This window comes from Mustela putorius, unplaced genomic scaffold (assembly GCF_011764305.1).
Source record: "Mustela putorius furo isolate JIRA1106 unplaced genomic scaffold, ASM1176430v1.1 tig00000487_pilon_pilon_pilon, whole genome shotgun sequence".
NCBI classification, from domain to species: Eukaryota; Metazoa; Chordata; class Mammalia; order Carnivora; family Mustelidae; genus Mustela; species Mustela putorius.
This window is the reverse complement of record NW_025421399.1, coordinates 9301982-9444705: the sequence shown is the minus strand read 5'-3', so window position 1 is coordinate 9444705 and position 142724 is coordinate 9301982. Positions and strand designations below refer to the sequence as shown.

General features: G+C 49.4%; 1 protein-coding gene across 2 annotated transcripts; it reads left to right on the top strand.

Annotated features, from left to right (window-relative positions):
* Positions 1 to 28485: 28485 nt before the first annotated feature.
* Positions 28486 to 93335, top strand: RGS9 (regulator of G protein signaling 9). Of its 2 annotated transcripts, none has more exons than XM_004749103.3 (19): positions 28486 to 28709; positions 38625 to 38721; positions 42732 to 42782; positions 44066 to 44172; positions 44389 to 44440; positions 44913 to 44971; positions 46350 to 46426; positions 50751 to 50832; positions 57475 to 57537; positions 65238 to 65267; positions 66006 to 66067; positions 68028 to 68141; positions 70925 to 71040; positions 74530 to 74617; positions 76539 to 76677; positions 79217 to 79302; positions 81526 to 81643; positions 90860 to 91338; positions 92924 to 93335. In XM_004749103.3, exons 1-19 carry the CDS (start codon positions 28653 to 28655, stop codon positions 93072 to 93074), a joined length of 2028 nt encoding a protein of 675 aa, XP_004749160.1. In that variant the 5' UTR covers positions 28486 to 28652; the 3' UTR covers positions 93075 to 93335. The 2 variants fall into 2 exon arrangements, with proteins under 2 accessions (XP_004749160.1, XP_004749159.1); XM_004749102.3 differs by having other exon boundaries at positions 57475 to 57546.
* The last annotated feature ends 49389 nt before the right edge of the window (positions 93336 to 142724 follow it).

Sequence of the window (142724 nt, the reverse complement as noted above, 5' to 3'; positions counted from 1 at the left end):
TGTGACAGCAGCTTCATGGGCCACTCTCCTGCTTCCGGGCTCTAGAAATGAAACATAGACATGATGTCCTTGACCCTGAGAATCCTGAGTCTTGGACCTGGGAGGTCTCATTTTGTCAGAAATTGGTTAGTTCTAGCCCCTCCCTTTACAGATGAAGAAAGTGACAAGGGAAAGGAAGTAACTGCCAAGTTGAGCCTAATTTCAAGTTTTGTGTTTACTATCACACTCTCTGTAATATCATTAATATTAATAATAGTAACAAGTGATGTCTACTCATTTACTCCTTCATTTCCCTTTAATAGCTGGATGAGGCAGCCAGTCTTACACCATCCCCATTTTGCAGAAACTGAAACACAGAGGGGTTAAGTGTTTTACCCAGAGAGACACAGCCAGAGTAGAGACTAGAGCCCAAGTGATCGGATTCCAGAGTCTGTATATACCCTTACCTCCATTTTCTACAACCAGAGTCCTCACACTATACTGAGACGACCTATATCTCTGACTATGTATACAAGGGAGCCACTAGGCATGGTAATTTTTAAAAATATTTATTTATTTATTTGAGAGGGAGATAGAGAGAGAGAATGAGTGAAGAAAGGTCAGTGGGAGAAGCAGACTCCCTGCCGAGCAGGGACCCCGAGGCAAGACTCAATCCTGGGACTCCAGGATCATGACCTGAGCTGAAGGCAGTTACTTAACCAACTGAGCCACCCAGGTGCCCCAGGCATGGTAATTTTTTTTTTTTAAAAGATTTTATTTATTTATTTGACAGAGAGATCACAAGTAGTCGGAGAGGCAGGCAGAGAGAGAGAGAGAAGCAGGCTCCCCGCTGAGCAGAGAGCCCAATGCGGGACTCGATCCCAGGACCCCGAGATCATGACCCGAGCCGAAGGCAGCAGCTCAACCCACTGAGCCACCGAGGCGCCCAGGCATGGTAATTTTTAAGAAAGTGTCCCAAGAGACAGGAGAGAAACTATGGTTTAACTGATACTCACCACCTGTCAGTCACTATTCTAAGTGCTTTTACATGCGTCAGCTCAGTAATCTTAAAACCCTGTGCCCCCTGCCCCACAAAAGAAACACAAAGAGGAGGATGCCCTAGCCTCACTGATCAGATGGAGAAAATGAAGCCCCCCCAAATTTCCATAACTTGCTTGAGATGCTACAGCTGGGGGAAATCCAGGGTTCATGGCCAGCCGACCGGCAGGTGAACATCACACTTCATTGCCAATTAACTCGGCTCTTCCGTCTGACCTCAAAGCCCTTGACAGACAGGTGTCACTTCTCACCGCTCAGTCGCTTTTCTCCGATTAGATAAGGAACTGATGCTCAGAAAGATGAAGCAACTTGCTAAGGGCCACGCAGTGACTCGGTGGCAGCCTAGCCAGGGATCCAGACTCCGCGGTATACTGTCTTCACTTCCCCAGGTTTCAGGGATGCGTTCCAAGGCTCGCTCTCTGCGACAGAGGCTCCCACTCGCGGCGCCCCGAACACGCGGGTGTCACCACCCGAGGCTCCGCGGGGTCCCTCCAGGACCAGACACCGCCCCCTGGCGGCAGTGGGCGACAGCGCAGGGGATGCTAATGAGCCCGCGGCGCGGCGCGCTGATTGGCTGGCGCAGATTCCAGCGGCTTTCCCGGGGCGGGGGCCAAGGCCGAGTAAAGGGGTGCCGCGGGCAGCAGCCGCCCCCGCCCCCCGTCCACCCGGACGCTAGTGCCAGTGCCGGGCACGCGGGTGCCTTGGCCGGGGGCTTCTTCTCCTGCGCTCTGCTCGGCTCGGCTTCTGATGGTGCCTTCATCCAGGGTCCAGCATGACGATCCGACACCAAGGCCAACAGTACAGGCCGAGGATGGCATTTCTGCAGAAGGTGAGCGCGGTCCGGTGCCCTGGGCCCCGGGGAGGTGCGCGGGGGTCCCAACTCTGGGAAGTGTCCGCGGAGATGCTGGCGAGGCGCGGGGCGTGTGGCCGGAGTGGAGGGCATCCCTGTGGTCTTCAAACTGGCGTGTGTTGTAATAACATTATCTGTTCAGGTTTGCAAGCTGCCCGCTGGTCTTGAAGAGTCAGCCGTGCTTGGGCAGAAAGTCGGAGGGTGAAGAGCTTCCTATGAGCCCAGGCCGGACTGTTCCGAGGGTGTTCTACGCCCTTTCCCCCAGCGGTTCCCACCAACTCCGGTGATCCACAGGCTGGTCTGCACGTGAATGCCCGCTGTGTTGCCTTCCTTCCCCTGGCTCCTCCCTTCCCCAGCTACCTACCGCTGCTTCCCGAGATCAGCCCTCTCACCAACCCTATGAGATCCCATTATTTCCCCCAATTTTACAGGTAAGAGACCAGGTTGTTGAGGACCAGGACTGGAAAAACTGGTGCAATTTGGTCAAACTGGTCTCACTAGGACAGCAAAAACTTGAAGTGTGCTGCCTGCAGTGGGTCGGAATTTCCAATCCTGTGTGAGGCACCCCAAATCCAGAGAGCCTTGAGGCTGAGACTGAAGGGACTTTCTGCCCAAGAAGGGCAGAAGGGAAGCCGCAGGGGGTGGGGGTGGCATGTCCCAGAGCAGAGGCAGGAGCGAGTCTGGTGTTGGAGGCAGGTTGCTTGCTATTGCTGAATTTATTATACCAGGGGAGTGTGAGGCTGGACAGGGAGGCCACAACGGATCATACCCATCTCCTGTGCCTTTCAGAGGTGGCCTGATTTCCCCCAGAAGAAGCTACGGAGGAATTTGGAGCAGGTGAGGGATGTGGTCAGATTCAAGCTCAAAATCAAGGTCAAAAGACCAGCCTGATGTGAAGGAGAGGAAAGATGGCACGTCTTCTTTTCCCGGAGCTTAGAGTTCACCCAAGTCCTCCTGTGTTCACTACAACTCTAGCTGCCTAGAAAGTGCCAGGCTTATCCAGGACCGGGAGAAAGGTTACTGGTCAGAGGTTGTTTCTTTCTCCTCGGACTGCCGTGTCCCCATCTCAGGCCCAGTGCACCTATCGGGTAGACAGGCCCGCCAGCCCCTGCTGCTGCCCACTTCTGATTTCTGTTGCAGGATGTGGGGACTGGCACCCCAGCAGGGAGGGCTAATGGGCTTGCTTAAGATGTGGCAGAAAGAGGGGTGCCTGGGTGGCTCAGTTAGTTAAGCTGCTGACTCTTGGTTTCAGCTCAGGTCATGATATCAGGGTCGTGAGAGCGAGTTCTGCATTGGGCTCTGTGCTGGGTGTGGAGCCTGCTGAAGATTCTCCCTCTCCCTCTGCCCCTCTGCCCCTCTCCACCTCTGTCTCTGTCTCTCTCTCTCAAAAAAAAAAAAAAAAAAAAAAAAGGAAAAAGAAAGATGTGGCAGAAAGAAAGAGGTAGAAATTCTACAGTCCAGGGATGCCTGGGTGGCTCAGTTGGTTGGACGACTGCCTTTAGCTCAGGTCATGATCCCGGAGTCCCGGGATCGAGTCCCACATCGGGCTCCCGGCTCCATGGGGAGTCTGCTTCGCTCTCTGACCTTCTCCTCGCTCATGCTCTCTCTCACTGTCTCTCTCTCAAATAAATAAATAAAATCTTAAAAAAAAAAAAAAGAAATTCTACAGTCCAGGAATTTTGCCTGAGGGCAGTGAGCCAATGACACACAGTGGACAGAAGAGTGTAGCTAGGCAGCCTGGTGTGGCCCCCGACACCCACAGGGCTCTGTTCTGATTCCAGCCTATCTCCTGTGTCCTGGCAGCTCTGGCCAGCTAGGGGTGAGGTGGACAAAATGTTCCTCCAGGCCTCTAAAGTGTTTTTCTGTTCAATTTAGGGAGGCTTTTGGGCCTGGGCAAGGACTACAAGGAGTAGGGATCTTAAGAAGGCTTGGATGGATTTAGACATGCTTGGGGAGGGGCATCTGGGTGGCTCAGTTGGTTGGGCTTTTGGCTTGAGTCATGATCCGGGAGTCCCGGGATCAAGCCCGGCTTTGGGCTCCCTGCTCAGCTGGGGGGGCCTGCTTCTCCCTTTTTATCTGCCAGCCTCTCTCCTTTGTTTGTGTGCTTCCTCTCTCTCTCTCTGTCAAATAAGTGAATTTAAAAAAAATCTAGAATTGCTTGGAAAGCAAAAATATATATATGTCTCCACATAGCACATGTATACGGAGGATCTCCCGTGTTTCAGACATCGTTAGATGCTGGGATGGCAGAGACATTCGAGACCTGATCCCTGCCTGCAAGTGGCTTCTAGTCTAGTAGGGGGAGACGGCCACATATGCCAATCCCGTGGCTCATCACAGGTGCCACGACAGACACTTGGAGGTAGAGGAAGTGCCTATGCGGGCACATTCTGTATCCTGGGTGCAGTATCGTGAAAGGATTCTGGAAGGTTCTGTGGTGGTTTAGCTGGCTTTCGAAGGGTGCAAGGGTGTTCTTGAGGCAGACGGGGTGTCAGAAGAGGGGCGGGACACGGGAGCAGGAGGACTGGCATTTAGCTGGGGATCTGTTGTGTGTCTGTTGTGGACTGGAGTCAGATGGTGTTGGCCATCCAGCAGTTCTCTTTCCAGAGGGAGGTTCTGCAATACTTGGGAAAGGTTCTCAGTGGTTGTTGAGAATGTAACAGAAGTGAGGACTTTTGAGGGCTGGACACAGCTAGCAAGGCATGTGGGACTCGAGCCTGCAGACTGTGTTTGGTGGCAGTGGACAGGACGGGACAGGACGGGACGGGACAGGACAGGAGCCCTGCTAGAGAAGAGAGTAGGGTGCTTGGGACCCTGTTACGTCTTTGCACAACAAAGGATATGATTAGGTTGGTCGCCAGGAAGCCCTCTCTGGTTTATAGGAACACTTTGCTCTCTGACACCTTATGGAGAGTGACCGCCACTTCACATGAGGGGAAACCGTGACCGTGGGTGGACGGGCTCTAGACACTCTTGCTTCCGACGGGCTTGTAGTGACCGTCTGGATTCTTAGCAGTGCCTGATGTCCTACCTCAGCCAGCGGGACTCTGCGATGGGCAACGCTAGGCTCGTTGTGGGGTCAGAGAGGCCAAGGACAACTACTTTCTTGCAGCTTTTATTTGTGGCCTCAGGAGTTAGTCGTGGAGAAGTCAGGATTCTATGGAGCCAGGAGGCTGTGGTCTGGACAGCAGTGTGTGTGTGTGTGTGTGTGTGTGCGTGTGCACTTTCTTTTATTGGTGGATAAGGAGATGGCCAAGATCACCTCTCTGAGACTTTGGGAGTTGGTCCCACACTGTACATGTTAGATTTATGATGACTCTTTTTTAAGGAACCATTTAAGTGAATTTACATTGGAAAAGGTCAGAGGAAAATTATTCTGGACCCAAATGGAAAGATTCTTGTCTTAGACAGTGCTTGAACAAAATACCACAGCCTGGCTAGCTTATAAACAACAGAAATTTATTTCTCCCAGTTCAGGAGGCTGGAAGTCTGAGACGCCAGCGTGGTCGGGTCTGGTGAGAACCCTCTTCCCAGTCCCATACTGCGTGCGGTGTCCTCACATGGTGGAAAGGGCCAGAAAGCTCGCTGGGGTCTCTTCGATTCTCAGGGCGCTAATCTCATTGACGAAGACTTTACAGAAATAAAACTAATGAATCACCAAGATAGTAATTAGTAAAAGCTGATGGTAAAAGACAGTTTGCAAAACAGGAGCACTCAGACCAAAGCACGGAATGAGGCTCAGGGACATACTGTCCAAAAACAACTTAGAACGCGTGAAGGCAGCGAGTTAATTTTTTATAGGGATTGGTTTTAATATTAGAATTTTCCTAAATGATAAGGAAGTCGGCCGTGCTTACCTCACATCAACCAGGGGCAACAGTTCACATTTGCTTATAATTCCAGAGGTGTAAGCAAGAAACAACCCAGGTCAAGTTAGCCTTGCAAAATAAGCGACATCAATCTTTGTACAACTACACTGGCTTTTGGTTGTTGTTTTTTTCTTTCCTGCTTAGGGAATTTTCAAGGCTGTTCTTCATTCGTTTTGGATTTTAAGTTTCCCCTTGTGACTATTAGGGTCACACAAACATTCAGGCCATAGCAACTCCGGAAAGATATACGTGGGACACACACACTCCCCTCTCCCCGGCGAGACCTCCCTTCATACACAGTGGGACCTCCTTGCTGGCAAGAAATCTGCCTCTTTTTTTCCTGGGTGTTTTAAAATAGTTCTTATTGATCTTTGGAGGTTAGTTTCAAATTTTTCATAGACTGATTTTTTTTTTTTTTAAACACAGAGGGAAAGAAAGGAACCTGCTGGATATTTTTATCAGAGAAGTTTCAATTTCTAAGTGGCCCCATTTGTAAAAGCTCCTCCGTCTGCTGCCTAGGATCCCCCCACCACAACCCTCCCCACTGACCCTCTACCAAGAAGATGGCCATTTCATCCAGTGAAATGTAGTATTTTTGGTAAAAGTTATTTATAACCTGAGAAGTTATGAGTAAAGGAGGAAGTATTCAGCCGTGTCATTAGAAACTAACTCTAGCTTGACAGAGTGTGTGTGTGTGTGTGTGTGTGTGTGTGTGTGTGTATGTGTTGGGGAAGAAGGCACCTCTGGCTGCTGCCACAAGGAGGGGACCCCCACAGCCGGTGGCTCCCCCAGCCCCCCGATGTCCAGGAGATGCAGCCTCCTCCCAGCCCCTCTGCTCCCTTGCTGCTGCGGGCCCCTGGCTGGTCTAGTGGCCAAGTTGCTGTCACGGTTCCGGAGCCATCTGCGAGCCTGTAAAGTGTCCCTGCAGATGAAGTGTGCAGTCAGCTTTGCACGAGGAGCCCTGGGTGCCACGTGGGCCCCCACGGGCTGGCAGCGTGGTGGGCACTGCGTCTGGAATGGTTTCAATGGACAATGCACCTGATTCTAGCCCCTTTCTAAGGATGGTGGTTCAGCAGCAAATACTGGTTTAGCAGTAGAAGGAAAGAGGAATCCCAGCCCCTGCTCCCCATGTTGACTTCTGAGTAGGGGTGGCAGGTAGACTTTCTCCAGTTCAGGCTCTCCTGCTCAACTCTTCTTTCTAATGTAGCCGGGTCTGTGTATACCTCCTTCCTCTCTACCTTGGCCGCATCCCGGGCTTTCTTCCAAGTCCACTTCCTCCAGGAAGCATTCCCTGACCATCCTGATCATCTTCGCCCCCTTTGAGGTCCACATGAGGCACACTTTCTTCCGTGCTTGGTGTTGACCTCTGGCTGTCCTGCTACCCCAGCTCCCGGAAGACGAAGATTATGTTGTATTTTTTTAGCAATCATGGAATTGGATTCATAAGAAGAATTCAATTACATTTCTCTCTCTGGATAAGGTTGTCCGGCTCTGTTTTTCTTTTGACTGGTCTCTGAAGGGCAGATTGTGACAATAACTTCTGTCACCGGCACCCCCACCCCCAGCTGTCACTATTTCTGTGTTGCCTTAGAGAGTATCTGTTTCATAGTCAATGTTTTCATTTGCTCTTCACAGCTACCCTTTTAGATAGACGGGACAGGAATTACATTTTTCCCCCTCAGTGGATAAAATTGCAGAGATTCAGAGAGGTTCAATGATGGGCGCAGAGTCACACAGCTGAACCTGAATGCTTCCCTGATACAGGGAAGACCAGTGGTCCCACTGGAACCTCGGGTACATTCAGGCACTGAGAGGGCTTTGTTGCACAGACTTGGGATGAATAGCAGGAAAATCACTGTGGCAGAGGGGCACCTGGGTGGCTCAGTTGGGGAAGCGTGTGCCTTTGGCTCAGGTCATGATCCTGGGGTCCTGGGATTGAGCCCCGTGTTGGGCTCCCTGCTTGGGGGCGGGGGTGGGGGGGGGTCTACTTCTCTCTGCTGTCGCTCAGGCTCTCTTGTTCTCTCAAATGAGTAAACACGTTAAAAATATAAAAGCTACTGCAGGATTGAAAGAGTTCAATCAAGAGGGAGCCATGGTTGGCAGGGGTCCTCCAGATGAAGATGTGGCAGGCCAGACCTGGCGGCTATGGGAATGGTGAGGAAAGACCTTCGGTCTCACTGTGGTTATCTGCACCAACCCGGATACTTCCTGCGTCCCTCCCTCTGCTTGGGCTGTGCTTGCACCCTGGGATGCCCTCTCCCCTCCCTCCCTGGAGCTGGAGACCGAGGCTGGAGGTCCGACATCTCCTGGATGCTTCTGGGCGTCTGTGCCGGCAGACCAGCACCCACCCAAAGTCTTGCTTTTCCCAAACAGGCTGCTGTGTTTGGGTTTCCTAGCTTGGACCCAGATACCTCCATTTGCCTGGCAGGGAGGCTGGAAAGCCTCGGGTCCTGTTCTCTTTCCCTCACCAAGTTGTTCCCGGTGTCCAAGGACAAGGGATCACAGCTGCAGGTGCTTCCGGCCTGCACCCCGTCTTGTCCCTGCTGCAACAGCCCAGACCGCGGCTTGCACCAGTTCTTGGGGTCCCCCGCTGCTGCACGTCCCCTTTCTCATTACCGTCTACCAACCAAGGCAGACGATGATGCTCCTTCCTGAGAGCCCCCAGTGGCCCGGGGCTGCGGGCTGAATCGAGTCCCACCCCCGCCCCCACAACCCCAGAGTCCCGTGTTCAAGTTCTCACCACCAGGACCTCAGAATGTAACTATATTCGGATGTTATCTTAGTCTACCCTGGCAGCCGAAATAAAATCCCACCGACTGGGGGAGCTTCCACAGCAGAAATGTCCTGTCTCCCTGTCCTGGAGGCCAGAGAGCAAGGTGCTGGCAAGGTGGGTTTTATTCTGACAACTCTGTCCTTGGCTTGTAGGCAGCGACCCCCTGGCTGGGTCCGCAGGAGACCCCGGAGAGAGTTGGGGCGGGGGGAGGGGGCCCTCGGGTCTCTTCTTACAAGCACGAATCCTATCTGAGCGTGGCCCCATCTTTCTGACCTCATTTAACCTTAATGACTTCCGGAAAGGCCCCATCTCTAAATACAGTCTTCCTGGTGGTTGAGAGCTTCACCGTCCAAATGGGGAGGGGGAGGGTCACAAACATTGAGTTCCTGGCAGACAGAACCTTCAAAGAGGTGATTTAAGTTCAAATGAGGCCAGTAGGGGAGGGTCTCATCCAGTGTGACTGGTGTTCCTATAAGAAGAGATTAAGACACACAGAGAGACACACGGGACACTAGGCGGAGGGATGGCCACCTGCCAGCCAAGGAGAGAGGCTTGGAAGAAACCCACTTTGCTGACACCCTGATCTCAGACTTCCCAGCCTCCACCCCCAGGAGAAAAAGAGTTTCTGTTGTTTAAGCCACCCAGCCCATGCCCGTTGATGGTAATTTGCTCTAGGGCAGGGACCGATACACGTGTGAAATGACATTGGCGGTCTTCTGGGTCCTGCATCCCTCTGTTTCTCCCCACCACGCACACCATGCCTTTCTGTGCTCTCAGGCCTTTGCACACGTCTGCTCCCCCGGTCTGGGATGCCCCCTTCCCTGGAGCGAGGCAAGGCGTTCTCACCCTGTGCTCTCCCGTTAGAACCAGGGGGCCGCAAGCAGACGGGATGTGTGTGGCTCCCGGGCTGAAAGCAGTGAAATGTAGGTGTGTACACCCCTCAGTGTTGTCTCTGTCCCTGCATCAGGATCAGGAAAGCAACTGCTGGAAGGCAGGACCAGCGGTGGCAGCAGCCTGGATCTCAGAGTCAGGACCCTGACAGAATGCCCCGGACCATGGCCCACTGGATTTTGCATTTGCATAAGAGAAATCGATTTTTGTTGTGTGAAGTTTTTGATTCCACAGTGTGGTCTAGTCTGTGCTAATACAGCCTTATTTTCTGCCCAAATCTTCACCTTCTAAGTCTCCATTTAAATGCTACCTCTTTTTTTTTTTTTTTTTTTAAGATTTTATTATCTGAGAGAGAGAGAGCAAGCCCAAGTGACAGGAGAGGTGGGAGGAGGGGCAGAGGGAGACGCAGAGACTCCACGGTGAGCTAAGCTGGGAGCCCGACCTCAGACTTGATCCCCAAACCCCAAGATCATGACCTGAGCCGAAGGCAGACACTTAACCGGCTGAGCTCCCCAGGAGTTCTGCTGCCTCTTTCTTTAAAATCTTTCCAGGGCACCTGGGTGGCTCAGTCGGTTGAGCGTCTGCCTTAGGCTTGGGTCATGGTCCCAGGGTCCTGGGATTGAGACCCGCGTCGGGCTCCCTGCTTGGTGGGGAGCCTGCTTCTCCCTCTCCCACTCCCCTCTGCTTGTGTTCCTTTCTCGCTATGTCTATCTCTGTCAAATAAATAAATAAAATCTTAAAAAAAAAAAAAACTTTCCAGAATCAACCCACGCCCATTCAGAACTAATCACTTTCCTTTGTACTTTGATGGTATTGGGTACCTTATGTCTGTCTGACAGCGCTTAGCATCCTGGCTGGTTTACGTGCATGTAGATTTAGGGACATGGAATGATTAAGAGGATGAATATTGGAACGAGACTGATTGGGTTCACATCTCACATTTCAGCCCTGCCGTTTATCCGCACTGGGACCTTTGGTGAGGACCTCGGTTCCTCTCTGTCCGTCTGGTACCCACCAGAGTACTTACTACAGTGATAAGTCACTCAGTAGTACCTACTTGTCAGCCTCCATCTCTTTTGTCTTGCAGACTGAAGAATCAGTAAAAGACGCAGAGCCAGAGATGGGGAGCAATGTGTAAAGCCACGGGGTGCCATGATTACAGAATCAAGGGCCCTTGTAACATGACAAGTGGTATAGTCGATGGCACAGGCAAGGGCCAGCAGAGACTACAGCTCCCTACAAATTAATCCCAACTGGAGGGACAAAACTCAGGGGGAGGGAGGAAGGCGAGATGAATTCAGTATCACTTTTTTGAAATCACTTTCCCCAAAGTCATCCTTTTATGTGTGCATCCAGAGACGTGCCTACCTTGGAGATATTTTGAGGTTGGTTCCTGACCACTGTAATAAGGCAAACATGGCAATAAGGCGAGTCAAGTGAATTTTTTGGTTTCCCGGTGTCTGTAAAAGTTGTGTTTGCCCTATACTGTGTTCTAGTAAATGTGCAAGAGCGTTATGCTTGCATATACAATGTATGTATCTTAATTAAAAATACTTTATTTTAGGGGAGCCTGGGTGGCTCAGTGGGTTAAAGCCTCTGCCTTCAGCTCAGGTCAAGGTCCCAGGGTCCTGGGATTGAGCCCCGCATCGGGCTCTCTGCTCAGCGGGGAGCCTGCTTCCTCCTCTCTCTCTGCCTGCCTCTCTGCCTGCTTGTGATCTCTGTCTGTTGGATAAATAAATAAAATCTTTAAAAAAAATACTTTATTTTAAAAAGACTTTATGGCTAAAACATGCTAACTTCATCTGAGTTTCCAGTGAGTGGTAATCACTGATCACAGATCCACTCTAACAAATATAATAATAATGTAAAAGTTTGAGGAGAGACTGGTTGGCTGTTGATTAAGTGGCTGCCTTCATCTTGGGTCGTGATCCCAGGGTCCTGGGGTCGAACCCCATGTCGGGCTCCTTGTTCAGTGGGGGAGTCTGCTTCTCTCTCTCCTTCTCCTTCTGTGCTCTCTCTTTCAAATAAGTAAATAAAATCTTAAAAAAGAAAAAAGAAAAAGTCTGAAATTTTGTGGGAATTATAGAATGTGACCCAGAGACATGAAGTGACCAAATGCTGCTGGGAAAACAGAGCCAAAAGATTTGCTTGACTCAGGATTGCCACCAACCTTCAATTTGTGAAAAACACAGGATCTGTGATGTGAATAAAATGCAGCACAACAAAACAAGGCATCTCTGAAGTTTAATGAATTTTTTTCTACTGTGATGATTACCTTGATTGATTTTTAGAATATTGAATCATCCTTGCAACCTTAGTTGGATGCTTGATTTTTTCTATCTACTTTATCTATTTACTTTTAAAGATTTAATTTATTTGAGAGAGAGAGAGAGAGAGCGAGCACACACTTGCATGCATGCACGAGGTAGGGGGAGGGGCAGAGGGAGAAGCAGGCTCCCCACTGAGCAGGGAACCTGACATGGGGCTCCATCCCAGGACCCTGAGATCACGACCTGAGTTGAAGTCAGACGCTCCATGGACTGAGCCACCCAGACACCCCTGGATGCTTGATTTTATTTACTAATATTTTATTGAAGTTTTGCATCTGTATTCAAGAATGGGGCTTTTGTTTTTTGTTTTCTTTCCTGACACCAATCAGTTTTTCAACACCGACTGGGTGTCTCACAGTTCAGTTCAGTTCTGACACTACCTGGGGTTGGCATCAGACTCCACAGGTTTACGATCTCAGTCCTACAAGACTGTCCCCATGTTAGATGCCTGTCCAAGTCCCAGGTCACCAGTACTTCTGATGACTGGCTATCAATCCACAGCATCCCCAAGCACATGGTTGGATAACTCACTAGACCTACTCCTAGAACTCACAAATCGTTTTACTTACTATTAGCAGTTGATTATAATGGATACAATTTAGGAACAAGCAAACGGCAGAGATGCACGGGAGGGTGGTGGGGTGTTTGGAACTTCCAAGCTCTCTCAGGGTGAGCCACTGAACCTACATGTGTTCACCAACCCTGAAACTCCCTGAGCCCATCATTTTGAGGTTTTTAGGGAGGTTTCATTATATAGGCATGATTGATTACATCACTAGACATTAGTGATGGACTCTAGCCCCTCTCCTCCCTCTAGAAGTCAGGGGATGGGGCTGAAACGTCCAACCTTCTAGTCAAGCCTTGGTCTTTCTGGAGATCAGCCCTGAGGGCCTCCAGCCACCAGCCATCTCTTCAGCATCCAAAAGACACTCTTAACACTGCTGAGATGCCAAGGGTTTAGGAGCTGTGTGCCAGATTTGCAACAAGACCAAATCTTCACTCATTTCCAAGGACAGTAAGCTGTAGGGCAAGCTCTGAGGGAGTCAGATTGAAGAGACCAAGATTTTCAGTCCAGCCTGGTAGAGACCATCTTAGGATCCCGTCTCTACCGCTGCTGGGACTACGCAGCTGGCTTGGTGGTCCCAGCCCTCTGTGCCCACCTTCTCCAACTCTCCACATGCTCAAACCTCTTACATTTTACCCATTATCCTGAATCTCCCCAAGAGCTTCTAAAACAATGGCAGTTTCTTCTGCACTTGGTAGGTGCTGTTCCCACTGGGGTCTGGCATCCTCTTGCAGAATAACAGGAACTACTGTGGTGTGAGCAGCTCTGGTACCTGCTCTTCTGTGTGAATGTCTGGACTCAGTTCACGACACAGCTCTTGGAGCAGCCCAAAATCTCATGGGTTGTTGACATCACTTGGTATGAGAATTTTCTTTATTTTTTTAAAAAAGATTTTATTTATTTATTTGACAGAGAGAGAGCTCACAAGTAGGCAGAGAGGCAGGCAGAGAGAGAGGAGGAAGCAGGTTCACTGCGGAGCAGAGAACCTGATGCAGGACTCGATCCCAGGACCCTGGGATCATGACCTGAGCCGAAGGCAGAGGCTTTAACCCACTGAGCCACCCAGGTGCCCCTGTATGAGAATTTCCTAAAGCACTTACGTAAGATCTCTTGCCTGGCCTGGTGCTATTTTCCTGGCTGCATTTCTGCCCCCAGTAGTCTTCTTTTTCTACCCTCCTCTTGTGTAGGTGGAGCATGGGGACCTTAAGTTCTTCAGCCCCTTAATTATTAATTTGTCGCAGATAGGTGCTGTTGAGCTCAAACCCCAAGAGCTAGCTCTTCAAATTCCTGGAAATTCCTCTTCCAGGCCACTCTTCAAGTATATTAAATTAAGACCTAATGTAGATAAATGACAGCTGCTGTTGGGAGCATATATAAAATATACACAAAGTCGGTCACTACTGGAATTTATAATTAGAAGTGGAGAAAATACCTAAGAGCTATCTAGATAATTATAGCTCTAATATCTCAATAAGGGACAAATTTTGACTATGTACCCAATGGAATTGAAGGGTCCTATTTGATTAGAAAATTTTCTGCAGTTAGTCTTAACATCAAGTACAGTTTCATAGAGGAATGAAGATTATTAAATACACGAATACAGGTTTTGGTTCTTGGATGGGTTAAATGAGTGTTGGAGGAAGTCATCAAGTGGACATCGGTCACCAGTTGACCCTTAGGCTGGACCTGGGCAACTGGAGGCTCCTCACCCCTCCCATCCTTGAAGTTTATATTCTGTCTGCTGCTCCCATGGTGAGAGTCATTTTCAAGAACATAGCTTTGAGAGAGCAATTTGTGTTGAGTTCATGTGGACAGTACACAGGACTGAACCCCATTAAGGCTCCTGAATAAACTTTTAACATTCTGGTGGGTGAATGAGATTTACTCATCTTATAGCCACCCAAGACAAGCCTTGCATATTAGACCCACTACCTACTAATCTGGGGTTGGCCTTTTTCTTTGGTCTCTCCTTGTGCTCTGTGCATGGCGAACAGTTCCAGATTTCACCCAGGAAGCTCCTAAGGTTTTGAACCAACAAGAGGGCCAATAAGTACTTCAATTTCGGAAAGAGATCAAATATATAGAATGAAATCAATCATCAGTGGAAAGGACAGAGAGACTATCTACACAGACCCCAAATCCAAACTTGGTGAGCTGGGAGCAACTTCAGGGAGGCACAGCTGGATAGAGGCTGTAAACAGAAAAGCTTAAACCAAGTGAAATGCATTGTACTCTAGCTTGAGAAAGAATATGGGGAGAGGATCTCTGAAAGGGATGTTCAAAAAGCAAGTTTTTATCTTGCCTCTAGCACCACAGGAGAGAGTGCCTTTTAGTCGTGAACATAAATATCCAGCCAAGCTGACAGGTGTATCTGTAGAGTGAAGACACCAGATGCTATTAAATTTGGATATCATTCTCCTTGTTGATTTGTCTTCAATACAACATACGGTACTGTAACAATCGGGTCTCCCATGTAGACCTTCCTTCAAGAAGGAACACACTCTTCGCAAATAAAATTATCCAGATGACTGAAGATTGTATTTTTCACTAGAAAGGAATTAACTCCCACTCTAGGTTTATACATCAATCTCTTTTGAGTTTGGTTAGTATTAGCGTGTCTTCTGGAGCCTTCTTACCTCTGTGCAAAGTAATAAAACTAGGTTTCTGGCACTACACAATGGAACAAGGACTGTCCAACCTATTCTCACCCTCATCTTTAGGTGGGTTTTGCTCCAAACCGCAAATTTAGTAACATACTAAGAAGTTACTTCAAAGCTCTCCCTGACAGAGGTTTGTGCCAAAAGTGAAACTATCTCATTAAGAGCTTCTGTTGTTACTTCAGTAACTAAGCAATCCTGAGCAAAGTTCAAGACGATACTTGTATGGCATTTTATTCTATGTGAGGGCAAGTTTGCAGTGAATGTCACTGAATGTCATAGGTACAACTCACTTACATGGTTTTTTAGCTACATTCTATTTAAAGTAGGTCCTTCTAGGACATTCTATTTAAAGTAGGTCCTTCTAGGAGTCCATGAATAGATTTCCTTGGTTTGTCATCAAGAAGGCTTAACTGTAGAATGTTCGCTGGGAACAGTTCATGTTTTTTTCTCCCCAGATTATTATTTCCATTGTTTTAAATTATATTTTGATAGTATTTGCTCAATAATATTGAGATACTATCTACTGTCCACGACATGTAGGAGAGGCAAGGAGGGTTTCCTTCCTATTCCAAAGGTTACATGGGTTGTAGTACTTTGTTAATTATGGACCATTCTCTCAAGCAACTGTCTTTACTGAAATCCAGATGATTTTCAACAAAAGTCCATCTGAAATGGCTTTTGAGAAGTGAGAGTGACTTCTGAGCTGGTCAGCGCCCAGGTGAATGGTTTCTCTGTCAGTATTTCCCAAAATTTGTTCTGGGAAAAACCGCACTGGAGAGATATTAATAGGGTGTTACTCAAAAGTTTCTGTGGTCAGATGCTTGAGAAACACCACGCTAAACAAAGTTAGACAAGTTCCATTACTACAGGGCTTCTCAGAACAATTCTGCGGTCTCTCATTAACCGTGCCAAGAGGGCACAGTTCAGATCCCAAGCTTCTTCATCCATTATGCCGAACCCATGATGTGAAGTATTCCACGATCTAGTAAAACAAGTTTCACCAAAGAACCCAGGCCACCGTACAATCACCCACAGCAGGAGAGATGGCAGACCTCATCTTCACTGAGTTTTTTATAATGATTGCTTTTTATCCTCACTTTAAAATGGAGGACAGGGGCGCCTGGGTGGCTCAGCGGGTTCAAGGCTCTGCCTTCGGCTCAGGTCATGGTCTCAGGGTCCCCGGGATCAGATCCCACATCAAGCTCTCTGCTCAGCGGGGAGTCTGCTTCCCCCTCTCTCTGCCTACTTGTGATCTCTGTCTGTTAAATAAAAAAAAAAAAAAAAAGAAAGAAAGAAAGAAAAAAGCCTCTGCCTTGGTTCAGGTCATGATCCCAGGGTCCTGGGATGGAGCCCTGCATCTGGCTCTCTGCTCAGCGGGGAGCCTGCTTCCTCCTCTCTGCTTGCTTCTCTGCCTACTTGTCATCTCTGTCAAATAAATAATTTTAAAAATAAAAAAGAATACACTTCACTTAAAAAAATAATAAAATAAAAAAAAAATAAAAAAAAAAATAAAATCAAGGACAATCGAGTTCCAATATTCAGGCAGTCGGCCTGTTCGAAGAAGAGAAAGAACCAGGCCTGCATCCCGCAAACAAGCTGCAATGGAGAGTGTCCCATTTCCCCTCGGTAAACAGATCTTTTTTTATTTCAAGCCTGCACCCTCCTCTCCCACTGGGAGGGTGTCCCCACCTCCTTCCAAACTGCCTTCTGGGGGCTCCTCTGCTCCCGCCCCCCCCCCTTCTTCCTGGGCCACAGTTCATCATGATTCCACCCGACTCCGTTTCCCTTTTCTGGCCACAATGAAATACTAAGGCCCTTATCTCAGTTTTAGTTATTGGACTGTTTTAAATGGACGAGGAGGCCGTTCTCTCTGGTACGCGGGAACGCGCCCTAAATGGCGGTTTTTTTGTTTTGTTTTTGTTGTTGCTTTCTTTTTTTCAGCTGGGGTGTCGCCATCCCTTTCTACAAGCCAGACGGCCCCGAGAAGTCATCGCAAGGAAACAAGTCCACGGTTCTGGGTATCCGAGGGGCCGAACGCGAGGCATCACTTCGGGGACAAACGGGCCGACCCCACGGCTTCAGGGATGGCCCCTCCGGGAAGCCCTTCTCCCCGCCCTGCGGTGTCTTGGTCCCTCAGAGCTGGCGGCCCGCGGGGACCCCGGACCCGCCTTCTGGGACCCGCGCCCAGTTCTCCGGCCTCCCACAGTCCCGAGCCTGAGGCAGGAACTTAGGACGAAACCCCCCGTCCCCGCCTCCAACCCGTCCCACAGCAGGGCTGGGGCGGAGCCGGAAGAGGCCCTCGACGGAAGTCCGCCTTTCGAGCGTCGCGTTTCCTCTCTAGGACTTTGGAGGTCTCCTGACCTCTATGGTCTGGACGCCGGCGGCTGTATGGCGGGAAAGAAAGGGGGCGCCGGTCCGCCGGGTAGAGCAGCGATCTGTGTCTTTGGGACACCCTACTGGCCTTTTTCACGTGTGCATCTGGCAGCATTACTGGAAGACAGATGGGAATTGCCATCTTCATGATTTAGAAAAGTGGAGATTTTTCACAGTGGGACACCCTGGAATGTCTGAACAGTTTTCTAGCTTTTTTTTTTTTTTTTTTTTTTAAACAGTACTTGCTATCTCCCTATTAACCATCTATCTATCTATCTAATCTATCCCTATCTTAGTTATATTTTTAGTTTTATTTATTGAGTTAGGTAGTTATATTTTTAAAGGTAAGCTCCATGCCTAGGGTGTGGCTTGAACTCAGAACCCAGAGATCAAGAGTGGTATGTTCTACTGACTGAGCCAGCTAGGCGCCCCTCTAACTGTTTTTTTTTTTTTTTTTTAAATTTTTATTAGCAGAGGTGCACATACCTTTTTTACTGGCATGAGGTCTAACTTTAAAACAGTAACAGGGGTGAAGGGACCCTGAATAAGTACCTTTTGAACTTGAACCCCAGGTGGGGGCTGGACCTGCTGCTCCTTTCTTTTCAAAGACCCAGTCCTTTTGTCCACTAACACTGCAGGGATAAGTGGGCACACTTGTCCTTCCCCTCGTCTCCAGGGCCCCAAGTGGCCCTTCTGTTGGTTAAAAGCTTTGTGTTAACCAACTTATATATAATCTTCTTATTTGGATTTTCTGCCCTAAAAGGAGAAAGGGAAGACAATGCAAATATAAATACAGAATCTCGTAAAATTAGAGTTGTCTGGGTTTATTCATTTTTTCAATGATTTTATTTATTTAACTGAGAGAGAGAAATGCACGAGAGAGAGAGAGAGCGCGAGCACATGAGCATGGGAGCAGGAGGAAAGCAGACTCCCCGCTGAGCCCGGAGCCCAAGGCAGGGCTTGATCCTAGGACATCTGATCAGGACACCCCGGGGAAGGCAGAAGCCTAACTGATTGAGCCACCCAGGTACCCCAGCATTGTCTAGGTTTAAACCCAATAGCATCTGACAAAGATAAGGGTGTGGTAAAAATAAGTTCATTCTGGGCAAACAGGATGAAAAGAGGCAATCCTGTTGAAAAACTACTTAACATTCTATATCAAGAGTCATTTAATGTGTTTTAGGTTCTGATCATTGAGATCCCATCTGTGGAAAATTCATCCCAAGCAGATCATCCAGGAGAAAGAGGAGTTGTCCTGAAGTGATTCTGCAGTGGACAGCTGTTGATTTTGGTTGCCGAAGAATCAGGCTTTTTTTTTGTTATTGTTGTTGTTGTTTTCTGATTCTAACACCATGATTTTTCTGAACCTCAATCTACTTCCGGGGTGGGCACGTGACCCAGGTTTGGCCAATCAGGATATCCTAGCATGGCCAGGTAGATGATAAGGCGCAGTCGGAAAACCCGACTGCCAGGTTCCCAGCTCTGGTTTTGCCGCTTAGTAGGATCACGGATTTCAGCTTGTTATTTATCTTCTGTGAGTCTCATTTTCTCATCTGTTGAATGGGGATATGAAGGCTAGAGGTTTGCTTCATAGGGTTGTGGTGGGGACTGATGTGGTGTAGTGATGCTTGTTAGGTACCGCTGTTACCACTGTCTACCCTCAAGCACGCTCTTACCACCCTTCCTTTTTTTCACTTTTCCTTCTGCCTCCCGTAGAGTGCAATATCATCCACTGCATGGTGCCAGAATTATATTTTATACCTTTCTTTCCCACTGGAAATCTCCTGAAGGCAGGGCTGTGTCTTACTCAGTGCTTAAGGAGTACCCACCCCAGAAACAGTGCTCAATAAAGGCTTAGTTGGACAAAACTGAGTATTCTCCAACACAGAGCAGAGAAAGGAGGAACAGCTAATGAAAATGTAATAAATGCTAGATGATAAAAAGGAAGTAGAGAAAAATCACATGATGTCACAAAAATTTTCTTACAAAACATGGTCTGATTCCTGGGGATTATAGATTCCATTTTCTCTTGGTCATGGACTTGTTCTCATAGAACAGAGTGGTACCTAAGGCGGACTTGGTGAATTATTACTTCCTTTCCCTAATTTAGAACGTGTCTCTTGCCTTGGAGATTGTTGGGAGAAATGGCTGTTGCCTTTGGAGGGATCAAATCTGCCCTCAGGATATCAGAAACCGCCCAGCAAACCCAATGCTCATATGCAAAATTCACACAGATAATGCAAAGTGGACAGGGAGCCTAAGGGAGGAAGGCTTCATTAGGGGGACAGAGCGGGTAAATCAGGCCAGCCAGGAAACCTTTCTCACAAGTGATTCCCTAAATCTCTGACTGTGACACTGAGTGAGTCATAACAACATCCATTTCTCTGCCATATGGCCTTGGAGTCATGCCCATCTGAGACTCAAAAATTCTTAGAGTTGGAAGAGATGGACTGGGTTATATAGTTTACCACTGAGTGTGGTGTAGATCTCATCTTCACCACGGCACTCCAATGACACCCAGTTTCCTGGGCCAAGAGATAACCTATTTAGTTTATAGGATGGTTCTAGTTGCTAGGGAGTTTTCCCACTGAGTCCTAATGTTGTCGAAAACTGACCTCTGTATTCTGGAGCTGAAATATAACACGAAGACAGAGTTTTGGGGTAAAAGGGAACGAAAGTTTTATTGCTTTGCCAGGCAAAAGAGAATGTAGCAGGCTAATGCCTTCCAAACTGCAGACCCAGCAGGGTTAAAAGACCGAGTAGGGTATTATTGGAATATACAGGATCTGGGCAGTTTGGATTGGAATCTGGTCCATGCTGCCAGCCGGATTGGTCACATCTTCAAGGTGGTCTCATCACCAGCAGGGGCACTGGTCATGGAAGTCTCGTTACTAAGTATACATTGAGGTCAGTGGGATGTCAGTATTGACACTGATTTCGGAATAAAGGATTCTACCAAAAAACAAGTGAAGGGGAGCAGGAGGCTTTAAGAATGAGGAAGAGAGGGGCGCCTGGGTGGCTCAGTGGATTAAGCCGCTGCCTTCGGCTCAGGTCATGATCTCAGGGTCCTGGGATCGAGCCCCGCATCGGGCTCTCTGCTCAGCAGGGAGCCTGCTTCCCCCTCTGTCTCTGCCTACCTCTCTACCTACTTGTGATCTCTCTCTCTGTCAAATAAAATAAATAAAAAATCTTTAAAGAAAAAAAAGAATGAGGAAGAGAAAACATTGTTCAGTTTAAAGTCAAGCCTTACTGAAACATCACTGTACCCATCTTTTTCTTTTCTTTTTTTTAAAGATTTATTTATTTATTTATTTGACAGAGAGAGAGAGAGAGAGAGATCACAAGTAGGCAGAGAGGCAGGCAGAGGGAGAGAGAGAGGAGGAAGCAGGCTCCCCGCCGCGCAGAGAGCCCAATGCGGGGCTCGATCCCAGGACCCTGAGATCATGACCTGAGCAGAAGGCAGCGGCTTAACCCACTGAGCCACCCAGGCGCCCCACTGTGCCCATCTTAACTTCCATCCATCTCTATGTTCCTATAGTGGCTGCACTAATTGCTTTTCATGTAACCATGTCCCAATTCAGGTTTTGCTAATCCTTTGCAATCTTTTGGTGCTGTACCATGAACTAACAGAGAAGTCCCATCCAGTATGTCTGTGGTCACCAATGTCACATTAGTAGGAGTATTTATTCCACAGCAATGGGCAATGCCGCAAATCAGATGGGCCTGCCAAAAAACCAAACTCAAACCCAAACCCAGAAACCGCTACTTTCAAGCCACCGGCTGCCCTTATCCCTGGTGAAACTCACTGATGCAGAGGGGATGTAAGATATGCAGCAAGTAGCTGCAAACCCAAAGTTGTGAGTGGAAAACGCGAGGCACAGACTCCATGTGGAAGGAGCAGGGTGGGGTGGGGTGGTGGGAGAAGCATCCCCTTGAGCGGTCGGGGGACGACTTGATCTGGATTCTGATGGAGGGCAGCAGAGAGCATCTCACTTGTCAAACACAGGCAGCAGGGGTTTATCAGCAGACCACTAGGCAAGAAAAAAGACATAATGGTGAAAACACATAATGGTGAAAAAAAAATTCCTCTGCGGGCTGGAGAAAAAGAACATTTCAGGTCTGGTTAGAAAAGGCCGCTTGTGTTGATGAGCAGGGAAACCGTGCCCGAAAAATCACATTGATTTTTGAACGAATGAACGAATGAACTTTATTAGGGAGGAGAATGGGAGGTACTACCTCTTTTGGAAAGGGAAGGACAGTGTAATAATAGCAATAGCTGGGGACAATTAATTCTCTGGGTTTGCACTTTTAAGAATTGAGGTGTAATTCACAGACCATAAGTGTGCCCCTTCTAGAGTGTATAGTTCAACCTGTTTAGTATATTCACGAGGTCATTCCAGCATTACCCACTGTCTCATTTCAGATCATTTTCATCACCCAAGAAGAAGCCCCATACTCTCTAGAAGCCAGTCTCTGGGATTCCTTCTTGTCCTAAGGGTTTGTACACTTTAATTTTTTATAAAGATTTTATTTATTCCTTTGAGACAGAGAGAGAGAGAGAACATGAGCAGAGGGAGAAGGAGAAGCAGGCTCCCCACTGAGCCAGGAGCTGATGCAGGATTCCATCCCAGGACCCTGGGATCATGACCTGAGCTGAAGGCAGATGCTTAACCATCTGAGCCACCCAGGAGCTCCAGGATAGTTTGCACTTTTTACACCAAATCTGGTGTCTGTAAGGTGGCCTGAGGTTTGAACCCAGAGGGACTGACTACCAAAGATAAACAGAGAAAGGAAAAGCAGAACTGGCTTTTCCAAGGTTCAGGTGATGTATCTGAACATCCCTCTTTCTCCAACGAGCGAAAAGGAGAAAAAAGAAAGAAGAGAGAGAAAGCATTATTAGATCTGGACATGGGAGCAAAGAGGAAGGAGCAGGGGTGAAGTAGGTCTTCAAATGCAACCTCTGAAGAAAATGAGTGGAAAACGCGAGGCACAGACTCCATGGGTCAGTGGGTTAAGCCTCTGCCTTCAGCTTGGGTCATGCTCTCTGGGTCCTGGGATCGAACCCCACGTTGGGCTCGTTGCTCAGCGGGGAGCCTGCTTCCCTCTCTCTGCCTGCCTCTCTGCCTACTTGTGATCTCTGTCTGTCAAAATAAAATAAAATAAGATCTTTTATAAAAAGGACTTACAGATGTTAGAAGATAGTCTAGCAGGGGCTAATGTTTTTATTTTATTTGCATTTCCTTTATGGGCTGCCTTGCTATAGCCCTTCAGACATTGCCTTTCCTGGGGAAACCAAGAGAAAAGCAGAAAGGGCTGAGATTTTGAAAAATCGCCTGTTTTGGAAAGCCTTAAGAAAGACATTTGCTCTCTGCTGCCCTCTCTGGTCTCTTCACGAAAGGCAGGGATGGCTGCTGGCAGCAGGGAGAGGGGCAGGGGACCCGGGCAGTGGTGCCTGAGCCACCCACACAGGCAGGGGGAGAGTCCGAGGGTCAGCAGAGGACCCCAGGCTGTGTGCACTTGGTTTCAGCATCCTTGAAGGATGGGCACGGCAGGTCTGACATCAGAAGGGGACTTCAGTGAGACTCAGACTCCGGGGGTGAACCGAGTGATACATTTTCCTGGGGTCTCTTCTCCTAAAGTGGGTCTTTCTCACCTCCCAACCCCCACTCCTCTTGCTCACGTGTGGCAGGAATGGTTGGCATATGTAGATGGTAGCACTTAGCCCTTTAAAAAATTTATTATTTTTTAATTTAAGTTCAATTTTGTGAACATCTAGTGTATTATTCATTTCAGGGGGAGAATTTGGTGATTCATCAGTGGCATAGAACACTCCGTCTCATTCCATCACACGCGCTCCTTAATGTCCATCACCCGGTCACCCCATCCTCCCTCCCCGCCCCTCCAGCAACCCTCAGTTTATTTCCTAGAGTTAAAAGTCTCTTAGGGGGACGCCTGGGTGGCTCAGTGGGTTAAGCCTCTGCCTTCAGCTCAGGTCATGATCTCAGTGTCCTGGGATCGAGCCCCACATCTTTTGGACTTTCTGCTCAGCAGGGAGCCTGCTTCCCCACCTCTGCCCCTGCCTGCCTCTCTGCCTACTTGTGATCTCTCTCTCTCTCTCTGTCAAATAAATAAAATCTTTACAAAAAAAAAAAAAGTCTCTTATGGTGTACCTCCCTCTCTGTTTTTACCTTATTTTATTTTTCCTTTCCTTCCCCTAAGGTCATCTATTTTGTTTCTTAAATTCCACATATGAGTGAAATCATTTGGGGACTCAGCACTTTGGAATGTCTGTTCCACGGAATCCCATTTTTTGGGGTGGCTGGTTGAAGTTCAGAGGGGGCATCGCAGGGAGCACTAGTTTCCATTCTGCCAGCCTTGGGGCCGATGGAGTTTTTCATTCTACTTTCAATATTAAAATCATATGATTTTAAAATAGGAGAGGACTTCTAGATTCATCAAATTTGATATTTCCTTATTACTAATAAGAAACTAGTGAATTGGAGAGATTAGTGAACTAGAGACTTGATTAGAGATTAGGCAGCTTGATCCAACTAATTCATAGTGACAGAAAAAGGACGGGTGGTTGCTTAGGGACAGGAGGAGGAGGCATCACAAAGGACACTTCTGGGGGTTATGAACATGTTCCTTCCCTTGATCACGGATGTGGTGTATCAAAACTTATAAAATTGTACACTTCAAATATGGTGCTTTTTGGTGTGTGTCAATTACACTTCAATAAAGCAATCTAAAAAAAGTCACACATCCTGTGAGAAATAGAGCAGGGCCCAGAACACACATCTTGTGCCTTGAGGCCTTCATACCTCCCCTCAGCCCCAACGCTATCTTGAAAACCAAAGCCCACGTCAAGTTGTGAAAAATGCCTTTTCTCTTAATGTCATTTAAAAAAACCCCACAGTTCCAAATTTTCTATAGATATAAATATGAAATAATAACACCCTTCACCAGAAGGTAGCAGACGTCATTCATTAGAGAAAATTCCAGTGGGAGCAGCAGGTCCATAGACAGACAGCAGGGTACCCCACAGAGTGGGGGGGACAGTGGGGACACAGCAAGGCATGGTTTTGTTCCATTTACCTGTTCATGTCTGGTGCTTCCTTGTGAAAGGTATGCTCTCTGAATACAGCCCGACAACGCAATTTAGGATTTAAAAAAAAAAGATAGAGGAGGGAGTTTTCATAAGACGGTGCTGTGTGGGGCGCCTGGGTGGCTCAGTGGGTTAAAGCCTCTGCCTTCAGCTCAGGTCATGATCCCAGGGTCCTGGGATTGAGCCGTGAATCGGGCTCTTTGCTCGGCAGGGAGCCTGCTTCCCTTCCTTTCTCTCTGCTTGCCTCTCTGCCTACTTGTGATCTCTGTCAAAAAACCAAAAAAATAAAAAAACACAACCCCCCAACCCTGTGCTTTGTGATGTACTGTACTTTTGATGACCCCCTAATGGGCCAAGATAATTTCTGAGCAATATTTGCATGAGGAGGAGGCAGGGAACCTTCCAGAAAGGTTCTAAGTCTTCTTTTTCTTTCATACCCCCAGATTGAACAGCCAGGGTCACCAGGTGTGGCCAGCTTCCCGAGGTCTAAAATAGCTTCTTCGTAGAGAAGGTGAAAATTCGGAGAAAAAGGGAGTGTGGGTCTCACCCACATGTCACTTTATTACTCAACCAGAGCTGACCCGTGGGCGCACAGAGAGATTCTGTCCGGTGGCCTGGTATGCTCACTATTGGGAGAAGGAGACCCTCCTCTGGTTTCCCTCCAAAATTCGTTTTCATGAGCTATTGCCTCTCTAGCAGGTGCTAGGAAGAAACATTCATGCATGGAAGGCGTGTGTTTTGTTTTTTTCCCTCTAAATGATTCGGTAGGATTGCATATGTAATATACACTTGTAACAAATTCAAACAAGACAAAATTATATGAAATGCAAACAAGGGGCAGAAAAGAGCAGTGGCCCGGGAAGTCAAATGAGTTCAACGTGATTTCTGTCTGAGTCAGGGAGACATCTGTGCAGGTAGGGGAGGTGCTGTTACTGTTCAAAGTGCTTGGGGACACAAGATAAACTCGGAGAACGATCCTCTGAGCTTCTGAGTTATCAAAGACATTTAACACGTCACGTTGCTTCTTTATGGTGTACCTACCCTGTGTCCCTCCTACCTCTTGAACCCTTTGCCCACCCCTGTGTGCTCCAGGAGCCTGACCCTAACAGGTGCCTGACCCTAACAGGTGCCTCACCCAGATTCCAGTGCCCCCTTGGCTCCTGGTCACAACTAAGCAATGGGAGGCCCCAGGAGGAGAGCAGGTCAGCGTGTTTATTCCCCTGGCATCCTATCTAGCCATCGCTGTGTCCCTCCAACATGACAGCCCTGTAAGGCAGCTCCTCCACCCAGGCTTTGCCCCCCCCCCCCCAAGAGCCCTTTATATCTGCATAATAGCAGTGGCTTCCATCATTAGTTGATCTCTGGGTGCCTTGACTTCTTTTAGGGTTTCCCTTAACCCTGTGTCCCCTCAAAGGAGACCCTTCGTGAAGTCTCTGCCTGGAAGTGGTCTGCTACATCCATCATGCAGGAATGAGCTGTTGAAGATTCTGTCTCTCTTCCCAGTCTGGGACCTATGAGCGTGGCTTTCTAAAGCCTGACTTCCTCAGAACTGAGCGAGGTGAGCTGAACTGAGCTGTTGAGCTGGTCAGGGACATTTTACTGGGAGGTGACCTTAGACCTGGGTTTTAAAGGACACTGCCATATGGTTGACCACGTCATTGTGCCTGGATGAAGTTTATCCTACAGGGGACAAGGTTCAGGCCCATGTCAATGACATGGAATTCTAGCCAGGGCAACATGACCTATTTAGGGTCTGAATGACACCAAGAAGGAAGTCTTTGATGACAATAGAGACAACGATGATGGAATGCTCACCCACCTGAGTCATGGGAGGATTTCAGCTTTGTACCATGTCCCTCTACCGTGTTGGAAGATAATCCTTACTTTTGGGAGTCAATCTTTTTCTGGAGGTATGGTTTATAGACTGTCATGCTCCAATTCTAAGAGTACAGTTGGATGAGTTTCGACAACCTTACTGTGTTACCACCATACTTATTAAGATATAGAACATTTCTGTCACTTCAGAAAGTTCCTTTACACCCCTCTCCATTTAACCCTTGACCCAAAGTCAACCATTGTCTGGTTCCTGCCCATGTCCTCTAATCAATCTCCCAAGACATTGTGTCCAAAGCATTCCTTGCCACTCCCCTCAAACGATGCTAATCCTTGCCTCTGCGCCTTTCTTTTGCTGTTGTCTGATGGACCTGTGGCGATCCCTTTTTCCTTTAGGACTCCTCTTCCAGGACGTCTCCCTGATTTTTTCTTCCACTCATGGATAAGGTACTCTTCTACAGAGTTCTGTGTTCTATTGATGGGATCTCCATGATATATACATTCAGTTTATAACACAGTTTTGTTCAAGTATTCTTCTCCCCCATGGAGCTGTGAGCTCCCCAAGACAGGAACTGGGTCATATTCTGCCCTAGCACAATGCGTGGCATGCAATAGTCTGTTGTTTAAATGAGTAGGTGAATTAAATCAGTTCTATTTTTCAGGACGCTGTCACTAAAGTCTTGACACTACATTATGCGTTAAGCCCCTTCGGTCGCAAGAAACAAAGACTCAAGATCCTTGGGAGGATTTGTGGAGGTGGCACATGCTCTTGGAAAGGCAGAGAGCCAGGTGAGCTCTGGGGACTTCTTGGTTGGCCTCACAGCCCCTTCTCTGCATTCAGCCTATTTAGTTTCTTTGCTTCTTTTTCCAATGGGCTTCCTCGGCTCAACTTTCATTTCTGTTTTCCTTGTAACGTCATCTTGCACTTGGCCTCAACTTCCTCTGGTTGTGTCTTTACCTCTGTCTGGCTCAAGCTGACATTTGTGAAAGTAATAATCTAGCAAGCTCCTTTAAGCTTTTCAGATCCATAGCATGGCCACAGCCTGAACAGGGAGTGGCTGGCGGTTCTCATCCTCAGCATCCCTGGTCCAGTGAGCTACGGGAGGGTGAGTCCCACCAAAGTAAGGTTGCTTGGTGAGCAGGGTCTGATAGAAGTGAAGGAGGAGACACGGGCACACATTACGGGGTTTCGGCTATCGGATTACTGAGCAAGAGCTCATGTGTTTTTCCTGTTTTTGTTCCTGAAAAATTTAAGTTTTCTCCTCCTTGATTGTGGGAAGCCACTTTTCTCCTTTCTGTTTTGGGTTTATAGAATCAAGGAACGTTGAAGGTGGAAGGAAACTCATAGTTCCTCTGCTCCAGCATATCCCAGTGTGTGTTCTGTGTAAGTCCAAGCCCCAAAGACACTCCATTAAAAAAAAAAAGTCCTATTTGGATACGGATATTGGTTTGTAGTTCACACTAGGAACATAGTTCCCAGTGGCCTGGTTTGCCTTGTAAGATCGCTGGTCTTCTGCATGAATGGACACCTGTTGGGTCCTGGATTTTCTAAAGCAAAAGGGAGTTGTGGACCCCTCTCCGAGGGGACCAGCCATGAAGCCCTTGAAATTGTTTGCAACCTTGAGTCAGTGTTGTGTTCCTTCCTTTCCTTCTCCCCGTCCCCTCTTTCTTTAACCAACACCTCACCAAGCCACTCACAATTTGCTTCCGTAAACACTGCTAAACATTTGTTGTGGACCAAGCACTGTGTTACACATTTCCCCCATTACATGATATAGCAGCCCGTCCGTTGGATAGGACCATCCCGCGTTTCATTTTTACCTTTCAGGTAAGGAAACCAAGGCTTAGAATTTAAGAAACTTGCCCAAGGTTGTCCAGCTAGCTAGTGGCAGAGCTAGGATGGGAAAGGCCATTCCCCCCCCCCCCCCACGCTCATTAGTAAGGCCTCTTTGTCTCATTTCTGCATATAACTCACTTCTGGCCCAGGTGAAAAGGCTGCTCTTTGCGACAGATCCTCCCACTCTCCCGGGCCAGACCCACGCGGATCTCACCTGAGGCTCCGCGGGGTCCCGCTGGGACCAGACACCGCCCCCTGGCGGCAGGTGGGCGCCAGCGCAGGGCATGCTAATGAGCCCGCGGCGCGGCACGCTGATTGGCTGGCGCGGATTCCAGCGGCTTTCCCGGGGCGGGGGCCAAGGCAGAGTAAAGGGGCGCCGCCGGCAGCAGCCGCCCCCGCCCCGCGCTCCCGGCCGCCCTCCTCCCCCCGGACGCCAGGGCGTGTGCGGGGCACGCGGGCGCCTTGGCCGGGGGCTTCCTCTCCTGCGCTCCGCTCGGCTTCTGGTGGTGCCTTCATCCAGGGTCCAGGATGACGATCCGACACCAAGGCCAACAGTACAGGCCGAGGATGGCATTTCTGCAGAAGGTGAGCGCGGTCCGGTGCCCTGGGCCCTGGGAGGTGCGCGGGGTCCCAACTCTGGGAAGTGTCCGCAGAGATGCTGGCGAGGCGCGGGGCTTGTGGCCGGAGTGGAGGGCATCCCTGTGGTCCGTCGGTGCTGCTTGGTGTTATTAAATGACTTAGTTGCCGTGTGTGTGTGTGTGTGTGTGTGTGTGTGTGTGTTAAAGACTTACAATGATTAGGTTTCCACGTAACCTGTTTGTAGCGGAGAATCTGAAGCCAGGGGCGATGGTCCACTGGAAGCTGGAAAACAACCTGTTACTCTAGAGAGGAAGGTGCCACAAGGCAGTTCAGCCAAGGCTGTGTCAGATTACAGACAGAATCCTGATATTATCATAAGGTTCCCAGATGTTGCATTGACATTTTTGCTGTTTTTCTTATCCCCAGTTGCAGTATTTTTAAGTCGGAGTGTGTGTGGTGTGTACACACGGACCACAAAAATGGTGCGATTTGTAGGATAAAGGGACACCCCGCTCCCAGAGCCCCTAGAGCCCTCATTCAAGTGTGTGTATTTGTGTATCTCGGGTCTGTCTGTGTTGGCAGCAGAAGTCAGAGCCTTTCCCTTCCATTGCAAAGGTTTTCTCAGACCAAGTGGCCAGGCACAGGGTATCTAGCCCGTGGACACTTGGGATGTGGCATGTACCTTGTGGGGTGATGTGTTGGGTTCCGACTGGCTCTTTTTTTTGTTCTGGGCTTTTGAGGTAACCAGCGTCAGAGGAGATGGACAAAGGATTAGGCCCCAGGTCACTTGCCCAGCCTTCACCCCATCTGCAGCCATTTCTTACAGTGCGGTGTCCCCCTTTTCCGGCTTATCTTGTTGAGTAGAATTAGCTGAATGCTTTGTGACAATTAAGAGCCCTGTCTTGAGCCCTTGAAGCTCAGCAGACTGGTGTAGTTGGGGACCAAGTGTCCTGATTTGACCAGGACTTTCAGTGCTAACACCTGGACAGCCCCAGGCACGATGGAGATAGTTGGTTTCACGTGGACCACCTACTTCTAGAAGCTCGTGAACATTCCAGGTGGCTGAGGTGTGAGGGTCATTCAGGAAAAGAATCCTTAGAGCCTGTATTGCAAACTTCTTCCTAAAAGCAGAAGAAACCCCTTAAGGCTGATATCCGAAAGCCATAAATCATCTTCTAGGATCCCCCGGGACTGCCTTTGTCTCCCAGACAGGGCAGCTCTGGCTTGGAGGCTCAGAGAGCAACGGTCTGGAGACATTCTGTTTTCTGAACCTTGACACTCTTTTCCATCATGACTGTTATCTGGTAGATTTCCCTCTCTTTGCTGGGTTTTCTGGCTGGTGTCTTGGTTTCCAGCCTCCCTCCGCAGCCTCCAGCCTGTCCATCTCCACAGTATGCCTCATAAACACATTGGTTTTTCTTTCTTAAGCTAACGGTGATCTCCTCAGCCTAAAACCCTCCGCTGGCTTCCCATGGTCCCAGGATCAAGTACAACCCGCTCAGCCCAGGCATTCGGGATCCTGCTTTGACCTGTCTCTCTTTCCCTCCCACCGACCTGCCCTGCCCTCCAGGGAAACAAAATCAAGCAGCCACAGTCGTCAAGGTCCTCCCTACCTTTCTAGGAACTCTGCGCCCTTTCATACCTCAGGCTCCTCTCCTGGGAAAGCTGGTTCTCTCCTTCTCACCTGCCAACTTCCCCCTCCTCCGCTGTGAAGGCTGGTTCTCCCCCACCCCTGGAGCCGAGCCGAGCCGCTTCCTTCGCTGCCCACAGACTCTGCCCACACCCCCAGGACTGCTCTTTCCCTTTGCCTTGTGGGGAGGGACCTGCCTGTCTGTGCACTCTCAGGTCCCCAGTCAGGTCCCAGAGCTCCCCAGAGCCAGTCTTAAGAGCCCTGCCGGGGGGGGGGGGGTCCTGCACGCAGAGCCCGCTGACCTAGATGCCTGGGCTTCTGGAGAAGGATCCAGACCAAAGGAACGTGAACATGGTTGCAGTGTCATTGGCCACTCATTCAAGGAATATTTGACGAAATATTCAGTGAATGTTTATAAAGTGGGGGCGGGCACGCGTGACTATCCCAGTCGGACCACAAAGACGGACATGATCATCACCATTGACAGAGAAGGAAACTGAAGGTCCGAAAGAGGACTTGCCCCAATCACGTAGCCACTAAGAGGTGGAACCGGGAAAAACAGGACTGACCGTCATCTGTCGCCAAAGGCAATGCTATGCTATGAGCTTGGGTGGCTGTGGGAAGGCCTGACTTGGATGCTTGGGGGCCGTGCAGCTGAGAGCGAAGAATAAGTGGGTGTTATCGGCAGAGAGAAAGAAGGATGTTCCAGGCAGAGGGAATGGCATGTGCTCCGTGTGTGTGGGACACGCGGTGGGCCGCTCCCTGTGGCTGCTGTATGTGTGGCCTCCTGTTCCAGGGCTGGCCTGTCCCCTCTGTGATGACCAGATCACCATCCCTGCCAGTACCAGTCACTGCTGTCCTTGAGAAGCACCGTGGCATTGACTCCCATGGTGCCGCATGGAGAAGCCTTCTGTTGGATGCTGTGCTTTCTGGTGTGGCTTCTGGCGTCTGCTTTGGCTTGGGAAGGGAGTGCAGAAACAGAACTATTAGGAGGTGTGGGCCGAGCAGGGTATCTTTTGCTTGTGTCCCTCCTTCATTCACTATGATACATAACTGTGCCCTTATCTGCCTGGGGTGAGGGAATCAGGACGGGTGTCACAAGGGGGCTTGCAACTGAGTTGAGGTACAAGAAATTCGTTTTCTTTGCCAGGAGGATGGGAAGGTGAGCGGCTGTTGGGGCAGATACACAACAGACATGTCGAACCCCACGCTGGTGTGGGAGAGCTATCCGGGGCTGGGAGAGTAGAGTGGGTGATTGTTGGGTGCTAAGGCTGCTAGTTCAGAAGGGCCCAGACCTGGGGGCTTTGGATGTCGTGCTGAGGAGTTGGAGCCTTTCTGTGTTCAGTGAGAAGCCTTTGGATATTTTAAAATGAGTCGGTTTCTGTGCTAGAGGGATGATTCTGGTTCGAGGGTCCGAGTGCTTCTCTGCACTTACAACAGATTGACACCGAGTCCCCATCCTTTGAGTTTCTGATTTACTTACGAGGTATTTAACTTATTAAGTGCCGTAGAGTCCAAGTATTGGTGATTAAAAAAAAAAAAAAAAGCTTCCAGGGGATTTGACTGAACAGCCGAGCTGAAGGATCCTGGGGACGTTTGCCAACACCTGGAGACATTTCGGGTTGTCATACCTGGAGATGAGGGTGCAGCTGGTATCCAGTGGGGAAAGGCAGGGGTCCTGCTAGCTGTCCCTCAATGCACAGGGCAGCTGGTCCCCCAATGAAGAATGGTCTGGACCCAGATGTCAGTAGTGCTGCCGTGGGGGACCCTGGGTACACGGGGCTGGCGTCGTGCCAGTAGAAAGGCATGTGGCAGGAAGGCAGAGCCTGATGGTCCAGAGGGGAGGGAGGAAGGTCCCATGAGGCAGGATTTAGTGGGCAGGTAAGACACACCTCAGAAGCAAAAGCAGAGCCAGCGGACGTTGGCTGCTGTCGTCGGGGGCCATCTAGAATGCTTCCTGGGCCTCTGACCAAGTGGGAAGGGCAGGCCTTGGGGAAAGACCCCTGAGTACCAGTGAGGGTATGCAGCTCACCAGGGTGTGTGAGATGGCTGCGTGAGGTGGGCGGGGGCGTCACCTGGCCTCTGTGTGGCCGGGTAGGTTAACGGGGACACCTTCCTGTCTGTTAGCAAAACAGCCTGGTGGTTCTGGGCCACTCTGCCCCTCTTTGTACAGAGAAGGCCTGATTAGTTTCATCCCCCTGGGAACCTTCTCCGGCTTGAAGGAAAATTCCAGCCCCAGAGATCTTGCACGGTGACTGACAGCTCCTTAATGTGAGCAGCGGCGTGGGCGTGGACGGTGGGATGTTGGGGCGTCAAAGCCACCGTGTCTGCTCCTCTGGGATGCCGGGGTTCCCTGGCATGCCCCGCAGTCACACCGCAGCACGTTGGCTTCTGAGAGCAGAAATGTGGGGCCTGCACCCCCCATCCTCGCCGCTGTCCCCCAACACGGGGTCCCAGGCGGCCCGGCGCGGCCTGGCTGTGCGGCGTGTGTTTGTGCCTGGAACGAGGTTTGGCTGAATCTGGTCGGGAGTGGGCCTTGACATTTGATGGTGGGGAAGGCCGGCCTCGGCCTCAGCTCCCGGGGACGCCCACGGGACACCAGGGGGAGGTGTGAGAGTTGGCAGCCTTTTGGAGTGGAAAGGCCAGGGCTTCTCGCTGGCTCTCTGGAGAACTTGGAAATGGTTGGGATTCTCTCCTCTCTGCGATGGGTGACGGGTTTTTCTCTTGGGGTGGATGACAGGACACGGTCTACTCTTTTTTTGATGGGCGCCGCCATGACAAAGTACCATGGGCTCTGTGGCTTAAACAACAGAAAGTGATTTCCTCACAGCTCTGGAGCCTAGAAATCCGAGACCAGGGGTCGGTAGGGCTGGTTTCCTCAGAGGCCTCTCTCCTTGGCTCCCGACGGCTGCCTTCTCCTTGTGTCCTCACATGGCCTTGCCGGTGTCCTACTCTGCTCTTCTCAGGAGGACACAGTCATATTGGATCGGGGCCCACCTCATGACCTCATTTTACTTAAATGGCCACTTTGAGACCCTCTCCCCAAATACACTCACACTCTGAGGTACTGGGGGTTAAGTCTTCAGCATACACATTTGGGGGTGGGGAACACAGTTCAGCCCATAACAGAGTCTCTCAGTATCTCCTGGTGTGACCGGGGAGGCCCCTCAGAGGAATTTATGTGAGGAAAGTTCTAAGGAAAATTGATCGGAACCGCACCAGGCTGAATGCCCTCGAAATGTTCCCGAGGGTCATGTGATGCTCTCTCCTCCCACCGGCCCTTCTTTTCTGTGAACGGTGACACACCTGCTGGAGAGAAATGTGACTCCCCTCATTGTGTTTTTAAAATAACTCTCATTATTCCTCCCCTGAAGATGATTTTCAAACTCTTTATAACTAGATTTTTTCCCCCCCCTTAACATGAAGAGAAGGGATCCAATCCGCTGACTTTCTCTTGAAGGAACTCCGATTTCTCACTCTTAAGGCAATTTCTTTTTCTTCTCCAATATCGGGGCCCCCTGTTTCTAGGAAACATGGCTGTTTCATCCAAAAATTTCTTGAACAAATAGGGAATTTCATCTAGCAGCAAAGGGGGAGGAGGAAGGAGAGACCTAAGCCCGCACCTTCGAAAATCAGGCATTTCTTGGAGTAGCCTGTACATCTGCAGAAGGAGTGACTCTCACCACCTGTGGCCCCTCGGTCCTCCGTGTCCAGGAGAAGTGCTGGGCTTGCCCCTTTGCTCCCCCGCTCACTGCTGCAGGCTCTAGGCTGACGCAGTGGCCAAGATGCTGCCAGGCCCTGACCTTGCAGAAGGCCAAGAAGGGCAGCTCTGAATGGAGCCGAAAGGGATAGTTTCTGTTCCGGAACAATCTGTGAGCCAAGAATGCGTCTGGGCAGGTGCAACAGGCCCTCAGCCTTGCTCCCCTGCGTGATCCCTTTCCTCCAGTGCAGCTGGATCAGTCTTTGTCTATCATTCTTTTTAAAATTGTATTTTATTGAGTTAAGAACACTTACTGTGAGTATCTACCCTCTTAAATTTTGGAGTGCACAAACCATTCGGCAGAGCTGGTCTCTCCAGCGGCTTTACCTCCCTTAGCTGAAACCTGATGCTTGTTGGTTGGCCACGCCCCATTTCCCTTCCCCCAACCCCTGGCACCACCTTCCCACTCTTGGATTCTGTGAATTTAGAGACCCCACATAAGTGGGATCCTGCAGTCTGTCTGTGACTGGCTTGTCACACTTGGCAAGCTAATATCTCTTCGAGATCCCGATTTCAAGTCTTTTCAATACACACCCAGGAGTGGGATTGCCGGTCATTCTGTTTTTAATTTTTGGAGGAACCTTCGTACCATTTTCCATAGCAGCTGCACCGTCTGGCTTTCCCACCAACAATGCACAAGGGTTCCAAGTTCAAGCTCTTCACTTTTCTGCATAGAGAAGCCCGGGCCGTCTCAGACCATCGCTCCCTTGGAGTACAGCTCCATCCTCACCCTGTGGGAAGATCCCATCCACCCTCTAGACACAGTTTTTGGAGATCTTCTCCGCCATCCTTGTCATCTCTTGAGTCATTTGGGGTTAGCACTTTCCCCTTTATTTGGTGCCTAATTCAGCCCGCCCTCGCAGTTTACTGAGTCGTCTGTGCGTAGCACTGTACTAAGTGCTCTACATGCTTAATCTTGGATAATCCCCGCGACATCCCTCTGATGATAGAGGTACTATTGTCATCTCTGTTTTACAGAGAAATGAGTCTTAGTGACATTTAGGAATTTGCCTAACTTCTGCATTGAGCAGGGATTTGAACTGGGCCTTTTCTGCACCCAGATCTCTAGCATTTATCTTAGTTAACTTTTTATTTTCATACAAACATCTTCCCAGTCCTCTGTGGACTTGGAGTATGTCTTCTGCCTTGTTGTACTACACCCTCCCTCTACAAAATGCAGTGTACTTAAGGATGCTCAGTAAGTACGTGTTTAATATTTGAACAGTGAGGAGAGCAGATTTTTATTCACACAGGCCTCTAAACACAGCCCCGCATGCAAAGTTCCAAAGATGCATTAATTATACAAAAGCTACTAATATGAATGATTCTAAGCATAACTACTAACACGAATCTCTCCTGATAAAGTATGTATCTTTTTTTATTATAAAAGATTTTACTGGAGAGAGAGAGTAGGGTGTGGGGAGAAAGGCCGATGGAGAGGGAGAAGCAGACTCCCTGCGGAGCAGGGAACCCAACAACTGGGCTCGATTCCTGGACCCCAGGAGCATGACCCGAGCTGAAGGCAGATGCTTAACCGACTGAGCCACCCAGGTGCCCTGATGAAGTCTGTATCTTTATGAGTCTATAACATATCTGTCCCTGTAAAGCATTTTTACACAAATGCTTAATGAGATTCTAAGAAATTACCAAAGTATGTAAATTACCTGGGCACAGACTATCATGTCCCCATTTTGCAGTAGAGAAAGGGCGTTCGGAGAGGTTCAGTGAAATCCCACCGTGGTCAGAGAAAAGAAGCCCCATGGAGCTGTGAGGTTTCTTTTCTCTGTGCGTTTCTTTTCTTTGTACCGCAGCCACGAAGCAACGTCCAAAAGGACTGGTAATTGTAAAGTGTTGCATAGAGCAAGAGGGTGTTATTTTATTTAAAAGCCGTAGAATAATGGTGAGATAACCAAATTAGTAAATTGAGGGGAAGTGGGTGAGTTACTGACCTGTTTCAGTTCGGGTAGCAGCTGGAACGTGGACGGGTTGGGTTGCAGGTGCAGCCCTCCACTGGATTTGGCCAGCTGTAGGCAGGAGAGGGTTTCCGGACAGAGAAGGACGAGAAAGGTTTCCCTCCTATTTGGCCATTCGTGTTCTGTTTCTGCTCCTGCTGTCCCCGGAGCCTGGAATGCTCTGGCCCACCATTTCCCCCACTTTCTGGTGCCCGATTCCTATTCTTTTTTTAAGATTTTTACATTTATTTATTTGACAGACAGAGACCACAAGTAGACAGAGCAGTAGGCAGAGAGAGGGAAGCAGGCTCCCTGCTGAGCAGAGCCCAATGCGGGGCTCCATCCCAGGACCCTGGGATCATGACTTGAGCCAAAGGCAGAGGCTTTCACCCACTGAAGCACCCCGGTGCCCCCCCCCAATTCATTTTTTTAAGATTCATTCCAGGAGTCACCACTCCTGACCCTCTCCTGGCGCTGTTGTGTTCTCATGATACCCTGAACTCACCTTCGTCACTGGACCTCCCATGTTGTCCCATAATATCCTGGCACCAGTGAGCTCCTTGGGCTTGGGGACCACATCACCTTATCTTTGGTTTCCCAGAGTAACTGCCTGGTTGTTGAATGACTGACTAACCACGGCAAGCGCACAGCAGGCAGGGAGATGCGTGGTTTCTTCAGGAGTGAGGGGTCCCCTGGGGGAACCGGAAGCTGGAAACCTCGGATATGTGAGGCTTTGTCAGTGCCCGTGATAAACGTTGACAAGAGACTCACCTGGGTTGTCTTTTTTTTTTTTTTTCAACTGTGCCCACCCATCCAGCTTGTTTGAAAATACCCTTCAGTTGATTTTACTTCCCTTTGATTTTTTTTTTCAAGCGGAAAACTATTTTTTAATTAATAAAATTCAAAAAAATAAAGAGCATGAGGGCCATCCTTGTGGCTGTCATCCCGCAGTCTCTCTCCCTTGAGAGAGAGACTTCTGGCTCTCTTGGCTTCTCCTCTCTCTCCGAGGCTCATGACTAAGTCCTATCTCTGACCCTTATCTCTTTCACACTTGGGATGTTCATTTCCCATCGCCTGCCAGACGCCGTGGCGAGCTCGGCCAGCATTCCAAAGCAGAATCCTTTGCTTTCAGAAGGTGCTCCTTCTTTGGCACATCTGCCTTTTCTATTCTGGGAACCGGCAGCTCTGATCATGGGAGTGAGAAACTTTGCCACCCTCACTGAACAAGTCAATCATTTATAAGTACAGTTCACTCGAGTTAACTAGGGCTCTGAAGCTGCGCCTTCCTCTCGCCCCTGCCTTTGCCTTCATTTGCATATTAACTCACGCGCCAGCTGCTAATGAAGTACCAGCTCTGTGGCCCTGGCAATGTCCAGCACCGTGCCCGTGCATGGGATAATGGCATCGGACCGTGATAGACAGATGACCTGCCCTTGAAGAGCTTACTGTCTAGGAAAAAGGAGACACATAATGTAATGTAAACACTACATACAAAGACACATAAGACCCATCAAGCAATGTAATGCAGAGGCAGATAATTTCCTATGTTAGAGGGGGAGTACTCTTGAAAAAGCAGATCGGGAATCAGGAATGCCAAGAGTGGAGTTCAAGGTTGTTAAGTAGATGGTCAGGGCTGGCCTCCTGCGCATGTTAGCAGAAGAAGGTGGTGAGCGAGTTAGTTACATAGGGAAGGGCAGTCCAGGCCCAGGGAATTGTCAGAATACAGGCCCTGGAGCAGGAGACTGGGCATGGTCAGGGAGCAGCAAGGTGGCCAGGGTGGCCGGATCGGAGGGAGCCAGGTGGGTGGTGGTAGGAAGAGAGTCAGGGAGGAAGGGGTCCCAACCATGTGGACCAGTTGGGGAACTTGGCCATTGCTTCTGAGTGGAATGGCTGCTTCAGGGTTTTGAACAGAGGAATGACATCTTCTAAAATAATTGAAAGAGTCTTTCTGGCTGCTCTCCTGAGAAAGGAGAGAAGTGGCAAGGGGGGAGACAGACCCACCATTGCTTGCTGGGACCGTTGCAGTATCTTCAAATGGACCTCCCCTCTTTTATTCTTCTTGGCAAACTTCCTCATACCTCAGCATCTCTTCTGTCATGGGCCACTTTTCCCAAGCCTGGGCTGAATCACGCCACTGCCCAACGGTCGCTGCGGGAGCCAGATGCCTGCTCCGGGAATGGCATCCGGGGCCCGTTGTGATCTGGCCCCCAGCTGCTTTTCTTGCTTCCTCGTCCGTCCCTCTCTCGCCCCGGGCACTTGCTCCCGTGTCTTCTCACTTTCTGTCCAGCAAAATCCTCGTTTCCCGTGTCTCCCCTTTTCCTCTGAGCTTGTGCAGAATCTCCAAGTTGGAGCACACTTCTCCAAGCTCCTGCTCCCGGTTGGGAGGTTTGTGTCTGTGAGCCCTACGCCGAACCTGGTTGTGTTGCGATCTCTCAGGGTCCACCCGGGTCACAAGCTCCTGATGGTAAGCTCCCTGCATTCCTCTCAGCATCTCTTGCTCCCTCCGCAGTGCAGAGAGGGGCCTTGCCTGGCTTTTGGAGCAGCTCGGATGAGCTAAAGTTTTCGGTTCCGTTTTGCAGATCGAAGCCCTGGTGAAGGACATGCAGAACCCGGAGACGGGGGTCAGGATGCAGAACCAGAAGGTTCTGGTCACCAGTGTCCCTCACGCCATGACAGGTAATGTATCTGTCCACACGCAGGAGCTGACGATCTATATAGCCCAAGGTCCAAGTGCGGCCCACGGCCAGTGCTTGCGCAGAAAGCTTTATTGGAGCACATTCACATCCCTAAATTTTCTAAAAAATATTTCATTTATTTATTTTTGAGAGAGAGCATGAAAGTGAGCATAAGCAGGGGAGAGGGGCAGAGCGGAGGGACAAGCAGGCTCCCTGTTGAGCAGGGAGCCCAATGCGGGCTCGAGCCCAGGACCCTGGGGGTCATGACCTGAGCTGAAGACAGATGCTTAACTGACTGAGTGACCGAGGTGCCCCATGTCCTTCTTTACATATTGTCTTTGGCTGTTTTTATGCTACAGTGACAGAGTTAAGTACTTGTACGGAGACTGAATTGTGGCCCACAAAACTGAGAATATTTACAGCCTTTTACAGAGGAAATTTGCTGATTCCTGGACCACAGGCTCCTTCTGAGGAAGGGTTCAGAAAGGGAAGGAGAAAAGGAATCCATAGGTCACTTTGTGACGTCATCCCTCCCAGGAGGTCATTTAAGAAGCTTTTGCTGTCACTTGCTGTTTGCCCTGTTTTCATGAAATCAGGTAGTATTTAAAAAAAAAAACAACACACACACACACTCTTTGGCAGAAAAAAATGTGGTCTTTGCTCTACCCTTTCCTGATTCTTTTTGACACCCTTCTTAACCACGCCACGGGGACAGCGCCAGTGTCTCTTTCCTCTGGATGTGGGATAAAGGAGCGTCATGTGAGGCTATCGGCAGAAGGGACTGACCGCAGAATAAGAATGACTTTGGATAAATGTGTTGCATGTGTTTGATGACTTTGGTTTTTCAGTAGAGACTATGTTTCCTACTGAGACCTATTGTCTGCAGAAACAGCTTCTCAAAGCACGAGCTGGGGACTCGCCACCCTGCCCCACTCTTGGTGAACCCTCTCTCTCCCCCTCACCACAGCCTGACTGCCTTTCACTCAAGGTCCTCTGGTCTTGGCAGAGGCAAGCTGGCTAACTGTATTCCCCTGTTTCCCTTTCTGTCTGTTTGGAAGAAGGCGTGTCTCCACCTTTTTTCCCTCGGGTGTGAGCAACAGAAAACCAGCCTGGCTGTTGGGAGCAAAACAGCGGTTGATCGGAACGGGACAGAATAGCTCAGAGAAGGAAAGGAAACTCTGACCAGTTGCCCTGGGGAAAGGCTAGGAACCTGAGTCGCACAGGTGCCCAAAGAGTGGGGATTGACGGGCAGACTTCTCAGGGTGGCTCTGCGTTCCCCCGGCATTTAAGATGTACCTGAGGCGCCCCTGTCCCCACGCCTCTCCACTTCTGGTTGTCATTACTTCCAGCCTGAATTCTCCATGGGATTGGAAAGCCCTCAAGGGGAGATCTGTTGTCCTGCTCACCTGGGTGACTCCCTTGCTCAGCCTAGCTGTTAGGGTGGCGGTTTAATAGAAGGTTCTTGAATGCGTGAGTGTGTGCTGGTCTAGCACCACGCGAGGAGTACTGGCCTCGGAGTCAGTTACCCTGGGGTTGACTCCTTCGGGTGCCTCTTTCAAGCTGTGTAGCCCTTGTCTTAATCATCTCATTTTAAAAGCAGGAATAGCAATTCCTGGGGAAGAGAATAATTCTGGGAATTCTGTGGGATGGTACATGGTCATTCTGCTGATGAGCACGTGGTCAGCAGGCATGGAAGCTTGACCTGTGGCGAGAGCTGGTGACTTCCTACACTGTGTCACTGAATGCTCATAATCAAGTTCAGGGTTGATGGGACCATCTGCTTTTTTGCAGACAGAGTTTCAGCCACTGGTATCCCTCTCACTAAACTAGCACATGGCTGAGCTTGGATGTGACCCCAACAATGTGACCCCAGTGTCCATCCCTGACCCACTGTCTGTGTGCATAAGCTACTTTTTCTCCTTGCACATAGGGCGCGTTTGGCTCCTGGGTTCGGCTGAGGCTGCCCACCCACCATGTTTTCTCTTGTTTCTCCTGTGGGTGAATTTCAGGTGCCTTCGCAACAGGGCTCAGGTTGAAGGCTTGGGTCCTGCGTCAGCACTGGTACAAGCAAATTGGGTAATCAGCTCCCAGCTCCTCGGATGGCAGGTGACCCAGGACTTCTGGGGAGGAAGGTAGCTGACATGGGAGCCTGCCGCACTGTTACACAGAAGACCACGTGATGAGAAGCTGGTGGCCCTGTAATCTTATTTGGTCTATTTTAGGAAGCAGTCAAGTGGATGAGAAAACCCTCAGCTCCTTGGTGGAGAGCACAGATCCATCTGCTGCCTGCCTGGGTCTCTCTGTCTCTCGGTCTGCGTACCTCTGAGCAGCGTTCAAAAAGACCCCGGGGAGAAAGTCTAAGACCCCCAGTCCTAGCTAGGAGTTGATGTAGGATTTTAGATGAAGAATTTTGCTTTAGAACAGCCAACCAGGGTTAAATAAAACTAAGAGCGACAGATGAGAACCCACTGGAAGCAGTAACGGTGGGCATGTGGGCATAGACAGAGGTCATGTTTGGACACTTGTGCCCCAGCACATGGCGGGGGAAGGTAAGAATTGTGGGTTGTCCATCTTTAGCCATGCCCTGGGCAGGTAATTAAGCCCAGAGGGTGTATGAGTGGGTTGTAAGGGCTTTCCCCGGAGGGGCCTGGAAGAAATGCCTCTTTACTACCGCTGAGGAAGGAAGTATTTGAAACAGTCGAGCCACAAGGACACAGGCAGTAGCATGTCAGACCCAGATCCTTCTCTGTATGTTCAGTGGGCCACTTCCCATGCAATCAGGGCCAAGCTTGGCTTTTGTAAAGCAGGCTGAAATTTCTGGAAAATGTGGTCATTGGTGTCTGCAAGATGGCATCTGAATTGGGGTGCATTGTTCCGAGGGCATCTTGTCTTTCCTTGGAGCTGCTGTTGTCCTCCTCCTCCAAGGAGCCTGTTCTGCTTACGGGGCTGCAGGGCCCAGGGTGAGACAGAAGCATACAGTTTCCTTGGGGTCCAGCGACACTTCTGGATTGTTGGTGGAGCTTGGCTTGCTTGGGTCCTTAGATAAATCTGAATCCTTGATGGACATTGGGAAAGGTATGTGCTGTGCTGAGTGCTATGAAGTGTGTACACCTGGCGATTCACAGACCTGTACCCCTGGGGCTAATAATACATTATATGTTAATAAAAAAATAAAAAATTAAAAACAAAAAAATCTGAATCCTTGGGGGACGGGGTGGGGGGTGCTCGTTCTCTCCTGACCTCTCCTGGTCTTATCCCTGTCTGTCCCTTCTCCTTTTTCTCCCACACCAGTCTTCACTCTGCATTGTCCCCAGGCCAGCCCGTAAGACTTGTAGAACCCAAGACTACAAGTGGAGTCCACACCCCCTTGTCTGAAGTTATAAATCAGCCCACAGAGTGTTACCAAATATGTCCCATTCTCCTGCTTTGATCAGAGTACCTTTACAATGATCTGAGACACCAGGTCTAAATTTAGAATTTTTGGACTCTTTGGGAGTCTGCCTATGGAATTTGGGAGCCTGGGCAAACCATCCCCTCACTCTTAGCTCGTTCCCACTTTCCCTCCCATCTCTTGCTCTGATTTACCTTCACGTGGCCAGGCTCCACCTGGGGGTCCCCACAGACAGCATGCCCTGGGTCCGGTTTTTTCCCAGTGTTAAGACGTGGGCTGTTTGCTTCCTATCTGATGACTGTTAGTCCATGCACAAATTGCTGTAAAGTAAGAAAATAAGTACTACCAGAGAGGTAAATGTCGCAGGTGTATGGGAGACGTTCAACTGGAAATCTGGCTGGAGTCAGATCCTGAATGACCCTGAATCATGGGCTGCGGGATTTGGAGTCAACATCGTGGGAGGGGTGGGGGAGGGGAGCCCCTGAAAGTTTGGAGCAGAAGAGGGACGAGATCCCAGCTGAGCCCAGTGGAGACCAGTCAGGCAACAGCATGGAGGAGGGAGTGGAGGTCGATGATTTGCTTGGAAGCTCTGACAGTGGCCAAATACTTCTGGCTTGCAGGAAGTGACGTTCTCCAATGGATAGCCCAGCGGCTTTGGATCTCCAATCTGGGTGAGTGATTGTCCAGCACCCTGGCAACAAGGATGGCTATGTGTGCCCAAAGAATCCCTGGAGGGTGGAGACTACAGGGAGGCTTAACCTTTGTCTCTGAGGAGTTGACATCAGAAGACAAGGCATTTACATGCAAAACAGCCCAAATCAAAAGTGAAGGCGTGATTAATAGGGGGAAAATAATTGTTTCGTACAAAATATTGAGCGCACATGAATAATGGATAATTGGGGAAGCATCAGCCAAGACAGAATTCTTGGAGGGAGTGATGCCCACAGACAGCTGTTTTTGAAAGAAGGGGTGCTTGTGAATTGTGGAGGGGAGCCCCGAGCAGTGGTGTAGAAATGGAATAAATGAGACAGGGAGTGGGAATGAGGAGAACTTGGGAGAAATGGCTTCAGCTAGGTGTGGAGAGCCATGGAGAGATAGGGATCTAGTAGGCATGTCTACAGATTCCAGGCTTTTAAAAAAAAAGATTTATTTATTTGAGGGAAAGAGAGAGAGAGAAAGAAAGAGCTTGTGCAGGGAGAGGCCAGATGGAGAGGGAGAATCCCAAGCAGTTTCAGTGCTGAGCCTGACTCAAGCTCGATCCCAGGACCCCAAGATCACAACCTGAGCCAAAAGAAAGATTCGGATGCTTAGCCAATGGAGCCATCCAGGCACCCCTGAAAATTCCAAGTTTTATCTGGGAGACAAGTAATAGGAAGCCATGGGGGATTTTTGAGCATAGCAGTATGCATTATAACCCTGATGCAAATCCAGAAGCAAAACTTTTCCAAACATAGTGGAGGTTGTTGGGAATTAAAGTAAGATGTGGAAGAGTGGGATCTGGACCCGGGATGCAAGCAGGATTGAGCTTGGGGTAGAAGTTGACAATAAACATGGCCTTCTCTTTCCTTTTCTCTTTGAGTGAGGAACTTTTGGTCGGTCAGAGACATTCTCTCCCTGCTGCTGGGGACTTCTCCAGACCCAGAGGCCCAAGCAAGCTTCTCTAACATCTGCAGGGAACCACCTGTGGTACCCATTAACATTTGGGTTCATTGGCTCTCCCTGGACCTGGGAGTTGTCATTCTCAGGCATCGGGTTGGGGAATCTTACTATTACCATGCTCCCCAGCTTGGCCATAGCCAAGTTCAGGAACTGCTGCCCTCACTTCTTGGATGAAGTGCTATTAGCACGGGGGCACCTCTTCTGGAGTGTGCGGTGCTTTGTGGGAGTCGGGAAATGAGCTGCTTCTGCCTTCGGTGTCCGCTCTTGACTTCCATGTCTTACTGTTTCTTCTCAGAGGCACAGAACTTGGGCAACTTTATTGTCAAGTATGGCTACATTTACCCCCTGCAAGATCCCAGGAATCTCGTTCTCAAGCCTGACAACAGCCTCTACCGATTTCAGGTAGGTCTTGGCCTTGACCTTGGTGTTCATATGGGATTAATCTTATCTGAGAAGGTAATTATGTGGCTTCATATCCTCCCCAGATCAGAACTTTCAGTACTTTAGAAATGGTGGGGGGGTGGTCTAAGGTAGTTACCTCTTGAGCCACAGGTCTGGGGGCCCAGGAAGACAGTCACAGCCCAGTGTTTAAGCATGATTTCCTGGTTTCTTTTGTAGACGCCGTATTTCTGGCCCACCCAGCAGTGGCCGGCTGAAGATACAGACTATGGTAACTCCCCCCACCTTGCTTTTGGTAGTGCTTAACACATTGCTTATTTACTTGCCACATTTTGGTGACATTTGTCTTGCTGTCGTCACAAACTTTATGTCAGTTCACATCTGCTTTGGGAGTGTTCCCAGAGAAGGGAGCCGGGGTCTGCTGAGACCTTCTCCCACCAAGCCAAGCACAGCAGGCTCATGCATGGAAAGGCTGCAGAGGCAGTTTTAAAACATGATGATGGGGGCGCCTGGGTGGCTCAGTGGGTTAGAGCCTCTGCCTTCGGCTCAGGTCATGATCCCAGGGTCATGGGATCGAGCCCCGCATCGGGCTCTCTGCTCAGCGGGTAGCCTGCTTCCTCATCTCTCTCTGCCTGCTTCTCTGCCTACTTGTGATCTCTGTCTGTCAAATAAATAAATAAAATCTTTAAAAAAAAAAAACAAAACATGATGATGATGGAAAATATCTTTGCTTTTTTCCCCAGCCATCTATCTGGCCAAGCGAAATATAAAGAAGAAAGGGATTTTAGAAGAATATGAAAAGGTACAGAGATGCTTTCAAGTACAAGTTATTATAATTGGAATAAAGTCTTGAGCTGTTTTATTTCTGCTTCTCCCTTTGCTACATCATATGTACCTCATCATCCATCCCTCCATCCATTATCTAGCCATCTGTCCATGCATCCACCATCCATCCTTTATCAATCATCCATCCATCCATCCATCCGTGCATCCATCCGTGAATCTATCCATCCATCCATCCATCCAACCATCCAACCATCCATCCATCCATCCATCCATCCATCCATGCATGCATCCATCCATCCATCCATCCATCCGTGCATCCATCCATCCATCCATCCAACCATCCCACCATCCATCCATCCATCCATCCATCCATCCGTGCATCCATCCATCCATCCATCCATCCATCCATCCATCCGTGCATCCATCCATCCAACCATCCATCCATCCAACCATCCATCCATCCATCCATCCATCCATCTATCCATCCATCCACCCATCTGTGCATCCATCCATCCATCCACGATCTACCCAACCATCCATCCACCATCCATCTACCCTTCATCCATCATCTGTCCATCCATCCACTATCTATCTATCCACCATCCATCCATCCACTTTTTAACCCAACCATCATCCACCATCCACCCATCCATCCATCCACCCTTTATCCATCATCCATCCATCCATCCATCCATCATCCATCCACCATTCATCCATCCATCTGTTTAGAAGTAAATTCCTCCGGTCAAACTTCAGTTTCTCCTGCTCTTGCCTCAGTGGCTACTGGACACACAATAGCTATTATCTTCCTTTTGCTGTTCTACAACAATGAGATAATTAATATGCTTGATAATGGATATTATGTGATGAACAGATTTGAACTAGAGTTTGTGATGGGAAAACAATAGTGTAATTTTGTTTTAGGCCAGATGAGTCAGATTTCTCAAAGAACATACCCTCACCCTCAAAAGGCTAGACTTCCAGGCAGACAGCAACAATCTTGCTGTGTTTTTATTCTTTACAAACATATTTTTGGAAAAGCCAGCATCAAGCCAATGTTAGGACTTGTCTTTGTGCATCTTTGTGATGCTCTGTCATTGAATATTGAGTTTCTGCATTTTCTCCCACTTTCTCCTCTTCTTCCTAATCATATTTGGGATATAGTTATTTAAAAAAAAAATCAAAGCCAGGTTGTGGCTTTTGTTGTAAAGGTTTTTTGAGAATTTGGTGCTACCCTTTGAATGAATGTCTTTGCAAAGCTGGGATGGGAGATCATTTGGTTGAGGCTAGGTAGCTGCAGGGCCAGAGGCATGCCCTCATTGACTTAGAGCTTTCTGCCTTCTGCACACCGGTATGTCACGGGGCTTAGTGTTCTTTTTGTTTTCCATTTCTAGGAAAATTACAATTTCTTGAACAAAAAAATTAACTACAAATGGGACTTTGTCATTATGCAGGCCAAAGAGCAGTACAGGTAAGTGGAAGAAAACGTTTGTCTACTGGCTGTCTTTCCTTCTTCCCTTCTTTCTTTGTTTCTTTTTATTAAAACAAACCTTTCTTGGGCACTTATGTGTCCGGCAGTGGGCTGGGCCTGGGGAATATAAAGGCACAGTCTGGGGTCAGGTGGATGGGCAAATAGGCTGTGGCACTACACAGAGGTGAGGGCCTCGCACAGGAGTTTCCAAAAGGAGCTTCAGGAAGGATATTGAACCTGGAAGCTGTATAGATGTTTTCCAAGAATGGTGGTGGTGGAGGGAGAGGAAGGTGAGGTGTGAGGAGGATCTTCTAAGCAGACAGAACCAGAGTCTGGAGTCAGAAGATCACCTGCTTGATGCAGTTGAATAGTGTAGCTAGAGCAGGGAGCAGGGAGCCTGGGACTGAAGGGGTGAGACCCGAGATGTCAACCGGAGCAGGTCGTTAGTGGGTTTTGTGCTAAGGGCCCTGAGGAGCCATAAAAAGCTTAAGTGGGTTCGTGTGGTAGAACCACCCACTGCTGCTCTCATTTGCCTGCTGTCCACTTCAGAACTAGAGCCGGAAGTCCCTGGAAGGCTCTGCCTTGTCTCGGAGAGCCATGTGTACATGTTGGAGAGAATGAATCAGTCAGAATGAGGTCAGACTGTTGTAACAAACAGCCCCGAGGTCCTGGGAGCACAAAACCACAGGTTCATTTCTTGCTTGCGTTACATGTCCAGTTGGGTTAGCGGGGGCCCCGACGTGCCTTGTGCCCACTCCAGAAGCCATGCTGAAGGAACAGCACCATCCAGGCTTTGCCTTTTGTTGGAACAGAGGGAAACAAAGCCTGTGCCGGTCACAAGTGATGCATGTCACTTCTGTTCACAATGCATTAGCCAGAGCAGCTCCTCATATGATTGTGACCAACTTCAAAGGTATTTGGGTAGGGATGTATGATCCTACTGTGTGCCTGTGACATAGGGGAGTCAGAATACCAGGAGACCGATACCAGATAGTACCAAAAAGGGTAAGTCTGGAGGGCCCAGCCACTCACTCTGGCAGGTCCAGTTTCTGAAGGGTCTGCCTTTGCTGGTGCATAGTTAGGCTGGACAGCAGGCTATCATCAAGTGGCCTTAGGATCAGAGTATTAGGGATTGTGAGGGCTCTCTAGAGAATAAGATATATATGTATATATGTATATTGAGAGATTTATGATAAGGCATTGGCTCACACAATTTCACAGGCTGAGAAGTCACAAGACCTGCATTTGGCAGGCTGGGGACCCAGGAGTCAATGTTTTAGTTGAGTCCGAAGGCAGGAAGACTGATGTCCCAGCTCAAGGCCATCGGGCAGGAGGAGTTCCTTGTCATTTAGGGAAGCAACATCCCCTTTGTTCCACTCAGGTCTTCAACTTAAAATACTTTTGTCTGAAAACACCCTCCGGGATACACCCAGAATAATATTTGGCCAAATATCTAGGCGCCCCATGACGCAGTCAAGTTGACCAATAAAATTAGCCATCACAAGAAGTGAGCACTGTTATGCAGGAGAGCCAGTTTGGGAAACACAAAATTTCTAATTGCAGATGGTTTTATTGCCTCCAAGGGGAAATATCTGCTCTGAGCCTTGAGATTCAGGTAGAGGAGCATTACTCAGAGATCTGGCTTGGGCCTTTCACCATTGACATGTTTCTGCCCGGCTATGTCAGAGACAGAGCAGCTGCGGGGAATGCTCTAACTTCCCATCACATGTATTTGTTCATAAGGCTTCATTTGGCGAGCTCTGCTTATGGTCTCCAGTTTGGAGTTTCTACTGTGTTCCACACTGAAATGGAACCTCCTCCTCCTCCTCCGGCTCTCTGCTCTTAGCAGGAAGGATAGCCCAGTGATCCCCAGGACCGCAGATTCTGACATAGACTTTTCAGGACACGCTAGCTGCCTGTGCAGTTCAGGGCTATTTTCACATGCCCCACTACTTGGGCTTTGGCCTCAGCCTAGATAAAGCTCCACGCTGCACATGTCATAGGACATCCTCCCCTCCATCCCTTCCAGATACCTTGGGATGAGAAATTTATAAAAGGTTCTCACCTTCTGAGATACTGGCTTTTCCCCACTGATTCTATTGCTTGACTCAAAGGCTGCCTCCGATTTCAGATTTTGTGTCTGCAGTGGCTAATTTTGTGTGTCAACTTGTCTAGGCCACAGTGCCTAGATAAGTGGCTCACTACCAGTCCAAGATGACATTGTAAAGTTATTTTTAAAAAATTTTTGATATTTAAGGAATCTCTATGCCCAGTGTGGGGCTCAAACTCACAACCCCGAGATCAAATCTCATGCCCCACAGACTGATCTAGCCAGGTGCCCTGTAAAGGTATTTTTTAGATGAGATTAACATTTAAGTCAGTAGTCTTTGAGTAAAATAGATTACTTCCATTGTGTGGGTGGGCCTTGTATAATCAGTTGAAGGCCTTAAGAATAAAGACAGGTTTTCTGAGGCAGGAGTTCTGCTTCTAGGTTGCCTTTGGACTCAGATTGCAACATCAACCTTTCCCTGGGTCTCCCTGGCATGTCCTGCAGAATTTGGACTTGCCGGCCACCTCAATTGTGTGTTATTCCTTAAAATAAATAAATTGTGCCTCTGTCTATCTATCTATCTATCTAATCTCCTACTGTTTCTGTTTCTCTGCAGAGCCCTGATTAATACAAACAGAGGGTCTTAGCACAAAACTGGGTTGGCTCACGAGGCAGCCGTTTTGTCATCCTAATCCTCTCCACACACACCTCTTTTCTGAACCCCAGACTCCCTATCTAGCTACTTAACATTGCATGTTGATGTCACATCTCTAACTCACTTGTTTGTATTTGAATGTTTCTCTCCCCCCTACCCCAAACCTCTACCTCTAGTGTTACCCACACCCGTGCAAGGGACCCCATTTTCTTCCCACCCCCAAACCCCCATGCCCAGTATCTAGTCATCCAGTCCTGTGGGCCACCTCTGGCAAAACTTTCCACCCTACCTGCCCTCTTCCATCATCCCGCACCTCCCTGCCCCGGGACACCACACACCGAGTGCCGTAAACAACAGACATTTCTTTTCTCATGGTTTGGGAGGTTGCGAAGTCCCAGCTCAAGGTTATGGCAGGGCTTAGTTTCCGGCGAGGACTCTCTGGCTTTCAGATGGCCGCCTTCTCGTGTCCTCACAGCAGGAGAGGGAGAGAGAGGGAGTGTCTCCTGTTATACCCATCACAGAAGCAATGCCAGGAGGGACCATTGTTGTCAGTTAGCCACTTGCTCTATGTCCAAGTCCCTCTGCCGTGGTAGAGACGGCACGGTGCCTCAGGCCATCTGTGTCCTACCCTCCTGAGGCTGCAGGGTCATTAACCTGGTGGAAAATGCAGTTAGGCTGGCAAAGGGAAGTGGAAATGACAGTGTTCATATTTAATTTCCAGAGGAGGTTAGCACAACAGCCCGCCCAAATGGCACTCTCCTTCCGTCTGGCTCTCTAGATGCGATGATGGTATTCACCGTCCGTGAGCGGGCACATAAATCTGCTGTCCCTGTCTCGGGGAGGGCACATGCGTCATCCCACGTTGCCCGGGCAAACAAGCATCCGCGTGTGAGTGCAGGTCGCCGTGGAAATGGTGCTGAATGAGACCCACGGCGCGATTGTTCATGTGGCCTGGGCTTCCGTGGGAGGGAGACGCGGCATTGTTTCCTCTCCGTCGTGGGCAAAGGGGGAGACAGAGATAAGCGGAAAAATAAATAGCCTTTTATGATCAGTGAGGTCTGGAAAAACCCTGAGACGGAGCGGAAGGGACAGGCAGGGAGGCACATAGACCCCTCCGCCCTCCTCCCCCAGGCCCAGAATTTTCCCTGGCACGGAGCGCAGGCATGGCCAGACGTTGACGATGCTGTTTATCACCGCAGGGAAACGTGAAGCCAGGGGCGTCAGATGTCAGCCCAGAATGTCACCCACACCCGCTGCAGGGGTGCAGGTGGTGGGGGTCCGATGCTGGGGCCAGTCACGCTGGGGTGGCCACACGGCGGAGGCTGCAGGCGGGTTCGAGTCCCACTCTGCTCCTTGCTGACAGCGTCACCCTCCGTGGGGCACATTCAGGCCGTCTCTGCTTCCGGCCCTGGAGCCTCTAAGTCTGGGGGACGAGGTCCCTGGGGGGATTAAGTGAATTAGTGCTCGTGTGATACTTGCATTTGCCGTGATTATGATTCTGGCAAACACAGATTACTTGGACAGGCGGGAAGAATGGTCTGGGGCATCCGGAATGGGGTACATCACTGAGCAAAAACATGAAGTCTGACTGGCCTTTACGTGGCTTTTTGGCTTTTCAGGACCGGAAAGGAAAGGACTAAGGCAGACAGGTATGCGTTGGATTGCCAGGAGAAGGCGTATTGGCTGGTCCACCGATGCCCTGTGAGTATCGGCCTTCCTGGCTCAGCGGCCTCCCCCAGCTCACACCTCCTCCACCCCCACCCTGTACTCATCACCCCTTTGGCCGGTCCATTTCCCGCTGGGGCTGCAACGGAATCAGCACGAGTGCGTCTCTTGGTGTTGGGTCAGCGTCTGAGCACCTCTTGGTGGAAGAGGACAGAGACTGCCTGCGTGGAGTGAGCGCATGGCTCCTCGGGTGGTGTTGGGTCTAAGCAAAGTGACCTCTGGGAGGAAGCCAAATGAGCTTGTCCTTTAGGAGGGCTGGATTTATTTTATTTTATTTTTTTTTTGGCCGTGACACCTTGGAAAAAGAATACAAGAAGAAAAAACTAGAACCCAGGCTCCCCATAAAATGCGGTAGAGAACTGGAAGTCTGCACAGCCCAAGCCAGGCACTGTGTCTCTTGTCCCCAGCAGCTGCGGTGGGAGGAGGTGAGGAGGAGCAAGTGTGTGCAGAGCCTCATGCCTTAGAGCACATTGCGTGTCTAGCTCAGGGACTTTAGGGGCCCAGAGACACAGGCTGGGCATAAGTAATGTAGCTTGTTATGCCTCGTTACCGGGAATGGTCACCCACTAACCCTGCTGCCTCAGTTTCCACCTGGGGCAGACGTGGGTACTGCCGATGGGTCACTGGAGGTGGGAGATGTTAGAGGGATTCTGGAACATGAAGAGGTCAAAGCGAATGTTCTTCCTCTTCGTCCTTTAGTTTCCCTGCTTCTCAGCTGACCACATTCTCAGGACCAGAAAGTGACCTGGGCTGGTCACTGTGCCAAAGCTTTTGGATCTTGGACCTTAGAACTCATCAGATTTTGGCCATTTTGCTTGTTTTCTTTCTAAACTTAAAGCAGATAACATGTACGGTGTTCCATCTGTGGGGGTGTTGGTTTCCATGCCTCACTGCTGAGATTAAGGTCCTGGGGTTGATCCCCAAGAAGCTCGTTTGGTTTTGCTTTGTTCCAGGATTCCTCCTCTAGACAAATCGGTTAGCTGATGCCTGACATGGGTCCCTGGAGCTGGGTGAAGGAGTCCACGGCTGGGATGAGAGGTTTCTAGAGAAACAGCCAAGCACACGTTCCCCTGCTCTCCCCACCGCCTCATTGTAGCTCAGGAGTGAGATCTTTGTAGGACAAGGACACTGGCATTGTTCAGCCTGCCTTCTGTCATCTGTTCCTGAAGCCTGGGCGGGGAGAAGGGCACAATGAGTGGGGAAGCCACTCATTGGGCAAGACACCCTGGTGCCCGTGGCACTCATGATGGGGAGGGGACCCTGCTCCTTGCAGGGTGGAGACTGGCTTCACGTTACTTGCAGAGACCCCATGGTGGGGAAATGCCGATGTGACTGCGTCCCTGGCAAAGTGGCATAGACTGGTGGTACCCAGAACCTGCCCTGGGTCTCTCTCCTCCCCTCTGTCCCTGAAACCAGGAGACCCATAGGGGACGAAGTGCAAAACAGATGATCTGAGTTTCCCCCACTTCTCCTGGGACAAGCTCTTGGTCCCTGTACCAGGCAGATGGCTGAGGTTCTTCACAGTATGATGCTGAACTCCCTGAAATTTGACCATGTGACTCTCTGATTACTGCTTCCGCCATCACCTGCCCCGCCTCCACTCCCCCCTCTCCCCCACTGCTGCCACTTCCTCTGCCTCCATCATCATCATCACCACCATCACGGCAGACCTGAACTGCACACATCACTGTGTGCTGGGCATCGTGCTGGGCTTCACTCCGCGTCTGTTCTCTCATTTCATCTTCACAGCCCCGGGTAGAAGGTGCTTCTATTCGTCCCATTCTGCAGATGGGAAAGCTGAGGCTCAGGGATGTTGCTAGAGTTGCACAGCTAGCAAGGGCCAGACTGCAGAGCACTCTCTCCTGGCCCCTGTGCTCTTCTGCCTCCCCCCACAATGACATGGGATGTCTTAGGGCATCGAAGTCCTTTCTGTCACCTCCTTGGTCATTAGACCATCGCATGAGTCCCTGCTGCCTTAACAAGACACCGGGGTTCAAAGGTAGCCAGTCCCTCTTTGAGAGCGCCAGGGAGCTGAGTTCTCAATGAGGTTCTGATGTCCCTGGAACCGTCGTAAAACCCCACGGACACAAAACTGGTTTTTCACGTCCAGTCTCTGGAAGTGCTGCTTCCTGGGTCCAGACTGCATGGATGGTCCAAGATGGGGCTGGGCTGCCTGTGGGTTCTGCTCTCCCTGACTTCCCTTAATCACCGGCAGCCTCTGGGCCGGGTGCTCTGTTTGAAGGGCATCCTGCTGGAAGTCTGTCTCAGCCTAGAAACTGAGCAATCTCCCTGACAAACCCGCGAAGCCCGGGAGCTTGGGGGCTGTCAGACCGTCTCCAGGAGACCCAAACAGACTGTCAGTTTGGTGGGAAGAGAGCCAGCCAGGCAGACTAACTTTTGGCTCCATGAAGCGTGCAGCAGCTGGTCTATGGACCGTCTGTAACCGACTGTCGTAGCACAGGACGCGGCTTGCCGTCCCACAGTGGTTCCCCCGTTCCCTTGTCTGTTCCTTGATCTGTGAAACCTTCACGGGCTCTGACTCTGTGCCGGCCAAGTTTGGTGCTGAGCATAAAATAAAAATCATCGTGCACTGGCTGTGTGCCCGTGGTAAGCTCTCGTTGTGGACGATCCTGTTCACCTGATGGTGATGCTGGTGAGTCGGGAGTCTTGCCACCCCCAGCATTCAGATGGGGCGACCAAGGCTCAGACAAGGCCAGGAGGTTGCACAGCCCTGGGGTGTGAATCTATTTCTGTCTGATGGGCTGCTGCTCTAGGAGGGGACGCCCACGTGAGTGTGGTGTCAGATGCTGTATCAGGACACGATCGCGGGCAGAGGCCAGGCCCAGATGTGGGTGGTGGTGGCTGAGGGATGTGACCCAACCCCCATCCTGAGCCAAGATGCTGCCTGGGACTCAGCATCCAGGTCCGGGGGGGGGGGAGACAGGGTCTAGAAGGGGAGAATAGCTAAGGAAAGCGATGTTCCTCTCTTGTTTTTTACCCAAGTGAAAGAGAGTGCAGATCTGGACGGGAGGCAGACAGTTAATTGTGTAAATCAACAGAGAGAGAAGGGTTCCCTTAGAGAAGTCATCTGGGGGCCTTTGGTGCATCTTTGCGGCACTGTCGGTGACTTCTGAGTCTCAGAAGTGAAGTGGACCCGAAGTCACAGAAGTCACAGTGGACCCGAGGATATGGTCCACTCACATAGGGACTGTGGATATGTGAAGACCATGGTCCAGGGATAGTGGCGCTGTGTGCTCTAAACCCCAGGGTCTCTTGTCTGAATATCATCTAAGTGGCCTTCCTGTCCACCACCAACACCGACACTCACCAGAGAAGAAGGTTCTGCCTTCCGTTTCCGGTTGAGGTCGAGCTAAATGTCCCACAACAGAGAAACAGCAGAATAGATTTAAATAAATAAATAGATACATTTAAATCTTTAAACATGAGACGATATCCACATGGGGGAGCATTAGGAAGCTATTAAAAATTTGTATTTTCCAAGGCCATTCATTGACCTAGAAAAATGGTCCGACCTCTAACGTGATGTCATAAGAACAGGTGGAAAACCCACATATTTTGTCTGATTCAAAGGAAGAAAGAAGTCGACATCTAGTTTGTGGGTGTCCACCCTGTACCAGGTGGGGGTATTTGAAGGATGAGCCAGGACAGACGGCGGCCTGCGCTCTCGAGGAGCTGACAGTCTGGTGGAGAGACAGAGACAGACGCGAGTGCGCGGGGAAATGGTGTATGGAAAGACAGGACAGCTGGAAAGAGGCAGGGGTCCTGCGTCAGCTCAGGGTCTGGGCGCAGCTCCCCAGGGAAGTGCTGTTCCAGCCAAAACCCATCTCCCCACCGCTGCCCCAGCTCTGCCTCTCTCCCCTGCTTTGTTTTGTTGATACAGCTATTTGGTCTTTTATATTTGTGTTCTGTCCCATGCACCAGAATCGGCCGAGCTGATACGTTAGGGAAAAGAGTGATGATGAAGGAGAACAGAGCAGGAGAAGGGGTAGGAGGGTTTGGGAGGAGTGCCACCAACAGTGTCCTTCAGCTCCCCGCGGGTGCTGCTCTGGAATGCTTATTCTGGGGATGTCGCCTCCTCATGGAGCAGTCGTGGGGGCGGTACAGAGCTTCTTTCCTAACCTAAATGATGGTGCATTTAGCAAATTATCTCTTCGGCTTATGCTCGGGGGTGTTCCCGGGGTGTCACACCTTGGCGCTCACCGAGGGAGGGTTGGCCGTCTGTGGGCTGTCTGCGTGTGGCACTGGGGCTGGGTAGGTCTTCCTGTCTCCTTATCTGCTAGCAGCCCACCGCAGGGATTGGCCTGGTTTCCTGTGCACTGGCAGGCAGCTCTGGGTCACTTGAGTGTCAATCACCCTCACCAGGCAGAAACTACATCAGCAGTGGTCGTGGGGAGCAAAGACTTGATGCTACCTGATGAATGGATAGATGGATGGATGGATGGAGGGGGGCAGGGAGGGAGCCAGCCAGCCTAGGAGTCTTCCAAACCAGTGGGAGGTACAAAGGCAGCTGCCTGGGCAGTTCTGAGTCAGGGCACTGGGAGGGGACCATAGCTCTGGGGAGCGACTGACACCTCCGAGATGCACAAGGGCAGGGGGGGACGGATGCAGGAGACAGGGCAGTGGGTGCACCTGTGAGTGCCGGGGCAGCCAGAGTGATAGCGGAACATGGGTCAAGTTCAAAGGAAAGATCTGGAGAACTAACTCAAGACGTGGGCAGACAACTGCTCCGAAGCTGCTGAGGTTGTGAGGGCCAGGAGCGCAGGCTGTGTGTGTGTGTGTGTGTGTGTGTGTGTGTGTGTCTTCAGTTATCCCAGGGGGATTTCTTTGTACCAGATGGAAAGGACAGTTCCTAGAACTCACTTTAGGGAAAGGCACAGATTCTGATGACCGTCCTCCCGTCCTGTCCCCCAACCCCCGCCCCCTTTGCTCGGTTCCATCCGTGGAAGACTGGCTCGGACTTCTGTGTTGTCCCTTGTAGCACTTGTCACAACTGTGATTTATCATTTGTGTGATAAATTGCCAAGTGCCTTGCCCACGAGACCGGAAGTGACTTGAGATGCCAGCTGGAAATGTCTGGAAGTGTCACATTCCCCACAGGCTCCCAGGCTGAGCACGATGTCAGCTACGGGAAGTGCCTGATAACCATTTGTTGATGGAGGTCCACATCTGTGACAGCGGGGGTGGGGGGGAGGTGGGGGGGTGGGTGAGGACAGCCACGCCCTTAACCCTGTCTTTCTCCCCACTGATTTTCCACTCTGCTCTGTTCTTTCTTCTCTTTCTTGCCTCTGCTCTGTGCCCAATATGTGCCCCCCATGGTAGCCTGCTGAGCTGAGTTGGCCAATTTAGCAAGTAAAAGACAGGATGCCCAGCTAAGTTTGAATTTCAGATAAACGGCAAATGATTCATGTCACGTTATTTTGATGGTTATGGTATGTTTATATCCAAAGCATATGGAATATATTTTTACATAAATCATGTATCAAAATTATCTGTCATTTGTCTGAACATCCAGCCTAACTGGGCATCCTGTATTTCCCTCGGCAGTCATCCCTCTGGACCGAACATGTGGGTGAGCTTGAATCTGATGGGGGGAAAGCTCAGCGGCCTTCTGCCTCAGTATAGTGGGCCTGGTTGGTCCCATGTGCTGGGAACTTGATGGTGGCCTGCAAAAAAACTAACAGAAAAGAACATAGAAGACCCAACTTTCTGGCCAAGGAATTGGGAGAAGCCAAGCAAGACTGGCTGCAGATTTGGTTTCCTGATCGAGGAGGGGACTGGTAATGACTGAGGGCCCCCCCTCTTTGGGCCAGGCCTTTACAAAGACTATCTTAAAATGAATACAAGCCCTTGCTCAGTAATTGCTACCCTCTGGTGGGAGCTTTGCACATCATCTTGTTAAATCCTTGGCAAGAACTTGACGGGTAGGAAGGAACATCTCCATTTCTCAGGAGAGGTAGCAAGTGTAGAGAGAAGTAGTTTCCAAAGTCTTCCTCACCGCTAAGAAGTGGTAGATTGAGGGCTGAAACCCAAAGGTGCTGACTGAAGCCCAGATTCTCCAAAGCACTGCCTTCTAAGTTGGGGGGTGGGGAAGGAGCACTGCTAGAGGAGTCACAGCCCCATGTACTAATTTCAGTGAACTCTTGAGTTTAAGATTTATGCATTCTTCTTTCTTTTCCTTCCTTCTGTTCATCTATCCATCTACCCATCCACCCACCCATCCATTTCATTCATCCGTCCTTCTATCCTTCCTTCTAACCACCAACCTGTCCATCCTTTCCTTCCATTCAGCCATCCGTCCACCCATCCATCCATCTATCCGTCCGTCTATCCATCCGTTCTCCCAGCACCCTACACACTTACCCACCCACACATTCATCCTACTGTGTTGGGTTCTGGGGATGCCGTGGGGGTGGAACAGCTCCATGAAGCTTCCCAGCTCACCCAGAGGGTCTTACAACAGCTGTGGTTCCCCATGGGCTAAGCCACAAGCCCTTCTCATCTCAGTCTCATTATTGGCAGTTTGACCAAGACCCAAAGTTAATCAAAAACTGGAGATTCTTCCAGGGGTGGTTCTTACACTCTTTTTATTCCATTCAGCCGGGAATGAACAACGTGCTGGACTATGGCCTGGACCGAGTGACCAATCCGAATGAGGTTCAGGTAAACCAGGTAGGTCTCGGCTGCATACTTTGGGTAGGGCCTGGGTTGAGTTCTTAGGCTGGGAAGGTGTCCACACGACTATTGTCTATTTGTCTCTGTTGGGACAATGATGTAGCCCTTTTGGGAACAGCCAAAAAGATATCTTGTGGTGCCCGTGCCAGGGAGGGGGCAGGCTGTGACCAGGGTCTTGCGTGATGAGAGACGAGAGAATGTGGAGTACAGGTCAGAGCAAATGGGATGTAGGTGGTTGGGTTTCAGATTTCTTCTGAGGCAGATCTCCCTTAGAAAACTTGATGAAAATTATGTTCCCATTTCCTCCAAAGATGCCCAGACAGATGTTTTGCCCGCAATTCCGGCCAGTTCTCTGATCTCCTAGAGACTGTAGGTCCCAGGCTCAAAACCCTTGAATCAACTTTGGGTTTAAACTTTAATCCACATGACCCAGAATGTCACACTTTTCTTTTGAATCTCAGTAGGGCAAGACCTTTGCAAAGATTCTCTTATGCTTTTAGTTTTAGAGGGACCCTTTTCCCAAATGGGCCACCACTTATGATGGGTGGCCATATTCCCCAAGACAGTGTTTTATTTAAAGAAATGCAGGGCATGAGCTATGGAGACGGGGGGCATTGAGGGTAAAGCTTCTCAACCATGGCACTGTTATTTGGGGCCAGAAAATTCCTTGCGGGGGGATTTCCTGCATGTCCTACAGGATGTTTGGCAGCACCTCTGGACTCTGCCCACTGGGCACCAGTAACTCCATGCCTTTCCCCGCCAGCCTCCCAGTCCTGACAATCACAGATGTCCCAGATGTTGTCCAGTGTGCCTGGGGAATATGAGGGCCCCGAATGAGAACCGTGGAGCCTAAAACCCACTTGAACTAGTCTTACATGGTTCTATGGCTTTCTGTCTAATGTTGTCCATGGGCAGCAAGGGGTCAGGGACATTTCAGCCTCGTGTGTCACCTCTAAGCCTTGGCAGTGTCTAACAGCTTGAGTGGAAGATGGGAGGAATATGCCAGAAAGGAGGCAGAAGGCAGTCTGCTGGGACCTGGAACTCAAGGGTCCAGTGCATGAGACAGAGGCGTGGGTTTAGGGATGGAGTTCATGTGGCGAGGGGACATCGCGTCCCTGGAGAATGTCCCTTGCTCACAACTCAAAGTGACCCTGCCTTTAATACATGTATGGGGCTGTCAGCCTTCATTGCCTTTTCCACATTTACCTCATCAGATGCAGGATAATTGCTGAGGCTTGTAGGCTTGGTTGCTATGGAAACAAAAGCATCAAGGAAAATACTGAACCGGGGACGAAGATCTGCGCTTTTTTTTTTTAAGTGGATAACTGGCAGTTCTGGAAACCTCTGTGGTGTGGAGGAGGGGAGGGTACAGGTAGAAATCACATCACTCTACTCTGACCCCAGCCCGCCGGGATTTGGCTTACCGTGTGTGTGTGTGTGTGTGTGTGTGTGTGCGCGCACACACGTGTGTCTGTGGTGCAGGGGGCCTTACCCTCCAGCTCCGGCAGGACAGCCAAGGAGCTGAGGTGTTCTCTCCTCCATGCTATTTGGGCAGTAGCTCCCAAGAAGCCTGGCCAGACCCCTTCTCACTGGCAGCATCTTTAGGCTCATGGGCAGTCAGGCTGGGAGAAGAGCTTACCTTCTGGCACTTTCTACCCACTCCTTGCCAGATGCTGGCGATCCTGTCACCCCGAGTCAGAGCACCAGACAGTGTGTGAGGCTGGGGGCTGTCCCTCCCGCAGCCATGTTTGGCCCGGGGGGAGCGTACCCTTTATTTATCCTTCCTTTCTCTATCTCTCTCTCACCAGCTCTCTTTCTCCTGTCTGCACTCGGGCTGCTCTGGAATATTCCGAAGAATAAAGCACCGTAATTCTCATGCGAGCGGGGCCTGTGCTGCCCCACCAACCCCAGTGTGTGTCAGGCCCAGCCACTGGGGAGGACGGAGGCTGGTGCCATGTTTGATGTGTTGGCAGCGTCCCCACCGACTGATTAAGTGTCCTCCGTTCTCCCCGGTTTGTCTGCTCTGAGGGGCAGAGGGTCGAGAGAACGTGAGGTGTCTCCGTGAGGCCTTGGGCATGCAGAGGTTCCGGATTTTTGTCTCATTCCAGAGAAGGGCTCTCATTCCTGGTTGGAAGAGAGGCCATTTCTGAGAATTAGTAAATTCTTGAAAAGCTGCCTGTTTTCCTTAAATGGAGGCAAATAACCCAAAAGAAGTGAACACCAGCAAGGGTAAGAATGAGGCTGTTCGGTTGTTGGTGTCTGGGGTTCCCGGTGACCCATCTCTGCAGGCTGGTGGCTCCTGGTTTGGTGTGGCCACTGAGCCCTGGGAGGAGCTGCCTGTGGTCCCAGGGCCACACCCAGAGAGTGTGTCCTCTCTCAGTTCCCATGACTTGGGGCACACACAGCCCCATCTTCCATCTTCCTTTTACTTCACTGAGGAGACAAAATGGCGGCCGGGCACTAGCCTGGCCATGGGTGGTGGTATGCCCGGGGCTGGCCCTTCCTCTCTTGACCCAGATAGGGTGACCATAGTCATTTTCTGATGAGGCCCACTGTGGTGTGCTGAAGAAAGCTTTGACCTCACCGTGAGTCCCAGCTCAGCCACTCCCTGGACATGTGATCTTGGACAAGCTCTTGAGTTATTCAAAGCCTTAAGTTTCCTTATCCACAAAATGGGAATAACAGTAGCTCCTTCCTCAGAGGATTACATGAGATCATTTATGCAAAGTCTGTAATGGTGTCCAACATGTGGAGGTACTCCATGGACAGTAGCTGTCATTATCCCAACAGTCGCCATGTTGTGAGGTCATTTCTGAGATGGTGCAGGAGAGGGTCCTGGACTTTTCTAAAGGACAGAGAGGGAATGGGATTGGGGAGGGGAGGGCTGGCTTAGGAAAGAGAACAGACTTCCATATTGGGTCCAGGTCAAATTCCTGGTTCTGTCACTTATTGGCTCCATGACTTCCCAGGCCTGTGGCTTTTGCTCTTTTCTGATCCCACGATCCACCCCACCCCACCCCAACCACACCTTTCCAGTGTGCCCCCAGGGTCACTATCATGGGGGGAAGACCTGGGCACTGGGCCACAGTTCCACACTCAGTAGGGCTCTGCGCTTGGGTTCATTTCGCCTGGCACCACCTTAACATTCTTACTGCTTTCTTTGGACGAGGTGGTCCTGCAGGTGCGTTTTGCACCAGGCCCTACAAATTACAGTCTGTCCTGCCTCCACCCGGATCAGGAAGCTCATGGCAGGACAGACAACCTCAAGTGATCACAACCTCAAATTCTTGAGTCTTTGGGCAGGGAGATGCGTCCCATCTCTTGTCTGCTTTGCATTAACCCCATCAGTCCCCGGACCTCCTGGTTTCTGACTTTTGACCCCCTCTCTGCTCTCAATGCCTACATCCCCCCATTCCCCATGGGCGTTTCTATCTTGCGTCTCACTCTGTGACTAGCCCAACCCCTTGCCTCTGTTTGCCCGTATATTCCTGCCTGGCTGCCAGGTCTCAGGGTCCTTGCTTGTCCCTCCTCCTCGCTTCCACATCCCTGTCTGCGGTGACCCCAGGGTCTCCCAGGGCATGGCCCCACGGACCCCTCCCACGTGTCATGGTTGTCTGCAGCCCGCCCCCCAGGGTTGGGAGGCCAGCAAGCCCCCCACACAGCTGTGTAAACAGGCTCTAGAGGTGTCCCTATTTGGGTAACTCCACAAGGGGAAAAGAATAAGTTAGAATTCCAGGAATGCGTAGAATTTGACGATTCCTTAGGCAGAGTATCTTACCGTAGCAAAGGGTGTCCCTTGGATGAGGAATAAAGCCGTGACTTCCCTCCAGGAGGGCCACCAGTCAAGAAGGCAGGGAGCCTGTGCATGAATTACAGGGAGGAAAAAAATGTTCATTTCTTACATTGTCACGAAGCGGTTGTCTTTGAGTTGCTTAGAAATTGGCGCACATGTGCATGTGTGTGTGCATTTTTAAATAACTCTACTTTATGTCTTTTTTATGGCCTTTGGTTAAGTAATAATAACGTGGGCAGGTTTACGAGATTTAACAAATAAAAATACTGGATTCTCAGTTGAATTTGATTATCAGATAAACGACGAATAACTTCTCTAGTGTACATATGTCCCCCAAATTGCAGGGGCGTCCTGGGTTTTGTCTTGGAGTTGGGGGTCCACACTGCACTGTGGCTACTCTTGGCAGCAGTGCATGAACCTTACGCCACGGCTGCTGTCTGTTGAGCCTCTGCTCTGTGCCCGTCCCCTCTGCATATTATCTCATTTAACGCCCTCCCCCCCCCTTTTCTGATTCCCCTTTATAAATGAGGGAAGAGGCTTTGACAGCTAAATAACTCATCCAAAGTTGTGGAGCCAATAAGTGACAGAACCAGGAATTTGACCTGGGCCCCATCTGGGAGTCTGTTCTCTTTCCTAAGCTGTCCCTCCCCTCCCCAATCCCATTCGTTCTTTGTCTTTTAGAAAAGTCCGGGACCCTCTCCTGCACCATCCCTATGTCCACATACCCCTTAACAGGACAGAGATGCCCTGTATGTCCGTCTAGAGAAAGCTGATCCCAAGGAAAGCTATTTTTACAGCTAGAAAGCAGTAAAATCCATATGGGAAATCCAAGGTAGAGGTAGGGAAGACTTGGGTTCCACGGAAGCCACTGCCGTCCGGCTCCTAGAGGGTGGCTGGTAATCTTAGGAACCCCAAAACAGTCAGCAAACCGCACCACCAAAGCAGAAGCCCTTGTGGGGTAATACAATCAAATAAAGTGAATGAAAATATTCAACATTTTAACACACTGAAGACTGAGATCATGGTCCCAGACACATATTAGGCTGAAAGCCAGGCCAGGCCAGGTAAAGGGGAGATGACAAAGTGCACGTGATTGTGATTGACTTACAGGGACAGCTTGCCTCGGGGCCCAGAAAAGGTCAGGCGGACTGAGAATCTGGCTCATTTTGTCTCTGTTGGTCCACTCAGGAGCCCCGAGCCTGTAGGAGGTTTGATCTGGGCTCCTGGGCACTTGGCAGGAGGGTGTTCGTGCCCTCTGGCTGCTGAACCCAGGTCTAGTATAATTGTGATCATCACCATTGTTAGTGTTTTCTCTTCCCTAGCCTTATTGAGAGGTCAACATATAATGTGTATAAATTTAAGGTGCACAGGATCATGAGAGCTGTGTGTATATTGTAAAATGATTACCACAATAAGGTTAGCCCAGGCCTCCACGCCTTTGCAGAAATAAGATTTGTGTGTGTGTGCTGATGACATTTAAGATCTACTCTCTTTAACAACTTCCAAGTACCTCAACAGTGTTGTTCATTAAAGTCACCGTGCTGTGTGTCTGATCCCCAGATCTCATTTCTCTTATAGCTGGGAGTTTGTCTTTCTGTCATTAGTGTTGACTAAGGAGTGTTTCCTGTCTTTCTGCCACATTCTGTGATTCGGGCTTTGGCTCTCTTTTTGCTTTAATTTTTTTTTTTTAAGATTTTATTTATTTATTTGACAGACAGAGATCACAAGGAGGCAGAGAGACAGGCAGAGAGAGAGGAGGAAGCAGGCTCCCTGGGATCATGACCTGAGCCGAAGGCAGAGGCTCTGACCCACTGAGCCACCCAGGCGCCCCATCTTTTTGCTTTAATTTTAAACGGCATGGCTGGACTGAGTCAGTCCTCGGTGCAGCACCCGTGGCTTTAAGGCAAAGAAGGAACTGGGGAAGAGAGTAGGCTCTGTTCTGAGGCTTGTGGGTCACTCCTCAGCTTTGCAAACAGAAAATCTAGGTTTGAATCCTGGCTCAACCCGTTACTGACAAGGAGGTAGGGAGAAAGTTGCCTGTAACATTTCAGGGGCTCGGTATCCCCAGCTGGAAATCAGAATAAGAAAACGGCCCTCCCCTAAACTTTGTAAAGGGTCAGAGAGATGGCCATTGCTTTGCACTCATTGCTAAGGGGTTACTATTTTAGGCACAGGTCCAGCATCCCCTTTGAACAGAAGGTGTAGACCAGTAGGTGGGTTTCTTAATCCACTCGAGCACACTCTAACAAGAGAGCCTGATTGCTTTAGATTTGAATGCAAAGTTACCCTGGTCCCAGGGTCCTTTTCTTCCTGAAATGTGAGTCTTCTCAAATAGTGCCTTATGTTAAGAGACAATAGAGACAGAAAATCAGTGTCATTGCCAAAATACGGATCATCCGGGGAATGTCTTCAACTGTTGAGATTGAAAAGTATTCTGTCATTAGACTACCTCTCCATTTTTCTAGGCTTCCAAGCACATGGCAGTCATCATTTATCTGAGGTTTTTTGAGCGTCTGCTGTGCATCCGAAATTATGCTAGGGGCAGGCGTGGTCACCCTGCTCTTAATGGAGCCCGGTGGGTGATACATGTATGAAATAGAATGACACAGACAAATATTTAATTACAGTTGTGGGTAAGTGTTATGAAGGAAGAAGTCAGGGTGTGTGTGAGCCCAAGACAGGGAGACCTACCATTAATTTTCTGAGATAATTCTCCCTACTCCCCCCACCCAGGAAAAAGGATTTCCTATGAAAAACAATTACATAAAAGCAATCCAGTGAAGCAAAGTGAACCCCCACCTGAGTTACAAAAGAGAGACATGTATGGAAAGGAGAGCTCAAACTCTCCTCCACTCCCTGTCAATGGGCTGATGGGCCAGTACTTATCTTGCTAACAGGCTAAGGGAAATAGTGTCTTCCTTGAGCTCCTAATTCCCTTCCCAGTGGAGATCTGGTTGTATTATTAAGCTGCTTGGAGACTGATGGCCAGGAACGAAGATGATCGATTTAAAGTATGAGAGTCAGCACCAAGCAGCCAAACCTAGAAAAACCGAGACTGGAATCACCAACTGTGCCCAAATTCTGGGAGCTACACGGAGCGGAAAAGTGATGCTAAGGAAGCATGTCAGGTTATAGAGAATTTTAGTAGGAGACAGATATGAATGGTTTCCAGGAGCTTCTAAGAACCTATACGTGGAGTCTCCTTTGAGAGCCAGCTTTTCTCTGCTATATTGCAGAAAATCCAGAGAGAAGGTGCCCTGCCACTCACCCCAGGCATGAACCTGCTTCGGCTGCTTCAACACGAGGATAGGACCCACCTGATATGTGGATATCGCATGGATTTACGTGGATACAGCTCTCCTCTGGGACTTAGCTTCTGGTGGACGCTGGTCTCAGTTTTTTAAAGAGCGTGCTTTATGCTTGGCAATGTGGCTTTTTCTACCCCCACCCCAATTTGCCTTGGTCAAATTGTTATGAATACCCACGGAATGGATCTCACCACTCATTCAGAGCTCTCTCCTGGGAGGAAAGAAACAAACAATCTAGCTGCCTGCTTGTCTCCCCATCTGTGTGTCTCATTCCATTCAGGATGGCTCTGTAGGCACTCTTGTAGATCGGGACCAATCCAAGACACAGTCTTGAATTCATCTTGGCTTTTGGGGGAACAGTGTACAGTTATAGTAGTAAATCGCACACCTCCCCTCATCCGAGCCTTAGTGAATTAATGCTCCAGTGGTGGGGGTCATGGGGAAATCCTGTCTTTTAAGTAAGAAAAGGTGAAAAACTGTTTTTTTTTTTTTCATGGGCAAAGATTTTTCATTTCTCAAATGGGTATTTGAACTGCAATGACTTAATGGCATCTGTTTAATGGTTTTTTGCTTCTTTGTTTTTACAGAAACAAACAATCACTGCTGTCAGGAAAGAGGTAATTAGTTTCTCGGTCCCAGGGAAGTTTGATTTTTCAGTCCTCCAACAAATTACATGTATTTTGGCTTTGCGCTCTGCCCTCAGTAATGAAATGAAAAGCCATGTGTCATGTTCAATTATTTCTAAATTAATGGACCACACAGAATGACAAAGCATCTTTTGTAAGATCTAAATGGATCGGTGCCGAGGCTCAGGATATGAAACACCATCAGAAGGCCCAGGTCTGAGGGACGTGGGCTGGCTGTCCCCGCGGCTGCGTCCCCACCCCGGCCCCGGCTCCTATAATGACAGGGCCGTTCAGAATCTCTCTGAATAGGCACACTACCTATTGTGGCAGATCTTGTGTCCAGGGCCCCAGGCAGAGCCCCGGAAGGCACTGGCTCTTGAGGTTAGCTCTGCTTTGTGAACCAGAGGCCCCTGAGGGAAAAGCCAAGCATCCGTGCCCGCCCCCCCCCGCCCCCCGGTCTTGGTGGAATGCTCCTTATGACCTTTCGTATTTCCGGTTGGTGCCTTTTCCTGGACTGACACATGATGGGCTATGGAGGCCCCTCATTTGGAGTTTGGGGTCCCCTGTCTACTGTGGACCTATGCTCTGTTTGTGCCGTGGTGGGTGGCTTGAGGGGATGGGGTGGCAGGGAGGTGACTTCCGGTTCTGGAGGCCACGTGCAAGGGCCAGTGTTGGCGACACTCGAGGGCGGGGAAGTTGGGCATCCTCTAACCACTCTATCTCTTCCAGATCATGTATTACCAACAGGCCTTAATGAGGTCCACCGTGAAGTCTTCAGTGTCCCTTGGAGGGTATGTCCCTAATTTGTTGGTCTTGCTGAGGTTGGAACAAGAGGTAGACAAGAGAAGAACTTTGTTTTCAGGCAAACTTGAGCAGTCACGGGCTGGCACAAGCTCCTCAGGAACTCTGAGGGACGAAACCAGTCTTTCAAGGGTTCAATTCCTTGCTCCTCGGTCGGTATGTGTCCAGGTGTCATCTTGGGTTGGGAAAATCGGGGATGGGTGAGGTTTTATATAAGCCTCGTTTCTCTTGGAAACCACTGCTGTGTGGATGGAGATGGTGGGAAGAATTGGAAGTTCATAGACCAGGCCATGTGGGGGATCCACACCTGCCTGTGTTCCTATCAGTACCCACTCAAATTTATTAGAGATCTGTAGGCTACGTTTACTGGTTCAGTGTACTATTGAATGTCCAATGTTAATCTTTGATTTAAAATCCTGTTACGATAAATTGGAAATTCACATTTGACTTCTTGAACATTGAGGGTACCTCAAGCTAATCCCCCATAATGACATTACTGGGGAGACACAAAAGGATTTAGTGCCTCCCCTAATGTAAGCAGTTGTTTTTTAAAAATGTGGAATTCATTTTAGGACCACCTTGTTAGCTCTAAGCTTTTCCTGCACACACGAAAATGAGCTTGGCTTGTTTCTGGAGGGTCACAGCCTGACTGATCATTTATTGTGACTGAGACTTGAGTCATGGTGCCGATCAAGATGGAAGATGTTGTATTTTGCCCAGTGCCTTTCTTCCGGTAGGGCTAAAGGTTAGGCTCCTATACCTTTTTTACATCTTTCCAAATCCCTCATTTGCAAACATACCACCCAACTGAGAAAATGTGCCCTGACCTCCCCGACATTTTTCAACCACTTCTGTCTGCACCTGCTGAGCTCTGTTGGTCATAGAGGAGAGTGTGACCGTATACTCAGTGGACACTCAGCTTTAGGTTATAATGATAATCATTGCTGTATGATAAAGTAAAAACCATCGACCGTGATGTTCCAGAAACCCAATTTAATGAAACCAACCAGAAAGCTCATTGAAGGAGACTCAAAGGCTATCGGATACTCCTTACACCCGCTTTCCAATTTTTATCTGTTTTAGTACTTCATTACCAGAATTCAACGTGGTTGGACCCGTGGACCAGTGTTCTTTTCTCTTCCTTTCAGGTGCTCCCCTGTAAAGGTCTTGCTGAGAAAGAAGAGGGTCTTGGGCGAAATGAAGCCAAGGGGCTTGAGTTTTGCACAGACCTAGAAACCTAATGCTCTGGGACATCTCTGGGGCATGGGTTCTGTTCTAACAAAATCTCTTGGCTGTGGGCAGATGTCATAGCAGGTGTCTCACAGGTATACAGTGGATACAGGGCCCACCAAAGGGGTTAAGGCACAGCAGGTTTTCCAGACTGCCTGCACACTGGGAAATGTGCTACCTGGGAAGGTCTAACTCATGAAGAAGGCATTAGCTCTTGCTGATGTTTGTGAATGTGTGAACACACCTCAGTGAGACCACAGGCTCTGAAGGATGAATCTAAGTTCCCAAATTTGGGCAATCTCCTGACAAAGGGTGGAACGTGACAACAGAATCTCAGAAGACCTCGCGCTTCCAAGATGGCGCCATGCAAATGGAGTTGGCTTTGAATTTGGAAGACTCCTGATCCCATATAAAAAGAGGGCTTATTTTAATGGACCCTGATCCAATATATAAGGAGGGCTTATTTTAATGGAATAGGTATAGTAGAGAAATTGCAAAGGGATTGGCTTGGGAAGACATGTCCCAAGTAGAAGAGGGACAGGTCCTGTCAAACACCTGCCAATCCTGAGGGTTATTCGAGCCTTTTTCTAAGAAGGCAGTAATATGTATGTAACTAAATCGATCAGGAGAAAAGAAGACAGGCTGGTCAATCAACCTGAGTATTGATTTCGTCTCTTGGGTGTTGAACTTCTAGGAAATCATTTTCCATTTGCTTTTCAGGATCGTCAAGTACAGTGAGCAGTTTCTGTCCAATGATGCCATCATGTCAGGCTGCCTCCCCAGCAATCCTTGGATAACAGATGACACCCAGTTCTGGGACTTAAATGCCAAATTGTATGTATCGGATATATTGGTGTTTTTTTAAAAAAATGGCTTTTTGAGTTATAATTCACATGTCGTTCAACTCACCCAGTTCAAGTGTGCAATTTCGTGGTTTCTACTATATTCCTGGGGTTGTGCAACCATTACCACAGTTAATTTTAAAAACGTTTCACCTAAATAAGAACCCCTCCCCCACCCCAAGCCCCTCCAGTCCTAGGCAAACCCAAAACTACTTCCTGTCTCTGTGCCTTTGCCGACCTTGGACATTTTGTATAAATAGATTCATATACTGTGTGGCCTTTGCAATTAGCTTTTTTCCACCAAGCATAATGCTCTCAGGGCTCATCTGTGTGGGGCACTGGTTTAGTACTCCATCCTTATTTATGGCTGAGTGATAGTCACTGTAAGGAGATAGACTTTTTTTTTTTTAATCCATTCATCAGTTGATGGACATGCGGGTTGTGTCTTTTAGCTGTCATGAATAATGCTGCTGTGAACATTCGTGTCTAGCTTTCTATGTGGACATATGTGTCCATTTCTCTTGGGTGTGTACCTGATAGTAGAAATTCTGGGTTAGATGGTAACTTTATAATAACAATATATTACTTCTGAAAAGAAGAAAGAAATGTTTATGGCTTTCCTTTTCTTTTCTTTTTTTTTTTTTTTAGATTATTTATTTATTTATTTGACAGAGAGAGACACACAGCGAGAGAGGGAACACAAGCAGGGGGAGTGGGAGAGGGAGAAGCAGGCTTCTCGATGAGCAGGGAGCCTGATGCGGGGCTCCATCCCAAGACCCTGGGATCATGACCTGAGCTGAAGGCAGACGCTTCACCAACTGACCCACCCAGGCACCCCTTTGGCTTTGCATTTTCTATCTCTAACTAGAGAAAAAATAAGTGCCTGGAGGGCAGGGCTCCACGCCTGCCTTGTTGACTGTACCACTCACTCCTTTGCTCCGTTTGTGAATTCTAAACCGTTATGGCTCCCGAGAAAGGCAGAAATGCAGAAGGGTAGAGCGTAAGCCAGTGAAGGAAGAAGAGAAGCACACTCACATCTGAGGGAAAGATGGAGGAGCAGGGGAGGAAGGAAGGGGCCAGTAGGAGCAGAGAAGGCAGGTGGGGTGATGGGAAAGATCGAGAGCATCAGGTGCGTACCACAGTTCAGGTCACCACTAAGGTCATTGCCATGAAGGCATGAGGAACATGCAGGTCGCGAAGATCCAGCCAAGTCAAGAGGCCTACGTTCCCCATAGCTTGGGGAACCCTTCCACCCATACCTCTTGGCTTGCTCTGGGCCGCCGGTGGGTTAAGGAGGGCTCTCATTTAGAGTTTGGGGTCACCTCTCTACTAGCGTCCCCTACGGAGCCAAAGACTTGAGAACCACCTTCTAGAGAGGCTTCCCTCCCGCCCTGGGGGGCTCTAGTTTTGAGGGTGGTTTTCTGGAGCCTACGCCAGCCTCCCAGCGTGTCAGGGCAGAGGAGTGACCCAAATCTTCTTGTGCAGAATTCAGCTCTCGGTGGAGGAGAAGGCAGAGCCGCCTGGCTGGGAAAAGTGTTGTCCCAGGAGGGCTTGAGACGGAGACGTGGAGAGCTGCCCAGTTTTAAATGAAAGGGAGAATATGGTATTGAAGGGTGAGGCAGAGATTTGCTGGGGAGAAGAACGGGGGTGATGTTCTGTGTAGGAGCCATCTGTCAGGGGTGCTATGGGCTGAAGCCAAGTGCCCCCCTGAAAACAGGAAGCCTTGTTCTGGATGCCTGAGACCTTAAAGCTGTGTTAAAACCACCTGGGAGCCTTAAAAGCAAAAACCAAACAAATATCAATGTCCAGCCCTCACCCCCAGAGCCTCTTAACTGGCCCCGGGCTGCCTTCTGGTCCACAGCAGTGGTTTTCCAAAGTTCCCATTGACCTCAATGAACAGCTGGGATCCCTAACACCGGCTGGCTGCAGCGGCGCCCGGGGTGGTCCCTGGACCAGTAGCGGCAGCATGGCGGGGAGCTTGCTAGAAATGCAAATCCCTGGGCCCCACCGACCCTGGTGAACCTGAAACTCCAGGGATAGCGCCCGGCAGTCTGTGCTTTTATGATAAATCTCCCAGGCGATTCTGACTCGTGCTGAAGCTTGCACACCACGGTTTGTCTTTGTTTGGTTGTTGGGTCTGCTTCTCGGGTGGACCTTGGTCTTCTCAGTGGGAACAGGGGGAGGACAGCGGGCAGCTCACAATGTTCTCACCTGGGGATGTGCGTGTAGAGCGCGGGGCCTTCCAGGAGGCAGCCCTCTGTGAATGGTGGCTCTTAACGTTAGGACAGCGTAGTTACTGTTTTCACGCTGCCGTCGGAGAAAGCACGAGCCTGCTTGGCTGATTTGGAGGTCGTGAATGGCAGCCGGTCACGGTTCTAGCGGCTACCTCGGTGGGACGGGTGGTGTCGAAGACTTGGAAACCTTTGTTTCCAAGGCGCTGTGTTAGGCTCTGGAGGGTTTCCTAAGGAATAGGAGAAAAGCCCAAGGCTTCCTCATTTTCTGGAATGTTAGACCTCAGCCAGCTGTGCTCCAGTGTCCTCACTGGGAGCAGCGAGACCTTCCCAAACATGGAAGTGCTATGGGACTTGCATCTAGGCGGGGGCTCTGGGGGAGGGTGCACTGGTGACAGAAGGGTCTGGTTACTTGGATTGTGGTTTGTGTGGGGGCTGAGGGGGGAGGGTCGGGCTGAGCCCTGGGCCGTGGGACTCGTGAGCTTGGTGGGGGCCCTGCCTCACTCCGAGCGCCTGGTGCACTTACAAACCATCATCTTTGCAGGGTGGAAATCCCAACCAAGATGCGAGTGGAAAGATGGGCTTTCAACTTCAGTGAGCTGATCCGAGACCCCAAGGGCCGGCAGAGCTTCCAGTACTTTCTCAAGAAAGAATTCAGTGGTGGGTCTTTTGATTTTTTAATACCGTTTTTTTTTTTTTTTTTACTTTTAGGAACACGCCTGTCACGCCTGGCGTAGGGTTTTGAGGATTTCTCAGTCATTGTCTTCCCAGCTCTGCTGCTGTGCGCCCTTCTTGGACGTGTCCTTTCCATCCGGTCCAAGGGGCCCCCCTAGCCGAGGGGCAGGGGATGGACTCTGCTGACGAAATCCACGCAGCGCACCTCCCAAATGCAAGGGCTCCGTCCCCTCTTGCTGTTCCCACCTCCTTACGCTGATTCTGGGGTCACCGGTCCAAGAGTCCCCGCGTCCCCTACCGCTAAGTGCGGCTCGTGGGGGGGACCCTGGCCCGAAGGGAAGCAGAAAAGCGAGCTTTCCCTTTTTGTCTGGCGGCCTGGTTTCCTTCAGCCTCCTGCTTCTCTGCCCAGGCTGTGCGTTCCATTCACCTGGGGGAATCTTAAAAACACACCTGCCGGATCCCTTCTCCAGATGCTCCTTTTACATTGGTTTGGGCTGGGATGCCCGCAGGTGTGAGAAGTCCCTAGGTGATTCTCGCACGTGGCTGTGATTGAGAACCGCGGTCTCAGCCCCCGCTCTGCTGCCCATGCACAGGGGCCGGTCTCGGGGGTGACGGGACGGGCGGGGCCCCGTTTTATACTCCGTCTGGGGGTGTCTCAGCATGGTAAGGAGGCACCCGTAGCCTCTTAAATACACTACCTGAGAACCACCTGGGAACGTCAGGACCCTTTGCTGGAAGGTGTGTTTTTATGAGGTTCGTACACTTGCTTACTGACTCCCCAGCCTGCTGGGTATCTTCCTATTTAACCTCCGTTCTCAGCTGCTTGCTCCCAAGACCCATTTGTCTGTAGGGGCTGTGCCTGGAACTAATCCCAGGAGACGTGCCATTAGCCCGTTTGACTGCCTGATGCAGTGCATTGCATCATAATACGGATTCCTGACAATCCTTCTCTCTAATCGAGCCTAATTGCCACGATAGGATAAAACCCAGAATAGATGATGGGAAAGCAAGCGCTTTTAGTTGGGGCCCCCGCCCCCCCCCCCCCCCCCGCCCAAAGCAACTCCAGAGGAAGGCGATAGGGTGCCATCTAGCGGCAAAACGACAAAGTGCACCTGGGCTTGTTCCCGCCCCCCACGATCAACCCTGTACTTGGTTAACAGTGAGAATCCTTTGAAAAGAAATCCCTGTGTTATTAAAATACTATTTCTGGCGATCTCTGCGAGAGGTTCCCGAGGCCTCAGGGGTAAGCAGGGAGGATGAATCATGAGTTTTCTCATTTAAATGACATTAAAAAAAAACTGAGATCGACTTCTCATACCATAAACACATGTACCATGTAATTCATATGCCGTAATCCTTTCAAAGGCTACGGTTCTGGGGTTTTTCGTATGTTCACAAAGCTGCACAACCGTCCTCACTATATAATTGCAGAACATTTTTACCGCCTCACAAAGAAACCCCTTACCCATTCAAAGTCATTCCCTCTTCCACACTCTTCCTCTGCCTGCCCCTCCCCCTGCTTCCCCCTCCCCCACCTGGGTGACCATTAATAATGTATTGTCTGTCTTCATGGATATGCCCGTTCTGGACATTTCGTATACATGGAATCATGCGTTGTGTGGCTTTTTGCCTTCTTTCACACAACATAGTGTTTCCAGGGTTCATCCCTCTTAAGAATATTTCCTTCCTTTTTATGACCAAATAATATCCCGAGGTACGGGTAGACGACGTTTCGTTGATCCATTCATCCTTCGGTGGCCCTCTGGGTTTAGACGTTTTGGCTATCGTGACTAACGCTGCTTTGCACATTCACGCACACCTTTTCGGGTGCTTGTTTACTTTTTTATGGCAATAATAATTCATCACATAAAATGTATCATTTTAACCGTTTTCAAACGCGTGGTTCGGTCGCGGTCGGTGCACTGACGTTGTTGTGTTCCGATCACTGCTGTCCATCTCCAGAACGTTTTCTCTTCGCTGAAGGAAACTCTGTCCCCGTGAAGCACTAACTCCCCCATTCCCTCTCCTCCCTCCCCCACCAGCTCCCAGCGACCTCCAATCTCCTTTCTGTCTCCATGAATTTCTCTATATTTGATACCTTATAGAAGGGCGATCATATCATATATCACCTATCTTTTTGTCCTTTTGGATCGGCTTATTTCACTTAGCGTAATGCCTTCAAGGTTCATCTATATTGTAGCCTGCTTTGGAATTTTATTCCTGTTTAAGGCTAAGTCGTATGGCCCTGTATGTCTATGCTGCGTTCATCCATTCATCGGCTGATGGACATTTTTGCTTCCACCCTTGGCTGATGTGAATAGCTGCTCATTTCATTTTAACCTTAAGCAACGGTTTGTCTTTTGCCTGGATAAGAGACTGATTGGGTGTCATTTAAAAGCATCGCTGCCTTGTCTCCTCATGCCCTTGACCAAAGTCCTAAGAACACCCTGAAGCTCATGTTGAAGAGGAAGGACCTCTGTACAGTTGTGGGACAGACATCCACTAGTTGAGAATTGTGCTGCTTTTTCCATTCCGACGCACCTGGGAGCTTTCTGGCAAATGCTGTGAAAAGTGTTGGGCGGGGGGAGCCCCACAGCATGGCACGATTTACATGCAGACACATGCATGTGCACGTGCAACACACACACGTACACAGTACATAATTGTACACACACACACACGCTCACACGCAGTGAGATGTACCCCAATCTCCTGGAACGATCGTACCCCAGTGCTCACACCTCACACCTGCTGTGGGTGCCTGGAGAGCTTTATGTTGAAAGGAAGGGAGGGCTCAGGAGGAGACTGGCTTGCCTCCTGGGCCCTGAGGAGCTGAGTCTCTGTGGCTCAGGTGACCCTCTGGGAAGTCCTTCCCTGAGGTCCTCTCTCTGAGGACCTCTGGCTGGTCTCTGCCCTGCAGGGGGCTGCCAGGTGGGGTGGTCTGCGCCCACAAAGTGGGCAGCCGTCCCATGCAGTCGCTGAACGTGGGCACAGTGAATAGTGCCCTTTATGAAGAAAGCCTCTCGGGACTTGTTCACGAGCCGGTCCCAGGCTTACTTGTCCAAGCAGGCTTTGCTCCAGCCAAACTCCAGGGCAGGGAAGGCTGGGGCGGTCCAAGGGGGCTGCTGTGAGCTCCGACCCATGCGTCGCCCGGGAAAGGCCAGTGGGCACGGTCGCCGCGTACGGCTGCGCACATGGTGCACTGCAGTCTGGTTCACTGCAGAGACCACACGTGGGGCGGTTGCAGGTTAACAATGTTCTCATGGGCCCTGGAAGCAAGACCTGGCTCCTTCTCTTGGACGCTGTCCTGTCCAGCCTCACAGCCTGCTCTGGCCTGTTTTGCAGACGGGAGAGGCTCCCTGGGCCGCGGGGACTGACTTGGCCTCCGCTGACCCAGCTCTCTTCTTCCCTCTCTCCTCTCCCGCCGTGTTTCCCGCCTGCCTTTCGTCTGCGTGACCCCTCCTCCCCACGTAGGGGAGAATCTGGGATTCTGGGAAGCCTGTGAAGATCTGAAGTACGGAGATCAGTCCAAGGTCAAGGAGAAAGCAGAGGAGATTTACAAGTGAGGACCCATCGGACGGTTGGGAGAGCCTCCCGTGGGCCACCCCTGCTGTGCTGGAGGTTGAGAGGGAGTGTGGGGGGGACCAATCCACCTGCCATGCTGTCCGTAGATACCTCCCCACTAAGGCTTGGGGCTCCTCGGAAGAAAGTCTGGGAGGCGCGTGAGGTCACTGCCCTCTCCAAGGGGGCTGTGCTCGGGAGTTCAAGGCAGCTGCCCCGAGTTACCGTGTGATGCTTTGTTTTTGATTCACCCCCCTTCCATGTCCCGAGAGGGGTGCGCATGCGTGCATGTTTGAGAGCGAGGAGAGGGACAACAGGTGGCGTAGGACACCCCCCACCCCTGTCCCCAGCCATCTAGGGAAGTAAAGACCATAACGGGAGGGAGCCTCCCCAAGTCTCTGCGCCCAGTGCACCGGCTTGGGCTACAAATTTGGGGTCCTCTCTTATGTTGCGTGGAATGGCTGTAGACCCCACAGCTCTGTGTAGCGGTGAGTCTGTTCTGCTCCAGGCCTGCTTCTCCCCAGAATTGCCCTCCATGTTACCCAGGAACCTGAGGCTTCAGTTCAGAAGGCCCCGCCTGCTGCTTATGGCCCCGGTGGGGAGGATGAAGTCGGGGGGAGACCCCCACACTGCCGGGTGCCCGGCTGTTGAGATGCGTGCCCTGTGCCCTCCCTCCTCCCGAGCTGAGCCGGGTGGGCCTTATCTTGCTGTGGGGGCCTCCCTGCCAGCCCTTCACTCTGCACCCGTCTGAGTGGACACCGGCCTGGGGCCCCGAGGGCCCAGCACCTTCGGTTCACACCCACACCCGTAACCGTGGTTCTCAAAGCCCGAGCGCTGAGCTGGGCCAGGCAGGGGCCCTTGGCAGCCCCGGACCGTGACATTGAGCTCCGGGCAGCAGGCCAGAGGGCCCTTCGCCTCCGAGCACTTGCCCCTTTGGACCTCTGGTGTCTGTCTGTCCTTCCAACCGACTCAGAAGGGACCACTGTCCCTTCCGGGAAGGCGCCGATAACACCGAAGGGAGGAGCTGAGGTTTTGCATCTCATGCTTGGAGGCTCTTGGCCTTTCTTAGGAATGTCCCCACCTCCGCCCCCAGGGAGAAGTGGGGGTGCCGGTGGGACTGTCCTTCCAGGAAGGTCCTGTGACAGCCACGCTCACAACAGCGGTTCCTGACGGCCTCGCCCACCACGACACACACACACACACACACACACACACACACACACTCACGGCTCCTAACTCTAGAATTCTGCTAGAAAAACCCTTGCGGTCTCCTCCTTTCTGTCAGCTTCTCCCCAGGCTTGCCCATGACGTCACCGTCATCTGAATTCCAAAATTTTAATGTGCAGCTTCGGAGGATGGGGAAAGCACTCCCGGATTTCTAACCCTGAACAAGTCAGAATGGGAAACGTTGGAGAGCCGTGCAGCTGAGTTTGGGTTCTCATTGGGGCCATCGGCAAGGGCACCTTGGCCACCCAGCCTCTGGGTGCTGGGACTGTGCGCTGCCTCCTAACTTAGCCTGTGAGGTTCAGCTCTAAAGACCTCTGGAGCGCCTGGCTGGCTCAGCGGAGCACACCACTCTTGGTCTGGGGTCAACAAGTTCCAGCCCCATGTTGGGCGCAGAGATTACTTAAAAAAAAAATTCTGAATACATTTAGGTTGAACCAAGGGAGAGCAGAGGGCCTGGAACACCTGCTTGGAACGGCCTGGTTCCCCGTGGGCCCCAAATCCTCGTCAATAAAGCAAAAGGTGTTAAGTTGGAAATTGGGTTCTTTATTCTAATGGCTGGTGTTGGGCTGCTTTCATTGCCGGTGACCCACTTCCTTCAGGGGACCTGAGTCACGGCCCTCCCGCCCAGGCAGCCGTGAACTTTTCATTCGCCAACTTGGTCGAGCTTCCAATTCACATATTCCTCCCTGCTCCAGGCTCTTCTTGGCCCCAGGGGCGAGACGGTGGATAAACATAGATGGCAAAACCATGGACATCACCGTCAAGGGGCTGAGACATCCTCACCGCTATGTGTTAGATGCGGCGCAGACTCACATCTACATGCTCATGAAGAAGGTAGGTGGGCTCTGCGCGGACGGTCATGGGGGGCCACGTGGCCCCTCCCTTCTCGGGCACCTGGGAGAGTCTTTGGAGACGGGAACAGGGGGAGATACCGTGTGGCTTCTGCTTGGCTGGTGTTGGGGTGCAGGATGGTCAATAACCTTGTTCCCCCCGTTCATTGGTCCGGAACCTCACTGGGCTTCCAGTCTTGGCATCTGGGGGATGGCGGGGTACCACAGGCAGATGCTGTGTGTGTCCTTATGGGCTGTCACTCTGCGACAGTGGTCTGGGCACCCATGCATGGGTGGTGAGGATGTGGCTGGAATAGGTCTTATTTACCGAGGACTTGGGAGCAGCAGTCACGGGGCAAAGCATGGGGCTTTGTATCGGGGACCACCCACGAGGCAGGACTTGCTTCTCCAGAGTCTAGTTTGTCCAGGGTCTCCTTGGAGGTGCAGTCGGGAGTCAAACTGTGTCCGCCTGCCTCCCAAGGCTGACCTTAGTCTCTACCAGGGGATGGTGGCCGTTCTGGCGGCTCCGGCCCGAAGCACGTATCATGGGTTGGGGTTGGGGGACCGTTTAGTATGGGAAAGAGATAAATTCACTGTGAGGATGATAAAACCCAGTGGGAATTCAGGTAGCCTTTCTGAGTTATTAATAAAAGTCAACATGGTGGGAAGTTTTAGGAAACTGTTAAAAAAAAGGCGGGGGGAAGTTTGAGACAAACTAGAATTAGAATTAGAATTTGGGGTTCAGCATTGGCCTAAGAGAGGTTGTTCAGTTGGGTTCTTTTTTTTTTAATTTTATTTTTAAAAATATTTTTATTTATTTGACAGACAGAGATCACAAGTAGGCAGAGAGTCAGGCAGAGAGAGGAGGGGAAGCAGGCTCCCTGCTGAGCAGAGAGCCCGATGTGGGGCTCAATCCCAGAACCCTGGGATCATGACCTGAGCCAAAAACAGAGGCTTTAACCCACTGAGCCATCCAGGTGCCCCTCCAGCTGGGTTATTAATTGGTGTCATAATAAGACTTTGTTCAGGGGCCCCTGGGTGGCTCAGTAGGTTGGGCAGCCAACTCTTGATTTTGGCTCAGGTCATGACCTCAGGGTTGTGGGATCGAGCCCCGCTCTGTGCTCAGGGGGAGTCTGTTTGAGATTCTCTCTCTCCTTCTCCTTCTGGCTCTCCCCGCCGATTTCCTTCTCTCTTTCTCTAACTCCCTGTCAAATAAATAAATACATCTTAAAACAATGAAGACTTTCTACAGTTGCTTTAACTTCACAGTACTATAGTTATTCCTCGTATAATAGAGGATCTCTAGAAATTTTCATTATGTGATGACTGTTGAATGGCAAATTTTTTATTAGCATCCCTTAATTATATTTTATTTAGTCTTTGATGTATATTTTGTTATAAAGAAACACTTTTACTTTGCTTCTAAGATACGTAATAGTTTAGAATTTTCACCAAGCCACATCGCCTTCTCCACTTGATTTCCATCAGTGGGGTTTCTCCGTTTGCCTTGTGAGGAGATTCACAAGAAGGTACCCTTACTAATGGTCTTCCTTTGGGTTATTTTCACATACATTTTGATTCTTAAAGATGTGGTTTTATACAGCCTCTCACAGAGACACGCAGGGAAGCCGGAAACTGAGCAGAACGAAATGGGAGTCGTGGGTGACTCGAGATCGGTGTATATGCTTCGCGGACAGTGTGTCGTTAGAGGTTGTGTCTTATGCCAATAAACTCAGTGTGACCCAATGATCCATAATGCCCACTCCCAGACTGTCGTGGTTCTTGTAATGTTTAGCCACCACTCAGTCTTTAGAATGGGACCCTTTTGATAAACTTAAAAAACTCTCAGTGCTGCGGATGTTGCTCCCTATTGGTTAGAATGAGAGTTTTGAGTTGACTTGGAGGTGACAAGCATTCATGAAGCCACTTCTTAGAGCCTGCCCAGTGTCCAAGGAAAGAGCCACACAAGAGAAACCTGACTCTTGGTGTTTTTTTTGTTTTTTTTTTAAATTCTCTTGCTTTCATACCCCAATTCAGGGCAGAAAAGGATGTTTGTCGGCTTTGAGGTGGGTTCCAAGCTCATGGAAGCTCATTTTTTTGGGGGGGGGGAGGTACTGGAGGGGAGTGGTGGGGTACAGATGTCCTGTCATCTCATGTTGGCCTCATGGAAGACCCTTCCCCACCAAGGCTGATTTTCATGTGAGGGATTAGAGACCACAGAGCAGCCGAAGTACAAAAGCATCCACAGAAGGCTTGTGAAGACTCCGATGGTTCCATCCCAGGAATTCCTGATTTCGGAGGACTGGGTGGGCCTGAAGACGTGTGCTTCTGGCAATTTGCCAGTGAACCTGACGCTGCCGGTCTGGGGACCGCACTGGAGAACCACTGATTTAGACCCACCTCCGAATGCCTTTCACACAAAGACGCAGATTCCCTGAACTTTGCCATCTTGGTGCCCAGGGAGAACTTGAAAACAGCAAACTTGGTCTGTTGATTTGACATGTCTCCTCTCTTAATCACCGTTTCTCTCTTTTCCCCCCTAGGATTCTTACGCCCGCTATTTAAAATCTCCAATCTATAAGGAAATGCTGGCCAAAGCTATTGAACCACAGGGAACCACCAAGAGAAGGCAAGTGGAGACAGCAGCAATTTGCCGGTTGCCTGCTGTTTTGTTGACAGGGAAGGGAGGGTCTTCTTTTCAGCCAAATGGCCATGATGGAAATAATTTGAGGGACCGGGAAGGATTTCTTAGGGGTAGGATGGCCTTGTTGGCTTCAAGGTAGCCTTGCAAGATTTCCATAGTAATTCCCGCCAGTAAAGTTGTGTGTCCCTGACGTGGGTTGGAAAAAGTGAAGATTATTGCACTGATCATTACCCTACCGCAAAGGGAAGCATCTCGTTGGTTTGTTGATTGCTATAGTTCTCCACCTTGGAACTGATTTGTGGGAAGTAACTTAGCCACATCCTTGTGTTCTTGGCAAGTCCCAAGACCTTAGCATAGCAGACTCCACCTGCAAGGAAAAAATGGCCAGGCTCCTGCAGGAGATGAGCATTGACATTGCAAGCATTCGTGTTGACCCCAGCGACCGCCTTTTGGCAAGCCCCACCCCCACCCCCAACTGGTTCGTGCTCACCTTCCTCATTGGAGATGTGGATCATCTCATCGGACCGAACCTGTGGGCAAAGGAGAAATGTTCTGAGGGCCAGATGGAACTCTTTTCTGGGGGGAAAAAGAAAACTCTGTGGGGACTGAGGATTCCAAAGAGGAACCAGATGACAGCTTGAACAAAGACATGGGACTTTGGGGGAGGTTTTCCCGGCACCAGCGCGTGGCCTATCCCCCCCGCCCCGCCCCCCCGTAGTTAGTAAACGTTCCCCTGTTTGCCGGCTCAGCCCACGCTGGGCTCTTTTCCAGTGTCGCCGGTCAATTCAAAAGAGGGATGGTTGGACCGGAGCCTTTATTAAAGGAGCTTTAAAAAAAAAAAAAAAAACCAAAAAAACCCAACTTGGTTTCATTCTTGAGGATAATGGCCCTGTTATAAAAAGGAGAGAAAGGAGGTCTCTGTGGTGCCATTCTTCTAGTTTTACCAGGGAAGAGGGGGGCGTTTAGCATCCCTGGGGGCTTGAAAAGGTCTCCTTTAAGCCACAAGAAGCGGGGGAGGTAATCGCTCTAGAAGTTCTGCCAGAAAGTAGAGGGAAAAGAAGGAGGGGCTCCTTTTCCTCTCTCCAGATATTTTACCAGTTGGGGCAGACCCGAGGAATCAGCTGGCTCTTTTCTGGAGCGCCCCGGGTGCCTGGGGTGCTGGGGATGGCGGGAGGCCCCAGCCGCACCTCGTGGCTTGGGGGTGGGGAACTGTGGTCTGAGGATGTCCCTGTGAGTGAGAAGACACGGGCGGATGTTCTCGTACCAAGGGGAGCTCAGCCCGTAAATGTGGGGATTGTGGTCGGTGCCTTTCTCTCAAGGCTCGAGGGTGTCAAGCAATATATGAGCCTTAATTTCTCTAGAAGAAGTTAAATTGAGCTCTAGGCTCTCCCTTGGCAGGGCTGGTAGGAGACCCAGGTTCCGTCCTGATTTACTAGTAGGGGAGTCCTTGCGTTCTTCCCTAGGGTAGATCCAAGAATTCTCTGGGCTTTTGTGATCCGGAGCTTTGGGGACGTCCTAGGTTTTAAATCCACCGTTGCTGCTGAAAGGCCTGCTTTGGGGGCATGTGGGTGGCTCAGCTGCTCCCCATTTCCTGCCTCACTTAGATACCTCAAGCTTTGTCCTGTGCCCAAGGCCGTGGTGGACAGGGTTGGGTCCCAAGAACCCATGGGTGACTTCAGTCAAGGTTCTGACTGACTCACCCCATGTTTGCACCCAGCACCACCAGCCCCCCCCCCCCCAGCCTCTCCCCTTTCTCTGTGGGTCCCGCCTCATCCTCTAGGACAGTCCAGCACTCTTTGGCTTTTGAAAACAAATGCTCCAGCTCCCCCCTGAGGCCAGAACCCTCGGGCTTCCAACGTCAAACTCCCCTTGCCCCCTTCGTTTAGGAAGAGCCCACAGGAGGTTAAGCTGGCGCATTGATTTCCAAACATTCTAGAAGGTATGTGATCGCCACCGTAGGCAGTCCTCCTTGGGCCCAGCCAGAAACCCAATGGCAGCTGGTACTCACCGGCTCCTCCTCCCAAGGGGGAGAAAGAGCTAAGGTTGAACACGCCCCTGAGGTCCCCCCCACCTTGGGGCTCACTGGGGACATGGGGGAACAAGCCCAGATTCTGGTCCTGCGGCTCCGTCTCCCACTAGGGGCGGCCGTGTCCCTGCTGGGCCAGCTGGGTGGCTTTCCCCCAACCGCAGCCCCGTCCTGCCTTCCAGCTCCGGCCTCCCTTTCATGCGGCGCCACCTGCGCTCCAGCCCGAGCCCCGTGATCCTGAGGCAGCTGGAAGAAGAAGCCAAGGCTCGAGAAGCGGCCAACACGGTGGACATCACCCAGGTCATGAGCAAACTGGACCGCAGGAGCCAACTCAAAAAAGAGCCGCCTCCGAAATAAACCCGCGGCTGCTGGGGGCGGGGGTGGGAGGCAAGCAAAGAGGGCCGGGGTCGGCCGCAGTCTAGAGGATGCCATTCCGCGCTAGTGGGGCACCGGGATGGCCAGGGTCACCCCAGAGTCCCCTGAACTCCTTCCCGGGGAGCCCTTCCCTGCACCGCGGCGACTAGAGCTCATCCTTCCGCTCCAGCTCACCAAGGGACAGGGTCGGCAGGGGTGCCGGGAGGTCGCCTGACTCAGTTGCTGTGTGACTGCCTGTCTCCCTGGGGAGGCTTCCTGTAGCAGGAGCATAGAGAAAACAGGCTGCTCCGTGTCCCACATTTGCTTTGGAGAATGAACCAGAAGGCCCCCCTCCTCCCTCCAGGCATCTTTCTGTCAGGTACATCCATTTCAAACAGCTTCATGAAGCTCCTTACCCCACTTCCCCCGTCGAGGCTCCGCTTCTGAAGCAGGCTGAGATCCCTCCAAGGCGCTTGCCGCAGGGTCCCCTAGAGAGGCACGTCCCCTGGACATGTTGCATCTTCGCAGAGAGGCTCTGCTGAGACAGGGCTGGCGAGCTTGCGCTCGGAAACAGTTACGGAGGATCCTTCCCTTTTGTCTCCCCACATCCCGAGACCTGCTAGGGGAATCCGTAGCTGTAGGGATGAAGGACTGGAGCCAGAAGCCTCCAGAACAGTCAAGGGAAAATGGCCTTCTGCTGAGCATCCTTTGGGTAAAGGAAGGGCGCTGGTGTCTTCTTTGTGGGAAGAGAGAGAGGGTAGCTGGATATATGGATATTTTCAAGACAAGTTAGGGTCAAAGAGGATACTCCCCCGGATCTTTTTCTAGATGTTGGTGCTTTCCTCCTGTGTAGCTGTAGCCTGGGTCAGCCCTGTGGTCGGGGTGGCGGGGGGCGGGCAGTTCTAGCTCCGACCTTGGGAGGACTACAAGGTAATCCTTGGAGCCAGCCTTACCTCATACACCTGTGTAGGAACTCGAAGGGGTTAGAACAAGTCAGCCAGAAAGGCACAAACACTGCCCAGCCACAAGACTCGCCCATTTGACACTTTTTCTGATTAGCCACTATGTACCAGGGACTGGTGAGGACAATGGACATGGTCTCCGACTCCCGGAGCTCACAGACTAGGACCGACGAACCACAGTGACGCCGACTGTTATCAGTACCTTTGCTGACAGCTGCAGAGCTGGGGCGCCGTGTGATAATCAGTGTTCACTGCTCATGGGTTTAGGGTCATCTGTGTGGCTCTGCTGATCTTGGAGCTCACTCCCCCGCCTGGGGGCTTGGTCTGTGGGAGCCTAAGCTGGGATGAGTGGAATGATTCTTCTCTGCTTCTCACGTCTCCTGTCCTCCAGCAGCCTGGCCTCGCACAGTCTGTGGCGATGACGGAATTGTAAGGGAGTCAGTGGCAACGCCAGAGTCTTTTTTTTTTTTTTTTTTAAGATTTTATTTATTTATTTGACAGACAGATCACAAGTAGGCAGAGAGGCAGGCAGAGAGAGAGGAGGAAGCAGGCTCCCCGCTGAGCAGAGAGCCCAATGTGGGGCTCAATCCCAGGACCCTGAGATCATGACCTGAGCTGAAGGAAGAGGCTTTAACCCACTGAGCCACCCAGGTGCCCCGGAAACACCAGAGTCTTGAGGTGTAGACTTGGAACCAGTGTGTGGTCTTCTACCTCATGTTCTTGGCCAGATCCAGTTACAAAGCCAGGCTAGAATCAAGGGCTGAGGAAAAAGACTCTATCTCTTTGGTGAGAGAAATTTTAAAGTCTTGTTGCAAAAGACGGGGAGAGAGGAAAGGATGAGCAACCGGAGCCATCGTTGCCGTCGACAGCCCCAAGATGCGGTGAGATCTGTACCAGGTGTTAGAAAGGAAGTGGAAACGGCGCCATGACAGAGAACAGGAAGGAGTTGTGTCTACTGGAGGCTTCTCTGAGTGACAGAAAAGAGGATGGGGGAAGGTGGGCCGTACAAAGCATGTGGGGAGGCAGGGAGAGCTTTCCAGACAGAGGGGACCACAGCCGTAGGAAGGGCCCGTTGAGGGAAAGCAGCTTTGAATGACGGCAGCGCCAGGCGAATGGAGCCTCATGGGCGCGGGAGAAGTGGTTCAGCTTGAGCTTGGAGAGGTGGGCAAGGCCAGGTCATCAGGGACTTTTTAGGTCCTTGTAAGGAGTTTGTGGCTCTTGGTTTTGTGTTGGCAAAAGGATCCCATGACTCACTCCGTTTTCCGTAGTTGTAGTCTAGCTTATACTCTGGAAGGGCCACCAGAGGTATGTGTTGGGCATCTCTCTTTTGAAAAATGTCAGAGTCCTCCAACTCAGGGAGAGTACCCCAAGCAGAAATTTCTGGTAATGGCCATTGTATATTGACTGACATGAGGTGGGGCCATGTCTTATCTCTTGGAGCCTCATGCCTGAGACCTGGCGGTGTCTGCAGAAGCATGTCTCCCATGAATGAGAGGAGGGAGGGAGAGAGTAAGTAAGTAAGTAAGTAAGTAAGTAAAGAATGGAGGGAGGTTGGTAGGAAGGAAGGAAAAGGGCCTTGGACTTGGAGACAGCCCGGTCTCTGGTTCTAGCACTAGCCGTGTGGCCTTGAACAAGTCGCTTACTGTCTCTGCTTCTTGATTCATGAAGGGAGGGCTTGGGACCAGATGCTTGTTTCTTGAAACAGACTTTGTGAATTCCGGGAACATACCCAGCCTGGGACCTCCATTTTACATGAAGATTTGGAATGGGATGAAACAAGTAATTTTCCATTTTTTTGCATTAAAATAATCATGAATAGATTATGAACTAGAATGCAACATGGACATGAATTTTTTTTAAAGATTTTATTTATTTATTTGACAGAGAGAGATCACAAGTAGACGGAGAGGCAGGCAGAGAGAGAGAGAGGGAAGCAGGCTCCCTGCTGAGCAGAGAGCCTGATGCGGGGCTTGATCCCAGGACCCTGAGATCATGACCTGAGCTGAAGGCAGTGGCTTAACCCACTGAGCCACCCAGGCGCCCCTGGACATGAATTTTTTAAGATAAAAATTAAGGCATCAAAGACATTTCATGCTTGGCTGTGGCAGGTTCAGGCTTTGCCCTCAGACTCTTGGGAGAGGACGTTTATCTGGCTCTCCTTCTGTTTGTCCTGCTTTCCCAGGGAAGCTTGAGAAGCATGAAACAATGAATATGTACTCGCTACCCCTTCCGGTTACCCCCCCATGAGCCAAGATCACATGCCTGACACAACGGTGATGAGGATGGCGGGGTGTCAAGTGCATTGTGAATTCTTCCCGTTACCAACTGGGTTGTGTTCATCTTTGACTCAACCATCCGCCTGCCCACTCCCTGCACAGAACACGTCTGCCTGACATCCGACCACCAGGGGCTCTGTATCAGGCACCTGGGAGGGATACCACACATATCAGTGGAAACTTTCTCAATGTCTGTCACCCAAGGATCCCACCATCTGATGAGAAGCACAGACAGGCATGTAGCTAAAGTTGGTTATCATGCTTATGGGATAAATGCATGAATAAGCACTGCGACACTCCCCATCTGAAGGAAGGCAGGAGATAAAGGGCTTCGCTCCTAGAGAGCAACTGCTCCATCCCACGAGGGTTTCTTAAACACCCGCTGTAGGTAAGGACCAGTAAAGGGTGTTACGGCAAATACAAAAATGTCGGCGAGGTTCTCCGCCCTTGAGGGGCTGACAAGAGTGTGTGGATGCAAATGGCTGCCATGTGAAATAGAAGGGGGACTGAGGCTGGGGTGGCATACAAGACCCCAGGGGCATGCAGAGGTAGGAGAGCGTCATCTGGCCTAGAGGACTGAAAAGGGCCCCACCGGGAAGTTCTCACGTTTGCTAGTCAAGGAGCCCCAGGTTCTGACCCAGTTTTAGGGCTTCCTAAGAGTGTCTGCTGTTGGGTCCCAGCAGGTGGCAGCTGTCCCTGCTGACATTGTTTCTGTGAGACAGATGTAACATAGCCCCATGAAGTCTGTTTGAATCTAGATAGCTTTGAAAGTAGGACTTGTTTGGACACTATTACTGATGTATTTAAGTGACTATGATGGTCTCTGTTATCTGTGTACTCAGGTGTCATCTTAATTCCTTCATGGTGTATTTTAAATAGCTTGAGTTTCTCTACCCATGGTGGTGTATATCTTACGCTAGACTATAAACTATGGGGTAAAGTACCAGGATTTCCTTTGTAGAATTTCATGCTCAAGCTTACTTTTTAGAGCAAGGACTGTTCTTGTGAGGGTTGGGGTAATATAAGGGCTAGGGACAATAGGTAGATATATCAGATAATGGCTGGCATATAGTAAGTGCTCAATAAATGCTGGCTGCTGTTACCAGTGTCACAGTTATCACTGTCACTGTCATCCTCATCCTCACTGTCCTCCTCTTCACAACACTGTCATCATCATCACTATCATCACCACCACTGTTATCACCACCATAAGCATCATCACCACCCCTCTACCCGGATCATCACCACCATTGTCACCATCACCATCACCACCACCGTCACCACCATCACCATCATCATCACCACCAACACTACCATCACCACCATCATCATCACCACCATCACCACTATCACCATCATCACTGCCACCATCACCACCATCATCATCACCACCATCATCACCACCATCACCATCACCATCATCATCACCGCCAATACTACCATCACCACCATCATCATCACCATCACCGTCACCACTGTCACCATCACCATCATCACTACCACAATCACCACCACCATAACCATCATCATCATCTCGGCCACCATCACCACCATCACCATTACCGTCACCACAGTCATCACCGCCATCACTATCACCACTATCACCATCACCACCATCTAGTAGCATCTGGTCTCAGGGTAAGCTTGGGCTTTCTCGCATCTGTCAGTGCACTACCATACAGTGATTCATTATTCTTTATTATTTAGGGCATTTCCTGAGGTGTGTTTACAGCTTTGTTTCCCCAAACCTTCATGCTTCTCTACTCTCTCAGAGTCTTGCAGTGTGGCCCTCCCTGCTCTCCAGCGGCCATTAGGATATATTTGAAGGGAGAAGAGTGGGCACTGATGTCATGTCCTCTGTCTATGAAGGGCTGACTAGCAACAGTGCAGTGACTTGTCCATCTTTTGGTCCCAATCTTCACCACTATGGTAAGGGGACAGTCTTGGGCTGGACTGTGCCAGATGAAGTGGTAGGTAGGAGGTATAATGTGTTCACCCTTGTGGATTTTTCTCCATGGAACCCACTTTGCTTATTGGCTTTTGGAGGCAGTGGGGGAAGAGAGAGCAAGGAGGGACTGGAGGGGGCGCCATGTACACTGCGTGTTGAACCCGAATGTGGCTCACGGGACGTGGGCCTCCAGGTGGCTCTGAGGTCTCCTGCAAATTCTCAGCTAGTTTCTAGGCAGAAAACGAATCTCATCTATTTGCACCGCCTGCTTTGCCTTCCATTGAAAAGCCTGTGATTGTGTTCTCGTGTCAACGTACCCACTCCATTTCATGCTCCTCTCCCCCTTCTGTTGGCTCCCTGCATAATAAAACAGCAGCACAAGATGAAACAAAGCGAGCTCTCAGAGCTTCACTGTGTCTCTGCGTGTCACATTTCTTTGCTACGTGCCTTGCATGCCGCTGCTTTGCTACCTCGCACCCGCAGTGGGTGTGGCATGGGCTGGAGGGGCGGGGCTAGGTCTCTGTGGGAGGGGCCAGAGTCCTGGGGGGCGATGGGCTAAAAAAGGGGTCCAGGATCAATGGGGCTATGGCCATCTGCCCAGAAGAAAGGACCTTCTTGGGCCAGGTAAGTCAAGCAGGACGTGGCTACATCCTCACCTGTCCTGTCATTCATCCTGGAAAAGAAAGTGCTGAGGGAGGTGTGGGAGGAGGAGGAGGGCACAGAGTTGGGGTGGAAGGAGGCAAATGGAATGGCACATCCTGTCATAAGCTGTACGATCTTGGTCCAGCTGTCATCTCCACAAGCCTCAGTTTTCTCATCTGTCAAGTGGGGCTGATAGTGAGTTCATCACAAATTCTGAGCAAGTGGGATTCCAGGTAATGTACGGGAGGCGGGATGTCCTCAGGTTATTGAAGGAGGAGAGTTGGGTACCACTCTCTCTCTCTTGCCAAAGCCCGTTTCCCCCACTTTGGTGTTGCAGCCCACTCTGCAGGACCCCAGGTCCTATCTGAGCCCCACACGCAAGGTGATGGCATGTGGATCGGTAGACAGAGCAAGGGCTCTGGGGTTACACACTCCTGGGGTCGAATTTTCTTTAGTTGCCCTGTTAATTGTCCATTGCTGTGTAACAAAGTCACATGAGCACCGCCGTTTATAGGCTCACGGTTGGCCAAGTGAGGTGGGCTGGGTCCTCTGCTCATGGTCTCACACCCACCATCACACCAGGCTCCTGTGTTCCTGTCGGGGGCCTCTTGGATAGAGCCTGTTCCAAGTTCATTAAGATGGTTGGTGAGATTTCAGTGTCTCATTATAGGATTGAAGGACCCAGTTTGGGGGTGGGTTTTTTTTTTTTGTTTTTGTTTTTGCTGTTAGCTGACGGCTCTACTCAGCTCCTAGAAGCTGCCCCAACCCCTCTCCGGGTTTCCCCCTCCCATCTTCCAGGCCAATAACAGAGAACTTCTCCTTCATTGAATTCCTGCTGTGCTTCCAACCTCTCTGACGTCTGTCTCTGGCCCCTAGACTCAGATCTGAAGTTCATGTGATGAAGTCAACCTCGCTCAGATGATCCTTTGTTGACGTCACCTGTCACAGCATGTGGCCTGGCCAGGGCGTGGGGCTGTCATGTGACGTTTACAGCTCACACCCACCCTGGCAGACAGGGCCAGAATGTAGGGACCATGTAGCAGTCCACCTGCCACCGTCCCCGAGGGCGGTGGGAGCCTCAGGAGGGCGATGAACCCTTCTGGGCCTCAAACATCTGTTCTCTAAAATGGGGGAGTGACAGATACGTAGATAAACTCGCACATAGTAGATGCTTGATAAGTCATAGGGTCATACTCCTTTTCCTTAACTCTAGTCTCCTGAACCCTTCATTAGAGCAGGCTTTCCCCTTTGTTGTTAATTCTTTTTTTCACAAAATATTTTACTTATTTACTTACTTTGGAGAGAGAGCAGGCGAGAGAGCATGTGAGTAGGGGGAGGGGCAGAGGGAGAGGGAGAAGCAGGCTTCCTGCAGTGCAGAGAGCCCAGTGCGGGACTCGATCCCAGGACCCGGAGATCATGACCTGAGCTGAAACCAGGAGTTGGACGTTCTTGTCTGCAGACTGTGTCCCAAGTGGAGACCCTTATCCCCATAGAAGGACAGTGTTGGAAGCACAGTGCAGGGCTCCTCAAACCCACTGGGTATGATAACAAAAGCGTGACCTCGGGTGTCTGGTAGATGCTTTTCCTCAGTGACACCCACGGAGAGTCTCCTTCGGTGGATCTGGCTGGGGCTGGGACCTGCGCTTGCAGCAGACCCCCGGGGTGATCCTGAGGTGGGCTGATAAGCAGCCCCCCCCCCTTGGGAGGTGCAGCTCGATGTGAACTACACCGTGAACTCCACAGCCCACAAGCCTGGTTTCCAAGCCCGCCCCACTGTCCCCAGTGGCCTGTCCTTGGGGCTTGCTTTTCGAAGCATTAGTTTTCTTATCTGGAAAATGGGCGCAATGAGAGTTGGGCATCTCACCGAGTGTCCCCGGAAGTAAGTGCAAATGAACCATGGAAAGGGCTCAGCCCAGAACCTCCTATTTGCCAGTTCTCACTGCATATGAACAATGCCGTTTACAATGACTCTGTCTGCCCAGGGACCCCAGGTCTGGACCTTGGCTCTGGTTTGTTACCTGTGGGTGTTGGAGCATAGGAACAGAATCAGCGACCCCCAGCTGCTGTTTCAGGATGGAATGGAGCTGGGGCTTCGGGGAGCTGGTGGGGGAGAACGGAGCCCCTGTGGGAAAGCCTTCTGTGGCCTCCTGGCCCTTCCTTTCCTCCAAAAGCTGTCTTGGGCTGTGCCTGCCCTTTCCTCTTCGGGTTGGGATCTGCTCACTCAGATGACCTGGCAATCAGGCCACATCCCAAGGAAGCCAGCAGCCTCCAGCTCAGCGCCCGGAGCTGCCCTCTTGTGGCCCTAAGGCAGTGCCCTGGCCCCTCGGGCAGGCGGGCTTCTCTACACTGGGCGTCTGGGTGACCATGCCAGTTTCCAAGAGTGTTCGCTGTTCACTGAAATCAGGGGCCGTGTCGGCCCAACTGTCCCAGAAGGTCCCTCTTCCCCATCAGGACCGCATACCCTCTAGCTGGGCTTCAGTGTGGTGTAAGGCCACAGCCGGCTTTCAGGAGGGGGCCTGGCCAACTGGGCCGATGGGCCCTTGGAGGCCCATCTGTGGAGGAAAGGGGACAGCAGACAGCCTCCCTGAAAATCCCATTTCTAACGTTGTCAGCTCAAAGCTCCCTTGGGTGTCTTCGCCGGAAACTGCCTGGTCTGGCCCTCCTGTCCCCTTGCTCCTGGACTCCAGGGCCGCGGGAACCCAGGGAAGTTGAGAGTCTCCCCGTCTCCTCTGACATGTCCAGGCTCCACCTCGGCCTTTATTTCTGGCCGCCCTACAGTGTTGCGGGAGGCACGGGCTGTGCCGGGGCTGGGCCCTCCCCAAAGGACGGCCAGTGGGACATGGGCCGGGGCTCAGGACCAGGAGGGTGGTCTCAGGCCTGGCAGAGTCAGCAGGGCACACAGGGGCCTTCTGGTCTCACCGCCATGCTCTGTTGCCCATGTCTAGATGCCTCCAGTCCTCAGGCTGGGTACCAGGATAGAGGCAGGATGGCCCGGCGTGTGCTGGGTACTAAACATCATTCTCTGGGGGACGGGGAGTTGAGGGGCGATTGGAAATCCCAGCCTGGGCCGACCCCAGCACCCCAGGTGCAGAGGAAGACCAGCATGGGATGTGACTGCCCGGCTCTAGGCCGGTGCTCGGGAAGGGCAGGACCCTTGGCAGAAGCCCTGTGTGGGGCTGTGCCAATGTCCCAGGTGACTTTGGGTGCCCTTCCCAGCTCCCCAGTGAGCAGACACAGCAGGCTGTGCTCAGGGCACCCAGGGGCTAAGTTAGCAGAGGGCCCCGTCCATCAGCCAACACCACTCACTCTGAGCTCTCTCTCTCATTCCCTGCAGCCGGGCCCGCACACTGCTCCCAGCCCTCACCTGGCCGTGTACACCGGGACCTGCGTGCCCCCCTCTCCTTCCAGTCCCTTCTCCCCGTGCTGCCGCTCCCCCAGGAGGCCCTTCCCCTCACCCAGCCGCTTCATCAGGAGGCCCAGCAGCGCCATCTGCCCCTCACCCATTAGGGTGGCCTTGGAGAGCTCGGAGCAGAAGGGCGAGGCCAGCGGATCCAGTGCCTGCCCGGGGCCCTCCGACACGGACATGAGGGAGGCCTGCGCCGCCGAGAACCCCTGGCCCCGGCCCCAGCCCAAGGCCCCGCCCAAGGCCCGCGTGGCTCTGTCCTTCAGCAGGTTTCTGAGACGGGGCTGTCTAGCCTCCCCCGTCTTTGCCAGGCTCTCTCCCAAGTGCCCCCCTGTGTCCCACGGGAAGGTGCAGCCCCTGGGGGATGTGGGCCAGCAGCTGCCACGGCTGAAATCCAGGAGAGTAGCGAAGTAAGCACCAGAAGGGATCACGCTGCGTGTGTGTGCGTGTGTGAGTGTGCAAACATGTCTCTATGCATGCATGTGTGCACGTCTGTGACGGTGCGCGCACGCACATTTGTGTGTGAGCATGCACATTTGCACACATCTGTATGTGTGCACGTTTGCACATTTGCCTGCGTGTCTACGTGCACACTTGCCTGTGTGTAAGCGTCCACAGATCTCTTTGTGTATGCATGCACGTTTCCACAGTTGCCTGTGTGAGCACGTGTGTGTGTGCACATCTGTCGGTGGGCACGTGAGTGTGCGTGTATGTCTGTGGCGGGTGCTGGGGCGCTGGGGCTTGACCATGGTGTGGAACTGGGGGCTGGTGGGTTGAGTAACGAGGCTGCTAGGCTAGCAGACGTGAGAGCGGGCTGTTTGCCCGCTGGACAGTTTCCAGAAACTTAGCGTTGTCTTCCCTGCTTCCTGGGAAAGAAAAGGAACAGGTGTCTTTCCTTTCCATCTTGTTCCCCATTCCGGGCCGCCCACACCCTGCCCCACCACCTGAACGTTAATCGATCGAACCCATTGCACCTTTAATAAAGGGCAGGAAGGGTCAGTGTTGGCTGTGGGAACCACAGGGGGTGGGGACTTGGGTCCCGTCCCTGTCTGAGGTGCCCTCGCCTCACCACCCCCACCCCTGCATCCCCCGGCAGGCTCCCAGAGGGGCAGGCAGGGATCCCTGCTTCCGCGGTCGTTTCTGTGAAAACCGCTGTGCCCAGTCTCTTCTGAGAGGTGACCCCTCTCGACTCCATTTCCAAGATCTCCTGATCTCCGTGAACCCCACGTGTGCTAAGGCACCTTTTGGGGTGCAGAACTCTCTGAGGGGGTGCCCGATTGCTCCCGGACCAGTGGCAGAAAGGAAAGTTACAGACCAAGCAAAACTGAGAATCAGCCCCCACCTTTATTTGGTTTTGGGGAGACGGTCAGGGGTATCCCTGCATCAAGAAACCTGCGCCTGTGTTTGGCCTCGCCTGGCGTGGGAAAGGAAAGCTCCCCGCAGAGGTCTCGGTTGTGTCCCCGACCTCTGCCTCCAAGTGTACTTGGGGGATCACAGGGGGCAGAGGTGGTTGCCTCTCTGCTGCCTCTGTCAGTCCGGGCAGGTGGGAGGGGGGTGAGGATCGAGGGTGAGCCCGTCTATCGATTCTTCCCAACTAACCCTGCTTGGGGAATGTTCTAGCTTTGTGGCCACTGCCACGCCACACACACAGACTTGGGGCTTTTAAGAGGCTCTTTGCTCAGGTGTCACCACCAGTCTAGCTAGACTGAGGATTCTGTGCAGGAATGCCCTCCTGGGACCTCCTGAACTCCCCCAAACCACAAGAATTCAAGGCCCTCAAAAAAGAAGCTAAAGCATCTTTTGACTCAGCCTTAATTCAGCAGGAAAATAGGAGTCCCTTGCCTCCGCCAGTAAAGGAGATCCCTTGAGCCATTTGCTGCACCCCAAGCTTTTGGCAAATACACCTGCGTGTCACCCTTCTCCGGGGATGTGAGCAAAGCGAGGACTTGGTGTCCTTCCTGTCCCTATGCACTTGCTTTCTTTTTGTGCCTGAAGCTTTTTCCAGATCAAAGTGGACGTGCCTGCGCGGAGCGGAGCCTGCCTGATGGACCCGGAGGACGGCGGGACAGGAGACTCGGGTGACCAGGCCATAGAGAAGGAGGTCATCTGCCCCTGGGAGAGCCTGGCCCAGGGGAAAGCCAGCTGAGCCAGGGGTCCCGGACCAAGAAGACGCTCCCGGCAGACCCCGCCAGATGGGACCATGGGCACGCTTGCCCTCGAACCGAAGTGCATTGCGATCACATTTGGGGGCCGGAGAGACAAGATGGGTGGGGTTACGGGGACGTGTGCGCTGGCTGGGGTCCCGATGGCCAATTCCTACCCTTCTTCCTGACCTTCCCTCCCTTGGGCAGAAGAAAGGACTTTACTTGCTGCCTTAAAACCGATAAAAGGTTAACTTGTAAGGGTCTCTTGGATGGGAGTGTTAGTGTGTGTCTGGTTTTATTAGTTAGTTAGGAGCTACTACTTATGAGTTAATGTGTTAAACTCATTTCTGCTTTGGTTTTAGGGACAAAGGGACATTCACTGTCAAGAACTCCTTCCCTGTCTGCATGGGTTTGCGCTTGACACTCTTATATCAGCAGAGCTCCCTAGAGTGGGACACCATTCAGGAAAGGGGGTGCTGGGGAAAGGCATCTTTCTAGAATGCCTGGTGTGTTGTTTCAGATCCGCCAAGAAGTAGAGACGAGATGGGATGAGATGGGGATGGACTGGGGGAAACACCTGTGACGCATGAGGAACGGAAGCCGCAGAAGGGGGTGAGGACCTTCAGAGCATGTGCGGGGCTGGCCTCTGGGGGAGCAGGCAGGGCAATGCAGCTCCCAGAAAGTCTTAGCCACGCTGTTGGGGTGTCCCTGAGGCAAAGTCACCATGGGAGGTGTCCTCTGTCTGGCAGGAATGGTTCTGCCTTAGGACTTCCACATGCAAGGTCGCTGGCTGGTGACACCCTGGGGGAAGCCTGGCCCTGGCAAGGACACACGGGTGGCCATCTGTCCATATGCTCCCTGCAGCAGGAGATCTGAGCACGCATGTTCCTATCCGATGCATGCAATCTGGTAGGCACCCTGGAGGTGGTGCCCCACCCTTTTCTCCCGGTTGTTTACTCAACAAGTATTAATTGAGTCCCTCCACGGTGCCAGGCACCATGCTAGGTCCTGGGCATGCAGCTGTGGGTAAGACTCCTTGCCTCCTGGAATTCGTCTAGAGCGGTGGTTCCCAACCAGGGACAGCGTTGCCTCTAGCGGACACTGAGGAGGGTCTCGAGACGTTTTGGGGTGCAAGGAATGCTACTGGCATCCAGGGGTAGAGGGCAGGAATGCAGCTGAGATTTCACAGAGCACCGGTGAGTGTCCTACCCCGTCACCAGAGAAGGTGATCTTGCCCAGCACATGAAGTGGCCTTGCTGAGAGCTCCTAGAACAGAGGTTACAGGTTACGTCCGGTGCTGCTGGCCCCGTGCTTCTTGTCTCTGGTTTCTGCTCAAAGCCCTGATATGTTACCTGAAGGGGTCCTGCTGGATTCTGAGTGGATTAAACAGTGGGTTGAGGTTAAGGGCTACACGATAAAACAAAACAAAATCAAAACCAGAAAACCTTTCTTAAAAGTTGCATGGAAAGTTGTCACAGGAAAAAAAATTCAAGTGTGTTGCCAAACAGCTGGTTGTGCCCCTCCCCTTAGTCCTTGGCTTCATCAGATTTCGATCAGTAGACGAGAGCTCCTCACTTACTTTGAATGTTGGACACTTACCTTATTGAGCCCATGCGCCCTGGGGCTACTGAGTCACCCGTCCTGATACGGAGCCTGAATGGTGACGAGGTGCACGGCTCACACCTGGGCTTGCCGACCATGCCAGGAAACACAGATGATTTCGTACGGAGGGAGCATCTCGTTTTACATTCTATGGAATCCACTCTTGGAGGCTCAAGAGTCACTCATTCAGGGGTCAGGAAACTTCTTCCAGAGAATACAGAGACTGGGCTGGATCTTTCTTGGAAGGCGAGTAGGTTGATCATTTGGTGTCTTTATTTGCAAAGCTGGTCCAACACGAGATCACAGGCAAAGCAATCCAGATCTTTCATCTACCAGCGGCCGGCATGCCCAGACTCGTATCCTACAGCTATGGGGCTCCGCTCCTGAGCCCCCAGGGACCTAAAGAGAAACCAAGCCCACCCGAATCTTCAGCACCAAATACTGAAGGCTACAGCATTTGCTGGTTGGATTAGGTGAGGTCCAGACTCAAGGGCAGTAACCGAGAGACCCAGAAGGAAGGAAGGAAGAGATTCGAACATGAAGGAGTTTTTGACTCTGTGACATCATTGCCCAAAGCGGGGAGGCAGACAATGGTAAGTGGATTCCAGGGAAGAGAAGAGATCTAAGGGCTCCATCCATCCCCTAGTCACTGGCACGATCATTCTCCACCTTGTCTGGATGTTAGAATCTGCTGGAACCTTGAAAGATCTCGATGCTTAGGCCACGCCCAGTCCAATCAAGTCAGGGTCTCTGGAGGTGGAGCCCTGGCATGGGGATTTTTGAAGACACTTACCCAGATGATTCCCATGTCCAGACAAGCTCGAGAACCACCAGCCTGGGGTAGTGATTGAAGCTGGTTCCCCACCCCCACGTCCATGTTCACGCTCAGAGAGACAGCAGGAAAGGAGAACGTAGAGGGGCCTTGAGTTCACGACCTAGAAGTAGCAGCTGCCATTTCCACTGGCCATCCGTTGGTCTGTGCTTGTTCACATGGCCACACCTAGCCAAAAGGATGCTGGGAAATGTAGCCTCCAGTTAGGTTAGGCCAAATCTTTGTTCAATATCTACAAAATGCAGCCCCGCTCTCTTCATGGCTGGGCGGCTCTGCCTTCATCCAGATGAAAACCAAACACCAGGGGAGGGGCGAGAAGCACAGCCGATTCTCTCCTGGGGTTCCCTTATCGCTCAGAGGCAAGCCGGGGAAGTCAGATCCACGGGTCACCGGCAGACGCAGGACTACAGGATACTCGAGTCCTGCCCGGCCCCTTCCCAGCGTGGGACAGCTCCTTGATTCCTTGACCAGCGAGCTGGGGGCTGCTCACTGGACCACCTCCATAGGGTTATTTGAAGTCACACAAAATGCAATGATACCTATGAAACTTTTTGCCTGTTCAGAACTTTATAGGGTGGAAGAAGGAACAACTTTATCCACCAGCTCTCCCCACCCTCCTCTCCCTGTAGACCTACGCTGTTGAGTGAGTTTGGTTTTCCAGCCCTGGATGAAAGCTCTGGCGCGTCCCATAACTTTCCTGGTCGCTTTTGGTTAATAAATCCTCCAAGCACCGTCAGTGACAATGTAGCTCTGTCCGTGTGCCATTCAGACGTCAGCGTCATGAGCGAAACTCAGAACTTCATCCCAAGGTAAAGCTCCTTCCCTCCTCCAGCTTGAACGGAGCCAGACTGAGGAAGGGAGTGTGCTTCTTCTCTCTTTCCTGTGTCGCTCCTCCGCTTTCCTTCTTCCCCACTCACTCACCATGTAGCCTGTGGCTCCTGGAGGGGTGGGCTGGTGAGCCAGAAAGTTCTTAGCTGGCGGTCACAAAAGCATCATCGGTCATGACCGTTGCTGGGATCCCCCTGCGGGGTCTTCCGTAGCTGGGGTTTTCCTGGATTCTTGGGATCTTCTGGTCTCAGCCTCCTTGGTCAGAAGGGACCACGAGTCTCCTCCAGCTGGCTGCGTGAGAAATTCATCCCACGGTCCACATCTCAGCTGTGATCACACCCCTGGATGCTGGGGCAAGAGTCAAATGTCTACGCACCAGCTTCCTGCTGTCCAGATCCTTCAGACTCTAGCATCCTTGCCTCTGCCCGGCAGCCCTGCCCCATTTCTCCCCTCTCTGCTGCACGGCTCTACCTGAGCTCAGCTTTTTTCTGGTTCCCTCCCTCTCACTCTGCACAAGTAAGTCCTCTGAGTGACTCGTAAAACTCCTTTCTTAGCTTAATAGAGAGGCAAGCACCCTCATCCCAGTGAAAGGGTTTGCGAGAATGACTTTGGACCACCCCCTGTGCTAGTCATGTCCACGTGTTTGGATCTGGTTGGCCAGTGCTTGGCACCTACTGTTTTCTTCTTGGCCTCTCTGGCCACAGCAGAAATGGAGACAGAATAACTCCTATTTTAACATTCTGGTATGTTTGTCCCAGTGTCACGAGGGCACTCATTTTCTTTCTCTTGAAAAGCTATGAGCAGAGCAATGTCTTTGCTAAGTGCTAAGGTGGTTGTGCCTTTGCCTTCTGGGGAGGGGACTCTTGATGGCTTATTTGAAGCTGTGAATTCATTGAAACTGAGAGGAGACAGTGCTGCCCCTTGTTTTTTTCCAGGAAAGAAAAGAAGAAATATTTAAGGAGACTGTGCCAGCCAAATACTGCAGGGTCCCTGGGTGTGGAGAAGGTGAGCAGGGGAGGTGGAGGGGACACAGGGTCTCCACTCCTGTCAGCCTCAGAGGCCCAGCCCCGCTGCTCTGGGCATCGGCTCCTCATGCTTCACCAGAAGAGGGAGTCCGCAGCTCACAGATCCCCAAAGAGAGGAGGCTAGGATTTCTCCATAGGAATTCAGAGCCCAGCTCTGGAGGCTTGGAGGGGACTTAGAGAGAGGTGCAGATTGGTAGGGGGTGCTGGGGCGCAGCGAGAGGGGCCGGGCCTCCCCTCTGAGTTCTGTTTTCCTGTCCCCACGCCAGAGCCCCTGGAACTGGTGGAGGCGGGGACTTTGCCAGAGAAGCTTCTTGCTCACTGCTCTTGGCTGTGCCCCCACCTCTATCCCATACCAGACAAGGTTCTCCTGGCTGCTGTGCTCTGGTGGGGACAAGGGGCTGTTGCTCTCTTCCTACTGGACTTGGGTGAGGGTTGTGATTCTGCAGAAAAGTCCCACAGAAAGAGCCTCTCTCATCCGCTCACAGATCGGTGATAGAATTCTACTTTTTGAGGGCTTCCTCTGTGCAAATCTCTGTCCCCTAGGACTGGGAGCTGACAGGGCCTCATTCAGGGTCCACTTCCCGGCCCCAGTGATCTGTCAGGCCCTCTGTTAAGCAGGGGAGGCTGGAGGCCTGGGACAGCCAGAGGGGCTGGAGCATGGCGGTATTTAGGGCAAATACATGGTATCCAAAAACAAGCTTTTCAACCTCTCTGCTGATGGGAGTGAACTATGTGTGGCCATATGACAGGGGACCGAGGGAGGAACAGGTTCATTTGCTTCTCACCCAGTCTAACAAGGGTAGTCTAAGGTCCCTGTGAGTAGGAGGGGTGTAGTAGGGATTAGCCGTTGGGGTATCAGCATCCATTCATGTCCAAGGAGGGGTGGAGTCCTGCCACGTGCACAGAGGTGTGTGTGTTCACACGGGTGGGATCACGTGTGTATACCGTGGGCCGTGGTGTGTGGACGATCTGTGTGGGGCACACAGGGCATGCCGTGGGTTGGGGGCTGGCGCCGGCTGCAGACACCACACTGCGCACACCCAGCACCACAGTCACTTGGCAGTGAACTTGGAGACCAAGGCACACATGGAGAGCACCTAGGAATGTTCTTGAGAAGCTGGATGTTTATGGAGAACGCCTGTCTCTTTGACCCAAACATTCAGGGAGAGGTGGACACAGTGTGTTAGACGAGATGGCTGGGGTGCAGTGAGGTTCAATGGACAGGGTCAAGGCCAAGCTCCAGACTGGTCCCAGCACATGTACAGTGGATCTCTTCTTGGAGCCTTCAGAAAGAAATCCCTCTTCTTTGTCCATCTGCCAGTCAGCTTTGGTAACCCCTGTTCCTCCTTCTCGGCCCAGAGGAAGCCACCAAGCTCTCCTGTCCCGAAGCTCTCTAAGGGAGTTCGGGATCTGGATGGCCCCGGCTCAAGGTGACATTTAAAGACTCGTCCCGTGAGTTCCTGCTTGAATTCAATCCTCACTACAGCACCACCGGGGGACAGTACCACTGCCCTCATTTGAAGATGAGATTTCCCACTTACAGTGGTAGGATCACTACCATGGATGCCTAGTGCACTGGATTTTCTGCGTGTGTGCATTTTATTTAAATTTTGGAATTAAAAATATGCCTAGAATTAACTCATGTCTACATTTTGCCCTAATTACTTGTGATGTTTTTAAAAAATCACGGCATCTGTCAGCACTTTTTTTCAGTAAATATCTCAGTCATCAAATATTTTAGACCTTGCAAGTTATAGTTGATTTCTGTCACATATTCTTCTTTTAGAAAAATAAAATAAAATAAAATAAAATAAAATAAAATATTGGAACACCTGGATGGCTCAGTTGGTTGAGTGTCTGACTTTTGATCTCAACTCAGGTCTCGATTTCAGTGTCTTGAGTTCAGGCCCTGTATTGGGCTCCATACTGGGCATGGATCCTACTTAAAAAAAAAAAAAAAAAAGTAAAACCTTCCTATACCTGACAAGGGCTTAATATCCAGAATATATGAAGAACTCCTACAGCTCAACCACAGAAATGCCTACAACCCAATAAAAAAATGAGTGAAGTATTTGCATAGGTATTTCTCCAAAGAAGATATGCAAATATACACTGAAGATATGAAAAGATGTTTTAATATCACAATTCTGTATGTGAATGCAAATTAAGACCACAGTGATTTACTACTTCGTATCAGTTAGGGTAGCTACTATCAGATAATCCCCAAACCACAAGTGCTGGCAAGGCATGGAGAAGCTGGAGCCCTTGTGTGCTGCTGGGGAGCATAAGATAGCACAGCCACTGGGCGCCTGGGTGGCTCAGTGGGTTAAGCATCTGCCTTCAGCTCAGGTCATGATCTCAAGGTCATGGGATCGAGCCCCACATCAGGCTCCCTGCTCAGCGGGGAGTCTGCTTCTCCCTCTCCCTTGCTTGTGCACATGCTTTTGCTTGCTCTCTGTGCCAAATAAATTTTTTAAATCTTTTTAAAAAAATGGAACAACCATCGTGGAAAACAGTATGGTGGTTCCACAAAAAGTTAAAACCAGAATCACCCTATGATCCAGCAAGAAAAAAAAGACCATATGATTCCACTTACATGAGGTCCCCAGAGGAGTCAGAGTCACAAAAACGGAAAGTAGAACAGGTTTGCCAGCGGCTGGGGGAGGAGGGAATGGGAAGTTATTGCTTCCTCACCTCCCATTATTAAACAATCATTGTTTAACAAAGCTTCAGTTTGGGAAGCTGAGAAAGCCACGGAGACGGGCGGTGGTAACAGGTGCCTAACAATGTGGATGTACTTCCCGCCTCCGAACGGTACACTTACAAATGGTTAAAGTGGTAATGTTTATGTCGTGTGTATTTTACCACAATAAAAAAAATATAAACAGTGTTCCTACCACGAGGGCCATAGGAAAACGGGCTGCTGAGGAGATTTAGCTCAAGGGTCAAAGCTTGCCAACCTTTGTTCTATGTTGTGAGTTTCATTATGGTTTTTTGAAAAATGAGTCATTGTGATTGTTACCATTGTGTTTTGCAGTCAGTGCTTACTTAGCTTCAGCTCTACGTGTACCGAGCTCTTCGCTCACCTCTGCCCCTAGTACCCTACTTTTTCCTTTCAAGTCCTGTTTTCTTTGTACTGAGGTGCATCTTGAGTGATTCTTTCATTGATGGCTTGGAGAAGCAAACTGAGTTTTCTGCTTGGAAATGTGCCCTATTCTTCTCTTTCTCATTACCATTAAAGGGGGGGTTGTCTGAATAAAGAAGGATAGGTTGAGGGGTACATGGCTGGCTCAGTCAGTGGATCACGTGATTCTTGGTCTCCGGGTTGTGAGTTCAAGCCCCACACTGGGCATAGAACTTATTTAAAAAAAAAAAAAAAAGAATGAGTGGTTAAGAGTAATATATTCCCTCTGCCCTTCAGAAATTATGTCATCATCTGTTGCCTGGTCTTGCTGCTGATGAGACATCCAATCGCTGTCATTTTATAGATTTTCTTTTCCACTTTGTTTCTGAGCATTGGTCTTTGTCTTGAGTGTTTGTAGTTCTCCTGTAGCACATCTAGGAATGGCTGTGCTTGTGGGTATCCCGCTCTGGTGGTTCTTCCTTGGTCTGAGGACTCAGGTCTGGTTTTCAATATCAAAATTCTCACCCATTGTCTGTTCGAATGTTTCTCCTTCCTCCCCATTCTCTCTGTTTCTCTTTTGGCAGCTCCTATTATATGTTTGTTATACCTGGGACAGAAGTCCCTCCTTTTTTCTGAGTCCCTTTTCCTGGCCTGAGCAGCCCTTCTGGTATCCCGGCTTGAAGAAGCAGCCTTAGGTCAAGTCATCTAAGTCTTTGGGTCCCCAGCAGCCCCTAGTGCTCTCCTTCAGGGCCTTTGTCATTTCTATCTTCATTCAATATGTTTACCACATTTTATAACAGAGGGGAGTCCACATTAGCTCAGCTTTCCTCTTGCTGGGACTAGAAGCCCACCCAGGGCCTTTCTTTTTACCACAACACAGCCGTACAGCCATCTATCTCTCTCCTATTATTATATACATATATTCCATATATGTGTGTGTATATTTCCCTCTTCCTTGTAGCACCATTTTCACAGGGACCTCTGGTTCAAGGAAATGCATCTCCAAACTTAGGATGGTAAGCCCCAAACATGCTGTGGAAATAATTTAGGGGCATAGAGATTTACAGTCAGTGAATGTCTTATGAGGTTGACTCTGGTTGTGACTCTGCCATGAGATGCTTCTTCACTTTCCATCATAAACACACAAATGAGTCTATACTATCTGCCTTCAACATTCCATCCATCCATCCATCCATCCATCCATCCATCAATCCATCCATCCAACTGATGGGATCCATTAAGACAGCTGATGTGGTACGAAGCTCAACTTAGAAAACATCTAAACAAACAGCAAACGCAGAGAAAAAAATATCTAAACCTCTTTCTTCCTGACTTAAACAATGCTTCTCAAAAATATGCTCTCCATAAATCCCCTCTCCAGGAGGTTTACAGTTAGAGAAGAGATGGACCTCTTGTACCTGAATGAGAAATTACATAACAAAACCTCATAAAAATTTTCTATGCCTTTCATTCTTTTTGCTGGTTTTTCCCTGCTTGTCTCTCATTTCCCACCATTTGCTTTTCCTTGAAATGCTAGCCTCTCTTCCTATTAGGATGATATATAAACCCTTAACTTTTAGCTCTTCGAGGAGACATTTCCTTTTTTCTTTTTTTAAAGATTTATTTATTTATTTTAAGAGACAGAGAGAGAGAACACATGAGCCATGTGTTGAGGGGAGGGGCAGAGAGTGAGAGAGAAGGAGAGAAGCAGACTCCCCACTGAGTGCAGAGCCCAACGCAGGGCTCGACCTCACCATCATCCTGAGATCATGACCTGAGCAGAAGTCAAGAGTTGGCCACTTAACCAACTAAGCCACCCAGGTGCCCCAGGAGCCATTTCTTTGTGTGCTCTCATGCATATTAATAAACTTTGTTTTTTCTCTGTTAATCTGAGGCTTAATCTCTGTTAATCTTTTAGTCTTTCTTTTGTCAGTTAATTTTCAGGACCCCCTCAATCCCTGAACAGAAGTTGGTAGAGGGAAAAACTTTTTCTTCTAACATTTCTATCCATCCTTCCTTCCATCCATCTATCCATCCATCCATCCAGCTATCCATCCAAGTTTCACCAAGTGCCTACTAGATACTTTATATGCTCTCATGACTGAAGTTAAGTCTTGTTCTCAAGGATTCATAGTTGAGTTGGAAAGCATCCTTTTAAGTTAAGAGTTAGAGTACACTGCATTGGCAGGGGTATAAGAGCATGACAGCTAGCAGCACACTGCCTGGTGTGTACTGCTCTCGTCTGCTGCAGGAAAGATCCAGGTCCCACTCTCTCCTAGCCGAGTGACCTAAGCATTTTATTAAAGCCCTCCAAGCCGCAGTTCTCTCACATAAAATTTAAATCAGGGTAATACCTGCCTTGTACAAGGACGTGAAGATTATGAGCTAATTTGTGTAAAAAGCTCAGATCAGTGCTTGATGAATATTTGCTATTTTTATATACGAGGTGGTACTGAAGCAAAAAAGAACCTCTAGAAAGTCTTGTTGGCTCCAGAATGTGGCTCTGTGTATATGTTGGGCTAGTGTGTGGAAAGTTTTAGTTCCCGTGAGGAACATGTAGTAGGAAAGGCCAGGAATATACAAAAATAATCTCAGAACACTCACCTCCAATTAAATGCAACAGAACATGGTGAGGTGTTACCCATTTGAAACAAGAGGGTGCAGAATGAAGGAGACATCCATCTCAGTAAGAAGCTGAGATAAAATATCTTCTGGGATCCAGCTCCTGGAGACCCAAGGAGCAAGGAAGGAGCAGAATGTATTTCAGCCAGCAGAGAAACATGGCTATGCACCCCAAGAGGACAATGAGCTTTGACCCTAGTTGGGTCCAAGAACCTGACCCACATGAGTAACTTCCATTGTGTGTGTTACTTAGACATCAGAACAACCTAGATTGCTGAGTTCTCTGCTTTCCTATAGACCCCCAGCTCTGGTCCTTCCCTGGGCCAGTCCTCAATGCTTTCTCATTCTCCTTTGGCTTCAAGGCAAGGAGATTTTGAAACATTGTAGTAACGTGGCACTCATGGGATTTTTGGCCAAGCCTCTAGATTACTGGAGGGCATGCCTCTGTCACTATGTCACGGTTGTCATTGAATTTTATTTATATGGCTCATTTCTCTCATCCTAATAAATGTCAACAATAGGAACTCTAAAAGGCAGGAGTCATAGCCACAGCCTGATCTTTGTCCAGAGCCCAAGGCAGTGTCTAACTCAGTTTGGGAAGCGGGGTGTTGAAGATATTGGATCATCTATTAAGATAAACATCTCCTGATTATTCAACAAATGCTCACGTATATCTCAATTTGTAAATTAAGGCTAATATTGTGAATCAGTGACCTTTTTACTACTTTTTTTTTTTTTTACATCTCTAGTATTTTTGTTGAAATAGGATGAAAAGTCAATGACTTCATGGGAGTTACTGGTCTGAGATTTTTAGTGTCTTTTTTTTTTCCCCCCCAAAAAATATCCCTACTGGTAACTTTACTGAAATATTAGTCATACTGGATTAGGGTGGGCCCTGAATCCAATGACCGGAATCCTTCTAATAAGAGGAGATGACACATGGGGACACATGCTGCCGTGTGAAGACAGGCACAGATGGGACCGGTGTGGCTTAAGCTGGGGATTGCTGAGAGTTGCTGGGCCCACCAGAAGCTGGAAGGGGCACGGAAGGAGCCACCCCTAGATCCTTCAGAGGGGGCTCGACCCTGCCAACACCTTGGACTTCTGGCTCCCTGAAGTGGGAGAGAATACTTTCCTGTTCTTTTAAGCCACCCAGTTTGGGGTCCTTTGTTATAGGAGCTCTGGGAAGCTAATACATTATGCTTACAACATGCCTTGATTATTCTATAAGTGAGTATTAAGTTGTTTCCAATTTTTCATGACAACAGTGTTGTCATGAACACCATGTGTATTCCTGGGACAAAAGTGAACAAGAGGCAATCGCTGGGTTAAAATGCGTGCTTATGTCACAGACCAATCCACCATGCCAGATTGCTGTTTTAGAAGTCTATATGCATTTAGATTTCTACCAACATGAATGTACGAGGGCAATCGTTTCCTGAGAGAGCTGATATTGGCACTGTGATCCTGTCTGTGCTGGTGTTTACTCGGTTGGCCGTGAGGCCACAGGGAGTCAAACACATTCTTCTAGAGCCCAGTGCTCGAAGCTGAGAATGTCAGGGGCTGCTGTCTCCCTGGGAAGACGGGACAGTGGGGACAACCACAGCCTCCCTGCCTGTCCTCTGGGACATCCCAGCCTTGCCAGGGTTTTGGCTGTCTGTTTGGTGCCCCCGTTATGGGTTCGTGTCTGGTATGCAGTTTTATGGGAAGTGAGGGAATCTTTGTGATGACCTCAGTTGCAATATATTTTGTGTTGTTTCAGTATGTGATTATCTTCCTGAGAGACGGTGACGTCTTCAGGATTGGGTAGCACTTCAGTCATCTTTGTGTGGATGCAAAAGGCAGAGAGGAGCATGGGTTCTTGGAAGGGAGAGAAGCAAGGAGCTGTCTATATAGAGCTTCCGTGTTAGGCTTGAGTCCTTGAGGCTGCTGGTGCCGCCCATGGCTTCCCCAGCAATGTACTCTATTTCTGGAGGCATAAATGTGACCACCCCCTTCTCTCCCCATATCATGTGTCAGGATGTCTGCTACTGGCTGAGACTGTCCTGACGCTACCCCCCACCCCAATGACTCAGGTCCCTCAGGTGCATTCTGGACCCTCATTGTGGGGAGTCTGGTCCTGGAGAGGCTGGCTCCAGGCTTGGGGAACTAGAAGAGCAGGTTCTGCAGATGACTGCTTAAAATTCACGTTGCCATAGCAGCATGGCGTTAGGCCACGGGTGATCCGGCTGCACAGAGCTTTGATCTCAGGGAAGGCAGAGTTTCTTTTTTGCTCTTAAGCTGTTCTGAGGGGACACTGCCTTGGGGTCAAACTTTGGCTTTGCTCCTGGGCCTGGGGATTGTCCCAGAAGCAGAAAGCTGGGGACAGGAAGACCGAGAACAAGGCTCTCAGAAGTCGGCTAAGCTTTGAGACTGAGATTCTGGTCTGGGGGAGTTGGCTCGAAACCCTCAGGGCAAGAGATCTCTGGTCTGAAGAGAGAGCAGTTGGATGGGTCTGTACTGAAAGGATGCCCATGCCCTCCTTGACTTGAGAGGAAAGCACAAACATGATGATGTGCGTGTGTTTTTCATAGCAGAGCGGAGGAAGAGGTAGATGTGGCCTGGCTCAGGGAGTCTCAGCAACATCGACATTTTAAGGATTCATTCAACACCCGTTAGGAGGACTTACTGTGTGGTTGTCACTGGGGGATACAAGGATGGTCACATGGCTTCCGCGCTCAAGAACTTTTCAAGCTATGAGGGCACTAAGACATGCATTCAAAGAGTACAAAGCAGGATGTGGTCAATGGCTTAGAGAATACAGAGATTCAAAGTGGGGAGAATCATGCCACTGGCGCCATCGGGGTTTTCATAGGTGAGTTTAGGTTGAACCTTACATGACAAGGAGAGGAAAAGGAAAGCACTCCTGTTGGAGGGGACCATGAGGACAATGGTGTGGCAAGGGGAGGGAGGGAGGATGTGCTTGAGAACAGTGAGGATTCCATTTTATTAAAGGGACATGGGAAAGAATGTTTTAAACTTAGGTTGGTCCCAGGGCTGAGTTCAGGAGACACTTCAGTTGATAGGCAATGGGGAGCCATGAGGAGCTTTTGAGCCTGCAGATGGCTGACTAGAGCTGCGTTTTTCAACAATCAGTCTGGGGGCAGGGATCAAATGGGCTGACAAGTAAATGTTTCAGATCTTCCCCAGGCCTGTGGCAGGAAGGGGACAGCACTCTAGTGACAGCAATGAGGCTGGAGAGAACAGTCCAAGGAGTTGAACAGACCTGGAGTGTGACTTTGTGGAAAGAACAGAGTGAAGTCGGGCTGACATATGGAACCCAGGGCACTAGAGAGTGGAGTGGCCATGGGAAGGGACGAGGAAATCAGGCAGGAAGATAAACTCATGACATTTGAAAATGTCGAATGTGTTCCCGGGATAGGACACAGGGAGGGAGAGGTCAGTTTTGTGGACTCCCTTATGGGCATAATGAAAAATACAGAAGGCCTGGGCATAGATGGGGGTGTTGAGGGACAGAGTAGAGGGAGAGAAGACAAAAGATATAAAAGCAGAACCTGGAGGAGTGGGGGTGAGGATGGCAAGAGGCAGGGTTTCCTGGCGGCACTGAGAACCCACTGGTAGCTGGAGAACCTCACTGTCCACCAAGGGTTCCAGGACAGTTGGGAGTGGTGTGGCTGCTCCATGTCAGAGTTCCATAGGCAGGCAGATGCCTCAGCCCCGCTACTAACTTACATGTTCAAACATGTCCTTCAGTCCGTTCTCCCTGTAGGCCAACTCTACATATTTGACCTCACAAAGTCACATTTTTGGTGACTTTCAACCCCTTCTCCTTTTTTCCAAGACACAGTTATAACTTTCTGGTGACATCACTCCTATATAATATGTAGGAAAACATGCTTTATCCTTGAAAAACTTTTTCTTGTACATTTCTCCCCACTTCCTCCACCCTTCACATGTGATGACGGACATACAAGTGATAATATTTTTTTCCTTCCCTCGTACATATTTATGATCATTTATGTTCCATCTGTATCTCAGTGGCTCCTTAACCACACCACTAAAGACTTCTTTTATACCCCATTCCACCCACATTTACCAGATTTAGAAGGAGTTTGGACAGAGCGTTTCTTTAGCATTTTCCCATTTTATTAATTAAAATTAATTTTTAATTAAAAATTATGTAGCTCCCAATGAGCCCTTCTGATCCTTAGCTCTTCTGATATTTTCAGGTTGCTGCAAGGATTCTTGCACTGCTGGAAATTGGTGTGAGAGGTGGAAGGACCAGGGATAAAGCTAGAGGGGTAAGCCAGATCATGAATGCATTCTAATTATGAGAGCTTTCTATGAATACAGTGGAAAGGCATCAAAAGGTTTCAAATCAGGAAGGATAGGGTACAATTTGCATGTTCGAAATTTCTCTCTAACAGTGATGTGGGGGGAAAATGGATGAACTGAACCAAGGAAGTGGCAATGAGGTTGGAGAAAAACAAAGAGGTGAGAGATATGTAGGTAGTAGAATCAACAGAACTTGGGAGACCATTGGGATACAGGAAAGTGAGGGTCAAGGATAAGAAGACAGTGTTTAGTGGAATTGAATTCAGGTTGGGAATGTGGCAAAGTAAGGTCACATGGATTTCAAAAGAAGCAGTCTACACAGAGGCACAACATCTATTCTAGAAGGAATATATGTGTTCAGGGACATTTATTAGCCAGTGTATAAATTCATTCATTCAAATGTCAATGCCATAAACATTGATCAGACATTAGATATATAGGAAACTGTCCCTTCCCTTGAGAAACTGAATGTCTCCTTAGGAAGACAGACGTATAAATAAATGTCATTATAATCTATCCTAGTACCAAGATATATAAAGTTCATTTTTGTATACTTTCCTCAAGTTCAATTTGTTGCACATATAACACTTTCTCATAAATTTTGCTAAGTATTTCTGCTGTCCCTACACTCACACCATGATATTTTACTCATTATAATAGTTTTATACCATCTTAACCATTCTATCCTTTTAATTAAAAAAAGATTTATTTATTTATTTTAGAAAGAGAGAGATAGAGAGCGAGAGAGAGCACAAGCTGAGGGAGGGGCAGAGGGAGAGAGAGAATCTCAAGCAGACTCCCTGCTGAGTGCCGAGCCCAATGCGGGGCTCAATCTCAGGACCCTGAGATCATTACCTGAGCTGAAATCAAGAGTCAACCACTTAACTCACTGAGCCACCCAGGTATCTCTAATATTTTTGCTAATAATGCAATAAGAGTTGAGACTGGAGTTGGAAAAGGAGAAGAAAATTATTATTATTATTATTTTTGTAAATAATACAATTGTAACTACAGAAAACTCAAAAGAATCACCTAAAATTACTTAAATCAATTAAGAATTTAGTAAGAGGATTTAAGACAATAATTCAAAATTCAGTGATTATCTGATTTACTAGTGTGGTAGATTTACTATTTGTATAAAAATTTTCTTTCCTTCCCCATTCTTGCAATGACTTCCCTCCCTGTGAACCATGTGATTTGCTTTGGCCAATGGGGGTGGGAGAGAAAATGACAATGTGCCAACTACTGGCTGAGGTCCTAAGAAGCACAACAAGTTTCCAACAAGATCTCTTGGACCTTCTGCCCTCTAGTCTGAGAAGAGCATATCCCAGATGAACCCAGCTCTTTCGGAGAGTGTCCAGGAATAAGGACCAGAACCCAAGCAAAACCTGGAGCCCAGTCATGTCCACTAATTCTAGACAAGATCAGACAAACTGCAGCCATAAGGTGTGAAATACATGTTTGCAGGGCAAGTATCTGAAACACAATATGCACTACAGCACCCCAAGCCCTCTAAGTTATCAAACACAGAGAATGGTTAAGTGAATCATGGTACTTCAATGTTGCAGCCGTTAAAATTACTGTTATGGATGGCATTTAATGATGTATGGAAATGCTTATACTATGATAAAGAAAATAGCAGAATATAAAACTGGCTATACAATATGCTTTTAGCAATAGAAAAATACAATTAAAAGCTAAATTGTGTGTGAGGTAGTTGTTTTGATGGCTTATCTGAAAAACAGGCATATTTTCCCCTTTAGAACAGTGGTTGCAAATTGTCAGTCATGGGTTGAATTTGGTCTACAATCATATCTGGCACAGTGTTTTAAAAACAATATTCATCTTCAATATTTTAAAATTGAGCTATTTTAACATGTAAATTCTGGTTTCCATGTCTTTCTTGAAAATGCCAGTTCCTCTTGAAGATCTGGAATCAATGTTCTCCCATGGTCACTCCCAATGAGAGCAGAGTAGCGGCTCTCTCAGCTAGGAAGTGTGTCTTCCCATGATTTTTTTCTTACGGTGTACCTCATTTACATTACCCACTTTGCCCCTGTAGGCGTTTGCTTGTGCAATCTCTCATTACACACTGAATTTAATCCTTAGATTTTGTCAGAGCATCAAAAGCTATTTCCCTCAACCACACCACTTGGGCTCCTTGCCATCAACTTATGGAATTCGTTACTATCATCTTTGCAAGAAGCCATTGAGGATGTGGTTCTCTACAATCCACAGGAAAAAATGTTCTCTGCACTTAATGCCAGAAAATACTTCTTTTTCTCCCTGGTTATGATTTTGTTTTTAAAGCTCATAGATGCCATGAGTCATAAGACCAGTCATGGCTCTGAGAGTGCTGGTTTCTGGGAAGATCAGAGCCAAATCTTTCATAAAGCACAACGTGTCCAAATTATATGATATACATTGTATGTATTGAAAAAGAATGGAAGAAGATGCAGTAAAGCATCAACAGCAATGTTGTAGGTGGGTTTCCTAAAAGCAGACCCTGAGATGAGGACCCACATGCAAGTGATTTATTATGGAAGGGCTTCTAGTAAAACTAGTCAAGCAGTGGGGAAAGCAGACAGGGAAGGGGCAGAAGCCAAGTAAGGATGGATTTCAGAAGAATGGAGAGTAACTTCAGTATCTTTCCCAGGGGAATTCTGAAATGTAAGCCACGCATCACAGGATTTCATGTTTCTTTCTGTATAATCTTCCAGGCACTTCCACCTTTCTGTACGTTTGGTCAAAGTCCACCAATTTAAATGTTAATTTCATCCAAAAAAAATCTTCACAGAAACATGGAGATTAACTTACCAAATATCTAGGCATCATGGCCCAGGTGAGTTGACAGATTAAACTAACCATCACACTAGGACAAGTTCTCGTTTCTGACTTGGTGGTTGACTGGTTGCATGCTGTTTTCTAGCCAGCACTTTTTGCTTGTATTTATCTTCCAGTCAGATCATTAGCACTGTAAGGGCCCTATTCCCGAAAGCACCAAGCATGGTGACTGCCATTCGTGATAAGAAATACATTTTCCATGACAGAGCAGACACTGTTGATGCTCTATCTAGATTCCCTTGGTCTATTCCAAGGTCATCACAGACAGTTCCTCTGCATTCTGACAGCTGCTCTGTCTCTCAGCCAGAAGGTGTCCTCTGGCCAAGAGGACATACTTAGTCTATGTGTGGGGCATCCTAGAAGTGCTAGGGAGATAATGCCCAGGTGAGACCCTAACCAATGGAAGATAGATGTTTGTGGACAAATGCTCCAGCTTCCATACCTCCAGGAGGACAGCTCTGAGGCATTTCCACAGGGTCCCTTAAAGGGTCCCCAGAGGGTTGAGCTGCAGTGGCTTGTAGTGGTAGCTCAGTCATTAATGCATGTTTCACTGGCTTTCCTCCTTTCCTGTCTCATTTACTTCACTATTTCACGGTATTTTCTGGAATCATTCTCCCCACCCCCAAATAAACTACTTATCTCAAAGCCTTGTCTTAAGCTCTCTTTGGACGCAACGAGGTGGTGATGATACATTGTGATCTGGTATGCTCATCTCTGAAACAGAAGTTTCAAGAAACAATACTTAGTCCAATCTATCGAAAGACTCTGATATTTTCTTTTCCTTTCTCTTCTGCTGGACATGATCCATTGAAGTGACTTGATGACCCACTCATGGGTCTCGGCCTGCAGTCTGAAAACCACCATCCCAGATGGTGGGCATGTGAACACCTGGGTCTTGGTCATAAGGGCAATTTGATAGTCAGTCTCTTCCTTGGGGGCACAGTGAGCAGCTGACGTCAGCTTGGGGGGACTTCTTACAGCCCGGGGATGTCTCCTTTTCATCAGATTTCAAACCAATGCTTCTGTTAAGGGTTACATCACTGGCCTCTGCTGACCATCCTGGCACACATCCAAACAGAAACAATGTCCCCCTTTTCTCTAAATTGTCCTTTGGGTCACCTCAGGGAAGACCAGAGCTGGGAGTGAGGGTGGGGAGAGCAATGAGGAAGGAGGAGGAAGAGGGGTTGGATGTGGATTTTCAAAGGTCAGCTTGAGTATGGTTCGTGAACACTTGGAGATTTATTCCAAGGCCCTTTCCTGACTGGAAAAACAACAATAAAGGAAAAAAAGAAAAAAAAAAACCCAAGCCCACAAGTGGGGTGGAAGTTGAAGAACACTTTAATTCATAAGGAAAAGGGCTTGAATAATTGATGCAGCCGCCATGCCAAAGATAATCTCAGCCCTCTCTCTATCTCACAAAGACATTTAGCATTGATTGAGATCAAAGTACCTAGAACCCCCGCTGCTAGGCTGAAAGGCAAAACTCACAGCGGCCTTTCTCCGCTCTGATAATGTCGTCTTTATGTAGTTAATAAACTGCACACTTCAGTCAAACTATATCATTACAGAAGACTTAGGGAGCTAATAATTTAAAAGCAAAGAATTGCCTCTGTTCTTCACTTTGAACTAAACAACATTCTGTTGAATGAGGAGGACATCAAAGTCTTGTCACTATTACCAGTGTGGATTGAGCAGAAGGCCGCACAGAGTGGGTACTTCAGTCATCAAGAAAAAAAGAGAGAGAGAGAGAGAAAGAAAGAGAAAGATGAAAGATATTGGCTTTATCAACCCAAAGGCAGTACCAGGTGTTTTATTATTATTTTTTCTAGTATGCGAGCATCAGGTGGTTTGCTTATCAATAAGTGTCCTTGTTAAATGGATGTACATGACCTGGGGCAGACTCTTTTCCTGTTTCACCTTGGCCCTGCTCTGAACTTTGTCTCGGCTACCTTCGTGTTCACCGTCAGCCTCCCTAATATCCTTCTCGTCACTTTCTGGTACCTCCAGTGCTGGCTTCTGTGGTCCATCTTTGTGACGGGCGGAGAAGCCCCGTTTCCCTCTCTTGCTGGCTTGTAGGTCCTCGAATGGCTTGCTGGCCCCCACTCTGCCTCCAGGACCCCACAGGCTGGCTGGGGGCGGGGGTGGCAGACATCCTGTGCACATGTATTTGGGGAGATGCAGCCATTTGGAATAGAGGCTTTCTGGGACTGAGAATCCCATCCCACCAGCCCACATCCACATCCTACCTGGCTCTGTTGGAGCTAGTTTTTTTTTTTTTTTAAATATATTTATTTATTTGACAGAGGGAGGGATTACAATTAGGCAGAGAGGCAGACAGAGAGAGGGGGGAAAGCAGGCTCCCCGCTGGGCAGGGAGCCCGATATGGGGCTCGATCCCAGGACCCTGAGATCATGACTTGATCTGAAGGCAGAGGCTTAAACCACTGAGCCAACCAGGTGCCCTTGGAGGTAGTTTTAAAGAGTGACATTCCATGTAGAACCTAAGACCTCCCCCCGAACACCTCCATACGCACTATTGAAAGAGTCTCTTAAGACAGATTCGACATAAGGGCTACTTTTGTAGGTGATGTATTTGTGGAAGGAGGTTCTTGGAGAAGGACCTTTGAGGAATAAAGAGACAGGATAGAGGAAGAAGCCCAACAAAGACGTAGCTCAGCTGAACTCAGGTCTTAGCTCGTCCCTTGGGGCACTAAGGGGCTTGAATGACTCCACAGGTTGTCCCACCTTGAGGCGAGGGGCTGGCCTTTGTACCCTGTATCCATCAGCCATTGGCTGATGGGGGCAGCCCAACATTCTAGGCTCTTCCCGGGAATGTGGCTCCCGTTGGCGAAGGGCAATCCCTCAGGTAACGGTGCAGCAGTGAGTCCTTTGCTGTCAAGGTGGACCACAGCTGGGAGGCAGGTGCAGCAGCCCGGCAAAGAGGCCCTGGGCAGGGTATACGGAGGGTAAGTCACGTTCATGGTCAGAAGGCTTTAGAAGATGTACATATCATTTAACCCAGCAGTTTAGTGTTTTGGTTTGACTCCCGAGGAAAATACAGATTTCTAAGAACCGGTGCTACTTACACCATCGTCTTCACCATCCTTCAACATGAGCTCACTGAGCGCCCTATGTATACTATCTCCTTCAAGTCTTTCAATGATTCCGTGAGGTATTGCCCGTGATTTCACATCAGGATGCCGGGGCTGGGAGAGGTTTTTACCCTTGCCTGCTCAGAGGGGCGTGCCCCTGGGATGTTCACTGTAATATTACTTAGAGTACTAAGGATTTGGAAATCACGTATTTCTCCAACCCTGGGAGCGGGAAGGTGAATCATTACACCCCCATACTGTGGCATAGTATGCAGCCAATCAAAATGCCATAGGGATGCAGGGACGGGTCCCTAATGCGTTGTTAAGCGGAAGAGCTAGGTCATAAAGCAGCATCATACTGGCATGTGCCTGTGTGAGTGCACACGTGTGTGTGTGTGTGTGTGTGTTTGCATGTGTGTGTGTGTGTGTACAGTACTTTTGAAACATTAAGGGATACTTTTGTATCCGAATTTCCTTTTACCCTTTGCTGAACCTCCTCCCGACCCACTCTCCTTGGTCTTGAAGTTCAGCTCTTGGGTGCTTGCTGCCTCGGGGAAGGGATGTGAATAGAAATCAGCAGAAAAGGAAAGTCAACAGGGGTTTCAGCCACAGAAGTCAGGGCGGATAACCCCCCCCCCCCGCCATCCCTCCCCTCCCTGGGTCCTGTTCCACCCCAGGAAAGATCCTCTGGGGTGGACAGGGGTGGGGAGTAGGGCTGGGGCATAAGGGGGAAAAGGGAGGGGCTATGTTGGGGCCAGAGGAGAACTGCTGAGAGCTTCGACGCTAGGGAGTCCCTGAGAAAACAGTCCAGAGCCTTGTCTATCACTTGGCCGGGATGCTGGAAGCTGCCCAGAGGTCAAAGGCTCCAAGAACCAAGGGGACCTGACGCCCAATCCTGAGAGGATTTTGGCCCCCTAAGAGGGAACACTGTGGGTAGAGGGTCCGGTGATGAGACCTCAGTTCACCTTCTGCGATACACTCTGGCTTGTCCCCGTGCTCCAGGGGACCCAGAGGCAGAGGCCCTGGACCTGTGGGGCCTGCAGAAGGAAGTGAGGGGCTCCGGGCAGCAAACCATCTAGACGGATGCCCAGATCCATGGATCAGACCCCGCTGCCCCTGCCTCCTTCGGCTCAGTGTCCTTCTCACCCCCTCCACCCGCCATGGCAATTTAGAGAAAACCCCAGGGAAAGGAGAGGGGCTGAACTAGCGAGATTGTGTTCCCGCCTGCACAGCAGTGTGGGCTCATAACAGAAATCAAGTCGAGCTAGAGGAAATAAAGATTTATTCCTTGCCCACCTGAAGCTCACGAAGGCACAGGAAAGGATTCGAGGAGCATACCTCAAAATTATGTTTTGGTGGTTATTGCGGAGTGATTTCTGCTTTTTCTTGGTGCTTTCCTGTGGGGTGTGTGTGTGTGTGTGTGTGTGTGTTTCCCAACAGAACATTCGTTCGTTTTGAAATTGGAGGGGGTGGAGAAGAGATTGCAGATCCTTCCATGACAACAATAGCTCACATTTACTAAGGACGGAAGCTTAACATGCTGGGCTTTCAGCATATTTTCCCTTTTTAAGGAAGCCTTTAGTATTTTGTTTTATTGTTTATTGAGGTCAGACTCACATACAACCTTCCATGAGTTTCAGGTATACAACACAACGATTCGACATCTGTACAGAGAGAGAAATGGTCACCGCGACAAGCGGGCTGGCCACCTACATTATCCTGTTCATTCCCCACCCCTGCCCTCCGGGGTAGGTACCGTGGTGAGCACATTTCACAGATGAGAAGTTTGAGGCTCTAAGAAGTTAAGCAACTGACCTCACATGGCAGAAAAGTGCTAACAGTGCGGGTCTTTCTGGCTCCGAGTCTTGTGCTGTTTCCACCATGCCCCGTTGTCTATCAGGGGAACTTTTTCTGCTAAACACAAAATTAGCCAAAGCATCTGGGATGGGTTTAGGGATTCCAAGGGAGCACAGGTGCTGAGCAGAGCCGGCCTTGCCAATAAACAGAAGAGTCCATACAAAGGGCTGGCCAGCATGGGGCCCGAGGACACAGCTGTCCGTACAGTGTGAAAGGAAAACTTGCCATGATGAATTATATTGATGTAACAATGAAAGAATCGTTTTTGAAAGAATTGAACTGTTATTAAAACACAAAGGCACATGAATCGCATCAACATTGATCTGCTCAGTGTAATTTCTGAACTAGGCAGTATTTTTTTAAGGTACATTCCCATTGAAGTTTGACATAAATAGAGAAGCTCACACAGAGACCCGGTCGGTATACAGCTTGATGAATTTTCTCAAAGCAAGCCTGCCCATGTGGCCAGCAACCAGATCAAGAAACAAGCATTTCGAGAACCCCAGAAGTTCCCCCCTTGTGCTCTCTGCCAGCTACTTCTCCCCTCCATAAACAACTACCCTGATATCTAACACCCGAGATTAGTTTTGCCCGTAGCTTTAATTTTCTGAACGTCATATAAATGGGTCATACAATATATTTACAAGATTTATCTCTGGAGTCTATGTAAAGTTTATTCATGCTTATTGACATACAGTTTTCCACAGTCCATATTAATTTTGAGCGACTATATTGAATGTATGTGAATAGAAACAGTAGAATTCACCCATTTGTCTTTTCAAGGAGCCATCCCGAGTAGCCAGGGGTGGCTAAGAAGTTATTCATAAGGGAGGTAGAAAGGCTTTGCAGGGAAAGAGGACCATATGGGGACGCCAAAGGGAATTTGATCTTCATTTGGGCAATATTTACTGAGTTCCTTCAAAGTCTCCGGCTCCAGGTGTGGGGCTGTGAACACGGGGAGAAATAAATATCATTCTTTTCTTTGGAAAACTCAGTCCTGCTGGAAGACAGTTGTGTATATAACTAGCAGTTACAGTATGCGATAACAGACAAAGAAACCATCCCTGCTGTTCACCTATGCAACAAATATTTTCTTTCTCTAAAAAATTTTTATTTATTTATTTATTTGACAGACAGAGACCACAAGTAGGCAAAGAGGTAGGCAGAGACAGAGGAGGGAGCAGGCTCCCCGCCGAGCGAGAGCCCGATGTGGGGCTCCATCCCGGGACCCTGGGATCATGTCCTCATCTGAAGGCAGAGGCTTTCACCCACTGAGCCACCCAGGGGCCCCGCAACAACTATTTTCTGTTACGCCTTTGTTTATAGAGCCCTGAGGTTTTTTCCACGTGACCACGTTCTTGGGACAGGTGGGTCCCTCCCAGGGCCAAGGGATAAACCAGGACTGGACCAAGACAAGTGTAATTCCCACATCTGGCGGTGGAGGGGGCTGTGTAGGGGTGAGCAAGGGACTAGATCTGGCCAATGAGATCTCGCCTCCTACCTTCCTGACTCGAGAATGGTTGTGTACAGACCCAGCAAGTGGAGAGGAGGCAGCTATACCGGGACAAGACAAAGGATGAAAAGCCAAATGCTAAAAGAGCCAGATTCCCGGAGAGCCTTGTTGAACTGCTGTGCCAAGCCCAGAACAGCCACCGCCCCGGACTTCCTGTGAGGGAGATAATCAGAGCCCTTCAGCCCCTGTCAGGACTCTGTAGCTGGGAGCTGAGCTCATCCCAGGCGATCCGTGTGTGTGTGGACGGCTGCCTGAGCAGGAGGGAGAGAGGAGGGAATTGACTGTGGAATGTAGCATGGAAGGCTTGGGGGGAACAAATTTCTGAGGTGTGTTATGGAGCATAAATAAGTGTGTTGGAGAAGGAGAGGGGACAGGAGAGAAGTAATCCCACTCAGAGGAAAGGGTCTGAGTAGGACCATGAGAGCCTTGGAGTGACAGCTTAGAGATCTAGTAAAACCCGAGCCCAGGAGGCATTGGGGAGAGATCAGAACCTAGAAATTCAGACTGGGGTGAGGTTGGGTCAGGGCCTTATGTGAAATTTTATCTTGAGGGGAACTCATTGCCCAAGCCTACTTTCATTTTGGCAGAGCCTCTGGGTTTCTTTAAGCTCTGATTTTAATATTGACCAAGTTTAAGATTAATTAAGAACCTTCAAGCGGGACGTTTGTTATAAATGGCAAGTTTGTGTCCCGAGTTAACATACTTCCAGAAAGGCAGGTTATAGGTACCCAAACAGTTTAACTATGTGGGTAGCCCCTGAGTCAGAAACCATGACCTGCTTCTAGAGAATCTTCTCGACATAAAGCTCTATGTGCCTTGTGTGATTTACATTTGCAATATGGCATGATGGAACACATATTTGCATATTTGCAATGTGAAATACCTTTTGTGGAGTCGCATAGCTAATTAGAAGTATAGACTGGATGACTTGCACATCTTCTGGTTTCTCTGCACAGAGTGACATCTCATTTATCAAAATCCCAAGCACGTGGAAGAGGCACCACTAGTAGAAGGTACATCATTAACTCAAGGCTTCCAGCCTCCATCCCTGTTAGGTTGGTCTATCCATTATGTATTTCTGTGCAATAAACTATGCCACAACTCAGTGTCCTAAAACAACAGAATCATCTATTTTGCTCCTGAACCTGAAGTTTGGACAGCACTTGGAAGGAATAGCCCACTCCTCCTCTATGTGGCCTCAGCTGGAGTAACTCAACTGGGGGGGGGGGGTTGCGGCTGAAGGATGCTCTTTAGAGATGGCTCCCCCAAAGGGCTGGTAAAGTGGTGCTGGCTGTTGTTCAGATACTCAGCCTCAGCCAGATCCGTGGGCCTCAGTGCCTGTCCATATGGGCCTCTCCGTGGGCTGCTTGCGCTTCCTCATAGTATGGCAGTAACGTTCTAAGCGTGAGCATTCCAAAAAAAAAGGCAGAAGCGCAGGACATTTTTGGACTTAGCCTTGGAGGTTACGTAGAGTCTCTTCTGACATAATCTATTGGACAGGCAGCCATCAGGCCACCCAGGCCCAAGGGGGAGGGGGAGTATCAAGGTTCCAAAAGAGCATATGGGAAAGAAGACATTATTGCCGCCATTGTTAGAAAGTGCCATCTGCCAGGATCCCTTACCATGGGCTCCAGAATTGCTTCACAAGACCATAAACTTTATCTTTTATGAGGATAAATGTGTCCTAGGGAAAGGTGGAGAAAAATATACTGTAGCCTGGTACACGAAAGCTAAGTCAACGTAGTGGCCAGGTGCTATTTTGTGTTCTTCACATCCCTTTCTCTCCGCGGGACACAGAGCCCTCCTTGTCCATTTTGCCCCTTCTCAGTCAGCCAGCCCCGTAATCCTGTCCTGACCAATCAGAATATTTAGCCCTTTTTTTTTTTTTTCTGGTCACAGTGATTGGGTCAGGAATAGTCACCTGGCCTGAGCCAGGCCTATGGGAATCAGCCCTGGAGCCTCAGCCAGAGCTCCTGGAGAGTCATTGGCTCTAAGGACCAGGTAAGCTTAGAGCTACTTCCTGTGTAGCAGCTTTCCTAAGGTTCCGTGTGCAAGAGCCTGTCTTACCACAATGCAAAGCTGAGAGGTGAAGAACAAGAAAGATTTCTGATCATGTTGTTTATGGACCTGGTGTTGACAGTGCACAATGGCATATCTACCTTTGGAGTTTTTTCTTTTAAAGATTTTGTTTATTTGAGATAGTGAGTGAGCATGCACAGGAGTTGGGGGAGGGGCAGAGGGAGAGGGAGAAGCAGATACCCCGCTCAGATCCCAGGACCCTGGGATCATGACCTGAGACCAAGGCAGATGCTTAACTCACTGAGCCACCCAGGTGCCCCTGGAGTCTTTGTTTATACAACTGGCCCTTGAACAACACATATCTGAATTGTGTACGTCCACTTGTACATGGATGTTGTTTTTTTTTTTCACAGTAAATGTATTTTCTTTTCCTTATGATTTTCTTAACATTTTCTTCTTCTAGCTTAATATATTGTAAGAATATAGTATGTAATACAATAGATGAAATATACACTAATTGTTTACATGGTCTGTAAGGCATCTGGTCAATAATGGGTTATCGTTAGTTAAGTTTTTGGAGAGTCGATGTTCATACTCAGATTTTCAACTGTGCAAGGGATTGGGAGCCCCTAACCCCCACCTTGCTCAAGGACCAACTGTGTACACCAATAAATTATCTTTGGGGAATAAGCCAGGTTGCGTCAAGTTTCTGGCATGTGCAGCCAACAGTGTTCTAATTAATGTTGTTAGCGTCCTACATAAATATTAACATGGAGAAATTGAATTAGAAGTGTGCAATATTCTCCTTGGAAAAAGAACTCAGAGTTCCAAGGACGTAAAATCACCATGTGAAATATGTCCTCCTCCAGAATGGACAAATCAGAGGCAAGGCTGGCCTCAAAGAAATGAACCTTTGGCCAAGGAAGTCTTGCATGGCAAAGAAAAGATGGGACACATTGGGTTAGTTCTTCTCTGTGTCTGACACCTGCTTCTGGTCCTTTTTATTACATATTATTTTACTATTTTACTATACATATTATTTTATTATGTATCAACCCTGGGCAGGATAGTAAATATTCATTAATCTAATAGAGTTGCCATCCATCCATTCATCTGTTTCTCCATCCCTCTCTACATTTACCCTTTAATTAAACACATATTGATAGAGTTGGAAGAACAAGGCTTTCTGAGAGGGCAGGCTGGAAGCATGAGGTCAAGGTCAAATTAACAAGACATTTCTATGTCTGGTGGCTGGGGCTCAGCCAAATGTGCTCTTTTTCATCAGATAAAAGCAAGAAAATCTAAGTTGGATACTTGCTCATATCCCTTTCGGTGCTATTACTTAATGATTTGACCCACTTTCAAATGGATGGTAACTCAGAACGTGATCTGGTCCACTTTTCTCATGCCTGGGATGGGCAAACCCAAACTTGGGGAGCTTGAGGGATTTGTGCCCAAACCTGGGACACCATCACTCCATGGTGGCTGGTGCGCCAGGAGGGGACTGAACAGGCAGATTCTGGGGCAGCAGGGCCAGCAGAGAACCAAAAGCTGCTGGTGTGGTGAGGGGCACAGTGGTTGTGCCCTGCCCAGGCTCGGAAAGTGGGAAAAGAACTGGGAGCCACAGAGAAGCTGCCCCTGGGGGTTCCCCCAGACTGATTGAAGCACAGAGCCTGTCTGAGCCGTGGCCCCAGGAGCATGGGAAATGCTGCTCAGGGCGGGCTCACCGAGGGCGCCAGGCTGCTCGGCCCTGACTTTTCTCCTCCAAAACGGAAATTGCGGGCTTGTTGCTGCTTTGCTCCGGACCAGGGATTATGGAGCTTAAACTCGCTCCTTCAAGCCATGTTCAAGTTTTTGACTTAAAAGGGAAATGTTTCATTTTAGGCCAAATGCATCCCCCCTCTTTCCCCCTTCCTGGAAAGAGAACAAAGCAATTCAAATCAGAAAACAGAGGGAACTCCATGCGCACTGTCCACGGGGACCCGGCTCCCAACTGGATCCCACGGAATTTGATTGAAGTACAACGGAACCCCTCCGCGTTTGTTCAAATGTCATTTAAATAGAAACGTTTCAAATCTCTGCCAAGGAACCGCCCAGGGGGTGGCGTGGAACCGAGTCGGGCCCTCACTGCTCTGCGGGCTGCTGGGCCCGGAGACCACGGGGGCGGGACCCAGGCGAGGCTGACTCAGCCCTGCTCACAGTGGGGTGAGGGAAGCAGTGGGAAGAGAGATGGGGGCGGGGGGGGGGCGCTGGGGGAGAGGAAAGGAGGAAAGAGGTTGGAGGGAAGTTGGGCTTTCTGGGCGGCTTGTACTGTACAGGTACGCGGCATGAATGAGACACCGTATGCCTGCATTTGGGCATCTTTTTCCTTTTTATTTGTTTATTTTTGAAAGATGTAGACAAAGCCAAGGCCCGGAAGGATTCGTCATCAAGAGAATGGGGGACCTTCAAGGTTTGGCTGGTCATCCCTTTAGTGTCAGGATGATCTTAATGTCCACGCACCATGCAGTGGCTGTTTTTAGCTTGCCACTTTGGAAAGAGGCTAACCCCTCTGGCTTGCCTGGGTTTTGTTATGTCAATTGGATAGGACCTGATTTTGTGGGGGCGGGGTCTTGAGTTTCCTTACCCAGTGTGGTAAAAGCAGCCAGTGAGGTCAGGGGTTTAATGTAGTTGGTGGCCAACCCTGGGAGTCTGCAGATAGAGGCACAGTGGACCCTGATGATGACCAACAGGAAGGAGTCTGGGTATCTTTTTCTCCTCTAAACTCAAATGGCTACCTTTTAATGTTTTGTATTTTCTAGATCTGGGTAAGATCTTGTGGCAGAAGAAATCTGCTACTCAGAGCACTGTTTGAGAACCATAGAAGCAGACATTTAGAAGGGTCCCTGGTTCTCATCTTCTATAAGATCAAAATTAGGAAAAGGTGAGAGTGGGGTCATTCCTTCATTCCTGGGGACCCATTAGCGTGAGAAGAAATTCATTTACTCATCAGGACCTTCCTTCCCAAGACAGTAGGCTCACCTGGCTTTTGGGAAGATACCACGTTGATACCAGGTTATATAAGGAACTCATTGAGCATGTGTGACTCATGTCAAACCATTACGATATGATTATGTCTGATGTCTTTGTTTGTCCTTCAGCCTTTGCTCACGGAATGGCTTTTAAAGAGTGTTTTCCACATTTCTCAGGATGAGGACCCCTTTAAATATAAAAAAGTTGTTGCAGATCCCCACCTAGTAGTGGTTGGATTTTCCTTATGTGTAGACAGAAAATATATAATGAAAGAAATCCACTCTAAATTTAAAAATTCTTTTTAAAAAATATTTTATTGATTTATTTGACACAGAGAGAGAGAGAGAGATGGAGAGCACAAGTAGGCAGAGAGGCAAGCAGAGAGAGAGGGAGAAGCATTCTCCTCGTTGAGCAGAGAACCTGACATGGGGCATCGTCCCAGGACCCTAGGATCATGACCTAAGCCAAAGGCAGAGGCTTAACCGACTGAGCCACCCAGGTGACCCTAAATTTAATATTTTTAAATAATTCCTCGAAATAAGTTTTTATTTTATTACTTCATCTACTTATGTTTGAAAAATCATTGCACATGTCTGTGGTAGACATTATTTATTCATTCTAGGTATAACGTATCAAGATGATTTGAGAATCTTCAGTTACATTAGTGTTCAAAGACTGGTAAACACACATACATAGAAACATGCTGTTGTATATAGATGAGGCATGGCAACTATATAGAGTCTATGTCTCCAGGCTCCTATCCTGTGCATACTCACTCCATCATTCTGTTTCTTTTCCTGCTGAATCTGAAATTCAGCCTCAGAATCCTTCTCAACAGAGTACTCTAAGAAATCACTACCCATCCATGGGAGCTGGTGCATGAGATCACACAAACACTCGTTTCCTTCCTCCGAGATAGATTACAAGTTTTTAGAGGGTAAGGGGTCAGAGGATGCTTGCCTGCCATTGTTCTGGGCTTAAAGACAATCATGAAAGACTTCTAGAACTTGGAACGGATTCACGTGGGCCTGGTTTAATCAGGCTGGTCAGTGCCTTATGCGGAAGGATTTAGAAGATGCTGAGAAAGTACAGTATTGGTGATCCTATAAGAGGAGCCTCCTCTGAGTCAGAATTATTAACCCAAAGTTGTACGAGAAGAGCACTCTAAGAGTCACTAAAGTGAGCTCCCCCGGTTTTACAGACCTTTGTTCTCTTATCTTAGAGAACCTCTTAAAGCAGCAGGATGTACTCAAAAGGATACATTTCCTTTCATCACTGTGTTCAGCCAAGAAGTAGCTCTGAGGAGTCCCTTTCAGTGAGGATCACCAGTGGAGATGGTGGTTCCTGCACTGGGAAAGGACCTGAGGTATGAAGGAGCTGCTCACTGTAACTCAGCCAAGCACAGAAACCACAGAACTTCAGAGCCGAAAGAGACCAAAGACTGATCTCTTTACAGATGAGAAAAATGATGCCCACACTGAGTGTCCACATATAATTAATTGTGGCATTAATTGATTAATAATAATCTAATTTGGCACAATGAGACTTCTGTAACTTTGGTTAAATTTCAGCGACTTTGGTTAAAAATCACAAAAGATACACCATTTAATTTCAAGATGGTATGCCAAACCCAAAAACCCAAATCAAATTCATTGTGTGTCTTGACAGTCTTGGTGATAGATTAGACTTGATGGAAATTAGTTCATTCCTTTGAAGGGACCATGAAATAATGGATAGGCCAATGTAAAATGCTCCTGCATTGGGGTGGCTTGGACAAAAACCCTGTGTTATTCAGCTGCTATCACAGAGTCATGGCCATATCAGTTTTCATTAGCCTATGTAAGACAATTAGTCTGTAGGACAGATATCGTTCTGTTCCTATTATCCATGTGCTAAGAAAATTCCCTTATCTCTCTACCTTTTCTTTCCCTCCCCTTTCAGGTAGTAAAGGTGATGGGATCAAAATCCCAGCTGGCCTTTTTGGAGGACTTGGTAAGCCAATCCTAAAATTCATATATAAATGCATGGGACCCAAGGGTGCCCCAGGTGGCTCAGTCAGTTGAGCATCCAGCTCTTGATTTTGGCTCAGGTCATGACCTCAGGGTCCTGGGATCGAGCCCCATGTTGGGCTCCATGCTCAGCAAGAAGTCTGCTTGAGGATTCTCTCTCTCCCTCTCCCTCTGCCTTCCCCAACTCATGTTCATGTTCTCTCTCAAACAAACAAAATAAAATAAATAAATCTTTAAAAAGAGAAAGAAAAGAAATGCGAGACCCAGAACAGCCAAAACAATCTTGAAAAAGAACAAAATTGGGGGACTCACTCTTGCTTTCAAAACATACTATGAAACAACAGTTATCAATCTTGGTATAAGGATAGACTATGGATCTATGGAATAGGATTAAAAATCCATAAATAAACCCATATATTTATGACCTATTGCTTTTGAACAAATGTGCTGAGACAAGTCAATGCAGGAAAGAACAGTCTTGTCAACAATGGTTCTGGGACAACTGTGAATCCACATGCAAAAGAATGAAGTTGGACCCCTACCTCACACCATATAGACAAATTACCCGAAAACAGCCAAAGACCTAAATATAAGAGCTAAAACTTTTAGAAGAAAGCATTAGTGAAAATCTTCATGACCTTGGATTAGGCAATAGTCTCTTAGATATGACACCACAGGCACAAGCAACTAAGGAAAAAAAAAGACAAATTGAACTTTAATCAAGTTTCAATGCTTCAGGGGTGACTGGGTGGCTCATTCAGTTAAGCATCTGACTCTTGGTTTTAGCTCAGGTCATGAGCTCAGGGTCCTGGGATGGAACCCCACACTGGGCTCCATGTTCTGTGTGGAATCTGCTTGAGATTCTCTATCCCTCTCTCTCTGTCCCTCCCCCTCATGTTCTCTTTCTCTCTTTCAAATGAATAAATAATTCTTAAATAAACAAAAAAGATTAAGTGCTTCAAAGTATGCTATCAAAAAAGTGAAAAGACAACCCACAGAATGGGAGAAAATATTTACAAATCATGTATGTGATAAGGTCTAGTGTTCAGAGCTCTTGCAACTCCAAAATAGAAAGGCAAATAACTCAATTCAAAAATGGACAAAAGATTTGAATAAGCATTTCACCAAAGAAGACAGATGAATGGCCGATAAGCACATAATGCTCAACATCATTAATCATCAGAGAAATACAAGTAAAAGCCACAATGAGATATGACTTTGCACCCACTGGGACGGCTATCATCAAAAAGAAAGGCGATAGCAAATGTTCGTCAAGATGTGGAGAAACATTGCTGGTGGGCATGTAAAGCGGTATAGCCACTTTGGAAAACAGTTCAGTAGTTTCCTCAAAAAATCCAATATGGAATTACCATAAGACTCAGCAACTCACTCTTGGGTAAACACCTAAGGGAACTGGGGAAAAAAATGTCTACACAAAAACTTGGTACATGAATGTTCACCGCAACATTAGTCATAATGGCCAAAAGGTGCAAACATCCCACATGCCCATCAACTGATGAAAAATATTCCCTTGTAGGGAATGAAATGAAACAAAGTACTGATATATGCTATGCATGGAGGAATTTTGAAAACATAACGCTGAGTGAAACAAGCCAGACACAGAGGCCGCATATTAGAAGATTCCATTTATGTGAATGTCCAAAATAGGCAAATCCATAGAGACAGAAAATAGATCAGTGGTTTTCAAAGGCTGAGAGTTAGGGATGAGGAGGGAGTGACGGCTACTGGGTACAAGATTTCTTCTAGAGGTGATGAAAACATTCTGGAATTATCTAGTGGTGAAGGTTGGAGAACGTTGGGAAGACACCAAACCCCACAGAACTGTATATTTTTAATGGGTGAGTTTTATGGTATGTGAATTATATTTAAAAATTTTTAAAAAGGTCATGGGAATGAATTAGGGGAATGGATTAGGAGAGCGAAGGAGGCCAGCAAGAGTTTGGCAGCATTAAGACTCACTTCTCTTGTCCACGCTAGCATTTTTCATACTCACCAAATGTGAGTGGGACATGCAAGAGGTCACGTGTTCATAGCGACAGCGGCCCGAACTAGGTGACTGGGACATGCATATTTTAGTCTTGTTTCTTGCATTGCTTCGCCATTTTTATCTGGCCCTTGGACACATCCTGATTTTCTCTTATGCATGTGGGTGGTTTGGCACAGAAGAAAGAACATGAGCCTCACAGCCAGAACCTTGGCTCTGCCCTTTGCTCACTGGAGGATCTCGGGCTGGTGTTTGGCCCCATCAACCTGAATTTTTCTCTCTACAACGTGGTTTGGTGGGAAGACTCACTGTCAAGTTCCAGGCACCTGGTCTGTATCTAGTCAATGTTAATGTTCATGCCTTGCTTCCCCTTCTCCTCCAGGGTAGTGAGAGCTCGGTGTTTATACAAGAGAGGACGGGTGCAGGGGAAGTTTGGGTGAACAGGAAAATTGCATCCTCACGAACCCTCACCCAGCCTCTAACAGGGAGAGAAATCTGTTCACAAACAAACCCATCAGATCGAGATTTCCTATGAGGGCTACTTCCCCTGAGCTCGTCAAGAACTCAGCTGGACGGAAAGGCTCAGGGCTGGGTGAAATTCCCAAACCGGCAAACCACCCTAAACCAGGGGAACTCTGATGAGTTTCTGGGAACCTGAGCCTCTGTCGCTGCTTCCTCTCCCCTCCCCTGGAAAAATTCAGATTGCTTGCCAGGTTCCCAGGTCCCTGCCCCTCTGCGCTGGCTGCCGGGACATCCCTGTCGCTCCTCGTTTACAATCCCAGAGAGTCATCAGCAGAGGTGGAAACTGAGTCCGACGGTCCCTTCCAGAAGCCACTCTGACCTGCAAGCTGGTTTTCATTCTCCTTCTCTCTCAAGCTGTGAAGAGTATCTCTTTCTAACGCTTGTCAAAAATTAAAGCGAGACCTGCTTTCAAACATTCTGTCTGTACTTGCCGGCCAGGAAGGCAAGTTTGTCTCTAAAGAATTTGCATTTACAATTCCAAATATGCACCTGTGCTAAGACGAAAGACCATCTCCTGGCTTTCAAGCTGGGTTTGGCGTGACCTCTAGGTTTTAATATTTTCAACAAAGTGTCATTTGACAATCCAGCGGCGTTCAGAAAGAGGAGAGTCAACGTTCCTTCATACACCTGCCGGCTGGATAGAGAGGCAGACGGGAAGCCTTAGCCCAGAGCCATCGACTTCATTTTATCGTTTGCTTTCCCCTTTTATTTAATTTTAAAAATCTCCACAGCAACATCGCTGTTTTCCTTTTCCAATTACAGCTTCTGTTTTGGTGAGGAAGGTCAATGCAAGCTTTCTTAAGAGGTCTGTGGGGTGTGTGTGTTTCTGAACACAAAAGCATCCAGCCAGGCGGGGTTTGTCCCTCTCTTCATCTCTCCCATTCAACCCAGCACCCCAAGAAGCCTCTCCCCAGTGCCAACAGTGGGAACCTGATCACAGCCAAATCCTCTGGGTGTAGACGGTGTCGGTGGGCAGCGTCCCCCAAGTCCTGCAGGAACCCCGCATGCTGGGCTCTTCCAGGGTTCTCCCCAAAAGCCTGTTGCCCCAAAAGCCAGCTCTGAGTGGGGGGCTCTGGGCCAGCCTGCAGACAGTGAGCTCTGTGCTTCCGTGACAGGGGCAGTCCCTCCGGAGCCCAGGAAGACAGTGTCTCATGCTTCAGAAATCCTGCTGATGGGTCCTGGTCTCCTGGTTCTTTAGTTCTGTTATTCTTTCTCCCCTCCAAGCACGGAAGGCCCCCATGCTGACAAATATTTGGTGGCCACTCCATGACTCCGCCCGTAGATCAGTTTGTCCCAATAATCAGAGCTGCTCCAAGGCCACGCCACCTTGCCCTGTTTTGCTTAGAAGTCAGCTGAACAGCGGGGGTTCTTGTGACAGCTTCATTCAACACTCCGACAGGCCTGTGGGCGCGGGATGGGGCGGGCACGCACAGATGTTGGCCTCCGTGGGGCCCAAGCAGGGATCCGATAACCTCTCTCAGACCACCCTCACCATGAAGACCCCCCTTGGATTTGGGGGTGAGAGGTCAGTCTTTGGAGACACTTGGGGACAAGCTGGCTTCCCGGGGCTCCCTCCCCCCCAAGGCTGGCTGGGGCATGAGGACCTGAGCCCACACCAAGAGCACGCCCGGAGGGGCTTTGTGCAAGACCTCACTGACTCACGTGGCCACCTGTCAACATTCCCTTTCACGCCCTAGGAAAGAGGCTTGCCTTGATGGTCCCAAAACTGGGAGGTCATAGCGCCATGGCCTGTCCGGAGGCCCTTGGGTTTCTGGGCCCACATATGTAACCACTGCACCACCTGTAACAACAGACGTGACCCCTTGGAGGCCCAGGAGACGTCCGGCCGTCAGCACGTGCTCTCAGCTCATGCAAAAGTCTTTGCACGTTTCCTTCCGTGATCTCTTTTGCTTCTCCCTTGGAGATCTCAGACTGTGTGGTCGGGGGAAGATGCCAGGCCTGGCATTGGGGTTTCTTAGCCCCAAGGACCCCACCAGCTGGGGTGCATCCTGCTCCTGCAAGCCTGTGGGCAGCCCCCCTCTCCTGAGATGCCCCTGGGCTTAGAAAGTCCTTCATTTGCACCCTGAATGTATGGGGCTCCCTGGACCCAAAAGGAATTTAATCAAAGGAGTCCCTCAGAGCTCCTGGAAAACCTGGAGGGTATGTAGAGCTTCTGGAGAATTCCCCCCGCCCCCGCCGACATGTCCCCCAGGGTAGGGGTGACTGAAGATGCCTGGAAATTCTTAGACGTGTAAGATTTGAACTAAAAAAAAGAAAAGAAAGAAAGTTCATGGAGAGTTGCATTCCACTTCATCACATTCTACTTATCTTTCTTTTAAAAAACTGTAATATGATGCCTAGAACACAAACTTTATTGTTTTCACCATTTTTAAGTGTACAGTTCAGTGATGGCAGATGCATTCGCATTGTTGTGCAAGTTCTAGAACTTCTTCATCTTTCCAAACCGAATCTCTGTCCCCAGTGAACAGTAAGTCCCCACCCTCCCGGCCCCGGCCCCTGACAAGCAACATTTTAGGTTCTGTCTTCATGATTTTGGCTGCTCTAAGGGGCGCATGGAAGTGGGATCAGAGTATACGTTTGTATCTTTGCTTCTGGCCCCTTCACGTAGCATTGGGTCATTGAGGTTTACCTATGTTGTAGCCTGTGTCAAAATGTCCCTCTTTTTAAGGGCTGAATAAGATTCCACTTGATAAATATAAATATATGAATAAAACATATATGTGTATTTACGTATACATACATCTAAAATACAAGAAACAAGTTCTTCACATTGTGGGGGGCCAGAGAGTAAATGTTTTAGACTTTATGGGCCACAGAGTCTCTGTTGTAATCATGAAGTTACAGGAGCTGTGTGGTGGTGGGATAGCCCGATATGAAGGAATAGCGGTGTCTGTGTTCCAATAAAACTTTATTTACACAAGTGGGCAGTGGGCTGCATTAGCCTGAGGCTAGTGGTTTGCAGACCCCTGGTCTGGGGGTCAATATGGTACATAAATTAAGAGCAGGGACTTTGGTGTCAGTGGGATGATTTAGTTCACACAAGAAACCACTTTCCTTCCCAGGGCTCACATGTTCAGCTGGGCCAAGACCCAACTGGTGTGCTCTGCCCAGAGCTCCCCTCAACACTGTTCTTTGCTTCCTGTGGCTGAGTCGGCACCCTCTGGCCAAACCCCTTCTCCCCAGATGACTCTCTCAGATGACTTGGGTCCCTCCCAGTAATGCCACCCAAAGTTTGCCAAGTATGTTTGTGAATGACTGAATGACATTTGTGGATGAGAAGGTTATTTCCCAGCATGCCCCTTGTCCCTGTGCAGACACTGATGGGAGATAGACACCAGGGGATTGAGTGTTGCAATTCCAGGTGCCAGGAGTACCAGAAGTCCAGCCCCGACACAAACAAGAGCTCTATGTCTCTCTGGCCCAGTAAAATCTTTGTAGTCACTTACAAAGGATCTGTGTTCATTTTCCCTTCTTGGAAAGGATTTCACCTGGGCTACTCGTCACTTTCCCTGGGATCTGAGAGATCCTGTTTCTGAACCGAGAATGCCGAGGTGTTCTGATGTCTTCCAGCAATGTCTCAGGAGAGGAACATATGAGCCCGGGCACCAAGCAAACTGTACAACCTTGAAAACAAGATTTCCAAGTGGAGACTTTCCTTTCTGCCTTCTATAGAGCCTGAAGACATTTTAAAAAATAGCTTTATTAAGGCATATCTGACATATAATAAGCTGCACCTGAAATGTACACTTTGGTAAATTGTGACAAATGTATATGGCCATGAACCCATCACCATGACCAAGAGAGTGAACATATTTCTCTCTCCGTAGAGTTTTCTCATGTCCCTTGTTAGTCACTCCCTACCCCTCCTGCCCTCGTCTTTCTCCCTAGGAACCACGGATCTGCTTTCTATCCTAGATAAGTTGGCATTTTCTAGAGTTTGATATAAATGGATTTATAGGGTATGTACTCTTTCATTGGTTCACTTCTTCTACTAAATGTAATTATTTAAAGATCTGTCCTTGTCATTGAGTGATTAATGGTTCATTCTTTTTTATTGCAGACAGTGTTCTGCTGAACGCACAAACCAAGGTTTCTTATTCATTCCCAGTTGATGGGAACTTGGGTTATTTCCAGTAAATTAGGTCAAGTTGGATGATAATGTCACCCAAGTCTACTATATCTTTGCTGATCTTCTGTCTACATGATTTATCAATAATTGAGAGAGGAGTGTTTGAATTTCAAGTTACAAATGAAATTTGTCTATTTGTCAATTTGTAATTTTCTCTTTACATTTTTATTCAGTTTTGCCTTATGGATTTTGCAACTCTGTTGTTAGCAACATAAATGTTCATGATTGTTATGTCTTCGTGTTCACTGATCCTTTTATCATTATGAAATGAGCTCGTTTATGCTTGGCTGTAGTCTACAAGTCATCATTTGGTTACTTAAAACCTGATTTCACCAACTAAGACTGTGGGGACTGGGGTGAGTCCAGTGTGGGAGGCCAAGTCACACTCAAGCCTAGCCTGCTCTGATGGGCTGTGCGATGCTCCATCTCCAGTTTCTTTCCCATGTTTCTCCACTGGCCCCTCCCAGATTCAAGGAGGGGTAGAGTTAGGGCTGGGGGCCCAGAACTTGGAATATCTTGGCTTATCACTCTGCAACGTGGTAACATATGAAGACCCAGGGGGTGGCAAGGAGGTTGTGGTAATCTTGTCTAGATTCTAAATTTACTTCTAAGAGACAGTTTTGTTGGAACCAAGGCTTGGACTATTCAGTGTGTTCTCAGATGGTGCTAAAAGGATCTACTGTACAGGGGTAATGTCCTAGGTTTATAATTTCCAGACTAATTCCACCATAAACTTAATTGCCTTGTCTTTGGCTTTGAAGCCTTAAGACTCTTGTTGGCACAGGGCTCTCTTGTACACACACACACACCCAGAATCCTGGCAGGAGGTCATGATTGAATATCCAAGTGCCAGGGGTCCTTGACTCATTCTCCAAATGGTTACTTCTGCCTGGCCCAGGAGCTGGACTCTCCCTCTTCAGGAGGTGATGTCAGGAAGAAACCACTTTGCCAGCAACACGGCAGAGCATTTGGAAACAAATGCCCAGGAGTTGCTGCTTCCAAGCCCTGTCCTGAGTCCTATCCTGAGTACTAGGGATTCCAGCTCATCATCTCGTCTGCCGACAGCCACCCCTCAGCAGTGTAGGAGCTCTGCTGACTCTTCCAGATGCTTTAGCTATGCTGTCTTTGATCTCATTTCATTCCCAGTACAGCCTCCAGAAGCTGGGTCTTTGGCTTTGAAGTGGACCCATTCGACACAGAAAGACACTGAGGCCTGGGTCAAAGTCATGGAGTTGTGTGAGGACACGAGGCTAGGAGGTGTAGAGCTAAAGCTAGGAGGTGTGATTCTAAACACAGTGTTCCATCATGCCACACAAATCTGTCTTTTCGTTTCCTAGGGCCACCATAATAAGTTACCACAAACTAGGTGTCTGAAAACAATAGGAATTTATCTTTTCTACAGTTCTGAAACACAGAAGTCCACAACGGAGGTGTCGGCAGCATGGGTTCTTTCTGGAGGCTCTGAAGGAGAATTCGTTCCATGCTTGTCTCCAAGCTTCTGGCGGCTGCTGGCAACTCTGGGTGTTGGCTGGCTTGTAGGTGTCTCGTTTCAGTCTGTGCTTGTCTTCACATGGCTTTCTTCTTCTGATAACAAGGAAGTACGTTGGAGAGTTGGAGGCACTGCAGGAAGCATAACCTCAAATAACCTAAGGAGTGTTTCGAGTCAGGGACTTCTAGGTGGGGTTGTGCTCAAGGATTTCGACATGCACGTTTCCTCATCTGTAAGTAATGGAACACACTTCATGGGGTTCTTACAAAAGGGAAGTATATGTCAAGCGCTTAGCCCCATGCCAGGGACCAAGTAGGAGCCTAATTAGCATTTCTTAGGAAAAAAATACAATGAAGGAACTCCTGGCTGGCTTAGTCGTTAAGTGTCTTCCTTTGGCTCAGGTCATGATCCCAAGGTCCCGGGATGGAGTCCTGCATCAGGCCCCCTAGTCAGTAGGGGAGTCTGCTTCTCTGTCTCCCTCTGCTGCTCCCCCTGTTTGTGCTCTTTCTCTCTGACAAGTAAATAAATAAAATAAAATAATAAATAAAAGTAATTTCAATTGCAATTGATAACATGGCCCCCATCTCATTGTCAATAAAAGCCAAAGTCCTTGCGGTGGTCGACAAGACCTTCCATGATACAGGCCCAGTTCCTTCTGATCTCACCTCTGACCCCTGGCTCCTCTGTTCTCTGCATTTCTACTGTCCTGACCTTGTGGTTGTTCCTTGTGTGTTTGCCCAGGGCCCTTTCACTTACGGTTCTGCCTGGCTTGATTTTGGTCTTTCTTTAAAGGCCATTTACTTTCAGATCTTCCCACGAGTCCCTGTTTAAAATGCTTCCCCCTAAAAATACATTAAAAAAAAATAGTTCTGATCTGATCTTCTCAGGTATCTCCCTTCCTAACACTTATGGCTTTGTGGGCTGCTTTATTTTTTCTTAGCACTTATCATGAATTGATATATTCTATATTTATTTCTCCCTTCCTCCCTTCCAGATTTTATTTATTTATTTGACACACAGAGAGAGAACAAGCACGGGAAGGGGCAGAGGGAGAGGGAGAAGCAGGCTCCCTGCAGAGCAGGGAGCCCAATGTGGGGCTTGATCCCAAGACTCTGGGATCATGACTTGCGCCAAAGGCAGACACTCAACCGACTGATTATTTATTTCTGTCTCCCTCCACCAGAGTGCAAGCTTCTCAGGACTGTTTTGCTCCATTGCCGAATCCCTAGTGCCCATGAGAGTGACTGGTGGGTAGCGTTCTCAAGAATTATTTGTTACATGTGTTCCGGAATGAATGAATGAAAGCTGACTGGTTAGCTCTGGTCGGTAGCGTGGTGCCTGTGTACGATCCCGCCCCATTAGTCATCTTTCTAAGAGGAAAATGAGAGCGAGCGTCTACCGTACATGTCAGTGCCTTGAAGCATTTTATACCTACTGTTATGGCAAAGACACAGGTTCAGAGAGGTTAAGCCCGTTATCTGAGATCACATAGTTCGTAAAGGCAGAGATGGAATTCAAATCCATGTCTTTCTGTCCCAGCACCTTCCCACTTTCCGCTACCCTAAGCTGACATCTCCTTCAGCTTTGGCTTCCAGAGGAAGAAAATATGGCAAAGGTGGAATTTGCCTCCATGAAGGGGCTCCATGGGAAACTCTCCAACCTCGGCTCCCAGAAGAGGGTCCTGGCCTCTGGAATTCTTGGCAGGAGGCACGAGATGGGCCTGGATCCTTCTGTCAGTGACCTTGAAGAAGTGTCTTCAGAAACTCTTTTCATCTGAAATCCCCTGCAGCTCCCAGCCACCCACATCTTAAGTCAGCAGACCCCTCTCATAGTTGACATTCTTTCCCGAAGTTCCTGACCCCGGCATTCCCTGCACAGCTCTCTTGCACATTCCCACCTCTGCGCTTTGTGGTGCACTGGGGAAGGAGGAGAGCAGGGAGAGAGGCACCAGAGGACTTCAGCCACCCCCCCCCCCGGGGGGACAGGGAGCACTGCTTCCTCTGTAGCTTTGTCTCAGAAAACCCATCTCTAGGAAAGCCTCTAGAAGCTGTGAGGAGAGGTTGAGGTCCTTCAAAGGATGTCTGGGGTGGAGTCAGGAGCCACAGAACTGTGGCTCAGCTCATGCTTGTCCAACCTCAGAGGAACTGCCCACCACAGAGGCCAGCAAAGTCATCTTCCTTCTGTGGGTGGGTCTGTGCTCAGACAATAAGACCCCTGCACCTTGGACTTCCCAGTCCACCCAGCATTGCTCCCTGTTCCAGCATGGTGTCTCCATTAGAACCAAGTGAAAAGCACTTGTGGAACCAACACACAGCTTGTTCCTGGCTCTAGGGAGGCTCTTAGTCTGTTCCCACCCTCCCTGCCAATCTGGACATGACCTAACTCAAATCTCAAATTCATCCTGAAGCCATCCCAGGTTAATTTGCGTCAGATTCTGACACCAGTTCCAGTGGTGGAGGTGGTGGGGGGGGGGGGTGGCAGTTCTCCCACCACTGAGTAACTCCCTGTGACACCAGCGGGGCATCCTTCAAGTTAACTCGATTCTGACACTATTTACCTGGAGAAAGCATTAGAGTCCACAGTCCTACAAGACTGCCCCCACTTTCCTTCAGATGCCAATTGCAAGTTCAGACTGGAAGTTCCAAAGACCCCCTCCCTAGATTTGATTAATTGCCTTGCCTAGAGCCACTTGCAGAACTCAGAGAATAACATTTTACTCCCTAGATCACTGGTTTACTGTAAAGGATAGAACTCAGGAGCAGCCAGAAGGAAGAGGGATGTGGGGCATGGGGATAGGGAAAAAGCGCGAACTTCTGTGCCTTCTCCAGGTGTGACACTCTCCCCCAAATCTCCAAGTGTTCCCCAACCTGGAAACTCTTCCAACTCGGGCTTTTTTCGGTTTTTATGGAGGCTTCCTTACTTAGGCATGATTGATTAAATCATGAGCCATTGGCCACTGATTCAACCTCCAGCCCCTCTCCCCTTCCCAGGGGTGGGAGAGGTCAAGAGGTGGGGGGTGAGACTGAAAGTTCCAACCCTCTAATCCTTGCTTGGGTCTCCTGGCAACCAGCCCCCACTCTGGCATTAGGTCCAAAGTCATCTCATTAACATAACAAACCTCACCTTTCTTGCTCTCATCACTCAGGAAATTTCAAAGGTTTGGGATGCTCTGTGCCAGAAACAGGACCAAGACCACGTGCATATTTCTTATTAAAAATCACGACCTCACATGGCCCAACTCAGATCTCTCCAAACTGTATTCCATGCAGAGGCCATGGGTCTAGACCACACATGTGATGACAGCCCTCACTCCACTGCTTAGGGTAAACCCCTGGGCTTTCAGAGCCGTTGGGGTCCACCATACTTTTCCTCCAGCTTCAAGGGCCCCTCTGGCCATCTTCTTTGGCCTGGCTTCCTCTTTCTTTGGCCATGCTCCCCCCTCCCCCACCATATGGGGCTAGATAGCATTGCCCCCAAAACTTATGCTCCCCCAGATCCTTGGAATGTGACCTTATCTGGAAATAAGATTGTTGCAGATGTAATTTAAGATGAGGTCATAATGGCGTCGGTGGGCTCTCCATCCAATATGGCTGTTGTCCTTATAAGAAGAGACCTAGAAACATGCAGGGGGAAGGCCATGTGAGGCAGAGCCTGAACGGATGCCGACAGAAGTCAAGGAAGGCCAAGGATTGCCTGCAACCATGAAAAATTGCCTTCCTTCCAAGGCAAGGAAGTCTTCTTGATTGTAGACTTCTTGATTTTAGACTTCTGGACTCTAAAACCCTGAGAGACAAAAATTTCTCTTGTTTCAAGCCGCTGGTTTATGGTACTTTATTATGGTCGACCTAGAAAATTAACATCCCCTGTCATGGACACTGACCATGTTCCCTCCACCCCCTCCTACTGATCCTTTAGCCTCACTACATCAGACCTCATTTTCTCACCTCTCCAAACCCGGCAGGGTCCTCCCAAAACATGATATATATTTTTTCACACTGTAGCACTTTCCTTTTGGTTCCTTGAGGGCAAGGATTGGGAGTGTGGCTCTCGGAGCCCTTCCAGGCACATGGAAGCTGGTTTTTCAGAGCATCTACAGAGACAGCTCCTTTCAGTGGGTTCTCTGGTTCTGCTTGCTGTGAACCCACGTGCTTTCTCAGATGCCCTTGACTGTGTCCGTCTTCCCAGTCGGTGGATTGGTTCCCACCCTCACTAGGACACTCTTCCAGACTTAGATGGAAACTCACACCTCTAGGTGTAGAATCTGGAGTAGCTGCCAAGGGGCCAGATGGCATAGCCAGTGGATTCAGCTCCTCAGGAAGGGAAATTTGACCAAGAGGACATGGAAGGAAGCTGGGCAGATAAATCCTCCTTCTTTCTCTCTTTGGGGGACTCCTCTGGCTCCTACTTTCCTCCTTGTAGCCCTTCTGGAGAAATGCCGTGTACCCAGCAAACCCACCTGCTGGGTAACCTCATGGAAATGTAGGCGTCAATGTGATGAGGCATGGCTGAGCCTTGCTGCTTCTCCCATTGCCTTCTTTCTTCACCCTCACTGTCCCCCAAGGCTTGTACCCTACAAAGAAAGCACTGGCACTTTCATCTTTACTTCGATGTCAAAAACAGTGGTCAAATAAAAGTAGGTAATATTGCCTACTTTATCCTGTTCCCCACTTGGAGAGTCAGGGTTTGTTTAAGCATCTCAAAGATTCTGGGCAATTCTGCAGTAAAGAAAACAAAATGGTTTACCTTACAAACTAACATCTCTTACACTTACCCTATGGTGAACATGATTCTCAGCATTTTACCTATATTAGCATGTTAAAAGTCCCATCGCCAACTTCCAAGGTAGGTATTATTCTGCTTTACAAACAGGGAAAGTGAGACACAGCATTTAAGTAACTTGTCTAAAACAGCAGAGTTAGCAAATAGAGAAGCCTGGTTTCTAATCCAGGAAGCCTGGCTCCAGAGTGCTTGTAATCCTAACGCTGTGTATACTCTTGCTTTAACTCAGAATGGCCCTTATTTTTTTGATGATGATTTTTTTTTTAAATCATATCACCTGTTAACATCAACTGAGCTGGTTCTATTGGAAACAGTTTGCTCTAAGTTTATCTTGATTTCCTGCAAAGATGCCGACTAACCAGCACTGATCCTTCTGCGCTTATCTGCTTGGAGCCCTAGCCCAACATCCTTATAAGCTCTCAACTTTGCACTACAATAAATATTTGTAGGATGGGAGGGAAGAAACGAGAACAGCTGTCCTTATAAAAAGACTGAGTTCTCTGTTTTACAGAAATACTGGACAAGAATTCAGTGGCACTTTTGATTCTTGGTTATGGCCCCCACATTGAAAGAAAGGGTCTTCTACTACATGCACAATCATCAACTTCTCTACTTCTTTGGGGCTTCTACACACAGGGCTGGCCAAGAAGAAAACCAAAAGAGGCTGCTGTGATGATAAGACATGGTATCCTGGTTTTTTGGAAGGAGAGCTGCCACATACAGTTGCATAGGTTGTGCACTGCACAACTGTAGGGGTTGCTGTTCACATGACTGTTCATTGCACAGTTGCCCTGAGCGGGAACCACACTATACAACAACCACAATGCTGAGGTTTGGGTGGGGTGGAGTGAGGGTAATTGCAGGAGTATAATCATTACAAACACAATCTGGTTTATCTGAGTGGCTCAGGGTGTAGTCCATGCCATATCACAAAGCACCAGGAAGTTCTGACACTGGCGCCTGGAAGCCTGCCCTGTCTGAGGCGAGGCCTGAGTCTTAGCGGGAGTGTGCAGTGGCATCACCCTGACAACCTGGCACGGAGTACCCACTTCCTCCCAGGGTTCCTTAGAGCTCTGACTTGCCTCTGTCAGCATTTGGGGCAAGATAGTTCTCTGTTGAAGTGGGGGGTTACCTTATGCTGGGTAGGATGGTTAGCAGCATCTCTGGCCTATATACCCTATTGTAAGAACCCAAACTGTCCCCAGACGTTGTCAAATCTCCCCTGGGGAATAGAATTGCCAGAGCTGAGAAACAGTACTCTAAAGGTCTAGTCTGGTGGCTGCTGGCCACATGTGGCTCTCCAGCCCTTGTAATGTAATGGGGCTGAATTGAGATGGGCTCAGAGTATAAAGTACACACCAGACTTCAAAGAGTGCAAGACAAACAAACAGAGAGGAAAATACATCAGTGATCATTTTAAAGCATTCATCACATGTTAGAATGAGAATATTCTGGGGGCGCCTGGGTGGCTCAGTCAGTTAAGTGTCTGACTTTGGCTCAGGTCATGATCTCGGGGTCCTGGGTTCGAGCCTCACATTGGGCTCAGTGCTCAGCTGGGAGCCTGCTTGTCCCTCTCTCTCTCTGCCTCCCTCTCCTACTCATGCTCTTTCTCTCTCTCTCAAATAAAGAAATAAATAAAATCTTTTTAAAAAGGGAATATTCTGGCTCTTTGGGACTCATTAAAAATCTATTATTCAGGGCGCCTGGGTGGCTCAGTGGGTTAAGCCGCTGCCTTCGGCTCAGGTCATGATCTCAGGGTCCTGGGATCGAGTCCCGCATTGGGCTCTCTGCTCAGCAGGGAGCCTGCTTCCTCCTCTCTCTCTCTGCCTACTTGTAATCTCTCTCTGTCAAATAAATAAATAAAATCTTTAAAAAAAAAAAAAGAAATGTGACCCCTAGAAAATTTGACCTCTAGATTCAAATTACATAGGAGTCTAGAATTGTGTCTCTCTTAGCTAAGCTGGCTTAGCTTGTCCCTCCTTGCATTCAGTCCTTTCTGTGACATGCTGATGCTAGTGCGCTAGTCCTGCCCCCGTCTAACCCCGGCCCTAGCCCTGCTCCACTCCTGGAGAAACCACGGCTACATCTGAGCCCCTGAAGACCATGCTCAGGGCCTCTAATAAATGCCCCAGATTTGAACCTGCATCATTGGGGGAAAGACTCGGTAACCCTGCTCCTCCCCACCAGCTATGCTCTCCCCGCACTGCCCCACAAAGCAACTGCATTTTTGCATCCACCAGTCACATGGCCATCTTGGTTTTGCTCTTCTAGAACCATCTGGTTGGTTTCCTACCACTTGCTGCTAACTCTCATCCCTTCTGCGCGTTTCCAGGTGCCTTGCTCTGAACATATCCATCCCCATCGAAGAAGCTTCAGTGGCAGCCTCTTGACACTGAGAGGAAGCCCGGGTTCCTTGGCCGGGGTTTCAAAGCCTACTGCAAACCGGCCACAGTCCACTTCTGGAGCCTTGTTGTCAGAAGGGATTTTCTTCCCTTTCCGAACACATGGGTATATTTCCCCGCATGTTCTCTTCACTTGGCTCCATCCCCTCCTTCTGTCTGCCTGTGGAAATCTATTCATCCTTTAAGACCCTTCGAAATCCCTCCTCTTCCGAGAAGCCTTCAGAGTGGACACCGTGCACGGTCACCATTCGAATCTTCTGAGCATGTCTTCACTAAGGACTTGGAAACAATGACTGGATGGTCTTGGGGAAGCTCTGGCCTGTAACTGTTCTTTTGTTGTTGTTGTTTAATTTATTTTTATTTGTGTGTGTGTATGTGTGTGTGTGTGTGTGTGTGTGCAACTGTTCTTAACAGAACGTATGGCTCCTTAGCTTTTTGTGGGTTTCGATCTTTATCTCACAGAGTTTGTATTTCCTTGGACTTGTCTCCCAGGACTATACTCACTAGGATAACCAAAGAAGGTGTTTTAAACCCTGCATCTCCCTGTCGCCTTGGAGATGCATGGTGATCATAGTTAAGCAGCTGGCTGTTTCCTAAAACCACGGTATTGCGCGACACATATCATATTCGTCAATGGTTATGGATAGAGTTCACGGAGAATGAGGTCCCCATACAGAAGAACAAATGGAATGGGGGGAGGTTTGGGCGGGTTAGAACCTGGGCAGGACTTGGGGGACATCTTGGAGACAACTGTCCCCCATTCCTCTGTGCAAACTGCCCCAGCTCTGACGTCCCTCTGTGATGGGGGAAATGTGTGTGTGGGGGGGGGGGTGCTGCTGGCAGTGGTGCCCCAGCCCACCCCACTCCTTGGCAGAACATCTGAGTAACAAACTCTGGCTATCTTCTGGCTCGGTGATTTCCTGGGAAGTCCCTCCTCTAGCCACCTTATAGCTCAATATTTGAACTGGCAAATTACAGCAATTCCCCAGACTGGCAGGCTTCATTTCCCTGCATGAGAAGGTGCCGGGCCCTGGATATGGGGCTGTAAACTCTGATTCAGAGACAGCCTGCCCAGGAGGGTGGTCCTTCCTGAGGAATACACTCCACGTCTGACCAACCTCCTCCCTCCATTTGTATTACAGAAAGGCCACCCTTTGTTTCTTTGGTGATAAATGGCTCTGTCCCCTCCTTCCTGGTGACCCGGCCAAGCTGTGAGCAGCTTCATGAAGGAGATGACGCGTTGCAGTAGAAGTTGTCCCCTTTCCTTTGGCTTTGCCCTCAGAGCAGAGCAAGAGGAAGAGACCAGGGTCCTCGAAGGCCTTCTCGGGGACCAGTCCTGCCAGGCCAGACAGGAAACCCTGCTGGATGGCTCTGTCCTCCAGGCCCTCCAAGGGATGCGCTGGGATCCGGGGTTTGTGGTCCCTGTGCAGGGAGCAGCCAGCAGGTGTCTCTGTTACACGCCGTTTCTGTCCCCTGGGTTCTTGCAGGAATGGCGCCACAAACCAGATGCAGACAGGCCTCCCTCCCTCTCTGCCAAGCGGCACGGCCCACCTTGCCCAGGGATGCTCTGGGGCTTCCTCAGGCCCTGGCTTCTTGGAAAGAAGAAGGAGGGAACATTGTAGAGGTCGGGAGGAGGCTGGGAAGGAACAGGAGGCAGTGCAGGTTTGTGCAGTGTGGAAGGGGTCCCGCAGAGCGGGGTGGTGGGGGGCACCTTGTCCCTTGGTACAGGTAGGTAGGATGGGGGTGAGAGGGGGAGGGGCCCCTGGGAAGTGGGGGACAGGGTCACAGAGAAGCCCCGGAGGAAGGGCTGTGTCTGCATCACGGCTCTAACTCTGCGAGCTCTGTGGCTTTAGGTAAATGACTCAACCTCTCTGTTTTGTGGATTTGCCTGTAAACTGAGGACAGAAGACCCCCTAGGGTTGTTGAGATGAGAGCCCCCGTGAAGAGTGCCTGCTACATGGTGAGCACTCAGTACATCTCCATGATTTCTTAGTAAGCAGACCAGGCAGGTGGGAGAGGCGGGGACCTACTTACCTGCCCGCCCTCCCGTTAAAGATAGGAAGAGGAAGCCAATGGAAAAGGGCGGTGGACAGGAATGCCCCCTTCCTTTCCACTGTGCAGAGATCAGATGCCACCAGGTGACTGGGTGGAATCTCTGAGCTGAGGGCAAGCCCTGGAAGAGGAGAGAAGCCGCTGGAAGTTGGGTCAATTCTAAGTTGCAGGACCTGCAGAGAGGCCCCTGAAGGGTCCTGGAGGGCTGGTGCATGTCAGGGTAGAACTATTATCATTGTAGCATCAGGGGACCAGGAGAGCCCTGTGGATATTATGTGGCAAATGACTGCTCACCTTTGGGGAAGGAAAAGGGAGTAAATGAACTGTTAGCCCATGGCCAGCAGCCGAACCTTTCCTGGGAAGGTACTAGAACCGACCATCTGGGGGACCACACGGGTGGGATAGTTTAGTGACCAAGAGCAGGGGTCCTAGTGTTCCTATCCACCTTCTTGCTCTGGGGATGCGGCGCTAAGGCAAGTGGATCCATCCGCTTGTGCTGTACCCACCATGAGGGCGACATGAGGGTCTGGTGAGCCCTTCTGCGTGGTGTGCTATAGCCATGGCCACGGTTTCCGACGGACAAGACGAAATGACCAAACGAGGTTGTAAAGCATACATCATCCGGGGCCAGTGTGACTGCAAATGATCTTCAGGGTAAGGGCAACACATCATTGGTTGGGATTCCTAGAGGAGTCCCGCCGTTTTGCTAAACCAAGGCTCAGACAAAACTTAGCCAACGTCATGCACTCCTTAAGGGCAGAGGAGGCATCCTATCTCCTGACTTTAAGTCATGTGCTTTTTACTTATTTATTTGAGAGAGGGAGAGAGCCGCAGGAAGGGCAGAGGGAGAAGGAGGAGGGGCTCTCAAGCGGGCCCCCTGCTAAGCAGAGAGCGCGATGCGGGGCTCGATCCCACGACCCTGAGATCACGACCTGAGTGGAAGGAGCTTTTAAAAATTGCAATTACTCTTCATCCTGATGTTAAGATTTAATCTACAATTGTATCTTTTTTTCCTTTTTCTTTTATTTTGTTTATTTATTTGAGAGACGGAGATCACAAGTAGGCAGAGAGGCAGGCAGAGAGAGAGAAGGAAGCAGGCTCCCCGCTGAGCAGAGAGCCCGATGTGGGGCTCGATCCCAGGACCCTGACATCATGACCTGAGCCGAAGGCAGAGGCTTTAACCCACTGAGTCACCCAGGCGCCCCTACAACTGCATTTCTATAAATGTTTCTCAAAGGAATAGAAAATTTTCGTATGGATAATTAAATTGGGGGAATGAGGAGGTAAAAAAAAAAATTACGTAGTGTTTTGTTTTGTTATGTTTGTAATTGAAGGACTTCTCAGACCTTTTGTTATGTCTTCTACCGGGATGAAGAAGCGTGTGGGGAAAAGCATCTCTCAACGGAACTCTCAACGCTGCCTCCGTTTTCTTGGGCCACCTCCCCGAGCCGGTATTCACGAAACATAGTTGGGGTCACGCGTGTGTACACATCGCCTATAAAGTCTTTTGATTTGGAACGTCTGTGTAGAAGTCGGGGAG

Excerpts from the sequence above, each read along its gene's own strand:
- RGS9 (XM_004749102.3), top strand. The coding sequence starts at position 28,653 with ATGACGATCCGACACCAAGGCCAACAGTACAGGCCGAGGATGGCATTT. Across the intron at positions 38,722-42,731 it reads TGTCCCTCACGCCATGACAG|GAAGTGACGTTCTCCAATGG; the intron begins GTAATGTATCTG and ends TCTGGCTTGCAG. Across the intron at positions 44,972-46,349 it reads TTTTAGAAGAATATGAAAAG|GAAAATTACAATTTCTTGAA; the intron begins GTACAGAGATGC and ends TTCCATTTCTAG.